This window comes from Argiope bruennichi, chromosome 6 (assembly GCF_947563725.1).
Source record: "Argiope bruennichi chromosome 6, qqArgBrue1.1, whole genome shotgun sequence".
NCBI classification, from domain to species: Eukaryota; Metazoa; Arthropoda; class Arachnida; order Araneae; family Araneidae; genus Argiope; species Argiope bruennichi.
In genome coordinates this window covers 109,590,885-109,720,988 of record NC_079156.1, presented here as the reverse complement: position 1 = coordinate 109,720,988, position 130,104 = coordinate 109,590,885, and the positions used below count along the sequence as shown (strand labels likewise).

The 130,104-nt window shown below is 31.8% G+C and overlaps 2 protein-coding genes across 3 annotated transcripts; one reads left to right on the top strand and one right to left on the bottom strand.

Annotated features, from left to right (window-relative positions):
- Window positions 1-27,635: 27,635 nt before the first annotated feature.
- LOC129971897 (speckle-type POZ protein homolog) lies at window positions 27,636-29,108 on the bottom strand. Its single transcript, XM_056085875.1, has 2 exons — window positions 28,619-29,108; window positions 27,636-28,423 (listed from the first exon to the last, which is right to left on the bottom strand). Exons 1-2 carry the CDS (start codon window positions 29,106-29,108, stop codon window positions 27,636-27,638), a joined length of 1,278 nt encoding a protein of 425 aa, XP_055941850.1.
- A 40,364-nt stretch (window positions 29,109-69,472) lies between these two features.
- Window positions 69,473-111,158, top strand: LOC129972304 (WASH complex subunit 2-like). 2 transcript variants are annotated; one of them, XM_056086391.1, is made up of 28 exons: window positions 69,473-69,605; window positions 70,427-70,537; window positions 71,011-71,103; window positions 72,654-72,725; window positions 73,601-73,654; window positions 73,734-73,901; window positions 75,032-75,125; window positions 78,167-78,231; window positions 81,241-81,535; window positions 84,771-84,877; window positions 84,985-85,078; window positions 85,923-86,044; window positions 87,821-87,996; window positions 89,157-89,241; window positions 89,685-89,753; window positions 91,085-91,174; window positions 91,275-91,433; window positions 92,145-92,246; window positions 93,135-93,215; window positions 94,689-94,760; window positions 95,622-95,747; window positions 97,017-97,088; window positions 97,220-97,297; window positions 98,850-98,954; window positions 102,044-102,551; window positions 105,475-105,512; window positions 106,856-107,024; window positions 110,573-111,158. In XM_056086391.1, the coding sequence occupies exons 1-28, from the start codon at window positions 69,603-69,605 to the stop codon at window positions 110,725-110,727; spliced, it is 3,363 nt and encodes a 1,120-aa protein (XP_055942366.1). In that variant the 5' UTR covers window positions 69,473-69,602; the 3' UTR covers window positions 110,728-111,158. The 2 variants fall into 2 exon arrangements, with proteins under 2 accessions (XP_055942366.1, XP_055942367.1); XM_056086392.1 differs by having other exon boundaries at window positions 85,926-86,044; window positions 110,573-111,157.
- Window positions 111,159-130,104: the final 18,946 nt, after the last annotated feature.

Below are 130,104 nucleotides of genomic sequence, written 5' to 3'. Positions count from 1 at the left end.
CAGAGAAAGAGATTGCACTGAACCAAGTTTTATCGAAGTAAGTCTTCAAATTGTATTACTCGGTAAGCATAACTCAGTTTTGAAAACATGTAATGAATTAAAATATAACTTCAAAAAAGGCGTCGCTTATGTAATTCCAGATTTCGAAGTTAGAGAAAAAGTGTTTTTCACTGAAAGAGAAATATATCTGCCTGAAGACACTTTAACGATTCAGTGCACCATATGGATTGCACATCAGGAACTTATTAAATGCCATCATTTATTTGCAACAACAGTTTTCAAATTTAATAGATTACCTTTCATTTTGAAAATCAACAATTTCAGCGCTTTCGTGGTTGAGGGGGAAACTAAAATCGGAAATTTTTTCATTGATTTAGAAACCGTTTTAAAAGAAATGGCTGAGAAAATGGGCGTAGACCTGAGTTCATTGGATGATAATATAATATATTATTCACTTAAATTATCGATAATAGACGCGGAGGGGAAAAAAGGAAATTCGGTGTATTTGGATTGTTTAAAAGACGATCAAAACACTGAAGAATTGGACTCTTTGGCGCATTTGGAAAACATTCTGAAGGAAAACAAAAGCCGATATTATCCAAATGATGTTTTGTCTCTTGAATTTGTTTTTACTATTGTTAATCTGGACTATAGAAAAAGTGGTGCCGAGTTAGAGAAAGAGGCTGTTGTTAAAAGTGGCGAATCCAATATTGGAAAAGAGTAAACTAAAAACATTGGAGCTTTGATTGATGACCTGAAAACCCTTTATAAAGATGGAGTTTCCAGTGATTCTGAACTTCGTACTTCAACGCAAACTTTCCACTGTTCTAAATTCATAGGAGCCAACCAAGTGTTCAGGAACTTGTTCATCAGCAACAAAAGGGAGAAGAATAACGGGGAAGTTGACATTGATGACTTCGAAAACGACAATATTATCCGAATGGTACGGTACCAAAACACGAGTACATTGGAAGATTTGCAGTTTGAAAGTGCATTCGAGTTATACAAGGCTGCAGATAAATGTAAATGTTACCCTTAAAGAGCAGATGTTCTTCTTTCTTAAAAGAAAGCTTGTGCCCATCAAATGCCTGTGATGTGTTCATTCTGGCTGACCTACACAGTGATGACGATCTGAAAGGTGTTGCGCAGGATTATATACTTAGGTAGAATAGACAATTTTTTTGCTCGCAAGAATGGAAAGATTTTATGAAAATTCATATTAAATTAGCTTCAGATGTCATGTACCAATAGATGTTTCAAGATTAGTGCGGAACCATCATGATAAGCATAAGTCTGTAATGCCTTTGCCTCGTTCTCAAATGTGCCCTTGAATTGTAAATTTTATTTCATTAAATTTAACATATGTTGAAAAAAATTTAGTTAGTCTAGTGAAACATCCGTTTTTTTATTATTATTAAAGTGGCATTTATACGAAAATAAATTATAATTGGTATTAATTGATGCAATTGGTTTAAAATCTGTAATAATTTTGTGTTTAGTTTCAAATACTGATGGGGCTCTAAAATTTGATAATTTGATTTATTGTTATAAATAATTGGTATTCAAATATAAACTGCTTTTTGAGATTTTTTTTTAAGTTTTTAAAATATGAATAAAATAAACTGTAATTGGCAAATATTTTATTAATAAATTTAATAGTTTATTTTTTATTAAGTAGTGTTATTAGGTATGCTGATATAATCAAATGGTTCTTTAGTTACTTATTTTGGAACATTTTTAATGATCTTCTTCACACACGAAAATTCAAGTTAGATAAAATTCAGCTACTGTACAACGATCAAATTTTCTTAACTACTGTTTCTTGACGCTAAGCAGTTATGTTAATGTGTAAAACATGCAGGTGGGGAAAATGATGAAAATAGTGATGGTGTGCTGATGAAATAACATAATATAAACAACAAAAAAATGTGAATTATTCAGAAATAGCTGAAGAGAAAATATGATGTAATCAATTTTTCAAATGAAGCTTAGCTTACTTTGAAACTTTAAGCTTCATTAAACTTAGCAATGGGATTCCATCGGTGTTAAGAATATATAAAAGCAAGACTTCCGAAGGGACTAGTTTCTGTGTGTGTCTCTGGTCTAAACAGAACCTTTTGATCTGAAGCTACAGTTTCGGCACCTTGAAACAATGGTTTTCAACCGGTTGCCCACGAGAATGTTGACCGGAATGGTCACAAGATTTAGTTTAGTTCAGTTATATTAACGTTCCGTTTAAAGCAACACTAGGGCTATTTTGGGACGAACCTCGTAATTTTTAACCTCGGACAGATGACGAGGACGACACCTGAGCTGGCATCATCATTTCTAAGAGAATTTTTTTGATATCTCAATTAAAATTTTAATCGAATAAAAGTTAAACGAAATTTTAATGTTTTTACTCAATAACTTCCGATAATATTGTAGAACGAATATGATTTTCAAACCGTTTTAATATTTAAAAAATGCTTTTTTAGTATTTCCTATAATAATCTTGCATTTTCTCCGAAATTTTGAAATTTGCTTTAAATATATTTTGACTAGTTTTTAGGGATACATTTCATTGTTGAAATGGAATTAAAAAAAACTTCTTTCACTGTTTTATCAACTGTTTAATATGGATAATTTTCTTCCTTTGTTGAGACTTAGGAGAAGATGATTCAGTTTATCACCTGAGCAGTTTTACGTAAAGATTCAGTGAAGCGAAATTGCATTACATGAAATAATAATAATAAAATAAAAATTAAGTCGCATGGAAAATTTCGAAATATGATATACCTTTTACATTTTTTGCTATCACTTATGGCACTTTACAAGACCGCTGACGAACTGTGCAATAGCTTCTGAGGACAAATACCCCTGAGCACCCGAGGGCAGAAGTCTGACTTCCAGTTATTATAAAGATGACACACACATTCGCTTGTACAACCCATAGCCAACGCTAAATGGTATATGAGAAACACCGAAATCAGGAAGGCACTAATTTACCCCTCCTTTAAAGAAGTTATTAAAAAACTAGCAACAAATTTCTATAAATCTCTAAACTCCCGTGACAACGAAGAATTAAATAAAATAACCCGATACAATCCTGACCCAAAAATTAAAAGAGCCGTAATGTACTAATAATTTAACACACTTTAAAATATACTCTAAAAAATAATTAAACCCCCCCCTCCGGACCTTTGCCTGTCTTTCTCGTATACCTAATCACTCAAGCTATAAAATTTCATTATAAATTATAATCAAACTAAATTTAATCCCTTGTAAAATTCAATACACACAAGCAGTCAATGGGAAAGCAGATCAGTTCAGTCACCCTTCACTTTACACCTCATACCATCAAGAGGAGAAAGTAGATTAAGAAGAACCAAAAGGCAATCCCCAGATTCGCCCGCATTTAAATGCGAAATCCAATAGGAAATCCACTGGCAGCGAGAATCTTTTTCAACCTCACCCCCTCGCACACGTCTCTTACTAGTCGGTTCTGATTGGACGACGCTGAATCCTCACCAACTTCACCATCTGAGAGAGTTCACCCAAAGTCAGTCTATCCAAAGCCATGGTGTAGACAACAACTACAAGGTTTGGAGGTAGCCCAACTTGGGCGGGAACTCCGTTAAACATTGTCATCTAAGCTTGTACAACCCCTTCTTGCAAAAGGGGGCTCTTTCACACACCTCACAGACAAAACATAGGATAGAAAATTATGCTCTAATGCGGGACGCCCAGATCACGGGGAAGATGCGTTTCCCCTAGGCCAGATCGTCGGCTTTTAAATTTTTTAAGAATAATATATTTTGTTTTAAATTTTTTAGAAGTAATTTGAGGTATTTATATTTTAATACATATGCCTAAAAAATTTCATAATCCTAACAGAATAATTCCCAAAAGTGTCTGATAGAATCTACTGTCCCCTTAAATAAACCGGCTTTCATTTATGTCATAAATCATGAGTAAAAAATGTTTCCTTTGGGAATCATGAGCTCTTAATTGTACATAAAAATGAATAGAAAGTAAAATTTCATGGAAAGCAAATCTCATCAAAACAGCTGGCCTTTCAAGTAGTTCAAAAGCGAATAAATTCGAATTTAAGCAATTTACACCTATTAAAGTAGATTTGTGAATGGAATAAAAATGAAATTTGAGAGCTGCATATTTTTTTTCCTTTTAACCTTAGGCAGGGAATTATAAAAACCTTAACCTTAACCTTTTAACTTCAGGCAGTGAATTATAAAATTGAATCGAGTGGAAGATTTTCAAATTCTTAAATGTTATATTTCTTTTAATTTTTAAAAAAAATAATATATTTTGTTTTAATATTAATATAATATAATATAATATAATATAATATAATAATATTAATATAATTTGTTTTAATATATATAATAATATAAAATATAAGAAATTTGATGTATTTATATTTTAATATATATGCAAAAAAAAAATATCATAACCCAAACTTAGGGGACAGCAACTTGCGGCTCGAGAGCTGCATTCGGCTCTTTTGATGTAAAGTTGCGGCTCTCCAGTTCCATACGAAAAAATTAATTTATTATCAAAACCCTTAAAAAAATTTTAAGAAAATATTTTTAAGTATGTAATTTCTCAAGTTCCATGCAAAGTAGGTGAGCACAATCTTCCAATAATGTAAACCTGACAAGCTTTGTAGTATCATTAGAAATTTTCAAAAAGAGAAAAACCATTCACAGATGTTGAGTACGTTAAAGATTATTTTATACGTGCATCTAAAGAACTGTTTCGTAATTTAAAAAACAAAGCAGAAATTATTTTTTAAAAAATCAAGTATTTACCATTATCTTCTAAAACAGGACAAGATAGAACTACCAAAATGTCTTCAAATGTAACACATATGCAAGTGGAAGACATTCAACTGGCTTCTGCTTCATCACTTGCTATCGATGAGTCTTGCGATATAAAAGACATGGTACAAGTTTTCCGTTTTGTCAGGTATATGTCGTCTCAAGGTCCAAGAGAAGAATTTATAGGATTGCTACCACTCTTAGGGCAGACTCGAGGGGAAGATATAGCAAATACTGTGCAAAAATGCCTGGAATACAAAGGAATCGATATAAATAAAATCGTTTCTATAGCAACTGATAGAGCCAGAAGTATGAGAGGAATACATAGATGGGTAACATCAATTCATCAAGCAAACATAAACCACGAATTTCTAATGTTTCACTCTATAATTCATCAAGAAGCGCTTTGAGCCCAAACATTTCCGGCCGAAATAGTCGAGGTCACGAACTTGCTAATTAAAATTATTAACAGCATCTTGGCAAAAGCACTCTACCATCGCCAATTTAAAGATTTCCTTGAAGAAATAGATAGCCATAGTTTCTGCACAATAAAAAGTGAGATGGCTTTCTAGAGGTAACGTATTGCAACGTTTTGCTTTGTGCTTGAGTGAAATAAAAACATTCCTCAATGAAAAAAAATGAAAAAACATTGAACATCCTGATTTGGAGGAAGACAAATAGCTCCAAAAATTCAACTTCATGGTAGATACCATAATGAAACTAAATGAACTAAATCTAAAGCTGCAAGGAAAGGGCAACCCAGCCTACGCCTTGCTTGAAGAAGTAGTTTGTTTCGAGAAAAAAAAATTACTTCTTTTTGTTGAAGACACGGAGAGCGGTGAATTACTTCATTTTAAAAATGTGAAGCAATTTCGCGATGAGACCAATGCAACTATTGACACGAATTACTTCAGCATAACTTTAAAAACCATGAAAGGTCTATTCGCTGAGAGATTCGAGCAATTCAAAACAAACAAAAATACTCTAGCGTTCATAGTAAATCTTCTCAACACAAATGCAAATGAGATCAACATTGAGCCATTTGGAATTGATTCTGGATCGCTTCAAATGCACTTGCTAGATTTGAAAACCAAAGACTTGTGGAGGGGGAAGTTCACAGAACTCAAAAGCAAGTTGGAAGAGTTGGAGGTCCAGAAATGCATGCACATCGGGCAGCACAAGTGGACAGCTCTAAAAGAAATTCCGCGGATTGAGGCTCTCATATTCGACGTATATAATAGTCTTCCTGAATGCTACAGTGAGGTGAAGCAGTTTGCATATGGAGTGCTGACGAGCTTCGGGTCGACATATTCGTGAGAGCAAGCGTTTTCTTGCATGAATATAATAAAAAGTAAATTTAGAAGTCAACTAACAAATAAAAATCTAGAGTCGTTCTTGAAACTTGAAACAACAAGCTACAAGCCAGATTTAATCAAACTTTCAAAATTCATGCAAAGCCAATGCTGTCAACTAACAAATAAAAATCTAGAGTCGTTCTTGAAACTTGAAACAACAAGCTACAAGCCAGATTTAATCAAACTTTCAAAATTCATGCAAAGCCAATGCTGTCAACTAACAAATAAAAATCTAGAGTCGTTCTTGAAACTTGAAACAACAAGCTACAAGCCAGATTTAATCAAACTTTCAAAATTCATGCAAAGCCAATGCTGTCAACTAACAAATAAAAATCTAGAGTCGTTCTTGAAACTTGAAACAACAAGTTACAAGCCAGATTTAATCAAACTTTCAAAATTCATGCAAAGCCAATGCTGTCAACTAACAAATAAAAATCTAGAGTCGTTCTTGAAACTTGAAACAACAAGCTACAAGCCAGATTTAATCAAACTTTCAAAATTCATGCAAATCCAATGCTGTCAACTAACAAATAAAAATCTAGAGTCGTTCTTGAAACTTGAAACAACAAGCTACAAGCCAGATTTAATCAAACTTTCAAAATTCATGCAACGCCAATGCTGTCAACTAACAAATAAAAATCTAGAGTCGTTCTTGAAACTTGAAACAACAAGCTACAAGCCAGATTTAATCAAACTTTCAAAATTCATGCAACGCCAATGCTGTCAACTAACAAATAAAAATCTAGAGTCGTTCTTGAAACTTGAAACAACAAGCTACAAGCCAGATTTAATCAAACTTTCAAAATTCATGCAACGCCAATGCTGTCAACTAACAAATAAAAATCTAGAGTCGTTCTTGAAACTTGAAACAACAAGCTACAAGCCAGATTTAATCAAACTTTCAAAATTCATGCAACGCCAATGCTGTCAACTAACAAATAAAAATCTAGAGTCGTTCTTGAAACTTGAAACAACAAGCTACAAGCCAGATTTAATCAAACTTTCAAAATTCATGCAACGCCAATGCTGTCAACTAACAAATAAAAATCTAGAGTCGTTCTTGAAACTTGAAACAACAAGCTACAAGCCAGATTTAATCAAACTTTCAAAATTCATGCAAAGTCAATGCTCCCATTGTTGTAATTATCTATATTTGTGTTTTTATATGAATAAAGATTATTCCGTATTTAAAGCCGTTTATTTTAAATCAAAAATCAAATATATACAAGCAAATACTATAACATTAAATCGAACATTTTAGTGGCTCTTTAAAAACTGGGGAATTTTGTAAATTGTTGCTTTTGGCTCTTCTGCTTCAAAAGGTTGCCTATCCCTGCCCTAACTGAATAATTCACAAAAGGGTCTAATAAAGTCCACTACCCCCTTAAATAGAGCGGCTTTTATTTAAGCTATTTATGACACAGATCGTGAGATAAAAATGTTTTCTTTGGGAATCATGAGCATTTAATTGAACACAAAAATAAATGAAAAGTAAAATTTTATTGAAATCTAATCTCATCGATATAGCTCGTCTTTGAATTAATCGGCAAAAGCGACTAATTCTGAATTCAAGCAATTTAAACTCATTAAAGTAGATTTGTGAGTGAAATGAAAATAAAATTTCAGTAGTATTTTTTTAACCTTATGGAGAGCAACGTGATTAATGGGTGTACAGTATCATATCTCAGATAGTGTCAAAAATACTTTTTATTTAGCATGTTCAAATTTTCAGAATGGCGTACTTGCCGCAAATAGTTTTATGAAAAATCATACAAAACACTTGTAGGTTAAATCACTAGACTTAGAGCTACCAAAAATACGTTAAAAAACTTTGAAATATTTTGGTATCCCCCCCAAAAAAAATTATGAAATGAAATGAAAAATACAATATGGATTACGATAAATTTTAAAATCTTGAATTCTCGCAAAATCACTAAAAAAATCGGCTTAACTTTTAAAGATTCAGAAATGTTAAACCATTCTCTTTTGCAGAATAAAGACACCATACAAATATATATGTCGTACACTCCATTTGAGATCTGACGGATTTTATTTTTTATTTAGAAAACGCTTTATTGGCATTGATGGACACGCATTTTCGCAACAAAACGATTATGTGGGAGCTTCGTCTGGTAATCATAAATTGACTACTCCGACCTGCCCTGATGCAATGGGGAAAAAACTAAATGGCCGGACCGTAGCGACAGCAACGCTGGCAGGAACTGCGGTCGAGTTCTAATGGCCATCACCGGCCACGGCACAACCCTTCCCTGAGAAAGTACATCCCGTCATCGAAGGAAGGTTGTCAACCTCCGCTTTTTCTGTACCCACTAGGGTGACGAGAACTAATTATCATAACGGAGACTTATCCTCATTTTTGATCTGCCCCCCCCCTCCCGTCCCTACAGCGAGATAACATCCTGGTATAAAAGATTCAACAAGAAAAAAATAGATATTTTGAAAGTATAAAATGTCATTTCTTCAAATATACAAGTGGTCTGGCTTAAAATCTAATATCCATTTGTTAAATTAAATGACGGAGCAGTGTTGTCTTCTAAATTTTTTAATAACACAAAACATTAATCTATATGAAGTGTTTTTTTAGTTATTGTGGGTTTCGTACTATAAATTGCAATGTAATTACCGGCGTCATAAGTTGCCGAAATCCTCTCAGCGTCTGCCGAGGTATAACATTTGTGATCACATGACCGGTTGGGAACGCGCATGCACCAACATCAAGGAATCAAAACTTTTCTCAAACTAGAATTTATAGATACATGATCTCTAAGACTAAACTAGACCATATATGATCTCTAAGTAGCTTATAATTATCAATGAATCAGAATTTTGGTACAGATAGATTTTATAGAATTATTTTTAACGTTACCGTAAAAGCACTGACAAAAAAAAACTGATTATCACTATCATTTTCTCGTCTTCTAATCTACAGTTTTACCGAAATGGCGATAAGATATAATTTGTGAAATAATCTTATCAAAGCTTTGAAAAGAATAGAAAATAAAACAGGCAAAAGGAACAAAAATGAATTGCATTTTTATTATCAAAAGAGTCACGCGTATATGGATAGTCCATCACCTACAGATTGGCAATCAACTGTTGCTTATCGAAAGGAATTCCGCTTATTTTCCACCCTTTCGGAGCTTGAATGCTTAGTCATCAGTAGAAAAAATATCTGAAGAGCATAAACACTTCTTCCAGAACAGTGCTGATTGCAATTTTGAATATATTGCACTGTTTTCCTCCATCTACTATTGTCAGTAGTGTGCAAGAGATATACTCAAAATGGCTGCCAAAGATGAGGGCGAGAGCGAGAAAAATGGATGCTCTTATCAATGGAATATTGAGAATATAAGCCACTGCTGGCCGCTGAAGAAAGGAGAAAAAATAAAAAGCCCTTCATTCGTTGCAGATGCACTGAAAGGCACGAAATGGTCGTTGTTATTGTATCCCGTGGGAGTAGAAAATAAAAATTACATGGGTATCGGCCTTTACAGACAAGGAGACTGCATTGGACCGAATTTTATTGAAGTAAATCTTCAAATTGCACTACTCGGCAAGGATAACTCAGTTTTGAAAGCATGTAATAAATTAAAATATATTTTCAAAAAAGGTGTAGCTTATGTAATTCCAGATTTCGAAGTTAGAGAAAAAGTGTTTTTCACTGAAAGAGAAATATATCTGCCTGAAGACACTTTAACGATTCAGTGCACCATATGGATTGCACACCAGGAACTTATAAATTCTCAATACTTATTTTCAACAACAATTTTCACATTAATTAGATTAAATTTCATCTGGAAAATCAGCGAATTCAGCGCTTATATATTTGACGACGAAAGTAAAATCGATAATCCTTTTACTGATATAGAGACCGTATTAGTAGAAAAAATGGAGAAAATGGGATTAGATGTGAATTCAGTGGATGGTGATTTCATATATTTTTCATGTAAGATGTCGGTTTTAGATTCGGAAGGAAAAAGTGAAATTAGCACTAATTTCAATTGTTTAAAAGACAATACAAAAGATGAAGGATTTGCCTATTTGTTAAAAGAAACTCTGAAAGAAGACAAAAGCCGATATTTACCAAATGATGTTTTGTCTTTTGAATTCGTTTTGACGCTTGTTTATCTGGACAAAAAAAAAGAGAGCGCGGAGTTAGAGAAAGAGGCTGTTGTTAAAAGTAACGAACCCAATGCTGCAAAAGTGGAAACTAAAAACACTGGAGCTTTGGTTGATGATTTGAAAACCCTTTATAAAGAGGGGGTTTCCTGTGATACTGAACTTCGTACTGCAACGCAAACTTTCCCCGCTCATCAAGTCATACTGAGCGCTAGGTCCCCAGTGTTCAGGAGCTTGTTCAGCAGCGACATGAGGGAAAAGAACAGCGGGCATGTTGACATCACTGATTTCGAAAATGACACTATTCACCGAATGCTGCTGTACATGTACACGGACTCACTGGAAGATTTGCAATTTGAAAGTGCATTCGAGTTATACAAGATTTCAGATAAATATCAAATTTTATCCTTAAAGAGCAGATGTTCTTCTTTCTTAAAAGAAAGCTTGTGCCCATCGAATGCCTGTGAAATGCTAATTCTGGCTGACCTACACAGTGATGACGATCTGAAAGGTATTGTGCAGGATTATATACTTAGGCAGAATAGACAATTTTTTTGCTCTCAAGAATGGAAAGATTTTATGAAAAGTCATATGAAGTTAGCTTCAGAGGTCATGTATCAAAAGATGTTAAAAGATTAGTGTGGAACCATTAGGGAAGGCGTAAGTCTGTAATGTTTTTGCCTCGATGTGGGTTTCATAAATTTTATCTCATTACATTTAGAATATGCTATAAAAAATTGCGGATAATAGATATTACTGTAATGAAATATCCATTTTGGTTTTTATTATTACAGTGGCATTTTATACGAAAATAATTTATAATGAGTATTATTTGATGCAATTTGTTTACATGTGTGATAATTTTGCACTTAGATTTAGAAGTTAATGATATTTGTATAATGATATCACTATAAACTCAAAAAATGTAATTAATTCTAATAAAAATAACAGAATAAATCTTATTTTTCAAAAATATATTGCTTTTACGATTTTACTTGTAAATGTTGTTAAAAAAATAACCAAAAATTGAAAAATATTTTGAAATTTAGTTTAATTGCATATTTCGATAGTTTTATCAGAACAGTTGAATATCTTATTGCTGTTATCCTTCTTATTTGTTGTATTGCATATTTCGATAGTTTTATTAGAATAGTTGAATACCTTATTGCTGTTATCCTTCTTGGCTTATTTGTTGCATTGCATATTTTTGATAGTTTTATCAGAACAGTTGAATATCTTATTGCTGTTATCCCTCTTGGCTTATTTGTTATGTTGCATATTTTTGATAGTTTTATTATAGTAGTTGTATACTTTATTGCTGTTATTACTTTTTGGCTTATTTGTTGTATTGCCTTTGGCAAAACAACAAATTTGTTGTAAATTGTCTTTGGCAAAAAAATTGGGCGAATTCTGATCTTTCACATTTCAGTTTCAAGCCATTTGTTTACTCCTGGACTGTGGTTAATTGATCCACTTAAATGTCTGTCGAATGCCGCATGCCAAAAGGTTAATAAAGAAACAACGCAATGCGTATTTGACAGTGTTATTTTCAGAATAGGCATGAAACAACTTGTTCCAAGGAACAATGAATATGGGAATAGGAATAATCAGTTATTATTAATGCTTACAGGTTTGGTTATTAATTGCTAACAGGTTATTAATACTAACGGGTTTGGTCATTATTAATAATAACCGGTTAATAATTATTAATAATGACCGTTTAGTATTGATAATAACCGATTATTCATATTGACCGTAACCATATTTATTGCCAATTATAAATTACAGAATTTATAAATAGTCTTAAGCAAAAAAAAGTCTGGATTCTAGTCATATATATTTTTGTGAATTTCAAACAGATGCATTTCTATTGGACATTTTCTAATTGATCCATTTAAAGGTCTGTACAATGCTGCATACCAAAAAGACTGATAAAGATACAATGCATTGAGTGTTTGAAAGTGTTATTCTGAGAATAAGCATGAAGCAATATTTCAAACGAACCTGATGAATATATTTTTCCAACTGTAAATTACAGAATTTGTAAATTGTCTTTAACAAAAATAATTGTGTGAATTCTGGTCATTCAAATTTATGTCAGTTTGAAACCGATTGTTTTCGCCTGAATCGTGGTTAATTGATCCACTTAAAGGTTTATATAACATTGCACATCAAACAGATCGATAATGACATAATGCATTGGCGTATTTAACAGTGTTATTTTCAGAATAAGCATGAAACAACATTTTCAAAGAATCCTAATAAATATATATGATCAAACATACATTTAAATAATATTTAATTTTAAATACCATGTATTCTGGCTGTATTTGCATGAAATATAAGTTTATTTCGGTTTTCACGTTTAATATAAGATTAATGGTTGATCATCACACGATTAGATGGAAAAAAACCTAACTACAATTTTGGTTTGATTTTAAAGCAATTTGAGATATTTTCATTAACAAAAAAGAATTCGATTTCATTGTTTAACTGAAGCATCTCGATTCAGATCCCAGTATATTGAAAAAATTTAGTTTTGGAGTAATGTCCGTCGGTGAATAACATAATTCAAAAACAAAAAGAGCTATATAAATGAAATTATGAACTCTTTTAATCAAAAACTGTGAAATCCTTTAAATCGAATTTTGTCATTAGTCATTGTAGTATAATCTGAAGGCTACAAAACTGACGAACTTTTGTTAAGTTGCTTTTATTATTTAAATTGTATATCTGCCATTTTAGATCAAACTTCACAAAGAAATGGCAGTCATCCTCTTGTATAAACTTGTATATACATTGAAGTGCCAGAAAAACTGGTACAAAAATCTAAAACCGTGTAGAGCCCCTACGAGCACACAGAAGCACCGCAACACGGTGTGTCATGGATTCAACTAATTTGTGAAGATATTCTGTAGACAGTTCACACCACGATTCCTGCAGGACAGTTCACAATTCCATGGGAGTGAGAGGTAGTCAAAGTCTCCTAAGGACAGTACGTTGCAAAGCATACCAGATATGCTCGATAACGTTCATGTCTGGGGAATTAGGTGGCCAAGAGAGAGAAGTGCAGATTTAGAAGAGTGCTCCTCAAGCCACACGGTAGCTACTATAGACCTGTGGAGTGGCGTATTATCCGACTGGAATTGCCCACGCCCGTTGGAATGCACATAGGATATGAATGGATACAAGTGGTCAAAAAGGATGTTAACGTGCCTCTGCTCTGACATGGTCGAATCTAGATGTACCAATGGCCCCATTGCATGCCAAATGCACACGCCCCATACTATCACATAGCCTTCATCAGCTTGAACAGTTACTTGTAGCATGAGGGATCCATGATTTCATAGGGATTTTCTCCACACCTGATCTCGACAATCCACCCGATACAGTTGGAAACGTGATTCGTCAGACTAGACAACATTTTCCCAATCATTAAGAGTTCAATGACGGTGTTGGCGCTTCCATGAAAGGTATAGAGTTTTGTGCTGCTTAGTCAACAATGGTGCACGAAATGGTCTACGGCTGCGAAAGCTCATATCAATTAGGGTGCTTTATACAGTGCGTACGATGGCACTTGTTAATGGGCCTGCATTCAAATCCGCAGCAATTCGAGGAAGTGTTGAACATCTATCTCGCGTAACGATTCTTTTCAGCCGTCGATGATCCCGTTCTGACAAGGTCTTTTTCCGGCCACACCGCAGTCGGAGATTTGAAGTTTCACGGGAAACCTGATATTCGCGGTACACCCTTGAAACGGTCGTCCAAATTTCATCGCTACTTGGGAAATGGTGTGCGCCATCTCTCGTGCGCCGACGATTAGCCCCCGTTGAAAATCACTTAAATCTTGAGAACCTGCCATTGTAACAGCAAGAATTGATATAATAGACTTCTCAGACACCTGTTGTCTTGTATAAGCACTCTCGACTGCACCACACCTCCATTATTTGCATACGACCTGCTATACCAGTTTTTCTGGCTCTTCAGTGTATGATAGCCACAAAAGACAAACGTAACAAACTGAAATATAAACAGCACAGTTTAAATTTTGGTACATAAACATTTTGTAGAAGATAATTGAAGGGTTTGCTGCAAAACGGAGGTAGCTCCAATTATTCAAGTTTGCAGAAAACCGTAAAAAACGTTTGAAAATTATAAATTCCAAATTTTATGAAGAGTTTCCTTTTGATCATTGTTCTTAATTGATCCTACATATTACGACAGTATTTTCACACAAAAATACATTTTGCAGATGACGTGGCACATGTTGAAATCTTGGAGTTACCTATTGCTTTCAACCAAATAGATAGTCTGTCTATCTCTATGAAAAATATTTCACGATAAAAAAGGCAGTTTACTATAATATTATTAATTACTTGAAAAAGACTATATATATATATATATATATATATATATATATATAAATATATATATATATACCTTGACTTTAAAAACAAAAAAATATATATTTCCATTAATCATCTCCCTCTCCCTCTGTAACGTCGTGCTCATCTGCTGCGTCGTCTAGTGTAGGCCATCGTAGAACTACATATCATTTTGTGGGACGTATTTGTGAGCTAGTTCTACAACTCTAAAACAACTTTATATTTTGGGCTCTAAAGTGGAAGGGTGGGGAATAAAATGGCTGAATCTTGTTTAATATTAAGGGAGTATTGTTTTGGATGTTGAAACTTCTCACTGTATTATTACAGAGTAGTCCATCACTCTCTCTACATAATATGTTTCCTGTATTAATTTGGGATTTTTCATAAGTGAAAACTCTATATTTTGTTGTAAAATACTTTTCCCTTTCCATTAGATGTGATGTAAGCCGTTTTCAGGGAGAAACTTTTTAATAGGTCAACGAAGAAAATCATTCGTTGGATAACTTTAGTAGCAGCAAACTTTTCACTTGTTTTCGCTATGATAACGGTATAATCACACGGTAGAAAAAATTCTTTCTACTTTCCTTGTACGTTTTTCAGTGTTTCCAAAGGCCCGTTCGGTATGGAGATATGGCGGTAGCACCAGGAGCTACTTCTATATTGCAACAAACAAATGAGACAGGCAGCTCCATCGCTTGAGTAACGCGAGAACTAACGATTGGAGCTACATCTTTTTGGAACCAAACGAACAAATTTTTATTTTATCACATGATAGTACATGTAACTCCAAATTCCCCTAAGCTGGAGCTATATTCTTTTTGCAGCAAACCCTTCAATTATTAACAAGGTAAGAATTTGCAAGGTAATGTGAGAAGGTTCTTACTAGTAGAATTTATTTTATTTATTGAAAAAATTGTCTTTTTTAAAAGCTATCACAAGTTTGAGCTACTAAGCTAAGGATTATCATATGACGAACTTACAATTTAATGTTTAGCCCTAATGAAACTGATAAAAGTATACAAGTTTCAAATATAATGCATCAAAGTGAGAAGATATTTGTATCTTAGCCTCAGTTAACGACTTCTTTACTTAGTTCAAATTCGATTTAAAAAGAATTATTGCCTTAAGTATTAACTTCTATTCAAATTCTTTTATTTTTAATTAAAGTGTTGCGAATATATTCGTGCTTGCGGCATTTGTACAAAAATAGTCATGATTGGCAATGAATGATTTAATGTACATCAGGTAAGAAAAACTTTTCGATTTAAAAGGGATTCTGAAAAATTAGATGCGCCAATCTCGATAGTAATACCTGGCTCCTTACTAAGGTTATGCTTCGCCATTTTGAGCATTGATTTCAAAGCTTAAATATACTATATATCTGAAGCTTAAATACATCATTACAATGGTACAGACCAGTCCGTTTTTCCAATTTAAATCAATTTTAAGTAAATTGAATAGAATGAAAATTTATTGTATTGAACATGTTATTTTAAATGTACATAATCTATTTTTAGAGTCCCCAGCTAAACTTAAATTATGGGAAGCTTGTGATCGTCCAAGCTTTACTCCAATTTACAAACTTTAGCAGGATGTTGAGTTCAAATAGTAGTTTAATTAAGTTTATTGAAACTACATGTGCTGATTTTTAACCATAATCAAATGATGAGGATGACATATGAGGTGGCAACCTTTCTGGGTAATCTCGCTCCATATTAGCGCGAGAACGTTTAAAACACCGAGATAGATTTATTGTACATCAAGATGTCATTCACAGTGAATTTTAGGTGAAAGCAGCTTTTGACCTCTGGCCCCTAACACCATAAAATTGACAGAATATAGAACTACAGAGTTTGGATTTAAAAGTACGCCATAGCTTCGATGACTTGTCGTGAATATAGATCTGATAATTATTTAACATGTCAAAAAAAGGGCAATTCAAATAAATAAATTAATTAACTTCAAATCGATAATTTAAACTAATCAAACCAAGTTTTCGTGTCAAATTTGCTGCACGACTGGATATATGAATGAGATATAAAAAAAATACTTTGCGCAACAGGACAAACATATATGAAACCTTTTTATTGGGATTGGAACTCGAAATGATCTAGTAGCTTTGAAATGTAAAAGTACATTTAGTTGATTTCGAATAAGTTACAAGACGATGAAATAACAACAACGTTTATTAAGGGATAAAGATGGACTTAGTTCGGCAAAATTTCTATCTACTATAGAAAGAAAAAAAAACATTATCTAAAAAAATATTTCTGTCCTATTCTATTCATTCTTTAAAAATTAAAAGGATTTCGATGTACAGGTTTTGAAGAAATTTCCAGGGGGTACAAAATTTGGCTGAAGAAATGGAAACAAGTGGAGGGACTTCTTAATAAACTCAAAAGAATTTTTGAGATTATAGAAATGATTAAAGCAATGGATGAAGAAAATACCTTCACACCCAAAACGCTGTTTAAAATACATATTTTAAGCATTCGTGATATTTTATTGTCTTAAAGAGATTAAAAGTAGTAAGAAATGAAGACTATCTGTAATGATTTTTGCTCATTTGTAACGGCTGTTATCTATTCTATACTACACTCCTGGTATAAAAATAAGCAATAAATGTAAAACTCGAAATAAAACAAAAACTATCTAAGGGTTATGCTTGAAAGTTATACACAAGGTAGGTGTGACATCACTAGACTACATATCACTGACTCTCCGATCCGCTCGAAGACACACGGATGAATAATACTGAATGACCCAACCACCACAACAGCAACACTGGCGGGAAGTGTGGTTGAGTCCTAAGGGCCATCCCAACCACGGTACAGCCCTTCTGTAAGGAAGTACGTCCCTTCATCGAGGGGGGAGGGCGGACCTCCACCTTTTCGTGTACCCTCCAGGGTGGCGAGATCCAACCACCATGTCGGAAGCACCTCATCCTCATTCCAAGGTGCATCCGGAGGGTATTCCTAGGCTACATTTAGTTTAGTTTAGTATAGTTATATTAACGTCCCGTTGTAAAGCAACATTAGGGCTATTTTGGGACGGACCTCGTAATTTTGAACCGCGGTCAGATGGCGAGGACGACACCTGAGCTGGCAACTCCCGCTTCACGCCACACCACACCAGCGGGAGGACGTTTGGCATGACGGATTTAAAGTGCAACAGACCCCCTTACATGACGGTTCTTCGGGGAATTCGGGTCTCGAACCTGAAACCTTACGGCTCACAAGCCGAGACCTTACTACCAGGCCACCGCGGCCCTACTAGACTACATATCAAACAACGAAGCAAAGAGAAACAAAAATGCATACATCACAATCGCCGCGGCGCGACAGCCCAACTTGGTATTCAGAATCCGCAACGGGTACCTCACGCTAATAACGGGTATAATAAACTAACTGATATCCGTGCTTGAGAACGGCGGGCATGTTGACATAATGTCATTTATCGCTTGTTGTGGCAGCAAAGCTCATTCCAGTAATCAGGCTTGTTAGAGGATGGAAGGTGTCTGACTGCATATTGCGACTAGCAATCTGTCTTCCTAATATGTCCCGCACATCCTCTATGGGATTCAGGTCCGGTGATCTAGCATGCCACGCCATTTGTGGAAGGTATTCCTCTCCAAATAATTCCACACCAATCGTGCTCTATTCGGGCAGGCGTTACTGCTCGTAAATATCGAGTCGTTACCCGTATCGGATGGCTGTGGTGGAATCTCCAGCGAACACGTAAAAGTTGTTATAAACGACATAACGGTAAGTTATATCACTGACTTTCCGACCTACCCGAAGGCACACTGATAAAAATACTGAATGACCAGGTCGTCGTAACAGCAACAGTGGCGGGAACTGTGGTTGAGTCTTAAGGGCCATCATCAGCCACGGTACAAACCTTCACTAACGAAGTACGTCCCGTACTCGACAGGAGGAGCCAGATCCCCACCTTTTGGAACCAACCACCATGGCGGAAGCTAAATTACGAGATGCTCCCTCGTGGGACTCAAAGTATAGGTAAACCTGTGTTTCTATTCCTGAAATGATAATACGATAAATAGAAAACATTATAAAATAGATCAATGAAATTTGATATCTGGTACCTGCCATTGAAATCAAAATTTAATCCTGTAACATGTTTTGGGCACAAAGGATAGAGAAAAATACCGATGAAAATCCAATGTTGCCTCTATAGATATATACCATATAATCATGATAAGGAGGTGTTCTTTTTCAATTTAATTTGAATTAGAATCACTTATTGATAGGTTTTATCGAATTTAACAAAACATATCTTTGCAACACCCCTGAGTTTGTATGAGCGGCTTATCATTTCTTCAAAGAAAGAAAGGCAATACTACACAAATAAAAGTCGTTTCTAAAATCAGAAATGAGTTGGCGTATTTCAAGAGGTCCAAAGCAATAAGAATCTTTGAAAATGAAAATTTTTATAAATAACAATAACTCTGTGTAGTCATACAGAAAATCCTATTGTGAGACAAATTTCAAAATCGAGGTTTTCGTACAGGTATACTTTCATATTTTTTGAGATTTCAGTTATCATTAAATATCCGCTGACGCCAACTAAAATGATGGACTACCGATATCATTCTGCCGTACAGAACCCAATTGTTTCCCAGAACAATAAAGAGATAAAAGAAATATTTTTTAAAAGTTATCATTGCCAAGCAAAATAAAGAAAACTATGAAGTTTCAATTTAGTTGTCATAAAACAAATCTGCTTATGGATAGCCAATCAACGACACAGTAAGCAATTGTTTTTTAACTGATGATATTTTCTTTTACTTATCCAACATAAAAAATGCGAGTATGGGCGTGAGCAAATGGAACTACAATCGGCGAAGAATTTAACCCTTTCGGGACGGGAGGCCTGTATCGTAGACGCAGGCACGGGGCAGAGCGAACGCGAAATCAATCATTCCGCAGGACGGGGTTTTGCGTCGCTAAGCCTAACCTTGAAAAGAAAACAAAAAGAATATTTAAATCCTAACGTTTGCATTTCTTCTACCTTTTTAGATTATTAGCTCATTCATAATATGAACACATTCTTCCACTGACAAATCGTGGAGTATTTTTTTTTCTGCCATAATCTAACCGAATCTAAGACTTTCCGTAATTAAAAAAAAGGCGCGAAACATATCCGATAGCTAAGCAGAATATAACAGAACTGACGGTAAAACCCGAATAGGCTACATTTACACTGTAATAGCAAAAAAAAAAAAAAAAAAAGACAGATAGAAAGAAACGCGAATGATTCTATCAATGGGAAAGTTACACTGCCCAGCTCTATTTATTTATATTACTCTTACCACCTCCACCGCAACTGCTGCTTAGTAAAACATTAAGTCAGGTTGAATATGAGAAAACTGAGGGTCAGGAAGCCGAAACATTTATTTCAAAAGTAATGGACACAGGAAGCCATCTAGTGTCGATTAAAAATTATTCCAGTTTAAAATGCACATATGCATCACCGTCCAATGAGTTCGATTTCCAGAAATGCAAGGGGGATATGCCCGGCTGAGAGACTCGTTCGCTGGTGATACATATATGACACGTTCGTCGCGAAACGATTAATCTAACAGCGTTTATTGTTATTTCGAATGTATTTGACTATAATTTCTTCTTTCTAAAGTGTATAAAAGAATAATTCCAAATATCAACCAAAACCGATGATGATACAAACGGGTACATTTTCCAACGGAAAATTGAAAACATAAGACAATCGTGGTGGTTGAAGATGAATCATTCGTGGGTCCTTTTTTTATTGTAGATACTGTAAAGGATCACTGATGAGTCCAAAGATGGTAAAAGGGCAGGTAAGGCAATGGTAGTATATTCCCAGGATAGGGGAGTCAATAGTGGTGGTTGAAGATGAATCATTCAATAGTGAGTCCTTTTTTTATTGTAGATGCTGTAAAGGATCACTGATGAATCCAAAGTTGGTAAAAGGGCAGGTAAGGCAATGGTAGTATATTTCCCAGGGTAGGGGAGTCAGTCGTGGTGATTGAAGATGAATCATTCAATAGTGAGTTCTTTTTTTATGGCAAATGCTCTAAAGGATCACTGATGAATCCAAAGATGGTAAAAGGGCAGATGCGGCAATGGTAGTATATTCCCACGGTAGGGAGTCAATCGTGGTGATTGAAGATGAATCATTCAATAGTGAGTCCTTTTTTATTGTAGATGCTGTAAGGATCACTGATGAATCCAAAGATGGTAAAAGGGCATGTAAGGCAATGGTAGTATATTTCCCAGGTTAGGGGAGTCAATAGTGGTGGTTGAAGATGAATCATTCAATAGTGAGTTCTTTTTTTATGGCAAATGCTCTAAAGGATCACTGATGAATCCAAAGATGGTAAAAGGGCAGGTAAGGCAAGGGTAGTATATTTCCCAGGGTAGGGGAGTCAGTCGTGGTGATTGAAGATGAATCATTCAATAGTGAGTTCTTTTTTTTTATGGTAAATGCTCTAAAGGATCACTGATGAATCCAAAGATGGTAAAAGGGCAGGTGCGGCAATGGTAGTATATTCCCACGGTAGGAAGTCAATCGAGGTGATTGAAGATGAATCATTCAATAGTGAATCCTTTTTTATTGTAGATGCTGTAATGATCACTGATGAATCCAAAGATGGTAAAAGGGCAGGTAAGGCAATGGTAGTATATTTCCCAGGTTAGGGGAGTCAATAGTGGTGGTTGAAGATGAATCATTCAATAGTGAGTTCTTTTTTTATGGCAAATGCTCTAAAGGATCACTGATGAATCCAAAGATGGTAAAAGGGCAGGTGCGGCAATGGTAGTATATTCCCACGGTAGGGAGTCAATCGTGGTGATTGAAGATGAATCATTCAATAGTGAGTCCTTTTTTATTGTAGATGCTGTAAGGATCACTGATGAATCCAAAGATGGTAAAAGGGCATGTAAGGCAATGGTAGTATATTTCCCAGGTTTGGGGAGTCAATAGTGGTGGTTGAAGATGAATCATTCAATAGTGAGTTCTTTTTTTATGGCAAATGCTCTAAAGGATCACTGATGAATCCAAAGATGGTAAAAGGGCAGGTAAGGCAAGGGTAGTATATTTCCCAGGGTAGGGGAGTCAGTCGTGGTGATTGAAGATGAATCATTCAATAGTGAGTTCTTTTTTTTTATGGTAAATGCTCTAAAGGATCACTGATGAATCCAAAGATGGTAAAAGGGCAGGTGCGGCAATGGTAGTATATTCCCACGGTAGGAAGTCAATCGAGGTGATTGAAGATGAATCATTCAATAGTGAATCCTTTTTTATTGTAGATGCTGTAATGATCACTGATGAATCCAAAGATGGTAAAAGGGCAGGTAAGGCAATGGTAGTATATTTCCCAGGTTAGGGGAGTCAATAGTGGTGGTTGAAGATGAATCATTCAATAGTGAGTTCTTTTTTTATGGCAAATGCTCTAAAGGATCACTGATGAATCCAAAGATGGTAAAAGGGCAGGTGCGGCAATGGTAGTATATTCCCACGGTAGGAAGTCAATCGAGGTGATTGAAGATGAATCATTCAATAGTGAATCCTTTTTTATTGTAGATGCTGTAATGATCACTGATGAATCCAAAGATGGTAAAAGGGCAGGTAAGGCAATGGTAGTATATTCCCACGGTAGGGAGTCAATCGTGGTGATTGAAGATGAATCATTCATTAGTGAGTCCTTTTTTATTGTAGATGCTGTAAGGATCACTGATGAATCCAAAGATGGTAAAAGGGCAGGTAAGGCAATGGTAGTATATTTCCCAGGGTAGGGGAGTCAATAGTGGTGGTTGAAGATGAATAATTCAACAGTGAGTTCTTTTTTATTGTAGCTTCTGTAAAGGATCACTGATAAATCCAAAGATGGTAAAAGGGCAGGTGCGGAGGTGGTAATATATTTTCACGGTATGGAAATAGATAAAAAAAACAGATTCTTATCATGCGACAAATTACCAAGACGAAGTCTTAGCAATAAAAATGTCAGTTGATTATTGTGAGGGTCTGGAAGACTCTCACAGCTACTGCATACTCTCAGACTATGTCAGCTCTTCAGGCAATAAATCCTCGAACACCAAAATTAAAGAAAACTTGAGAAAAGCTAAAGCGAACAAAGGATTAGATTAAACTGGATTAAGGCTACATCGAAATATGCGGAAATTAGAGAGCAAATGAATTTCCAAAAAAAAGACTGCACAGAAAGAAAAAAAATAGACATTGTAGTCCCCAAATCATTCCAAATGTTAAAGAAGGAAATTATAAGAGAGATGACTCTGCAGTGATATGGTAGATGAATCATGTCGAGCAAAAGACGCATAACATGAATTCATATTGGAGCCAAAAATTCTAAAAAGAATATTTCACCCAATGATAGTGCAAATTATATCAGGACATGGAAGATTTCCTGAATACTTATACACATTCAGAAGGATGCAGGACAACACATGTATATGTGTAGAAAAAGGCTCATTTCAGCACTACATATCAGAATGTGCAGAACTCAAAGAAATTAGAGGAAGACTCATTATAGATAGTGATAATTTTATCACAATATTACAATAACCTGGGAATTTAAAAATATTAAAAAAAAACGATGGGAAGGATTTACAGCTTTTTACAAACAGCTTGAAGAATCTTTGAACTTTTGTTGGCCGTTGTTTTCGTATGGAAAAGTTTAGATAGATAATGAGCATAACCACCTGTCACAATAAATTGAAGAGAGCATTTAATGAATATCATCAGAAGATATAATGCTTAAGTTTACGATCCATCTATGGCACATGTATAAGATATGAATGAAAAACTAAATTTACTAGAATGAGATTCTACAGTTTATAAACGAAGATTGGTATCGAAGCATTATGAATTCGTAAAAATACGTCTTTAACATCGTACATTTTTGATAATGGAAGTTTTTAAAGATTATTAAAAATCAAGACATGGTCAACTACTTAAAAATCTACTTAGATAAAAAGAATAAAGGTAGGAATATAGGAACCAAAATATTTCTGCCAATGCAGCAAACAAACTTTTATGGAATCGGATGCTTACTGAATGAGATTTACCAGCAAAAGCAAAATAACGAAATTTTTTGAATTTTACTTTTATTATTGTATTAAAAATAGAAATATTTTTTTTATCATGTGAGAAGATGATGCTGTTATGGTATGGAACATGCACAGACAGAAAAGAAGTAACATGCATAGGCAGAAAATAAAGAGTGTTATTTGTTGGAACTCATAGATTGTAGAAATTTCTCTTTTCTAATCGGGACCATAAATATGAGAAAATATTTATGGTCCCGATTAGAAACCAGCATCTAAATCAAACCAGCATCCAACGTTTCAGACCAGCATCTAAATCAAAACCATATAACATTTTTAATTTTAAGATTATTAATTATTATAGATATCATAATCATATAGATATCCTAATAATCATTTAAGATAGTTTTAATAAATCTTTGTAGAATGATCATGGCGCGAATTTCAACCCCTTTATTCAAAATAATTTTGATGTTTCAATTTATCAATGCATTTCATGGAAGGAATTATGATTTAAACCTTCAATTCTTTGCTCTCAAAATTCTCATTGTCAAATAAAACTTTTCCTACATAATAATTTGAAATTTTGCGACACCAGATTTGAATTTTTTCATTTTAATTATTTTTGACACTTTAGTCTTTAAATTTATAATTTATCATTACGGATATTATGGAAATGCAGTTGTTCCCGAATTCACATCCAACCCCAGTGACACACGTAAAGTATACGACATTAAACAATATTCGCAATATTGTATAATGTTGTTGATTTTATAACATAATATCACACAATATTGTACAATATTGCGCAACATTATTTGCTACCTGGGAAATAGCAACACATGATACAGTAGAATCAAATTTCAAGTAAAAGCCATTTATTAAAAGACATTTAAATGTTAAAGCATTAAAATCGAAAACGAAAAGTATTCGAAATATCGATTAGAGAATTCTATATGAGACAAGCCAGTTGAAATAAAAGTATATAAAAGATCTATGGTGCAGAAGTCTAATAGTACAATTTCAGTCTAAAGATCCTAGAATTGAAGGTTCAAGATTTGATTCCAATGATACACGTGGATCTGGTACTCATTAACCCTTTGATCGAAATACCTGATATCATGTATGCTTTAAAACCTATTGAGATAGTTTCGAAATACCATTAAAAGGAAGTTTCGGTTATAGTGTTAATTTACTAACTTCAATCTAGCATATTTCCAGAGATATTGTACGTAAGTTTGGAGAGCAGATGTTGACTAAGATGTTCTAGACATTCGATCATTTGTTTTAGTATGAATTTTGCTTCGAAAGGCACAATTTTAATACTAGAACTACCAAGACAGTTAGTTTGACGGTTTTTCAAATTTAATGCTTAAAAATTTGGATATAATTTATGTATTGTTCCAGAACTTTATGGTGATTTTTAATGAAATATCAGAAAATTACATATTCCTATTCAATTTCTACTCAGCCATTTCATCTTCCAAAATTAGTGCGACCTATACCTATTTATACCAAGACCCGACAAAATGACGGCTTTAACAATTTAAAAGTTTATGATTTTTATGGATCATCTATGCAAAGATGGACATCAATACGTATTTACATTTATTTATACATCGCTTTCAAATATTTCCTGCATAATTATATTGTATTTTTTTATATTGTCCAAAGAGCTCTCTAGTGAATATAGTTGCTGCAAAAAAGAAGATTCCTCCCCAAAACAATGGAAAGTAGTGAATTGTACTCCAGAAAACTAAAGAGTCTTTGTGAATGCAAATCTTGCCAAATTAGATTGTGCAACAAAAATAGAACAATGTATACCTGTAATGTATGAAGCAAATACGTTTGGGGTATGTATAACATGTACTTGTAAAATATGAACCTCAGAGTTAGGTCATCTAATATCAAATGCGATATCCTACAAATGCAAATACAAACTTTTTTCTCAGTTTTTTTATTAATAATTAATGAATTGTCATATTAAATATTGTTTTGCTAAGTTATATTCTTTTATTTACATAAACTAAGCCAAAAGGTAGAATGAAAACCCATGATGATCAAAAACCCATCAATTTGACGGGTGCGGTAAAACTAGATATAGTATATTTAACATCCGTAGTTCTAGTGTTAAGCCTACAATGCATCGTATAGCTATTTGGTTACAGGTTTTTATTTCCATTTACAAGCTTCAAATGACGGCTCAAAACAATGAATCTTTGGAAAAATGCTTTTTAATTAACATTTGTAGAAAAAAACCCGATAAATGGCAATAACGATACAAGAATTAAATTTTAACTAGAAACTTGAAAAAAAAACACCAAAATGATTGTATAAATAATTCTGTAATTAAAAAACTGACAAAATACTTTTTTCTTGCATCCTAAAAAAATATATTGGTAAAAAGAAACTTATTTTTATTGCAGAATTATTATAATGCGATTTACGTCATTGGGATATGCTGTAATTCACGATATAGTTATTTCGCCCATTTTAATATTTTTTTTAATTTCCCAAATTAATAATATTTACAAAATTTTAATAATTTTCTTAAATTATATGCAGTTATTCAAAACACATTTCTTTTATAAAAAAATATATAAAAGTCTTGCATTCTAGGGTTAATTTTTAAAGTGAATGTATTAGATGCATATAGCTGATACAAATATCGAAAAATTCGAATAGGCTAATTATTTATACAAATATGAAAGGAAAAAAAACGTTTTTTTTTGTGTCCCTTCCATTGAATTTTGAAATTTAAATTAATCAAGTAATTCCTTAACTCTCAATTGCTTTATTTGTATTAATTAGGTAATACCTTCATTTTTGGGGATCTTCACTTTTGAATAAATATTCAATAGAGCACTTCATGTGTTAATGTATTAACTGTAGTTTTTGCATCGAATCATAGCTACTTTAATTTTTTTAATTTCAGCTTATAAATTTGGGAAGCGATAGTTCGATGCTCTTAAGATGCAAATGCTCGACGATTAACGGGTTAAAATAGTACACGCCTTTGTCAATATATGAAAAAAAATCAATGAAAAAAAAATAAAAAGGTTCTTATTAAAATAGTTAAAATAAAAATAAATTTAAATCAGGAATATTCGTCTGTGAAAAAAGAGATTTTATCAAAGGCATAGGCTGCAAATAAAATCTAAACAAGTGAAACACAGAATCATTTTAAGCTAATTGAAATTTTAAATAATATTTTGTCTTAATAAATGTTAGAAATATTCTTTATTATATCCACTGATGCCATTACTGTATAATGGTGTCTATTTCCGTTTTTTTTTTTACTTCCTATTTTTTAGTTCCTTTTTACACTTTTCATTATTTTTTATTCTAAATTAAGTTAAAAGGTGGATACAAAATTAACCCTTTTGATTCCTATATCAAGTTTCACTGCCATTGTGTAGGATGCATTATTTTTACATTCTGATAGGATAAAGATTATTATAAAAGTCATATGTTGAAAAAAAATTTATATTAATTTTTAGTAATTATAACAAAAAAATATTTCTGAAGCTTATATACATAATAATGCATCTCATTACTTTTCGAATTTGAAAGGGTTATATATTCAGTGCGGTGGCAATGTGTATAAAATCATAATTGCAATTTTATCTACTTTTATAAGAACTAAGATTTATTTTACAGCAAAAATAACCTTATTATTAAATAAACAGTTAAGAACTTACTAAGAAACATATTACTTTATCAAAAATCGAAATTAGCATTTCATTTTATTCACAAAATATTTATCAGAAAAATAATGCTTAGAAATATTTCACAGAATACAAAAAAATATCAGATTATTAGAACTAAAACCATGTAAACAATTTATGCATTGAACGGAAAGCTGTTACCTTACGCTAATTTTTTGTACATTATATCAGCAGCTAATTTAAGGTTATTATTCATGAGATGCTTCCATTCCGCCAAGCTGAATACCTCATCATGCTCAAGTATATAAGATTGCACAGAACTTTTCAGATTGTCATCGTGGTGCATATCAGCCAGAATTAAAACATCGCAAGCTCTGTTTGGACACAAGCTGTCTTTTAAAAACGTAGAACACATGTTTCTCAAGGACAGGATCTCATATTTATCCGCAGCAGCGTACAATTTCAATCCGCTTTCAAACTGCAGGTCCTCTAATGAATCCGTGTATATATAGAGTAGCATTCTGTGCACGGTGTCGTCTTCCAAATCGATGATATCGACGTGTCCGCTGTTCTTCTCCTTCATGTCGTCGCAGAACATTCTTTTGAAAACAGGGGATCTAGCACATAAAATGTTCTTGTGAGCTGGGAAGCCTTTTGTCGAGGTACGGAGCTCCGTATCGCTTAAAATCGCATTGCAAAACATGGATTTCAAGTCGTCAATCAAAACAGCCGTTTTTTCAGATTTCTCTTCCCCATCATTAAGGTCGAAATCCTTATTCGCCAGGTTACCAGACTCATCATTACAACCGAAATGGTCAATAGTCCAATAAATAAAACCAATTTGAAGCGATAGAACATCATGTGGTAAATAGAGTTCTCTCTTGGATATTAATTCGTTAGTGAAAAGGAAAACCGGAAATAATCCTCCTTCCTTCAGATCATCAACGAAATAACCTTTGTTTCCCCAATTTTCCATTGTCTCGGTGGAATCTAAAATATATGTATTAATAGCAATGTATTTGATATTATCATGGCATGAAATGAAATCGATGTCAAGTTTTTTTCTCAAATTTTCATTTAAAACGAGATGAAAATTAAATAAATTATCTTTGAATTTCTTTCTCAAGCCAGGTTCAACAAAACTGAATGCATCGATTTGCCAAATAAAATATCTGCGGTTCTCACTAAACATTGTTCTGGCATAAAAAGGTTTTGAATTGACGGGTTTTCCCTCTTTATTCCACAACTTGCATTGAACTGTCAGAGTTTCTTCTGGAAGAAACGATTCTCTTTCAGTGAAGAAAACTTCTTTTCGTGTCACGTATCTAGGAAATCCCCTAATATCGCCTTTCGAGAAGCTATCCTTTCTATTTTCTACTCTCAGAAATGAGCCATTTTTATCCAGAATTGCGAATTCGTAATTTACTTCAATAGTGTTCTCTCCGAAACAATTGTTTTCTCTTTGAAGATAAATACCGACATAACCTCCGTAATCTACATAATCTCCGTCTATTAGAAACAACCACAACGACCATTTTGTACCTTGAAGTGCATCTGCAGTAAATTTTGGACTCTCAAGTTCTTGATCTGCACTCATCCACCAGGAGTGATGTATATTTTCAATTTTCCATCGAAACGTGCATCCTTCTGATTTGCCATCATCTCTGGTTGCCATATTGGAATACCTTTCCTTACAATTAACCTTACCTTGCCTTGCCTTCAGCAATTTATATATAAAGATAGATCGATGTGATAATTAACAAAGCTTACAATATTATTTCATAAAGCAAATGTCCAATCTTAAAATCGTTTAAAAATAACGCAAAATATATATGTCTCGACCAGGAGGGAAGCTGTACGAATGTTTAATAATGTTTCAGCAATGGTGTCAATTCAAGCTCGCGTGACGTTTTTGAGCAATTCCGTATTTCCTGTCCGTAAAATTTGTTGCTTTTGTCAGGTTTACACTCGGCCAGTTATAAGATGGCCAGTAGGCAGCGCATGCGTAGAAAGGCTGAAAAATTGTATTGGGTCGATGACAAGTAATATGGTGATGTATTGCATTTTTTTCTTACTGTGCATGCGCTTGTAGAATTTGGGTGGGCTATTTTTTTTTGGCGGAAAAAAATTGATCAATTATCATAGATTAATCCCGATATTTTTTGTTCGTTCTGATGTGATGGTTTTTTTTTTTTTTCATTTTATTTCTCTTTTTTTTCTGTTGTTTTCCAAATTTAGGTGTGTTAACATTTATTTTTAATTTTACCGTGTTTCTTTGTATTAATATTATACGCAGTGAATATTATTAATCTATTTTAATGCTATACGCAATGAAAAAGAAAAATTCAGGGATTCCAAAGCGGCAATTTATAGCCAAGCATGGAATGTCTGGATGAATCTTATGAAATTGTGGCAAACATAAATCAGTGCCTTTCTGCGCATGCGCTAACTACATGCCGAGTGTAAACGGGCATTACTGTTTTCTGGTTCGGAGACCAACTATGAGCACATGACCGACGTGTCGTACAAGGAATATTCTAAAGAAAACGGTTTGATTTGTACGTTTTCTTTAAATTTATTTCTTAATTATTTCGGTAAAATCCTAGTTTAGGTTTGTTTGAATGAGAGGGATTTAGGGATTTTTAGCTACAAAGGCTGTCATCCCAGCGTTCAACAATATCTCTAATTAATAAATGTCAAAAAATTTCAAGTGTTGAAGGGAAATATGGAGAGATAGTTTATCTGCAAATGTTGCAATTGCAGATTTGCAACATTTGCAAATCTGCAATGTTGCTCCATCTTTTTGATGATGAATTCCATTTTGTCGTTGAAATGTTGTTCCCTCTTTTTGTTGATGTTTTGAATGTTGGATTCCATTTTGTCGTTTAAAGATTTTTCAAAGTCAATGGGTTCCGTGTTCTATCTAATAACAGTCGCATAAGTTGTATTAGATAATTCATTAAATATGCGTCGTGCTTCCCCCGTAGTGAGGTGGTTACGACATTTTAGATCCAAAATTTGTTGTTCTTTGACGTACAAGGGGCATGCTTTAGATGTTGCTGCATGAGAACCTTCACAATTAATGCATTTAACTGGGTTTTGACAATTTCCAAAGTGTTCTGTTCCCCATAATTGGCAAACTTGGTCTTTCGAACATATCCTAGATGGGTGTAGGAAACTAACATTTTGAATACTGTCTAGGCCGATCGATAAAAGGTCGAATTTTCTGAATTTTAACCAAAGTTTAACTGTATCTGGAAGGGAAGTACCCAGAATTGTTACGAGAATTGAAGAAGTTTGTTGTGTCGAATTTTGTTTCACAAAACGTCTCATCTCTCTAATTTCAATATCATTAAACTTTCGCAGTTCGTCTGCAACTTCTTTGAGTGGAACACATGTGGGCATATCAATAAGCAGAAATCTAGAAGTAACTCCTTCCCAAATAACGTTTGAAGTAATCTTAGTATCGTTAATATGCTCTAAGCTACGAAGTTTTGCGCATCCCGGATCCTTTGTAGTAAAAATTAGTTTCCCTTGCCGGGCAAATCTCATGTTCATGATATTTGAGTGTCTGTCGATATTTTGCTTTATGAAAGTTTGCATCAGAATGGGGTTTGTGCGCGGTATTTGAGAAGAAGCATTCGCATTAGAAAAAATAACGTTTATTTCCTCGTAATGTTTGACCTAAATTTAGCACAAGGTCCTTGGCAGGTTTTTCATTCAAAAAATAAATGTCAGTAATTTGAGGCATCGTGTTGAAGGCGAGAGATTCAGAATTCAATTGAAAGGACTCATCACTAAAGTCTTGCACTGATACAAATGTGTGACTCAGCTTGCAATGAAGAAAAAATCCACAAAATATAAAGGAACAATCTTACCTCGGACAAATTGAATTAAGCAGAGTAGAAATATGAGGAGAAACAAAAAATAAAACCTTGTCTAAACTTGAGAGTAAGATGCAAAAAAAAAAAAAAAAAAAATCCACCGTAAAGTATTTTTAAACGCAACTTCGCTTATTTATAAACAAAAGACCGTTATATCTTTCAAATCAAAAAAAGAATTCAAATATATATTCATAGAATCCTAGTTTAGGTTGTTTCGTCAAGGATACCAACAATGTAAAGTCGCAAATCAAGTTGGCTGACCATATAAACACTACCGTGAAACAGTTACAGTTTACAGTTTATATTAAAATTATGATATTTATTGATCACTATTGTTTTATCGGAGAGAACTTTTTTTAACCTTTATGGATCAGAATTAACGAACTTTTGGAAACGGGATACGCTGCTCTGCGCTTTAGACAATAAAATTCAAATATGCGATATCTTCGGCATCTGAAGAAGGTACCGGGCAGAATTTTATGCTTTAAAAAACATCCTGCGGCTCCGCTAGAAACAGAAGCAGGGAATTAATAGATTTGCTAGCACATTAAAAGTAAGGATTCTAAGAATCACAGGAACAGCACAAGGAAAAATGAAAGCATCCTAATAGCTTCAATATTATAGACTGGTGTTTTTCTTAAGAAGTTTTTTCTTATTACGTTTTATAAGAAAATTTAAACGAATAAATATACTTACTCGGTTCAACTACTTCATTTGGCCAGGGAATGATTTTAATAACATAAACAGCAGAACTTTTCAATTATACAAACGTCGTTCTTTCGGTGCCATATATATTTCGAAATGCAGACATCGAATTCCTAAATACAATATTCCTCAGAATAATTGTGAGCATAATATATCTAATTTTAATAATCATCAGACATCGGATTATTGATTACACGTAACTTATCGAATAATCAAGGGAAATCTACGAAAAGAGCAAAAAATTTCAAAGAATTATATTAGAATGTCAAAATGAAAAACTGTGAAATAAAGCCAAACGATTAAAAAAACTCGAGCAGATGTTTTTATTTTCTATTCTGACAAAATTTGTAAACAGATGATTTTAATTAGGATAAAATAAGTTAGTAAGAATTCCAAAAGATTAAATATTATCTGTTCACAGTTTGCTTTTAAAAACATGGAATGTTTTATTAGTAGTAATGATACTTTCGATTATAAAGCCTAATTTAATCAAATTCTTTAATGGATGTCCATTTTTAGATTATTTTTAATTTTCATTTCTAACAAAATAGCTGTAGTAGATGTACAACTCAACAGACAAAAAAAAATGGTAAACTAATCAGTATTAGGATTAACAGGAAAATTATTCCGCTTACTTTTATGAGTTACCATATTGGCGACAAACTCGGGGGCACTTTAAAGTAGGATTAAACCATTAATACTGAACTTAAGAAATATAGATTTCGATTCGATAAGATTTAGGTTACATCCGGTTTAGGTTAATTCGATTACTGTAATGTCCGGTTTCTCGTCTCGCTCGCTAGAATCGTGCTAACCTTCTCAAAATGTATCCCAAACCTATAAAATATAATAATCGCTTGTCAAAAAATGTCAAAATTACGTATAACACAAAATCGCGCCAAAAAACTCAATTTTGGAGAAAGAACATTAATTTTAAGACGAACCATTACATTAGAACATTTTTTTTTTTTTTTTGTTCATTTTATAATTCATTTGTTAATCTGAATTTCATCAATGCTTTAAGAACTGGTTATAAATGATTTTTAAATTATTAAAATAATTTTTTTTAAGTTTGTTTATTAGTTTAATATTTTTAAATATGTACTCCGGTTTTCTGAAAAAAATTTTATTCAAATTCTTGATTACCTATCTGCATCTGATAGTCTTATGGAATCTGTAGAGAATATATGATAATGGAAATAAATTGCATTCTTAATTTCACTAATATCAGGAATCTCACAGAAAATTATCTTTTATTCGTCAATATTAGGGTCCCCTGGACGCCATGCAATATTTTCAATATGTGTACAGCATAGTTCATACGATGTATGACGTTCTCCACTGCTGCGTGTAAACAGTCAGTTCCGATGTCTCTAACTTATGCTCTGTACATGAGACTTGCAGGTTTGCTAAAGAGAAGCCACGGCATTACACTGCCTAATATAGAACAGTTTTACCAGTAAACCACACTGAGGTAAGGTAAGGAGTTAAGGCCCACGTTAAGAACACATCGACAATCAACCTCGCCCAACATTCAAGAACATATCAATTGTCAAGAATGAACTGCTAACAGGTCGTTTCCTCTTCTCTTATTATACTCTGTTTCACCCTAACTTGGCAGTATTGTAAAAGGTAGAAAATGTGACGCTCCGCGTTGGGAAAGAGTTCCCCATCAATTCCGATTTTAAAATAGTTAAAATGCTCAGAAATTTATCAAATAATATCATAAATTACAGAAATCCTTTTTTTATCAATATGTATTTAAAATTATTCTCGTGAGAAGTGCTTATATGTTCAGTATTTTGTAAATAAAGCGAACGAATAAAACTAAAAGATTGACATAATGAATTCCACTTTGGCTAGAACCGGTCTTCAAGGTCAAATATTTGGCGCGCTTTTCTTTTACGTCTCCGCCAACTCAACTTCATTCAGTTCGCAACCATTATCATCTTTCGTAGTATTTTATTTTCGCTTTGTTTGGTGAATATTTATTCGATTCGTCATTTCTATTAACTTCTAAAATGTTTGAAAAAGAGAAAGTGTTTTCACCGACTACGCTGTGCACACCTTCAAGACGAATGAAACCAACAAAAAGTGCAACATGTAAAAACATATTAAATGTTTATTCTCGACTCCGAGAAAACACTTAAGATTCTATCAATAAAATCGTTGATAAAGTTTCGCATCTTACAGATGTTTCGCAATGAACAGTTTTCCTTTTGAAAAAAGAAATAAAGGCATCCTTTAAGTACCCCTGGAAAGAAGCGACCAGGCTCAGTAGATAAACATTCAGGTCTTGTAAAATATGATGATTTTACATTATTCTGTATTTGACGAAAAATCCATGCATGTTTTTCGCACAAATGAGATCCCAACATTAGATAAAGTTTTAAAAGATGTGAACGATGATGCAGATATCTTTTCGAAAAACATTAGTCGAACTACGCTTTACAGAATATTGAAAGATATATTGTTTTCTTTTGAGAAACGGTGAAACGAAATGAAATAACTTTAATTATTTATTAAAATAATGTGTCAATAATATTGAAAAAATAATTAAAATAAGGAAACAATTAATTCTCCGATAAAGTGATAATATGATAAAGTAAATAAATATTTACTATTTGGCAAAAAATTTGAGAGATAAAGTTTCACCAGCGATCTGCATTTCTAGTAACTTTGTACTTTAAAGTAACCCAGTTCCCCTGACGACGACTGCGATTCGGCATGCCTAGAATATACACTACTGCCAAGTTAGGGTGAAACAGAGTATACAAGGAATGTATGGCGCTGCTGTCACGCACGCACTAGGAATTTTACTTAATCCATCCCAATATGCAAATCCCCTCGTTCGTATGTTGCAGCAGAAACAATATTTCTCCTATCAGCAGCTTTTATTACTATTTTTTTTCTGTGGAATTCATGTTCCCATGCCTTTCAGAGTCTGTGTAATAAATATGATTCCATTTCGTTCATTCGTTTTTTGTTTTTTTTAGAACTCAATAAGTGAATCGTGTTTTCGGTGCAGCTTATCCTAGAAAAGGATCTTGTGTCAGGATATTACCACATCCAATCCAATCATTCGTTTTAGCTATAGAGGCTCCCAAACAGAAAAAGTTGTTTTATGGCAACCCTGTATTTTGACAGCTGTGGGCTTCAGGATATATTTTCACTTGATGGAAATGCAAGCAAAATTTAATAGCCATGCATATAATTATATGATTTACCAACAGCGCGAATCACCTTCGATAGAATGAAGAAATTCGATTCAAACATGATATTTTCACAAATACTTTGCTTTATGATATCGAGAAACATCCTGTAAATTATTTTATTTCATTCATAAAGCAGGATGTGTATGCATATGAAAATAATACTTGGAGATATCTAAATTAAAAGTGAAAGAAAATAACCCTGAAAAATATTTGTAAAGATAACTTTTAAAATTCAAAGTACAATTCTACCCGTCAACTATCCTGTTTTCGTATCACGACATAAATATCACCTTGAAAAAAATAAAAGTTTAAATATTAACACTAAGTTTACGAGACGCATCATTTTGACGCATTTCGAATTTTTTTTTTTTTTTTTTTTTTGGAAAATTACAAAAACCGTTCGCATTTTTATTTTATATTTTGTTCTGACTTTTATCCGTTGAACGAGGTAAATAAATATTGAAGTTGTTTTTTGTTTTTTTTTCAAAATTTTTGAAATATTGAAATTTTTTATGTGGTATACCTATCTCTATGGATGTGCATCAATTTGACGCGATCGTAATGTAAATAAAATTTTTTGTAAATTAATTTTATCCATGCAAGAGTTACAAAAATAATAATTATGAATGCATTGGCATTCAATAACTAAGAATTATTAATCTTTGGTGTAAATTTAGCATGTTTAATAAATCTATCGAGTCATCTTTGGCGAATTATTTGGTGGTTAATCCCTAGTATGCGGCTAATATTACCCAAAAATCGATTTTATGTTTTAGACCAGTTTTTCCCAAGCCATTGAAACAAACTTTTAACTACGCTTAAAGACACAAAGTCACATACCAGCTGTGATATATTTAAATTATTGCTGTAATGTCTCGATCCAATAAAAGGTAGCGTTATGGTCAAATTCTTTATTTACAGCTTTATTTACATAAATTTACAGTTCATCATCTATGTTAAATGATTCTTATCCGACACAACAAGGATTGTTCCTCGAATATTTTCGGAGAAACCTCTCAAGGTAACAGCTAGCCGACTCTTTAGCGTTCTCGCAAACAGGCCGTAGCTCCAGGGATCCACTGAATCTTCTCAGGTGGAATTTTCGTCGGACACTCCAGCTCTCTGCCTCCTTCTCCACCATTCTTCCAATCTCCTCGTACTTTTATTCTGTCACCACCCTCATTCACATCAGACCATTTTCCCGGTTATCCAATAGTCGTTCAGCAGCAACTTCACTGGTCTACCGTCGACCGTGGGAATCCGTTGGGGAGCGACCCTTCGCAATGTAAGGAATGCAGGTTCACATCTGTTTCAAATACAATGCAGGTGGGGTCCCTTATCTGGACTCGCACTAATTGCCCAGATGTCCTTACTTTAAAGGGGTTGACCACCTGGCACTTCTGGAAGCACTTACACTGCGGCAGGGCGTCGCCATTGCTGATATTGCTGTCTGGATGCTAATTATGGAGCGTGGGGAAAGAAACGTCACCATGGTCAAGCAGGGAAGAAGCTGAATCATTACATTGCGTTTCATATTTACATGCTTCTGAAAGTGCAGACTGACAGACAGTCAACCCCTTGTTGGATTTCGCTCAAGATTTGGTAGACGTCTACACTACAGATGTTAAATCAGAGTACCAAATTTTATATATCTAGCTCTCTTTGTTTTGAAGTTATAGTGTTAATTTATATTCAGACAGACGGACAAACAGGTTTGTTCAGAGCAGAGTTTGCTTAAATTTGACAGAAATCTACAATTTTGGTGTTAAGACTGTATACGATATTTCATCCTTTAATCTCTAAGCCTTTTTGAGTTTACTTTATCACACAGGCAAACAGACGAAATTTTTCCAAAATGTAGTTTAAGAACACAAAAAGGTCTAAAATGTGGATATTCGTCAAAATCTCGAGTTCGAATATTTTAACGACTTCTATTATTTCTCTATATCTCGTACAAGAAAGTAAAAAAGATTCTAGATATTACCTTACAAGTGGAGTAAGTCATCCATCAGATTCTCCGACCCGCCACGAAGGCACACGGATTTAAGCTATAAAAGGACCGTAGCAACAGCACCACTGGCGGGAACTGTGGTTAAGTCCTAAAGGCCATCACCGACCACTGTACAACCCTGCCCGAAGGAAGTACGTCCCGTCATCGGTGGGAGGAATCAGATCCCCCACCTATTTGTGTGCCCTCCAGGGTGGTGAGATCTAACCACCATGCCGGAAGTATCTTATACTCATTTCGAGGTGCCCCCCGGGGGTTACAAGTGGAGTAATTAATTTTGAGAATTATTATCCGTTGTTACTGATCTAAAAATGGTTAATTCTCTACTTCGAAATTGATAATATTAAGCATCATAGTAATCATACAAAGTGTATATTTTTGAGTTATTTGAATATGTTTATTAGGGACCAGAGGACTTAGATAATATAAAGCAAGCGATTACATTAACCTCGATCACATTAATCGGTGCTCATTTCATATTTAAAACAATCTAGTGATGTTAAATGATTAGAGAATTTTTTAGCAATACTGCTTTTTCAGTAACCATTAAAACAATTCAATATTTAAGTAGTTGTACATAAATATTTATTCTTTCATTGATTAATTTTCCCTATATCAAGTACAGAGAAAGTATTCTAATCTTCAGAAAAATCGATCCAAGAGATTTTAATGAATCACCAAGTTTCAGATATTCTTGAATTCTAAAAATATATTTTACATTTTATCTGTCTGTTGATCGGTAAGGAAAATTCTCCCTGCAGAAGTTGAATAGTGAGGTTGTCAGTGAAGAGCTTATTTAAGCCTCGTTCCCATGGCTCTTTGCCTTTACGGATATGGGCGTAAATATGCCATCTGACCCATTGATAGACCACCCTCGCCTATGGATGTCGGTCGGGAGCTTCACGCAAACTGTCTTTAAAATGAACAAAGAGCCCAGGATGACCACAAACGAGGGGAAAGAAAGGGTAAAATGTTCAAGGTGCACACGAGCCATGAGAAGGGGGCTTTATGTCCTCGTCCTTTATATTTAGATTTAAGCTTGTTTATTCTTTCAAGAAAAACAGCACATCAATATATTTTTTTTTTCAATAGAGCACATTAATACATCAAATAGTTCGGAAAGGTGTGCTCCATATATCAACTAGAGTATTTGTGCAATTTATTCAAACATTGGTATGTATTCAAACATTTAGGTATGTTATCCCCTAAATATCTAGGGTTGTTATACTATAAGACTTACAAAAATTTTCAAGTTATTGAAGGACATCACATCAAATCGCATAAACAGGCGATGTCTGTCAAAATCACTTGATTCAAAAGATTCCTTGGCACAGATTTGAACATCGGAATGTCCAAATGTTGTTGTTTCTTATGGCACTTGCCACGGGCAAGCTCTCTCTTCAAAGGCAGCCGATTTAAGCCCAAAGGGGAGCGCCTCTTGTTTTTATCGTAGAGCCAACTTGGGCTAAGAGTAAGACTTGACTACTCACGCATCACTCATTCGCTTGTACAACCCTGTTTTACAGGAGGGCACATTCACACATCTCACAGGTAGAACAACCTTGCCCAAACCGGGACTCGAACCCTGGACGCGCAGATCACGGGAAAGATGCGCTACCCCTATACCAGGACGCCGGCATGTTCAAATGTTAATGTTATAAATCAAGAACATATACCTAGTTAGAATACAGTATCACAATAAGTAATATTTTTGAAGTATTGATTGGTGCAATCATCATTATGGATGGTTCAGACCCAGAAACCCAGACCAGCACCAGACCCAGAAACTGCTTGTGGAAGAGGTTTAGCTAACAGCCTTTCTTAAACAAAGATCAGATTACTCATGAAGTTGAAGTATTCAATGAAGAAAACACGAAGAGCTTCTTAACATCAACATCAACAGTTGCTGTCTCTTTCTAGAACTGAATTACCAATTTTATTAAAAACCAAGTGCTAAAATAATCGCATAATATTTACTAGAACCTCGGAAGCTGTCTCTTTTAAGATAAATTGTTATTTATGCCTTTTTTCCGATATTCTTTAAATGTTCTTTTCAGCCTTATGCTGGATATTTTACACCTGCAAATTCAAATATATGAAAGGTTTAAGATGAATATGTGAAATGTTTCAAAGGTCAAATATATAAAAGGTTTCAAATATATAAAGGTTCATATATAAAGGTTACCCACGGAAGATTTTTGAAAAATCCCTCTAATGAGCTATTTCAGTTCATTTTCTGGATCAATGTGATTGCAAATAATGAATTGCAAATAATCAGGAAATTCTGTGCCAATTGAGATTTTGTAAAATGTACCAATTTGGGTAAAAAATAGTGAAAATTGCAACAAAAAACAATACAAAAATAAATCCTATTACACATATTCTAATTATTTTTGTACACAACATACTTACAGCTGTGGTGAAGGGAATGTACTAGAATCTACGAAATATATGCATTTTCAGAAAAGTTATAGCTAATCGAGTATTTCTGTATTGAAAATTTCACAAAATTCATTGTTCAAAATTGCGTTAGGTAGCTCTAAAACAGAAACTGCTCAGTTCAAAATTATATCCCTAGTTCATTGGAAAAAAGGTAACATATATTCAAAATTTAAAGATAATATATTAATAAGTTTTTAGATATTATGTTTTGCGTATGAAAATTTTTACGAAATCCAAGTTTTTCAAAAAAATTCATTTAAAGTTTTCATTTGTCTTGTACTAAAACTGCTTTTGTAAATATAAACAATATTCAAAAGCAGATATAATTGCCATTCCTTTCGGCATAAAAACTATTCAAAACGTATTCTAATACGCATGGCATGTTAATAGAACACATTAAAAAATAAATTATAATTTAAAGTGGTAGAGTAATTTAGAGTGGAACTTCTGGATGGAACTACCGGTTTCGTTTTGAGCTACAGTGGTTCATAAAAAATCACATATCTCAGTTTCTATTTATGGTAAAATTTTTTAAAAAATACAGATTCGGAAACCCAATTAAATGTTTTTGAAAATAAAACAATGAAAAAAGTGTGGATTTTGACCCAAAACTGCCTTATAAACGTAGACAGATACCTTAACATCGTTCTTCATTGATGTCGTTAATTTGTCTGCTGTTGCTATATTACTTTGGTGTTAAAATTTATCTTTTGCTTTGATTTTTATACAATGTTTAATATTTTCTATAATCATTTTAGACTTACTGAGCTTATTTTGAGCTTATTATGTGAAAGCGGTATGTCCTTTTTGCCCTTTACATCCATTAGTTTTATTTTTATATTGTCCCGCTTTCTGTTTTTAATTTATTGTAGATTTTTTTTTTCATACTTTCTGAAAAAGATAGGATTTTTTTTTTTCGTCTACAAAATTGCCTATCTACATTGATTGGAAATCTATACTAAGGTGCTTGGACATGTAGTGGTGTTAAAATGTGTGAATGTTTTCTTCTTTTCCGTAAACGTATTAATTAAAGAATTTCCATAGAAATTAATCCAAAATTAAATTAACTGAGAAGGTGGGACTTTATTTCTAAATGCTAAATTAAATTTTATTTATAGAGCCAAATAATTGTTATTATTATTTTAATTTGCGTTTAATGGCTATTGTGTATTCACATGGTAATCGGTCTCTCAATCTAGATCAACGATCGTTACTCAGGTAAATAATAACGTTTCTTTTTTTCAGATGTAACGATTTTCTTTGCCTTTGTAGCTGAAATCTGCATTTATTAAATTGTTTTACGAAAGTTTACATGTATCATTTTTACAATAGTTTTATATATATATATCAATCCTATAATTTGAGTTAAAAAATATTAAAAGAAATATTTTATAAATTTACATTTTTTACGATGAAAAATTTAAAAAGAACTAATTTTGTGTAAACACGAATTTCATAAAGCACCTGCAGCATACCAATAAACAATAATACTAAAAATGAAAACAATAGTTATTTATTTGAGATTTAATACCTTTGACAACACTTTGGTGATAGAGTCATCTCTAGTAACTTTGCAGTTTCGTGGCCACCGCGATCCCCCGAACTCACTCCTATGGATTTCTGGTTCTGGGGTTATCTGAAATCTAAGGTGTACACGCCTGGTCCACGAGATGTGTCAGAATTGCAAGATGCGATAACACATGAAGTTATGCAGATTCCTCCTTTCATGTTACGTTCGGCATTGCTGTTCGCAATTTCCCGAATGCAATGCGTTGTCGCCTGCGAAGATGAACACGTTGAAAACCTGTAATTATAACTTTCCATTCCAATTTAAAAAAAAATTCTCTTTCCTCTCTGTGTTGTCATTATTCCTTTATAATGCTCTTCTTTGCATATGCTTTACGGCGACAATTTTCGTCACACGCTAATCGTTCCAATGCCATTTGTGGTTTTTCAATACGCTGATCCATTTGCGCAAGGAAAAAGTGGGTGTTGTCATTCGAAAATTTCAAAATTCTCTCACTGTAACCGTAACCGTGAGTACTGCGTTGTTTAGAATCACCACAATCTCCAGCGCATAACTTCAAACAACCATGTCTGAAATTTTGGTTCGATTGGTTGAGCGGATAGGCCGCTAGGGTTTCATATATAGGGGAAGTTTTTTTTTTTTTTGACCACCCTGTATATATATATTACCAAAAGAATCCATATTAGTAAAAGATTTAAGAAATGGAATTATTAGACTCTCTTATCATATGTGAACTGCAAAATATAACAAAATGTCGCCAAGAGTATATCAAATTTGTAAGAAAGACTTGTATGTAAAAAGTTATCGAATAAAGTTATCAAAAACCACTGCAGCAATATATTTAATTTTACATATAGCAACATTTTTGTTATGGCAAGTACGTAGTGTTTAAGACCGAAATTCTCAGACAGTAATAAAAATATCATAGAAAGTTTATAGAGAAACTCATAATACTACAATCAACATCTGTAAAATTCATCAGTAAAGCAGTTTTGACGCTATTAATATTTTTTAATGAATTAACCTTTTAAGATATCATAGTACGTAATTATTCTCCTAAAATTTTATATTCATATATTTGAACATATTATTCTATAATTTGGATTTTTTGTAATATATTAGATATTTCAATTCAAATTCTCTCGATCAATGAGCTCATGAGAAGTTAAAATATCTCAATCAATTATCTCTCGATTAATCAATTATCTCATGATCAGTTAGTTCTTCCAATTCAAATTCTCTCGATCAAATAAGGTTGGTGAGATCATGAGTAGTTAAAATATCTCAAGCAATTATATCTCGATTAATCATTTATCTCTGGATCAATTAGTTCTTCTAATTCAAATTCTCCCAATCAAATAAGTTTGGTAAAATCATGAGAAGTTAAACTATCTCAATCAATTAGCTCTCGATTAATCAATTATCTCTCAATCAATTAGTTCTTCCAATTCATAAGAAGTTAAAATATCAATCTTCCATTCAAACCAAATAAGAGTGCTATGGATGGTGTGCATCAATATGATGGCAGAGGACTCTGAGACATTCATTCTTACAATTTATTATTTTGATTTAATATTTATCATGTATTCTGCTTATTTAGATTGAGGTGTGACTTTATCAAAATATAAATAAGCAAGAAGGAACAAAAACAAGATTACCCATATAGTTTAAAAGTATAAAGGATGAAATACTAAAATGTTGTGTTGTACTTAAAATAATGAAATTCTACTAACAAATAACAGTTTTTTTTTTCAATATATTTTATATTCACTATAATGTATAAATAATATCAGATAATTTTTTAAGTTAAAATAGTAGAAAAAATAAATTATTAAGTATTACAAAGTTAAAAAAATTAAAAAATGAATTCTACGATCGCAAATTTCAAGTTATCATGTGAGAATATTATTATTTTTAAGTCATTATTAGCCTTAATTAATTTAAGTCATTAACCATTTAAACCGGTTTGAAACAATCACGAGACTTCTGTATCGGTCTCCATTATTATATATATATAATTTTGCAAAACTTTCATTATCAATTTTTCTACGAGGCAAACAAAGTTTTGGAGCTCGACCGATTTTGAGATGGAAAAAAAACCAATCGTTTTTCTAAATATCGACGCATGCGGAAACTGATAGTCTCGTTATTGTTTCAAACCGGTTTAAATTGGTTAATGAAATTAATTAAGACAATTCGTAAGAATTCAGAGAATGAATAATTTTGAAATCAAATGGTAACTTTAGTTGGCGATAAATCGCCAAATGTGATAACCTTCTGCATTATTTTCTAATAACCCTAAAAGCGAAAAATAGATGCCTCAAAAGCGATAAATCGCCAATTTGTTGCATGCGTATTTTGAGGCTTCAAAAACCGCAAACCAAAACAACATCATGTTCTCATATGATAATAATTGTCGAAATGCCTAAAATTGTACTTAATGGAATAATATATTATGCATGCATTTATGATGAGAAAAAAATATAAATAGTAGGGAGTTTAGAAGAAAAAATGCTCATTTATTATCACCTATTTTGCATTCAAATTACACTTCAAATAAATTATTCATTTGACAAGTAAAACATAGACTCAAGTTAAACACACACTTTTCAATGTGATGGCAAATATGTATGATAAGGCATAATTGAAATTTTTACCACTTTAAAAAGAATTCAGAATTTTTCTTCTTAAAATATAACCACATTTTCAACAATTACAAATATATAAGAAGTTACTAATAAAAATAGTTCTATCATAAATGTTAAAAATGTCATAATAAAAATAGGTATATCGTATCGCTTTCAAAACTTCTATCCTCAAAATAATGTGCATAAATATTTGATTGAATACATTTGAAAATCATATGTGAAATGAAACAAATTTGTCATTTTTTCACCGTCATTAATATATTATTAAGTATTTTACATATTTATTAGAGATAAAGTAACGAAAATAACTTATACATTGCATGGGTAGCTACTACCTGGATTGATCTTCCTGTACATTATGTCAGCTGCTAAGTTAAGGTTACTATCCATAAGATGCTTCCATTCGGCCAAGGTGAACACTTCATCATGTTCAAGTATATAAGATTGCACACAATTTTTCAGATCGTCATCGTGGTGCATATCAGCTAAAATTAAAACATCACAAGCCCTGTTTGGACACAAGCTGTCTTTTAAAAACATAGAACACTTGTTTCTCAAGGACAGGATCTCATATTTATCTGCAGCAGCGTACAATTTCAATGCGCTTTCAAACTGCAGATCCTCTAATGAATCCGTGTATATATAGAGTAGCATTCTGTGCACGGTATCGTCTTCCAAATCGGTGATATCGACGTGTCCGCTGTTCTTCTCCTTCATATCGTTGCCGAACATTTTCCTGAATACTGGGGATCTAGCACTTAAAATATTCTTGTGAACTGGGAAGCTTTTTGTCGAGGTACGGAGCTCTGTATCGCTTAAAATGGCATCGCTAAACATGGATTTCAAGTCATCAATCAGAACAGCCATCTTTTCGGATTTCTCTTCCCCATCATTAAGGTCGAAATTCTTATTCGCCAGGTTACCAGACTCATCATTACAACCGAAATGGTCAATAGTCCAATAAATAAAACCAATTTGAAGCGATAGAACATCATGTGGTAAATAGAGTTCTCTCTTGGATATTAATTCGTTAGTGAAAAGGAAAACAGGAAATAATCCTCCTTCCTTCAGATCATCAACGAAATAATATTTGTTTCCCCAATTTTCCATTGTCTCGGTGGAATCTAAAATATAGGTATTAATAGCAATGTATTTGATATTATCATGGCATGAAATGAAATCGATGTCAAGTTTTTTACTCAAATTTCCGTTTAAAACGAGATCAAAATTAAATAAATTATCTTTGAATTTCTTTCTCAAGCCAGGTTCAACAGTACTGAATGCGTCGATTTGCCAAATAAAATATTTGCGGTTCTCACTAAACATTGTTCTGGCATGAAAAGGTTTTGAATTGACGGGTTTTCCCTCTTTATTCCACAACTTGCATTGAACTGTCAGAGTTTCTTCTGGAAGAAACGATTCTCTTTTAGTGAAGAAAACTTCTTTTCGTGTCACGTATCTAGGAAATCCCCTAATATCGTATTTTGAGAAGCTATCCTTTCTATTTTCTACTCTCAGAAATGAGCCATTTTTATCCAGAATTGCAATTTCGTAGTTTACCTCAATAGTTTCCTTTCCGCAGCAATTGTTTTCTCTAAGAAGATAAATACCGACATAATCTCCGTAATCTACATAATATCCGTCTATTAGAAACAACCACAACGACCATTTTGTACCTTGAAGTGCATCTGCAGTAAATTTTGGACTCACAAGTACTTGATCTGCTCTCATCCACCAGGAGTGATGTATATTTTCAATTTTCCATCGAAACGTGCATCCTTCTGACTTGCCATCATCTTTGGTTGCCATGTTGGAATAACTTTCCGTTAGCCTTTATCGATTATTTATAAAAAAGATAGATCGATGTAGTATATACCGAAAGAAATCAACGCAATTTACAATAGCATTGCAAAAGCAGAATCTAGCAATGATTAAGCGAGAAATCGTTTGAAAATGATGATAATAAGCATAAGACTGGGACTGAAAGGGGAATTCCCTTCAATCCCAATACGCTTCAGTCAACGGTTTGAGGTTCTTTGCCTAGCGACGAATGAGATTTATAGATGAAAGATAAAGTAAGATAATATTATAAAAGATAAAATAAAGGTCAAATGTTTGTCAAATCAATTGTTCAAGAAACAACTGATTTTGTTGAGAACTTAGTATGCCAGCATTGAAATATCTTATAATGAAAGTTTGTGTTGGCGTTCTACAAGCATCGTTTGAAACATATTAGACAGATATTTATAGACTCATTATCAAGTTACAAATAAGCGATTTATTTTGAATTATCCCAAAAAAGAAATTCCGCGAATCTGCATTAGTATTCTTAAGCAGATTCGCCGAAACTTTTTCCTACAAATTATAAAAATGAAATTTTATGTTTCTTCTCTATACAGACTAGATCGTTTGATTTACAATTACTACATTTGGCGCATATATATATATACCTTGGAGATTGAAAACATGCAAATCGAAACGATTTTTTTTACAAATGTAATTAAACTTTTTATTAATTAAAAAAATTAATTGAATTTTGTGGATTTTCGGTAATAACTTCCGAAAATATTATTGCAAGGAAATAAAATGTACAGCATTTCATAATGTGTCTCTTTAAGTTATACTAACTCAATAGCCATATAAATTTTTCCTTGACTCTGGAATGTTTGAAAAAAATTTGGCTTAATTTCTAAAAATGAATTACATTGTTGTTCTGAAGCTCAAATTGTTCTCATTGTTTCATCAACTATTAGGCAGCGTCATTTTCTTCTGTTGTCAGTCAAGACAAATTCTGAATTCAGACAAATCAAGAAGACAAATTCTGAATTCAGACAAATCAAGAAGACAAATTCTGAATTCAGACAAATCAAGAAGACAAATTCTGAATTCAGACAAATCAATAAAGAAACAAGTGGCAGTGGTCTCCCCAAAACTTTCACACATACTCTCTAATTAACGTGTCATGTCAGATAACGCCTCGCATGTCATCGGTGTACACCAGTTACGAAATATCCACTTTTGGCATGAATTTGGCATTTCCTTGGCAAGTTATTTGGCGATTAATCCCTGGCCAGTGGCTAATAGTATCCGAAAATAGAATTTGGGTTATAAACAGAATTTTCTCATCCAATAGGAAACACTGATACAAAACCGCACTTGTAGTCACAAAATATCATACAAAATTTGATATAATTAAGTCATTGCATTTTTGAATTGTCATGTTTACATGATTTCTATAGTAAAAGTATAGTTCTATAGTAAAAGTTGGTTGAGATGAATTTGATAGGTATTTACAGTATAGATTTTAAATCTGAGTACAAAATTTTATTCTTAATTATCGTGTCAACTTATATTCAAACAGCTGGACAAACGGACTTCCTTTGAACAGATTTTACTCAAAATTTGATGGAAATCTACTAATTTGGTGTAAAAACTGTATGCCAAATTCCAACCATCTATCTCAAAGCGTTTTTTCAGTTATCTTTGTCACGGAGAGACAGGCCAACAATTTCCAAGAAAATAAGTATATCGAACACAGTGAGGTCTAAAATGTGGTGATTCAACAAAATCTCGAGTTCAAATTTGTTGACGATTACTTTACTTTCTCTATACCTAAACATACGAGAAAGTAAAAAGTGAAGATATTATACCGCAAAATTTAGAATGTGGACGAACCAAATAATTATTTTTTTAATACTGTTACAAACCTGTAATTTTGCTTCCCAGCACGAATAGTGCCATCGTAAGAAAGACCGTTTTAACGATCAGCCTGTGGGTGCTGATCGGGTGACGTGTCAGTGACCTCAGAGCTTGGCGACAAACTTGGCGACCATTTGACGACTTGGCGACAAAATAGATAATGCTGGAAACTTCGAGAATTTTCACGATCCATCCACTAGGAACCGAGATAGGCCCAGATGCACTCTGATTGGTCCAGAAGGTTCTCGGCCCGCCTTCCGGGAACTATAAAAGGCCGGCACTCTCAAGCTGCAGGTCTTCGTGAATTGTAGTCGGAGTAGCCGACAAGTAACGAGTCTTCGAGAGGATAGCGAAGCAACAGCGGAGAGCCAGATTTATGTGGAGGGAGTGCTGCATTGCTGTGTGCCGAATCCTGTTGTCTACTGTGGAGGCAGCGTCGTATCTTGTGTGTGGTAGCCAGTTGTGAGAAGTGGCGAGTCGGCAGCTAAAGCGAGGAGACAGTGAGAAGTTCAGCCTTTGGAGAGACCGTAGAGCGAAGCTCCGAGGATCCCCTCTCCTGCTGGATTCTGTCTGGCCGCTTTGTGTACTGTGGTCGATTACTACTTATGGGCTACTGTTTGCTGTAGTGTGTTGTCCTGTGTTCATCTCGGTCGTAAATATTTGTCATCTTTGTATTAGTGTTTTCGTGTAAATAATCGTCGTTATTGTGTTCTACTAAGGCCTGCTGATTGTGTTCTCACACCATACACCCACTATCAAAAGAACCCGGCGGTGAAAATCCGAAACAATATCCTGTGATGTCATGAGATTGGCTTCTATTAGAAAAATTTATGTAATTAAATATAAAAAATTGATAGATAATTGAAATAAAATGGCTTTAAGGTAATATAGTAAAATCATGGATATGAAGTTATATTCGAATGATATGTCAGAAATAATATTTCCGACGAACCAACTGGTCACTTAAGGATAAAGTACAGTATAAGAAGAGAGAATGACTGGAATGAGAGAAGAGGGTAAAGCAATCATATAGATATTCCAGAAAAATAGTTTGCTGTCTGCATACCAATGACGGAATACGGTGGCCTGGTGGTAAGGTCTCGGGCTTCGATACTGGAGGGTTTCATATTAGAACCGATTCCACCGAAGAGCCGTTTTGTAAACGGGCCTGGTGCACGCTAAATCCGTCGCTACCAAATGTCATCCCGCTGCTGTGGTGTGGACACTTGGAGAAGATGGCGTTATCTCAGGTATCGTTCGTGTTATCTGGCCGCGGTTCAGTATCGTCCCAAAATATCCCTCGTGTTGCTTTAAAACGGGGCGTTAACATAACTAAGTTAAACTAAACTCATCCTAATGACAATAGTTCCACTGTCATTTAATTCAAATTCTATTGATAATATGCGGAATGAAGACATTTTCTGCCCAAATTTTGTAATACGAGTGGCAATGGCATGTAGGATTGTGTGAGTTTAACATGCTGAATCAAATCGTGTCAAAAAGACCAAACATGCTGATTTTTAGGCTTTAAGTCTCCTTTCTTAAAATTACGATCTAAGCGTGGGCACCTTTTTACTTTCTCGTATACGTAGTTTAGAGAAAGTATAATAAATGTCAAAAAAAAAAAAAAATTGAACTCGAGATTTTGAAAAATCTCCACATTTTAGACCTTCCTGAGTTAGAAAAACACGTTTTTTGGAAACTGCTTGCTTATCTCTCTGTGACAAAAAGAACTCAAAAACTCTTTGACCTAGGCGGATGAAATTTGGTATGGAATCTTTACACTAAATTTTCAGATTACTTTCACATTTTGAGTAAAATCTATTGAGGAAGTCCGTCTGTCTGGCTGTTCGAATGTAAGTTAAGCCGATAATTAAAAAATATTGAGAGCTAAGTAGATAAAATTTGGTATGTAGATTTAACATCTATAATTTAGACATGTATCAAATTTTGAGTCAAATCGAACAAGAGGCTGACTGTCTGTTGGTCTGTATTTTTAGAAATATATAAACGGCATGACTGAAAACGTAATGACTTAAGTATCAAAGCCAAGGATAATGCTTTAGGAATGGGCATCTGACCTATATGATTTATATTGCAGCAACGGAAAAGAGAAATTTTCTTTGATTCAAGATCTATCATAATATTTGATCATTCTATTTACAAATAGGGTTTTTCCCGTGATCTAGGCGACCCGGGTTCGACTCCCGGTTTGGGCATGGTTGTTCTTCATCTGTGTTCTATCGGTGAGGGGTGTGAATGTGTCCCCCTGTAAAAAGGAGTTGTGCAAGGAAAAGTGACGCACGAGTAGCTAAGATGTTCTGTTAGCCCTAGATGGCACTACTGAAAACAAGAGAACGCTCTCTCGGCTTAAAATCGCTGACTTCGTCAGAGGGCTTGTCTATGACAAGTGTCATAAGCAACAACAGCAACAAATGGGGTTTGAAAGAATGGGCGCAACAAGAGAGGATTTAAAGAAAAATTCTGTTACTTTAATTGTAGAAAAAGAAGCAAAAGGGCATATCAAATAGATATGAATCCCGACAAAAGCCAAGATATCTGTAAGTTGATGCTAACTATCAACACAATGAGTTTCATCACAATACTTTTTTTTTTTTTGTCTATCTTTCGTCTGTTACGATTTTTATTATCAGAGAGGTAGATGAAAACACTCAAAGGTATATCAAAGTTTGAAAAGGTTTCGCTTCTGTCATTTTCTGCCATTGTTCAGAACATATCTTATCAGTGGGAGGATTAGAATTGAAAATTGAGAAATTCTGCTATGCATAAGTGAGTTTTTATGTATTGGAAGTTAAATATTATTAACCCTTTCGCCGTCCTCTCCTGTTCGCGAAAATTTCTGTTTTTCTTCCATTTTTTGCCGCATTAGAAACAAACATAAAAAATCAAACAAGTAAACATTTATAAAGCGTTTGAAACTTTTAAAATATTAAAATATAGGCGAACGCTTGAAACGCGTTACGGCCGCCCTGAAGATAACTTAATTTAATTTTTATAATTTTCATTGACCAAAATAAGTTTAAATTGATCTGATAAAATGAAATCGGAATATCCGAATAGCGCTGATTTAAAGTTCGGAAGTTCGCAAAATTTTCGAAAAGTATTTATGCCCATAAGAGACCTAAGATTTTAAGTCATATCACTAACTCACCGACCCGTCCGAAGGCACACGGATAAAAATTATTGAATGACCTGACCGCCACAACAGCAACACTGGTGGGAACTGTGGTTGAGTCCTAAGAGCCATCACCGGCCACGGTACAACCCTTCCCGAAGGAAGTACTTCCCATCATCCTCAATCATCCCGTCCCTTTTTTTTGTGCACCCTCCAGGGTGGCGAGAACCAACCACCATGCCGGAATCTTCTCAACCTTATTTCGAGATATCCTCCGGAGAATAGCTATGGCTGTAAAATTTAATTAAAAATTTTGAACCATTTTATTAATCGCTGACAGTAATTTTTTTAAATTTTAATATTACATTTTTATAATTTTGCGATATATTCTTTCTCATACTCAGAAATAGGTAAAAATCAAAATTTTCTTTAATTGATTATGAATTGTAAATTATGCATCTGTTACCGAAAACTCAGAAATGTACGAAATGTGAAAACTTCAGAACTTCAAAAAAGGAGTGAAAGATCAATAACAAATTTCCATCTTTGCAAACACGGATGCAACGCATATGAATAAAATATTTAATAAATTACTAGTCTTGGTATTTTCTTAGTTGAAAATTGATTGAAAAATAAATTCGTGTGAAAACATCTTTTAGAGAATATTTTTATTTGTGTACTAAACAACATTTTTTTTATTTGATTATCTGCGGCCTTTTAATCTTGAGGTTGACATTTCCCAAATTTACAACCAAATGGCACCATGGTCACGCAATCAACATTTATTTCGATTAATGATTTAATAATCTTTTAATAATTAAAGAAATATTATAAAGAAAAAAATATTTTACGTATTGTTACAAATCTGTAATTTTGCTACCCGGCACAAATAGTGTCATCCTGGAAAAACCGTTAAAACCTTTGTAAGATCTGTCCTGTGCGTGCTGAGTTTGGCGACCATTTGGCGACTTGGCGACGAATTTGGCGAGTTTGGCAACTAAATGGATCATACTGGAAAGTTCGAGAAGTTTCACGATCCATCTAGTAGGAACCAAGATACACTCAGATACGTCCTGATTGGTCTGAAGATTCTAGCCCCGCCTCCCGGAACTATAAAAGACGGGCACTCTGAAGCTGCAACGAAGTCCCTAATCAGGGACAGGAACTTTGCCAGGAAAAATTTTCAAAAAACCAGAGACCCAGTCTTCAAGAGACTAATGAACCAAATTAATAAGGAAATTGAAAAACTTAACAATAAAATCCAAAACAGTGAATTTATACACAAATTAATTAGTGTTAACACAGAAGACGGATCAATCTGGAAACTTGTCAAAACTTTTAAAAGTAAAAAACAAAAAATTCCGGCCCTTAAAGGCCCTGCTAGTATTGCAATAACTGATAAAGAAAAAGCAAACTGCCTGGCGGTCAGCCTTGAGAAACAATTTCAACTTAATGAATTGAGTAATTTCACCACAGAACATAATGTAAATAATACAGTCAAAAGCTTTCTCGACTCATTGCCACAAAAATTTATTGATATTCCCCCTCCCTCAACTGATGAATTAAAGGATCATATTAAAAAACTTAATATCAAAAAAGCCTCTGGCCTTGACAGTATTAACAAAAAAATGTTAAAAACACTTCCGGACAATTACCTAAAATTTTTAATTAATATAATTCATAGCATTCTCAAATTAGGGTATTTTCCCATGTCATAGAAAACAGCTGCAGTTATCCCCATATTAAAACCAGGAAAAGACCCAACTGATCCCTGCAGTTATAGACCCATATCCCTACTCTCCTCTGTCAGCAAAATTGCTGAACAGATAATTCTCAATAGATTAAATAATTACCTAGAAGAACATAATATACTAACACCTGAACAATTTGGATTTCGCCGTAACCTATCTACAACCCACCAATTAATTAGAGCAGTAGAATTCATTGAGGAAGGTTTTGAAAATAAACAAAAAACTGCAGCGGTTTTCCTTGACATTCAGAAAGCTTTTGACAGAGTTTGGCAAGATGGTCTTATATACAAGCTAATTAATTACAACATACCCCCACACCTTATCAAAATTATAATTTCTTACCTCAGTTACAGAGCCTTTAAAATCAAGATAAACAATGAATTTTCGGAAGTAAAACCTATTCTTGCAGGTGTACCTCAAGGATCTAAACTAGGGCCAATTTTATTTTCCTTGTTTATTAATGATATCCCCAAGCAATTTAACACTATGTTGTGCATGTACGCTGATGACACTGCAATACTAGCTAGAAACAAAAATCAAAATTTCATTACCATAGCTTTAAACCGACATATTAAATCTCTTGAGGACTGGTTCGTCGAATGGAAAATTGAAATAAATGCTAGTAAAACTGAAGCTATAGTTTTTAATAAAAATAACTGTAAAAAGAATTTCTCCCCAGTTAAAATTAAAAATCAAACTGTCCCGTGGTCTAAGGAATGCAAATATTTAGGCATAATTCTAGATAGTAAATTAACTTGGAAACCCCACTTTATTTACACAGCTAAAAAGTTTCGAGACCTAACTCGTAAATTTTATCCCTTAATTTCTCGAAACTCCAAAATAAGTAGACAAAATAAAATGCTTATTTACTCTGCCTACTTGCGTCCAGTATTAACTTATGCCTGCCCTGTGTGGGGATATGCTGCCAAGACTAATCTTAGACTTATTGAACGCCAGCAAAATAACTTAATTAGAAATTTCTGCAATATGAAATACTACATGCCCAATACAAATATGTACTTATGCCTAGACTATCCCCCTCTTAAAACATTCATTAAAAATCTAGCCACTAACTTTTTTAAAAACATGGATAAGAATGAAAATGAAGCAATAGCTAAAATCCCTAAATATAAACCATCTACAAACTCTAGAAGACCCCGTAATATACTACTTTAATTTATCTCAGCCCCTTAGTTTTTCTTCCTAACTTTTATTTTTTCAAACTCAAATTAAACAGTATCTCAATAGCCAATTCTAGCTCACAAGCAGTAAAAACTTACTAAGCCCAACGGCAGCGTAACCTCTCCCCCCACCCTCACCCTAATATCGGACAATCACAATGAGTCCTGATACTCGTCATCTCCAAATTTCGTCGAAGACGGCCACGGCAAAGTATAGACAGCAAAGCACTGTGAAGTCTCTCCTTACCGGGGATAAGCCCCTGCCCGGGCTAGGCGCCCCGTCAACCCAACCATCAAGCTGCAGTGAAGTTGTGTGGATCGTCAGAGAAGTCGTGTGTGAGAGTCGGAGTCGCTGAAAAGTAGAGAGACTGGAGGATTAGACAGCAAGAAAGCTGCTGAACTAGTGATTAAATGTGTTGCGATTGATTAGCAGTATTTGTAGAAGAAAATTTTTTGTAACAGTATATCTATAATGTTGCTTCCCAGCACAGTTAGCTCCATCATAGGATAGATAGTTTTATGGTCAACTCTGTTGGATACTGGCAGGGAGCCAGATCATTGACCCCAGACTTGGCAACAAACTTGATGACCATTTGTCAACTTGGTAACGAATTTGGCGACTTTGGCGACAAATGGGTGATACTAAAATTTTCAAGTATTTTGGCAATAGGACCAATAAGAGGCGAGTAATGATCTATTGACTAGAACCTTCTCTGCCCTGCTCCGGAAGCTATAAAAGCCCGTCGTGAAAGCCGTAGTCAATTGTATAACGAGTCGTACAGTTAGTCAGCGACGAATTCGTTGGAAAGCGCAAACATTTAGTGGAGCTCAAGAGACTAGTGGACTGAGCCATGCGCCGACTGAGACAAGTACCGAAGCAGCATTAAGTAGTGTGTGAAGTATCCAATCTTATAGTAGTGAGTCGCCAGTTGGGTACGGCTAAAGCGAGGAGACAGCAAGCATTTGGAGAGATATTAGAGAATAGTTACATAGATTCTCTCCTCCTGCTGAGTTCTGTCAAGCCGCTTTGTATGCTGTGGATTTTGTTACTACCGATTGCTACTTGTAGGCTGCTGAGTATTGCATGTGTAAGTCTCAACTGTGTTTTGTCATCTTTGTATTCGTGCTTTGGTGTGAATAAACGTCGTTATTCGCTGTTCAGACCTGTTAAGTGTATCGCCATACACCCACCACACACAACAAAACACCGCTTCATGCCCTTGCAAATATAACCTTATTTAAACAGTGCAATGAGCATAAAATGTGAGAGTCGAAAGACTCTCAAGTTCTATCCATCGCTGTGACTATTACCCAAATTTTTCGACGTCTGAGATTTATTGATTAAAATTTGGTAAGAGGATTTTAATATTAGATTTAAAAAAAGCCGAGAGCAATGAGGTGGTTGAATTCAAATTGGAAATGGCATGGGTTTATTAAACAAACTATCAAAGAGAAATGAAAACTTATGTTAATTTACACGAGGATGTTCAAATTAAAAGGTACTAAACGACACTGTGGATATAAATGAAGAATTTATTCAAAGTATACACCATAGGCCTGAGCACAACAATCCCAGTGATTAACGAGCCGAAGGATTCCTTGTTCCGAGAATTCCTGTGGCCGTGACGAGACTCAGTCCTTCACAGCATCCTTGAGTTCGCAGTCCAAGTTGAAGCGCTTCCCTTTCATATTTTTTTCAAGGGACCAAATACTTTAAAATCGCAGGGTGGTATGTCTGGGCTGTATTGCGGATGGTCGAGCTGCTCCTACTTGGCCAGTTCCGCGTACGTGACACTGGAAACGTGTGGACGCGCGTTATCATGGAGCAGAACCACACCCTCGGTGAGTAGCCCCGGTCTTTTGTTCTTGATGGATCAGCGTAGTCTTCGGAGTATCTCACAGTACACGTCGGAGTTAATAGTTCTTCTATGCTCGAGGAATAGTAATAGAACAAGTAGCAGATGATTTTGACCCTCAATCTAAACTCTAAAATTGGGAATATGTATCGAATTTTGAATAAAACCTCTGACAGGATAGATTATTTGTCTGTTCTTGTAGTTAGTAACATAATGCCTAAAAACTGCAATAAAATAATGAATTCTAATCGACGTTTAGGATTTTTTTTAAATATTGAGGATTTAAAACAAATTCTGAGCTCCATCAGCCATTAGAAAGGATTATAGAATGTTTACAATGTTCTCATTATTATATTAAAGAATTAACCAATCCTCATTGAAACCTTCGATAAAGTCAAGGGGAGAACGGTCTCAATTTTCTCTCTCGCTGGGTATAAGCCCTCTACAGTGTTTATAGATATATTCTTTACATTTCGATCAAGTTTGCAAGCAATATCCATGAAGCCGATTTCGATTGGGAAATAAAAATTGATAGAATGGGAAAAAAAATAATTTTAAATTGAATTTTGCTGTCGCAAATCTCAAGTTATCATGTAAGAACATTATTTTTTTTAAGTCATGGGCTATCAATCCGACAAAAAAAAACATCATGTTCTCACATGATATTTTGCAATCCCGAACATTTAAAAAAGCGATGGTTTTTGACCATCTCAAAATCAATCGAGTTAAAAAAAATTCTCGAGGTCAGAATTTTTTTCATGAAAAATCAGTTTAAACCGGTTTTAAACAATCACCGGGATTACCAGCAGATTGCGCATGCATCGATATTCAGAAAACAATAGTTTTTTTTCCGTCACAAAACCGATCGAACTAAAATTGAAAATTTAAATATATATGTACGAATACAAACTTTCGATGCCTATCCACGCAGAAACGTCTCCCATTTTTTCTCTGTGCTTCTTCGGGTGATATGACCCTGTCCTTTATTGACCAGACAATAGAATTGGGTACTTGGTGGACATTCGCAACAAGTCGTAACTTTTTGTTGGCGATAAGTCCCCAAATATGACAACCTTAACGTTCTCTAATAACCCTAAAACAAAATATTGATTCCTCAAAAGCGATAAATTGCCAATTTTCCACCCATGCATTTTGTAGCTTCAAAACCTCAAACCAAAACAACACCATGTTCTCACATGATAATATGTGCTGGAAGGATTAGATTTATTCTTCTGTTTATCCTTTTGGATATCTCATAATTTAAATAAATTAATGTTATAACATTTCCTTCGTTTTTACAAGCTCAAATATAAAGATTTCAACTGATTGGCTCTTTACTTCTGTACTTACAACCCTTTCAAACAAGTCTGGAGCAGGGATTGCAATATCGAACCAAAGGTTCAGTACCGGTATTCGATATTTTTTAGATCTAAATACCGGGATACCTGTTTTAATACCGGTAGTAGGAATTTTAGAAAAAGAAAGAGAGCATATGTGTTTCTTTGTTTTATTTGCCAGTTTTATTAGAGAGTGGAAATGCCACAAAAAATAATTTTTAACTTCTAAACTATTACAGTATATATAGAATCACAAAAAAATAAAGGAACATCTTATTTATTTAAATCACAAAAAAAGTGTAAATATCACTATTCAGTATGTGATACTATTACAAATTTTTGAAACGTGATCTTAAAAACCATAATGCATCAATCGTACTGTCATTAAGCCTGGAACGTAATTTTGTGCAAAAATTACCAGCTGTCGAAAACGCTCTTTCGGCATCTGTGCTAGTTGGTGGTACTGTTAGCAATGCGCGATATATTTTTTTCCAAGTATTTATCTCTCAATCCCTCATCTTCACATAAATCAATTTCTCGTCGGATGGTTTTGGATATAGCTGATTTCTGTAATGTATTTTGGTTTGTTGAGACTTTTTTATTTATCGCTAATTCTAATTTTTGTTGTTGTTGTTGTTGTTTCTGATCCCAGGTGGTATAGCTGCGCTACACCACCTCCATGACACCAAAAATCTCTAAAAAGTTTAAAAACAATAGCGGATCCTTTAAAATCTCAAAAATCGTAACATTTAAACATTTAAGAATGTGATTGGGGGAGGCTTGATCTGCCTAGCACCAAGGACATTCAGCAGAGATCCTCCGTCCGTGTTGGAAGGTGAAGGATTTGGTATGTCCACTCAAAAAACGAGAGAGAGCCGTTTGCTGTTTTCTGATTTTCGTTCAAGAGACAGTTCCTTTTCACTGTCGACATTAGTGTCATCATAATCTTCGATAACTGTACCGAATTCTTCTGAATATGGATAGGTTTGTGGGAAAAACATTTTAAGAAATTTTACTATAAACTTGGTCAGATTTGAATTGGTTAGTCTGTTTTCTTCTTTTTCATTTTTAAAATCATTATAATTATGTAAATACAGTAAGACATTTTCTATTTCGGTATGCCTTTCTTCTGTGCGATTTTTCAATGTAATATATAATTCTTCAGATAGTGATGTGTGCTGTTCTTTCAGTTATTGCTCCATGAAATTTATTGTTGTATTAGCTGTTAATAAATTAGAATCTCTCCTACATAATGTCTCAATAGTCAGTTTTATTGGAAGTAGAGCTGATACAGTTTTGGATATTAAGTCAAATTCACTATCTGAAAAATTAATTTGCAGGTTTAAGTCGATTATTGCTTTTTGGATTGGATTTCTTAGTTTCAAAAATTATTCCATCAATAGGAGTAAGCTGTTAGGAGTAAAAACCATTCTAGTAAATACCGAAAAAACGGCATTCAAATATGTGAATACCGGTATTATAAAACTGAAAAACTGGCTCCAAATACCGGTATTCGGTATCCCGGTATTACAATCCTTAAATACGATATTTATAATCATGCAGCAGGACTTTATAAGCATCTAGCCTTCCTTTGCGGAAAGTTGATTCTTCGAAATTAATGATTATTAAAGATTTCAAATAAATATTTTATGCAACTTGATATTAATGACTTCCTCGCTAAAACTTCAAACTTTGATAGATATATAATTTTTATCATTTTAAACATCATTTCAACATTTAACATTTTAAACAGCCTTAGACAGTTCTGCTCATTGTGCTGTGCATTTTTCTAATTTTCTGTCCATAGTTTTATGCATTTAGTTATATAAAAAGAAAGAACAGCAATGTTTATAAAAGGAAGCCCTTTAAAAACAATTTCATCTCTGCTTCATTCTGAAATGAAATCTTAAATTATAATTACAACAAAATCACAAAGCTTTTATAAAAAGCAGACCTTATGCAAAAACATATTGTTACGAATTCCATCGGGTTCGCCTGTAGTGGCTATATAGTGTGAGAGCACAATCAGCAGGCTTCAGTAAAAAACAAAGACGACGTTTATTAACCCAAAGAACACGAGTACGTACACGACAAATATTTACAGCTGAGACGAACACAGGACAGCTCACAGCAGCACACTACAGCAGACAGTAGCCTAAAAGTAGTAATCGAAAACAGCACATAAAGCGGCCAGACAGAATCCAGCAGGAAAGGGGATTCTCTGAGCTTTGCTCTACAGTCTCTTCAGACGGCTGAAATACTCTTCTGTCTCTTCTCGCTTTAACTGTATACAACTGCCGAGTCACTACCACAAGACTGGATACTCCACACACGACACGCCGCTACTTCCACAGTAGACAACAGGACTCGGTACACAGCCCAGTTCAGCAATAGCTTGGATTCCACACAACGCTGGGCACTCCACCATTGCTTCGCTATCCTCTCGGAAATTCGTTGTCTACAATTCCGACCACGCTTCAATTCACCACAGCAGCTTGAGACTGCCGGCCTTTTATAGTTCCCGGGAGGTGGGCCGAGAACCTTCTCGACCAATCAAGAGTGTCTGAGTTCCTATCGGATGGATCGCGAAAATTCTCGAAGTTTCCAGCATTATCTATTTTGTCGCCAAAGTCCCAAATGGTCACCAAGTTGTGAGATCACCGACGCGGCACCCGATCAGCACCCACAGGGCTGATCGTAAAATGGTCTTTTTTACAATGACACTATTCGTGATGGGAAGCAAAATTACAGGTTTATAACAATATGCAATACGGAACAATAAACTGAAACTTTCATCAGCAATGGAAAAAAGGCTTAATAAATATCGATAGCAACAGTGAAATATATTGTTTAATATATACTCTAAATATTTTTTTAACTTTAATTACGGATAAAAAAATTAAAGAGAATAGCATACAAACATTTTCAGTATAATAGATAGCATACAAGTTGTAATCATTAACAAGATTTTTTTTTAATTTTAAGATGATATAAGAATCACTTTTATGCTGCAATATTTTCTGATATCATGGTGAAAAAAACTTCAAAGAATCGCATAATTTTAATCAAAGAAAATTTAAAAATTATAGCATCGAGGTGTAGATTCCTGCTGTCCAAAGCATATATGGACCAAATTTGGTAATTCTAAATTAAATAATTTGGTATTTTGAACACAATACATATAGACAAACATAGACATACTAATACATACATTCATTTTTAATTATTAGTAGAAATGAATGCATGTGTATTGGTCCTATAGAAAATAGACCTTTAAAACCGAAAATAGACCGTATCTAGCGCAGTTATGACTTGAAAGGTCAATTTTTTTGAAATTTTATTTAAATTATTAATTAAAACTTAAATGAAATTTTGATGAATTTATTTCCATACCTTTTGAAAATGATACATTGCAAAAATAATTTTCACATCATCTTAAAATTCAAAAAAAAAAGTTTATTCAATGATTTAATTTTATTATGTTTCAATTTTTGTGATCTACTTTTAATTAATTTAAAAATATATTTTAAGCGAATCCAACAAAATACATTTCATTTTTTTAAAGGAATTTAAATGATTTTCATTGTTTCTATGAATAGTTCTTCCTGGGCTATTTTTTCCATTGGTAAAAACAAAGGCATATCCAATGTAGAGAAAACCTATTCAATCCAAATCGGATATTCGGATAGGCTAAAAATGGTAGAGTGAATGTCCACATAGACAAAACAAATCAGACAAATATAGAAGAGGCCTTTATTCGCTCGCCATATCTTATAACTTCTAACAATATCAATGAAATATGACACAAAATGTAAGTATAAAAAATGAGAATGTAGAAACTTAGAAATTAGAGGAAAAATGGAGGAATGAAAACTAGGGATGACGAATATTTTACGAGCGGTTATTACGTAACCAATATCAAAAAGTCACAAATACCAATGATCAATACTTTTCAAAGAGGGGCGTGATTGAAATCCTTTATACGATCTTACTGGTGATATTTCGATTACAGGTTTTGGATCACGATAGAAAGTAACAATCGATACGATATCACTGAAATTTACCGGAGCGGTGACTTCACTGGAAAGTAACAATCGATACGATGTGTCCAATGGAAGCTCTCAAACAGAAATCTGTGAATGGAAAGTGAACAGACCGGTTATTGGAATTATCGTATCATTGAATTGCATATCACTGAAATTTATCGGAGTGGTGACTTCACTGGAAAGTGTGAAGTCACCGCTCCACTTCATGAGAGTAATCTTGACTTTCCGATATTCGCATTTGATGATGCACTATTCCTTTTTAATTGTGACTTGACTTCGCATATATTCCGTTTACTGCTATCTATTGGTAGAATATAGAACTAAAGTGAACAATTTAAAGAAATTACATATATATTGAATTCAAATTTTTCAGAAAATGGTTTACTCCAATAAAGAAATTAAATAAATAGTTTTGAAAAATAAAATTTAAGAAGTAAGCTGAAATAGATAAATTAATTCAACCACATGTTACTTAAATTAATAAATTAAGTATTAATTACAATTAATAAATTTTATATTTAATATTAAGTAATAATTTTTAATTAATAATATGGTTGAAATAACAGATATTTGGAACAAATATTTAACAATAGCAAAATTATTTGTTATTCAAAAAATCGTGGATTATGCATCTCTAATGAAAACAGACTTTATTTATTTATTTTTTATTATGAATAGGTTTTTGTTTAAAGTGTGATTCAAATAAATATTTTTAAATTTTGGTGCATTTACAATTAAATTTTAACTTTATAAATAAGCAATGATAAAAAAAAATTTAAGTATTCTCATTTTTAAAGATTCTTGCTCTTTCTAATAAAATAATCGGATATTCAAAAATATATTAACTGTTGTCTCTTAAAAATTGTTTTCTTTCTATAATAAACCCAAATTTATGCTGTAATAGAGAAAATTAAATTAAATAAACCTCTGGAATAATGCATAAATCATGAAAGATATTCCATAGTGCAGATAAGATCTCAATACTCAACGATTTACTTTTTGTTATCATATTTTTTTAAAAAATGGTTAGTTTTAACAAAAAAAAAGCTTTTGTGCATTGAATTAGAGTCACTCCTTTTTTCAACTTAAGAAAATCCTGGGAAACAAACTTCAAATTTTGAAAAAAAAAGTACTTAAAATGACGTTTGAATCATTTTTCTATCTTAATTAGAACCAGATATATACCTATTTTTGTGGTGTATTGTTTTGAAAATCTAGCACTCAGTAATTGCTCTATGTACAATAGTATACGGAAAGGGGCGTAACACTCGGTGGAAAGAAGCATGGAAACCTGAGTGATACAGCTATAATAAAATTACCAGATTTTAACACCACTCTATAGATAGGAACAAAACAATGTCAATAAAGAAGAATATTTATGCGAATTCTGCAACACTGCAGCTCCCTTTAGACTCTCAACCAAACATACAACATACCCTGCTCACCCTAAATCTTTGTGTTTCTTTAATCGAGCCCTGAAACTGCAGCAAAACTCACTATTCATAAAACAATCATTAAAACTCCTCTGCGAGAACATGTTGTTACCAAAATGTTTTCTATTTTTCAAAGGCAAGCTGCAGATAGTGTGTCGGAAAAGTTCGAACTTTAAATGCATTTTTCTTTATGATATGGTTTTTTCAAGATTTCTTGTATTCAGATTGTTATAATGCAAGAACCGAGAAAGATTAAAGGGTGAAATTGCGAACATATCTTTTTAAAAAATTTTTCTTTTTTCTGAATCAATAAATATGAAAGAAAAATTTAACTTTAAAAAATGTTACTTTAAAAAAAATCTTAGCCTTTTTAGAAATTTTCATTCGAATATTTTTCATTTTTTAATTGAATTAATATTTTTTAAATTGCTGCATCAAAATTAAGACTCATATATTTGACTCATATACTCATATATTTAATTTTTTTTTAAAAAAATTGAAAATTAACCTAGAATATTTTGAGTTTTAGCGATTTAAAATCATCATATCTTTTTCTTTCAAAAGTCAAATTTTAAATTTTAAAAAATTCTTTAAAACTTTTATATTGTAATTTTGTTTATTAGTTAGATGATTAATCAGTACAAAAATTTTCAAAATTCTAAATCAATTAACAAAAAAAAAAATTGAAATGTGTCCAGGAGCCCCATAAAATTTAAATTTTAGGAGAGATGACAGAAAATAGAAAATTAGAAAAATTCATTGTACAATGGAAACAATGATGTAAAGAAAAGACGTTTCATTTACTTAAGTCATGTCATCATATTTACAGATGTGCAAAAGCACAGACTGACAAAGGATTAACCACTTGAAGATATGATTCCAAAACTAATGCGGATAAATATTATGTACCTCCGTACCAAATTTTATTATCTAGCTCTTAACGTTTTGTAATTATCTTCTTTACTCCTAAGGCAGACGAATTTCCTTTAAATGGATTTCGTTGAAAACTAAATAAATGTGGCGATCCTGCTTCCATCAAAATGACTGTATTCGAAAAACTATTTTCCTAACTGCGCACCGGAAGTACGAAGCAGTTATCTACGATCAAGCGTGCAAGCTGTGCGAATTAAAAAAGACAAATTTCCGTTCTTTCACAAAATCTGTTGTCTGTCGATGTGTTAGCGTTAAAAATTAAAAGATGTTTATTTTTATATAAAAAAAGTCGTCGCTCATTCTTTATGTGTGGATGTAACTTAACTATCCCAATTTGCAACCTTCTCCACTAAAACATCCCACATTTGTGCGAATCACGTCCGGGTCACCAAATGTGGGATGTTTTAGTGGAGAAGGTTGCAAATTGGGATAGTTAAGTTACATCCACACATAAAGAATGAGCAACTGCAACTGGTGGTGATATTGCTGGTGCAGAAGACTGGTGAGAGTTCTCGAAGAACGCAGGCTTTAAGCGATCAATGTTGATCGTGGACTGTTTGCCGTTCTTTTCAATTGTGAACATTTTATCAGTTCGTTTGAGTACGAGGTATGGTCCATCGTATGGTGCTTGTAAAGGTTTTTTAACAGCATCGTGGCGCACGAACACATGTGAGCAAGTGTCCAGAGCTGGATGAACGAATACTTTCTTGGTGTCATGAGGTGCAGTAGCAACAGGTTTAAGTTGATCCATCAAGGTCCGTAAATTTATTAGGAACTCATGAGGCTCGACGTTAATTGAAGGGGATTCAAAAAATTCTGATGGTAGTTTAAGGGTTGAGCCATAAACTAGTTCGGCCGATGTGCACTGTAGATCTTCTTTTAATGCGGTTCGGAGTCCGAGCAAAACCAAAGGAATTGATTCGGTCCATTTCGTAGATGCATGACATCGGAGGCTTTGTTTAAGAGATCGATGGAATCGCTCGACTATTCCATTGCTTTTTGGGTGGTATGGGGTCGTTCGGATCTTTTGGACACCCAAAAGTTTGCTGAGCAAAGAAAACACGTTGCTTTGGAATTGTCGTCCTTGATCTGTCGTGATTATTGAAGGCAAACCGAAGCGTGAGATCCAATGAGTTATGAATGCACGCGCAACAGTTTCAGCAGAAATATCAGGAATGGGAATTGCCTCAGGCCATCGTGTGAAACGATCTATGCAGGTAAGTAGGTATCCGCAATTGTTTGAAGGTGGAAGAGGTCCTACGAGATCTAGATGAACATGATCGAATCTGGCTGCAGGTAATTGAAAAGATTTAAGAGGACTATTGGTGTGTCTAGCTATTTTAGATTTTTGGCAATCTAGACATGAACGGGTGAAATTTGAAATGTCCTTTTGCATGGACGGCCAAAAGAATCTCTCTGAAATCAAATGTTTAGTGGCACGGATACCTGGGTGGGAAATATTGTGCAAAGATAGAAAAACTTTCTTTCGGAAAATTTCTGGGACGTAAGGTCTAATTTTGTTTTGCTTGACATCACAGTAAAGTTTAGATGAATTGGGGTCGGTTGAGAGAGGTTTTAAACAAAGTGACAGTTCATTCTTTGCCAAAATAGTCTGAAGTTCTTCATCAGATGCTTGTGCTTCCGCCATGGCAGAAAAGTCTATTTTTGGTAACTGTATTTCATTAATACGAGATAAGGTATCAGCTACAACGTTTTTTGAGCCCGATACGTGCCTGATGTCGGTGCTGAATTGTGCAATGAAATCAAGGTATCTTAGTTGTCTTGGAGAAGAAGAGTCAGATTTTTTGGTGAAAGCAAAAGTAAGAGGTCGATGATCTGTAAATATTATGAAATTTTGACCTTCCAACAAGTGTCGAAAATGTTTGATAGTTGCATATATCACCAAAAGTTCCCTATCATACGTACTGTATTTACGTTCTGAGGGCGTAAGTTTTCGGGAATAAAATGCTAGAGGTTGTTGACCATTAGACGTAGTTGTATGGAGGACAGATCCGATGGCTGAGTCTGAAGCATCAACCATGATAGATAATTGCTGGTTAGGTGAATGGAAGTTCAAAGTAGCTGCATTTGCAATATCAGATTTGCATTTTTCGAAAGCTTCTGTAGTGAGGTCAGTCCAAGGAACAAGTCGCTTATCATTCTTTTTAGAGTTTTTTAAAAGTTCGTGTAGGCTAGCTTGAGTCTGAGCGGCATGAGGCAAAAATCGACGGTAAAAATTGAGCATGGCCAAGAAACGCTTTAGCTCAGATATATTTTGAGGTTTGGGAAAATCAGAAATGGCTTGAACTTTTTCCGGTAAAGGTTTCACGCCTTCAGATGTAATTAGACAACCTAGAAACTTTACCGATTGCTTCCCAAGGACGCATTTTGAAGGGTTTAGTTTCAATCCGTGCTGAGATAATCGTTCAAATACTGTTTTTAAATGTTGTTTGTGCTGTTCTACATTATTTGATGCAATCAGTATGTCATCAAAATAAGGAATGCAGAAATCTAAATTTGACAAAACTTGATGTATATAACGTTGAAAGGTTTGTCCCGCGTTTCTTAAACCAAAGGGCATATAAACATATTCAAAAAGACCAAATGGGGTTGTGATTGCTGTTTTTGGAATGTCCGCTGGGTTAATAGGAATTTGATGATAAGCTCGGATCAAATCCAGGGTGGAGAAAATGGTTTTATTGAAAAACATTTGAGTGCAATCTTGAATATGAGGAACTGGGTATCTATCAGGAACGGTAATTGAATTTAAACGACGGTAGTCGCCACACGGTCTCCATTCTCCATTAGACTTTTTCACCATGTGTAGAGGACTTGCCCATGGGCTACTAGAAGGACGGATAATACCTTGAGACATTAAAAATTCAAATTCCTGACGTGCAATTTTTAGCAACTCGGGAGATAAGCGACGAGGTCTCGAAAATACTGGTTGACCAGTTGTTTCAATAAAGTGATGTATTTTAGTTGATACTTTGCTTTTTGTTGGTTGAGATGGATTAGTGAGGTCTTGGAATTGCGATAAAATGTCATAGAATTCTGAATCACCAAGCAAAATGGATATACCAGAAGTTAATGAATCTGTGTTTGTATATTTGCCTTGAGTGGTTAATTTAGTTATGCCATCAATCAAACAACCACTTTTAACATCAACCAAAAGATTATAGTGTTTTAAAAAATCAACACCTATAATTGGTTGGTTCACATTTGCAATTATGAAAGACCAAGTAAAATTTCGCCGTAAATTTAAGTCTAGCGTAAGGCGTTTTTTACCAAAAGTAGCTATTTTTGTGCCATTAGCAGCTAAGAGGAGTAATTCATTAGAGGAATCAGCTTTAGGAGCATAATTGTTTGGTAAAACAGATACGTCTGCGCCTGTATCCACTAAAAATTTCCATTTACTAACTTTATCGGCCAGCATAATTCTATTAATTTTGCGATCGTGGCCAAGGCCAGTGGACGACCGCCGATTTAGTTTCCCGAATTCTTGAAAGAGCAAGGCAAACTACATTTTTTTGCTTTTGTGCCAAAATTTGTATGATAAAAGCAAATGCCATCAGCAGGTTCTTTATATTTTTTTAAGCGATCACGAGAGCAACTACGACTGTTTTTAAAAGGTCGATTTCTATTTCTGCTTTGAGAGCGTGATTGGCGCATTGTTGTAGTAAGCTCGCCAACTAAAATCGTCAAATGGGCGACTTGTTTTTCAAGTTGGGCTATTTGATTATTCGAAGATTGAGGAGTAACGGAATTAATGTTTGAATGGCCAGCCAAATCATTTATTTTATCTGCAACTGATGCTAAACCAGCTAAATCTTCATTCAAAGCAGTTAAAATAGTTTGTGTGCTGTTTGGCAGTCTTCCGAGCCAAAGAGATTTTAAGAGTGGCTCGCCAACAGTATCGCCCGCCAATGTTTTCATACGAGCTAATAACTGAGATGGTCGTTGGTCGCCAAGTTCTAGGCCTTGTAGCAGCGTACGTATTTTCGAAGCTTCACTTTCAGAATGCAACTCAATTAAACGTTTTTTTAATGTTGGATATTTATCAGTATCAGGAGGTTTCAATATTATATCGCTTACACAATTCAAAATATCAGAATCAACGGCATAAATAACATTATTAAATTTTGTATCGTCAGCAGTAATTCCCGCCAAGGCGAATTGCGCCTCAAGTTGAACAAACCATAATGCAGGGTTAGCTTTCCAGAAAGGCGGAAGTTTGACGCCAACACGAGAAACTGTTGCGTCGTTGTTGGCGGAATTTGGAGTATCTCCTGGCATGTTTTATTCAAGAAATCAAAGGCACGTTATAAATATAATTTCACAAAACTGCTTTGAAATACGAAAATACAAATAATATACTGATAATCAGAGTAAATAATATGAAAATGCTAATCCAAATTATATAACAGAAGTTCCGATGGAAATTATTTAGGCTGTGAAAATAGAAACAATATTCAACGATACGCTTACCGCCATTAGGAAGAAATGCGCTATGGCGCCATTTAATGCATAAAGAAAACTGGGAAAGTTATCCTTTCACTTTTCGAGTCACCAAATGTGGGATGTTTTAGTGGAGAAGGTTGCAAATTGGGATAGTTAAGTTACATCCACACATAAAGAATGAGCGACGACTTTTTTATATAAAAATAAACATCTTTTAATTTTTAACGCTAACACATTGACAGACAACAGATTTTTTTTGAAAGAACGGAAATTTTATCTTTTTTAATTCGCACAGCTTGCGCGCTTGATCGTAGATAACTGCTTCGTACTTCCGGTGCGCAGTTAGGAAAATAGTTTTTCGAATACAGTCATTTTGATGGAAGCAGGATCGCCACATAAACATGCAGACTAAGAAGGAAGTTATTACTAATCTTTATTATCTGATTACTAAAATTTAATGTTTCTGAAAAATTTTAGAACTTGCTTTTAAAGTCGTATCTTTTCCCTACTTAGGGTAAAGGAACGACAAAATTTTAAAACATTAATAATAATTCAATTTAAATTTTCAATTAAAATCTCATTTAAACAGGCTTAGTATATGTATTTTTTTAATGAAAAGATGGAATTATTCTCTGGACTTTGCAGTTATGAGTGATCTGTCATCAGAATGTGTTTATACTAATTAGAGATGCATAATCCCCGATTTTTTGAATAACAAATAATATTGCTATTGTTATTTTTAAATATGCGTTCCAAATATCTGTTATTTCAATCATGTTATTAATTAAAAATTATTACTTAATATTAAATATAAAATTTATTAATTGTAATTAATACTTAATTTACTAATTTAATTAGCGTGTGATTGAATTAATTTATCTGTTTCAGCTTACTTCTTAAATTTTATTTTTTTTCTCAAAACTATTTATTTAATTTATTTATTAGAGTGAACCATTTTCTAGAAAAGATGAGTTAAAAATATATGTCATTTCTTTAGAATGTTTACATTAGTTCTATATTCTACCAATAGATGGCGCCAGCAGTAAACAGAGTATATGTAATCAAAGTCAATCGTGTCACGAGCAATTAAAAATGATCTGTATGCAATAGTGCATCATCAAATACGAATATCGGTCACTCCCGTAAAGTGGAGGGTTGACTTCGCACTTTCCAGTGAAGCCTTGCACTTTCCGGTGAAATCACCGCTCCGATAAATTTCAGTGATATGCAATTCAATGATACGATACGATAATTCCAATAACCGGTCCGTTCACTTTTCAATCCAATCACAGATTTCTTTCGAGAGCTTCCATTGGACAGATCGTATCGATTGTCACTTTCCAGTAAAGTCACCGCTCCGGCAAATTTCAGTGATATCGTATCGATTGTTAGTTTTTATCTTGATCCCAAACCTGTAATCGAAATATCATCAGTAAGATCGTATCAAGGATTTGAATTACACCCCTCTTTGAAAAGTATTGATCACTTGTATTTGTGACTTTTTGATATTGGTTACGTAATAACCGCTCTGAAAATATTCGTCATCCCTAATACTAATTGCTAACATTTCCTATCATCTAATGATAGTTTCAAATTCACGAGGTGAGTTCCTATTTAGAATAAATGTTGATTTTAAGACAGGAAATTAAATCTTGTAAATCTAATTAAATTTAAAGAATTATTGCAGCTCTTTTTTAATATTCCTTACCGAAACGAGGCGCGTGACTACTACAACTCAACTTTTTTCAGAAGGCTTCTTCCGGTTTTGGTTTTTAAGCGGAAGTTGACATTTGAATGAAAAATATCAAAACAATTCATAAAGTAGATATTTTGGGTATCGTTACGCCCCCTTTTTTGGCCAACTTACTGATTAAAAAAATTTTTATTTGTAAAAAAATTTAATGTGATGGTATGTAACTCCACTTTCATCGGTGCATTTATAAACATTATTATTATTATTATTTTAATTGAGAAAGTTTACCAGTTTACAGTGTTAAAAATAATATTTTTGCTAATTTTTTACCGCAAGCCTTCATTTATTTGTATATTCATCCTTAAAAAAAGATTTCTTGAACAAAATAATTATATTTATTGATACAATAATTATTTTACTGGATTTTGATTAATTACATAACGCTTTTAGAAAAAGCGATGTTTAAAAACAGAGTATTGACTATCTTTGCCATCTAATTTTATTATGTTTCTCATCTAATTATTTTTTTTGTCGGTGAGATATTTTCATTTTGAAATGTTATATTAATTCATTTAATCCTTCACAAAAGCAAATGGTTTTGTTTCAGTGTGTGTAAGAAAATATGATAAAATATTTATTTATTCAAGCTTTATTTATAAAATCATATCTGCTTTTACTGTAATATAAACATACATAGTTAAAGATAGTTATTGTACTATAAAACTTCTGAGAAATCAAACTTAAATGCAAATAAATAAATTTATTTGTTATTATTCTGAATATTATTATATAATATTCATACCAGTACATCTACAGAATTAATTGGTCTTTCAAAAAATTATTCACTTCTAATACTGAGTAAAACTACATCTAAAGTTATTTAAAATTGTATATAACTAAAACTTGGATTGAGATATTTCAAGTTTGTGTGTAAACTTTATACTAAGTTTAAGAATTGTTATGAAAATTATTTGTGTGAAGCATTGAATTCTAAGTTACCTTTTTCTGTATTTTTATGCATATTAATTTGCTTGTAGGAGACTGACCAAACCCTAATTAATCAAGATGATAAAAAGTGGGATCGCCCATGGACAACTGATGAAATTCGTAAAAATAGTGGAAATTGGACCTTAGCCGGTGATGTTGGGGTAAAATAAAACATTGATTAATTAATAATATTAATTAATTGTTTAATATTACATAGAGTATTTTATACATGTAATAAATTGAAATTATTTTATATTTGTTTAAACAACTAAAAAAGTAAATTGAATTATTATTTAATTTTATTTATTATCAAAGTTATGTATGGTATTATTTTCAAAAAATTCTTTTCTCCAAACTTTTTTTTTTTTTTTTTTTTTAATTTTACAATATTACCTTATTAAATGATGAAGTAATATAATTCTATTTTCTGTTCTGTTTAAAGTAGCATCTATTTATAAAGTTATTAAAATAGTTAAGTATTAGTATTAGTAAATTATTTTTATTATTCAGTTTATTACAATATTTTGTCAATAAAAGTGTAATTATTGCATCAAAGTATAAATATGATTGAATTTTCTCACTCAAAATTTTCATTAATGTGAAATTTTTTAAAAATCAAATTGTTATTTTACAGCTGTACAATTTACTTAATGAAATTTCTCAAAACATCATATCTCGCACCCATGAAGTTGAAAATGCTGTGGATTCTTTGGTTTATCGAACAAAGGTACAGTTAAATGTTTGTTACTATAAAAGAATATAAACATATTTGAATTTTGAATGCTTGTATTTATAATTGTTAATATTTATAGTACCGTATTTGCAGCTTCTTATTAGAAATAGATTAAGCATGTACATTTATAGTTACTTAGACTTTATAACTAAAGGAAATAAATTTAAAGGTACTTATGTATTAAATGCATGCCAATGATTAATTCCAAAAAGAAAATTCCAGATATTTTATGGTTTATGGCAACCGATTATTCACTCATAACAAATCACTGATAAAAGGCCAATGATCATATACTAATAAATATTTTTATTATTAAAGTTTGATTATTTTTACCAATATTATATGATTTATATTAAGAATCACCAATAGCCTTAATACATGAGCACTGATTTTGAAAACAAATTAATGTTTTAGTATCATCTATGCATCAGTCTCATTTGTAGTTATGTTCTTTAATATTTTCATTATCTTATAAGATTAATTTTGCTTGTTTTCATGTTTCTTTTCTTTAATTTCCCATAAACAATTATATTTACATTGCTCAATGTTTATGTGAAAGTAATTGATCTTTCTGTTATTAAAGGAAATATTTTATTTTTATTTTGCCATGAACATTCTACCTTTGATTTAATTATTACCTTTAATCATTAGTTATTTATATATATAATAAACTAGTACTTGTATATCTCTAATTCATTGTTGCTTCATAGTTCCAATTCATTCATAGCCATTGTAATAATAAAGTGCTTTATATATATATTGCCAAGGGCTCTAAGTTTCAATTATATCATTTTGCCCTCTGTCTAAAATTCATAGATTCAATCACGGCCATTCAATCTCCAAGTTCATTAAAGTGGAACTCTTTTGGTAGGAAAGAGATGAATAACATCCTTTTTCTCACTGCCATTTAATTGATTTAAGTATTGATGAAAATGAATTTGAAAAAAAATGTAATTTACATTTTAAATTAAAATAAAAATTGTGTAATTAATGCCAAAATAAAAGTGTGATTTTTCATAATTTTATAACATGTGTTTAATTTTAAAATTTAGTACCAGATCTTCTTGTATCTGCAAAGCAACCAAAATACGCATTACATTCTCTGCATACATTAACCTTAATGCTGGAAAATTTTGTAATTAATACCAGATTGCTATATTTCATATATATTCATTGATTTTTGAGATAGCCATTATATATTATTAAAGAGTAAAATTTCATATTAATTTTTATATATGTTGGCTGCAGTTATTGATCTAATGAAAAATATGAATTTTTCAATTTTTTTAATTGAATTGATATGATTTCTTTTTTTAGCAATATGTTTAATAATCAAATCTAACAAAAAGTCTAACTTAATCTATACAAACTCATTACTATACTTTAAAGTTATGAAATACATGTCTGCTTTTATGTACATTTTTTTAAATAATTCACATATTTTTAAGTGGAACTTTTTTTATGAAATGTCAATAGTTTTTTGATGAATAGTGAATAGTTAAATTGATGTGTGTTGTTAGTTTCTGATTATATTTTGTTTTCAGATGGCTAATGCCAAAATTTGTAACATAATAAATGACTTTCATATGTTATCCAATCTTCAGTTTGTAGAAAATGTAAGTATTCTTTATTTTAATTATAATGATTTGAGTTTGAATCAATTGCTGTTAGATATATTCTTTATAATCAATTGAAATAATTATTAGGAGGATAAATTAAGAAATTGATCATTTAAACCTATCCATATAATGTCCAATTTACAAACATTTTTCCATTCTTGTTTCATAGTTTGTGCAGTGATCTTTACTGCTAGAAACATTAAGAAAAGGATAATTTATTGGAATATTGTAAAATGTAAGATAGCATTGAAATACAATGCTTTTTAACAGCATTTGATGTTATTTTAATGCTAACTAATGAACTAAACTTTTGACCAACTTTCAAAGAGTATATAATGAAGAAATTTGGAAGACAATTCAGTGATCACATTTACAAAAGCTCTGATTAAAAATAAGTTAATTACTACTGCAAATTAAATCTAGAAAAATGTAATTTTCAGCACGTGATTGTATGAAATGAAATAAATGGAAAATGGGATATTTGATAGAAATGTGATAACAAATTGATGATTTATGGCTTTTGAGGCATCAATTTTTCGCTTTTAGGGTTATTAGAAAATAATGCAGATTGGTGATTTATCGCCAATTAAAGTTACAACTTGATTTCCACTTTACTCATTCTCTGAATTCAATTCTTACGAATATATATATATATATATAATGTATATATAGGGACAGAGACTGATACACAAGTTTTGTGATTGACTGCCTACAGTCCAATTTAAATTGGTTTATGACGTAAATTAATTAAGATAAATAATGGCTTAAAAAATAATGTTCTCACATGATAACTTGAAATTTGCGATCATAGATTTCATTTTTAGTTTTATTTTATTGTTGACTAATCAACTGAATTTTTATCAAACTTGTAGAGAGTATATGATGAAGAAATTCAAGAAACAGTTCCAGAACCAAAGCCGGTTGAAGTAAGTGAAATTTGTCAGTTAAATGATTTGAGAAACTTATGAAATCCATTTTTAATTATTTAATATTTCTTTATTTTAGAAAACAAAAGAGCAGAAAGAAGCTGAAATGCTTCCAAAAATAAAGAAAGCTGTAGAATTAGGCCTTGAAGTTTTAGATAAAGCTTTTACTAAAATCCATGTGGATGAAATTTCCGATAGTGAAGATGAAGATATATCATCCGATGGACGAACAATTCTTGAACCAAAGGTATATTCCAAACCATTAACCATGATTATGAATTTTTTATAATTACCATTTTATTTTTTTATGTGTCTGAATTGTTTTTATTTATTATCATTTACTTTATCTTATAATTATCAGAATCATTATAATCTTTGATTCAATTCAGATGACAGTATGTAGTAAATAGTTAAAGGCTGAATCAATGAATAATCTGATATATATTTCTCCATAGTTTAGAACTATAGAAAAAGATCTGCAAAATTAATCAATTTTCTTTTTAAATGCAGAGTGTTATTTCAAGTGTTTTAAAATTAAATTCCATCAAAAATATTTTATTTACTTATAAATATATTAGAACCATTCAGGATTTTTAATTTGGCTCGACTTTCTCCAAACTTGGTTCCTTTTTCCATACTTTTGAATTGAATTGTGAATTGCCTATATCCAGTGATGCAATTTCTGGTTTAAAAAACAATTCAAAATAAAATGAAATGATTGTGAGTTTTTGTCTTACTGAATTTTATGTTGTTTATGAAAAAATGCGATGCAGAAATAAAGGAAACGTGATTTTATAGCTGTAGAAAGTTTCAAAGATATGAATATAAACTTTTTTGTGATTTTGATTTTTAATTGAAAAATGATGTCTTTAATAGTTAGAAAGAGTTTTTATATGTGTATGGGAAAAATGTAATGAAATTTTTTTTTCCCCTTAAATAATATTACATACAAGTTGCTTAGTTGCTTTTTCTAAACATTGTGTTGTTTTCATTTTTTTATAGAAAATTTCTATTATTTAAGCATTGCAATTAGATTTTAGAGATGTATATATTGAGAAATTTATTGCTATGATGTTCAACTTAAGTATTTTCTCATGATTCTTTCTTTTAGTTCTGTCTTTAGAAAAAAGAAATCAGACACATTGTTCTGTTTTTTGACTGATAATTGTTTAATGTAGAACTCTTTTGAAATTCAGTAATTATTAAATTAATTTATAATTTTGCAATTAAGTACTTAATTTTGTAATTAAGTAATTATTAAATTTTGTAATTATTAAATGATTAGCTATTTGATATTTAATAATGATAATAGTTATTAATTATTTTATATTTAATAATAATGATGATTAGCTATTTGATTAAATTCTTTATAATTAGGATCCTTATGCAAGTCGCCCTTTGCCTTTTATTATTGGTTCGGAAGAATTTAATAATAATGATTATGCTGGTTTACAAGACCTACTTGAAGAAGGTAATAAAATTTTATTATTATTCATTTAGTTATTTTTTTTCTGAATGAATTTTATTTTTTCCCAGTATGAAGACATTTATTTTTGGCATTGTCTTATTTCATTCATTAATTATTTTTATCCTAGTTTAAATTACAAATTTCCTGTATAAATTGTATTCTCACAAAGCAGAGATCAACTGTGATATAGCAACTTGTAAATTTCTTCCTTTATGAAGTGATGACAGCAAATATTTGGAAAATATGTATATATTTCATTTAAACATATATAACCAGTGGGAGTGGTCTCCCCAGAAGTGTCTTGCATACTCTATAATAAAGCTATTATTCCCCCACTCTTACACACTCACACATAAAATTGTGCACTTTGGATAAGGCTGGAAATACTTTTCGTGGCATTGGTGAATAATGGTTATGAAATTTTTATCTGCGACATGAATTAAGCATTTTTACTGAATGTGATCCTTGGCTTTTTTTTCTGCAATTAATCCCTGGCATTTATCAATAGATACCAAAAATATAATTTTTGTTTTCAGCAAAACTAAACTGAACCATTGTTTGAAACCAAAACTTGACACAGAATTACAATTGTCGCAAAATTACATGCTAAATTTCATATATTTATTTTATTGCGGTTTTGAGTTATTGTATTTATCTGCTTGTGAAAGTACAGGCCAACAGAAAGTCATCCCCTTGATGGATTTGATTCAAAATTTTTTAAGTATATGCACTTTAGATACTAAAACTATGTATTGATTTTTATCTATCTACCTCTTTATTTTTTTTTAATTATCTTACTTTCGGTCAAATGCTTCCTGCAGATTAATTTCTTTCAAAGTTTGATATTAATCTACAAATTCAGTGTACAGACTACCTGCCTATAGTCTGTGTATTTTCTGTAGGCGGTTCAAGGTCACATTTTCTACCACGTTATTGGTACCAGACAACCAATAACAAGGTAGAAAATATGACCTTGAACCACCTACAGAAAATACACAGACTATAATTTTATCGATGTTGTTCAAAGCCCTCCCCCATTGGAACCTATGAGATAGACTGTCAAAATTTTGTATATATTCTTTACAACAAAGTTGTGGGTTCCTATTAAATTTTGACTGAAATCATTACACAGAAAACCTGTTTTATTAAAAGTGGATACAGTAACAGAATTGAAAATTTTAGTCTGTACATCTGCATGCTTGTAAATGTGATTACTTAAAAACACAATGATTTAGATAAATATAGTTTAGTATGTGATTGTGTTACTAAAGTTATTTTTCTGTATCATTCTTTTTTTCTTTTTGTGTTCTGTAAATTTTAATCGTATATAAAAAAATGATGAAAAAAATATATAATTGTTGGTTAGTCAAAGAATAGCTAATAAGTATTCTTATTTAATTCTTTGCTTGTAGCTAAAAATGATTGACAAATATATTTCCTTAAAATTTCTCAAGTAACTGTGTTAAACTGTTCAAAATTGTGCCATTTTCTTAAGGCTGGCATTAAACTTTCCTTTCTATTCATTCTATGGGATTGCATATATTTTTCTTTACTTAGATAGTTTCAGAAATTGTTGATTAGAAAGGAATCATATTGCAACAGCATCAATCATATTACATTTATGCTATTTGTTTTTGCATTGAATATACAGAGGAAAGTCAGATTGCTTCATACACTGAACCATTCAGTTTTTTTTTTAAATTATTAATGTCATTATTTTTTATAATAATGATGACATTATCACTGTTTATTGCTTAATCTGATGAACAATTGTCCTCGGGCAGCTATAGTGATCTCTTAAATCATTAGCACAAATAATTCAATTTACGTATTTCATGCACTTCTTTTTCATTTCAATATTTTCTAAATTATTTCTCTTCAGTATTCTAAATTTATGCTTAACCAATGAATTTGAAAATTGTCAAATAATTTTAACTTCATAAAATACTGGTTCAAATATAACATATAATACTAAACATTCATACCTTCCCAAATAATGTCTTAAATTTTATGAGGCATTTTGAGATTTTAGACAGAGGGCAGTATATAGCATTTCTTTTAAAATGATAAATTTAGTTTTACATTTCAATGCATTTTTAACATAATGATGTACATGATTCGTTTGTTACTTTATTTGCATTATATAAGTACAAAGGTTTTTATTTATCATGATTCATGACTATGGAATATTCATAGCCATTGTGTATTGTCTGCACAATAATATATAAATCTATGAAATTAGTGAATGTACTGGAACAGGTAGGAAACTGACCGATTATGCTTGAAGATAGTAATTTAATATTTTTTTATTTATCGAATTTATTCAAGAAATTCTCTTAACAATGAGACTAATAATATTGTTTATATTGACCTACCTGCAATCTCCCTTAGTTTCTGAATGGTATGCACAAATTCGTAACAAGCTTCATATAGTTAAGCCTACAATTGATTTCAGGCCCACTTTACACAGTAGAAAACTGGCTACCATTTTAATTAGGCTGAGAATTGGGCACACTCGATTCACCCATCAAAATTTGTTGATAGGGAACCAACACCATTTTGCTCAATTTGTCTTATGTCTGTTTTACACATTCTTGTAAATGTCCACAGTTTTCTTTCCAGCATCTTACATTTTTTTCAGAAATCTCATGCCGATTTGGGCAAGTTGCTTTCCAAAACTCTGCATGTTAACCTTTTTAGTTTTTTTTTAAAGTATTGGTTTTTATAATCATATATAAAAATTAGCCAAGCTTTTTAGTACTGTACCATACCTTACATCATTGTTGTGCTTTTTCATGACTCACATTTTTACGCTTTTTGACATTTGGATCTTGTAAACATTCCATGTTTCGCTTTTAATATAAACTGTTACACATATTTTATTTCTATAAATGTGACGCAGCCCAGCCAAAGATGGCATCTGTGCTATAAAACACAGAAAAACAAACCCTTAGTTCCTATTCAGTTATATATTAAGACTTTCTTTATATTTTAAGAGGTTAATTTTTATTATAATTAAAAGCTTATTTATAAATATTTTGCAGATGTTGAATATTCAGTTGAGGTGGAAAGCAGTATTTCTGAATCTGAGGAAACAACTACAGATGAGGTAAATTTGTACTATTTTTATGTTGTATTTGTTGTTACAAGTACTGCAACTCTTAATTTTCCTATTAAATTTTTTGTAAATTCTTTTTAATGCTTAATGATATTGATAGAATTTTTAATACCTGTAGGGAAATTGATAGTTTTCTACAGATTTTTTTTTCATCTTATTTTCTCATGAAATTTGTGGCATTAAGTTCCATATAAAGCAAATTTATTGTTTGGAATTCCTCTCATTGCTTTTTAACCCATTCACTGCTATTTGCAAGATATCTTGTAGGGAACTGCTGTAGAATTAAGCGTCTGTAAATTTCTCTATCAGTGAATGGGTTAAACAAGAAGTTTTAGTGCCAAAACAAAACAAAAAACTTTACAATTTGATCATTATTAGTTATTATGGAAAGTTATTTATATATTTAGACTATTTAATCAATATTTAACATAAAAAATGTTCACTGCTTAGCATTAAGTCAAAACTAAAGAGCACATACATATGGAATTAGTCTTCTGGAAGCAATGATTTTAGCAAGAAAACCAAATCCTTTTAGTGTCTAAACATAAAATGTGTACATCGTTCCTTGTTCTATAAGTAGGGCACATTACAATGAATTAATTTTTATCCTTGTAATAGTTTTAAAAGTGGGGAATATACAGTATATTTCTATGTATAAGTCAAAGAATTTTTACAATTTTTTCTAAAGCTAAATTACGTTATTCAGCTTTTATGCAGAATCACTAATATTTTAAAAGAAAAAAAGTGATTTTCTATTTGCTGCATAAAAATGATGTTGCCAAATATATCACTTTTTATTTTTATAGTTTATATTTCTTGCATTAAAAATTTAATTTTATATATATATGTAATATTATTTGTTGCGAAGCATGATGCAGTTTGAAGACAATGAAGATACTTTTAATTTCGTGACGTCATTTTATTTCATTTTGAAGAAGCAAGCATATGTACAAGCGACGAGCACACAGAACGACACAGAGAGGCATGAGGGAAGAGCTCTCGGACATTTTATCCCTGGTCTTATATAACCTATGATTTTGATAGGGAAAATATTTCTTTACAGTGCTAATGTATTATGAGATTTCGATAGGGATTTTCATTACAGGCGCCGAGAAGGTAGGGGAAACAAAGGGAGATTTTAAAAAAGAATTTGCTTGATCAGCGGTATGTTATCTCTTCACGCGTAGTGTGGGAAAGTTAGATTTTAGCTGATTCAACAATTTAACAAAGCTTCTCTTGAATTAATTAAGTAGAGACAGTGGAATTGGATCACGAAATAAGAGAATATTTTAGAATGAAGTTACCATGGGCTAAATTAAGATGAAGTTATTATGAAAATTAATTAAATTGAAATTAGAGTTAAAATATCATTACATATATATATATTTTCCTTCCCCAAATTTGTTTCTTATTGCTGGCTTTTTGTATAGGTGCCAAAACGTAATATGGGAATTAGCTCCTGGCTAAGGAAAAAGTATTGCTCATTTTTCAAATAAAAAAATACAACACAGGTAGAACAGATCATGTACAAGATAGCAATGAATCGAAAAAATGTGCTAGCTTCTGATACCAGGCTTAAAGGTTACCAGAGTTTAAACTATCGTGTTTTCGTTTTATTTTACAGTGACTTGATTTTAAAATATTCTATCAGTTTAACCTGCTTGGCGATGTTTTCACTCTTAAGGTGACATGTTTGAATGTCACTGGATTTTTTTTTTTTTTTTTTAATTATTCGATATATATACGGAACAGAAAGAGCGGGCTTTAGGCTTATACATGGATTGGCTTATATTCGGAACTATGCGTATCGAAATCATATTTTTCAAAATCGTATCTACTTATTTAAAAGTACCAAAATCGTAATTTTGGTACTTATTAATTAACGATAAAGGATTTGTGATTCGTTGGCATTTTGGTTGACGGAAAGGCGATTTTCTTGCTGTAAACTTTGTATAAACAGCGTAAACATGTTTGTTTTCTTCTTGTTAAGTTAGAAGCGCGCTCATAAGTTGGTGCGTTTTGGTGCTACGTTTGGCGAATTTGGCTCTTCTACCGTTAATTAATTAGTACATTCCCGAGTATCCGATTTGCGGCTATCCGGCCTCCGTACTATCTGGCCTAATTTTCTTTTATCGTAATTAAATGAGAAAGGCAAGATTTTGCATTGGCAATATTGCCAAGGCATTGGAAGCGGGCTACAATCCCCCTACATGCTGTGTGCAAAATACAAGTTGTGACAGGTAAAAGCAGCATTCTGCTCGTTGTTGATTATTTCATCAGTGTGTAATGGACCTCCATTGTTGCCGCGTTCCTGATTATTACTACACAGTACGTACAATATTCGTAAATTGTTCTTGGGGTGTGCTTGATGCTTTTTAAAGTATACCACATTGAAGATTACAGAATTTATGTTAAAATGTGAACAGTTAATATCCTTTAACTTGCTTTTTCTCTTATAAATTCTTGAAACGTGTAATGCAATATATAAGCATATAAAAACTACCAGTACAGAGCCTTCTATTTTAACTCGACACGTTACTGGCAACTGCTTCTATGATTCATTGGGCAGTGGACGCGTTCACATTCTACATAGCTTGAAATAAATGGTGGGCTTAGTACTCAATAAGAAGTGAGAAAATACATATTATAGCAGTGAGTTTTGATACAAAAGTACAAAAGTACAGTATCTTCTGCCATTGGTGGACAAAAAAATAAGTACATAGAACTCAGGCAATTCCGGCTTTTTCCTTATCTGGCCTCCCTTCCGCCACATTAGGCCAGATACTTGAGAGTGTACTATTCCATATTTTTTATTATGAAATTATGAGATGCTGCATCGTATTTTTTTTTTTTTTTTTTTTTTTTGAAAATATTATTACATTGCAATTGAATTTAAATGTGAATTTCAGGAAAAAATTCATACAAATGACTTTTTGCTTTGCATAAATATGTAATGCAGCAGATAGAATGAGCAGTCCTATTTAATAATTTTCTTTGCAGGAGGAGCCTTTGCCATTAGATGAAGACAAATTTACTGGAATGCCTAGTCAAAGGATGCGGCCTCAAAGTGAAAGTGATAAATATTCTTCCAGTGAAGAATCAGATTTATTTGGATCTGAAAAAGCAGAGAATGGTTTCATTTCGGATTCCTCTTTTGACAACAAAGCTAAAACCACTAAAAGCACAGAAGAGCTTAATGAAGAGGCAAAAGTGGAGAGAAAAGAGTCTAAAAGTTTTCAGCCAACCAATTTACCTCAAGTATTACCAGTTCCTAAAATGCAAGAAAAGAAAAAGGGTAAAATTTTGGATTATTTCTTTTTTTGTTAGAAGCTTATAATATTTCAAACATATTTTTTAGTATTTTATTTTTTTAGCATTTCCTTATTTAAATGTTTGGTTGATGCAATATATCTCAGCCTGTGGTATGTATATCCCCCCCAGGAGTATGTAAAATGGTTTTCTTTTTTTTTGGGGGGGGGGAGGAGGAGTAAGCTGAAAAAGTTATGTAATGGTGGAGACTAGTATATTTATTAAATATTAGTGAAAAGATGATGTTACCTTTTATTATGTATAAGTTTAGAGGGGGGGGGCCAGGCTCAGATGTCGTCCTTGTCATCTGACTGCGGTTCGAAATTACAAGGTACGTTCCATAGTCCTAGTGTTGCTTTAAAACGGGACGTTAATGTAACTAAACTAAACTTTATTATGCATGAATATAATAAAAGGTATAAACATAGAATATTATAGAGAAACACTGTTAATGAGGAAGTACGCTTCAGAATGTATAATTTTTATGGCATTATCGAAAATCGATGAGTAAGAAAATAGAAATATGTTTACACTTTTAATATTTGAATTGTGCTTACAATTATATAGCATCTTTACAGCAGTGATCATTTATAATTTAGCAATTTGTTAATTTCTTTATAATTTTAGATACTTCTAAAGTTTCATATTCAAAATTTAGGTAAACTAAGACTAAGGAATCTAAAAAGAAACTTGTAAAAATTGGAATTTTCATTTAGCACACACACACACCACACACACACACACACACACACACACACACACACACACACTATAATTTGACCTGTTTTGTGTTATTAATGATAGCATTTTGTAATTGACTTTTAATGCACTTGCTGATAAGCATTTTGAAACTTTCTCTCCTTATATATTCTTATTGGCAATAGACTATTTTATCATTTTTGAAATTTAATATCATTAAATTTTGTTATTAATGATGATTAAATATTATTTGAGTTATTTAATTAATTTTTGATTCCATACTTCCCACTTTATATGAGAAAAATAAGTTCAAGGTTTTCTATAATATTTATACTGATCAAGTTATGACAAAAAGATATAAAATAATTACATTTAAAATTTCTGTTTTTTGATGCACTTGCAAAAGTTTATTTGGAATTTGTTAAATTTGTTTACTTTAAAATGTGATTCCAACTTTTGCACTTCTGTAATTTCTAAGATGTTTGTTTAATACATCCTTAAAATAAATGACCCCGCAATGTTTTTTTTTATTATTATTTATTCTTCTTTTTCTTTTTTTTTGTATATATAGCATGTATGAGTAAAATCCTTTTAATTTTTTTTTGTTCAAAAAAATTGTATAGAAATAATCATTTATAGCATATATTTAGAAAATAAAATTATTTTTGTCATGTATTATTGCTTCTAACACCTTCTGTAAAAAATTTTCTCCAATAAGTAATTATGTTTCACCCAATGATAATGCAAATTATATCGGGACATGGAAGGTTTCCTGAATATTTCTACAGATTTGGAAGGATATGAGACAACACATGTATAGGTGAGAAAACAGGCTGAGTCCAGCACTACATAACAGAATGTGTTGAACTCAAAGAAATTAGAGGAAGACTCATTATGGATAGTGATAATTTTAACACAATATTACAACACCCTGGAAATTTAAAAATATTAAAAGAAATGATGGGAAAGATTTCTAGCCTTTTACCAACAGTTTGAAGATTCTTTGAATTTTTGTTGGGCATTGTTTTTTAGGCAAAGATTTGGATAGTTAGGGAGCATAACAGCCAGTCGCAGTAATTCCTTTTTATATGACTTAGTTCTATGGCAATGGAATGACAAGTTGTAATTAAATGAAAAATAAGTTATTATGTAACTGTTTTGTAATATTTCCTGAATCTTTAAAATATAGTGCTCTATGATAAAGTTTACATTCTAGGAAATTTTTTGCCAGTAGAAAAAAATTAAAATTATATATTTATAAAAACTATGTTTTTACTTCTTTTTATATCTTATAAATAACTTATTATTGGAACAAACTAAATATATATATATATATGCTCTTTCTAAGCAAATATCAAATTATCAAGTTGGTAAGAAGTTATTTTCAATTTATTTAAAGCAATGGATTTACTAAAATTTGTTACAATGATGAATTTAATGTTAAGGGAAACAAATTTGGCCCTGAACTACAAATTTAATAGCATGATCATATATCAAATTTCATTTATCATTGTGTTTTTTGAGTTATCATACATACTGTTATCAAATTGATAACCTTTGAGGGATTGATATTGAGGAAGATCGATTAGTCCATAATGTTATTTGTCATGATCTGACTCCATGTAAGGGTTTGGAAGCAATCACTCTTCGATTATATCAAAAATATATCTTTATTAGACACACAACAACATCGCACGCTCTGTCCCTCGGAGCTACTCTGGTTATGTTTTTTCTCCGCTCCCCGAGAGGCGGGAAGCTGAGTCTTGCTGCGCATTCAAGGCCAATTTATGATTAATGGAGATGAAACGCATATCAAACTTAGGCGCGCTTTCTCTGAGAGAATTAGAACGATCGCTACAATATATTTAATATGAATCTACATTATAATTGCTAAAATTTATACTAAACTATATAGCTCTTGATATTTCATAGTATTTTGTTCACTTGTTCTCTGCTAGACTGACAAAACGTCTTGTTCAAAATTTGATTTTAAAAAAATGAATTAGCTGTAAAAACAATAATTAGAAGCAAATTTCATCCTTCTATTTCATCGAATTTTTCAATTACTGTGTTCACAGATAAATGTAATTCCAAAAATGTGTTTTTGGGATTCAGAGTGATCTAAAACATGAAGATCTGTCAAAAGCTCAAAATCGTATTTTTTTATCCTACGATACTTTCTTTTTGTGCTTTTCATATACAAGAAAAAAAATTTTTAACATATTTTGTGAAAATAATATAATTTCTGACTGCTTTTAAGAATGAGTTTATGAAATTTTTTTTTTAAGTTATTGTTTTAGTGCATTATGATATTTAATTTATGAGAGTTATTTATTGAATTTTCCTGACAGCTAGAAAAAACATAATTAATTGAATTGTTAATAATATGTAATAATCACTTATTACCAGTAGATTATGTATTGTTTATAAATCATAAAAGCATTAACGAATTATGGGAAATATTTTTTATTTACTAATTGCAATCTAACAATGTTAATTTTAAAATGTATTCTTATTTTCAGTTAGTGAAGATCTTTTTGCAACTGATGAACCATCAGATGATGAATCTCCTTTCAGAAAAAAGACTGGATTATTTACATCTGGTTTGAAATTTGATGATGATGAAAAGGTATTTTTCATTTATTTTAATTATATATAAATAATATATGATTTTTTTTATTTTGTTTTATTTAAGATTTTAATGAAAAAAATTAAAATATCTTACTTTTAATCCAGGATATGTTTTCGGACGATTTGTTTGGAGAAAAACCAAAAGAAACTAAAAAAGTGTCTGAAAGCCCTAAGCCTTCTCCTACAACAAAAATTAATAGTAATGAATTTTCTTTTTTCTTTCTTTTTTTTTATTTGCATATTTGCTGGTAATCCTTGAATGACCAAGACTTTAAAGTGACTCAGAATTGGTCACTAAAACTCATTCATAAATATTTACTTTTTAGAATCACTTCCATATTGGAACCTAGTTAGAGTTTTAATTCCTTCTGGTGAGGAAAGGGAAGAATCTATTTCCCTAACCAGATGTACAGAGACGCCGATGGGGCGCCCTGTACTCTCTCTCTCTGTCTTGTCCTTGTGTTGTAGTTCATATATGTGTAAAATAGAACCTATGAAAGTTTCAACTCCTGCTTCTTCATTAATGGAATTGTCATGCATTGACTGTACAAACCATAATATTGACATTTTAATTGATAACCTTTATTTTGGTATATCTTTAAAATATTTTAATTTCACAATCTTGAATCAAAAATCTCATTTTAATATTTTTGGAGTTTTCAAAACAAAAAAAATTGATTTTGAAAGATACTTGATTTTAACCATTTATAATATTTTTGGCTTTTAATGATTTTTGTTTTGTTTTATTTTTTGTATGTACTTCTATTTCACCCAAATGTTCTGACTTTATGAATAAAATTTCCATTGTTTTTAAAAACTTTTTCAGTTATGGTGCAGTTATTCTATTTCAACAGTATTGCCATGAAGTTTTATGATTTATATAATAAAATAATAGAAATACTGTTCAATCTCATATGATATTTGAAATAAAAAGTCCTAGTATCATATCATACTTATTTTTTTTTTCCTTCTTTTAAAAATTTTTTTAACTTCCCACAAAATTAAAACTTCCAGATTTAATCCTTTATACTTTTTTTCTGGAGAAGCAACTGTTCAGAAAGATAAAGAGGAGCCTGTTCTGTTTGGCAATGATGAAGACAGTGATGATGATATTTTCAATACTCTCATGAAAACAAAAACACCTTCAACTGTAAAAGAAAGTAAGGTACGTAAAATTAACTAAAATGTCAAAAAAAAAACCTATTCATAGAATGAATAAATATTGACTATCATTAAAAGTAAATTATTTTACAAAAAGGTCTTTTAACTATATTTTTTATTCACTTGTTTCCTACCTTAACTATCTTATACAGTCTTTGATCAGTATATATAATTTAAGAAAGTTTCATGGATAAAATTAGTGTTATGTATAGATATTAAGGATAAACTTTTTATAATATTTTCTTATTTCCATCAATTATAAAAATTTAAATGCAATGTATTTTTATTACTCTTTAAAATTTGGTTATTTTGCCTTCATTTTCTTATTTTTCTTTATTTTCTTTTTATGAAATCTTAATCATCTTACCAAAAAATATTTGATTATGAACTTAGATTGCAGATTACTTCTAGATTGTATTTTAAAACGTAATAAATTAAAAATTGTACTATTTTTGGGTAAAGCTAAAAATACTACTTCTGTATATACAGTGATGCATATAATTTACATGCTTCAATTCAATTGCAAACAAATCATAAGATTAAAAGCAACTACATTTTCAGTGCATTTTATTTGTGCAGAATAAAACAAAATTTTATATAACACTACGCATTTGTATTAGTCTTTGTAAAATTTGATAATTTTTTTCAATTGAATGATATAAGCTTAAAAATTATAAAGATTTTATCTTTATCACCTATATTTTAATTAGCTTGTATTTGCTAATAAAATGTTAAAAATGCTTTAGAATGCAAAAAAAAAAAAAAAAAAAACATTTTTGTATAATAGCAAATTATTTTTCAAGATGCTGTTCTAGAACTTAACAAATAATTTATTATGGAACAATCGAACACAATTTACTATTATTCAAGAGATTAAATTTTAATTGTTTTGGGAGCACCTTCATTTATTTTTCTTTGTGAAATTGAAATTTACTCATATACAAATTTATAAAAATGGATTTGAATTTATGCTTCTTGTTGTCAATGTAATGAAATGTATTTTTAATAATAGACTGTCTCAAGACCATTGCTTTCCTAAAAAGAAATCGTAAAAGGCAGGTTCGAAAAGAACTCCTTTCTCTTGGAAATGCTAAACTAGCTATAACATGAAAAAAAAGTGCAAAGATTTCGCCTTTGACATCTGTAATATAATTAGTTTGTGTTTACTAACAAAAGATTGAAAATGCTTCAGAATACTAAAAAAAAAATATATTTGTATAATAGCAAATTATTTTTTAAGATACTGTTTTAGAACTTTAAAAAATAATTTATTACAGAACAGCAGAACACAATTTATGAATCTGAAAGATATTAACTTTTAATTGTTTTAGGAAGGCCTTCATTTTTTTTCTTTGTGAAATTTATTTATATATAAATTCATATGAAGAGATGCGAACTCATGCTTCTTGTTGCCAATGTCAGAAAATGTAATTTTAATAATAGACTGCCTGAAAAGCATTGCTTTCCTAAACAAAATTTGTAAAGGGTGGTTTCAAAAAGAATTCATTTTCGTTGGAAATGTTAAACTAGCTGTAACATGAAGGTTTCATAAATAACCATTCCTTACTTGAGGGTTTTTCCCCCCTTTCTGAATGCATATTTTCTGCCGTAAATAAGCAATGAATAAAATTATATATTTGGTTTTTGAGATTTCACCATTTTATTAATTGGATAGTTTTTCTCTTTTCTATGGAAATTGAATTTGGTTATTTCAAATTCTGAATCCATTTGATTTTAAATAATATCGCTTTTCTGAATTTTTTTACTTTCTTTTTTTCAGACAAATAAGCAGAGCCCATCAGACAAGGCAGATAGCTCATCTACTCCTTCATCAGCTCCATCTACTAAACCTTCAGGGAATGCTTTTGATTTTATGGGTGGAGGAGGGAATTCTGATTCCTTATTTGGTGATGAATCAGATGCTGATGATTTGTTTACAACCAAAAAAAGTAGTGCGTAAGTAGAAATTAGAAATATTGAAATCGAATTTTCGAAATAACCAATTTATTCTTTGCCAGAAATTCTTCTGTCACCCAATTGTATTTAAATGATTTTTTTTTAATATTGAATTTTTTTTCAGCATCTAAGAAAACTATAAATGGAACTTTGATTTATGAATAATATGAAAGTAAATTGGAATAATGTGTGAGGACTGATTTTACTAAATATTTTTAAGTGCTGTCCTTGAATTTTGTTTTGGAAAAAATGAACTTGGAAAATGTTTTAAATAATCAGATTTTCAGAAAGTTAAAAGAAAAAAAAAATCAAAAACTTCTTTAAAGCCATTAGAAAACTCATGCAATTGTTTGATTGGGTTTCTTTTGAAGCTATTTTTTCTTGTCTGTTTATACATTTCTTCTATAAATGAAAGTAAAAAAATATAATTCATTATAATTTTATTCTAAAAAAATATTTAAAATACAGAAATTCTGTCTCTTTCATTAGATGTTTGTCAAATTTTTCATGAAATAAAAATGCCTAATATTACAGGCTATTTATATTCATTTTATAGTAAATCAAATTTTGATCTCTGAATTGTAAATTATGTAACTTTCTGTAAAAATATTGTCAAATATTAATATAATTTTTCCTGATATTAAAGTTTTTACCAAAATACAAGAAAGTATGTGAAAACATTTTTTTTTTTTCTGTTTACCTTAATTTACAGTTACTTGTAATAATGATGTAGAAAAAATATTACTTGCAGCAATAACTGTTACTGGTATTTTAATCACAATGATATGACTTCTAATACCATTAATCAGTCATCCTTTTGAATGAATACAATTGATTTAATTTTGTTTGAATCATGTTAAATTAATTATTTGGAAATTCATTGCTGATACAGTTTATACAAAAGTTAAAACTGTTAAGTTTTTATATATTTTTATTTCTAATTTCAGTTCTTCATTCAAAATTCATTAAATTAGATTGCAATTTGTTTTAAATTAGTATTTAATATGAAATAAATAAAAAATAAAATTTTATCTCCAATGAATAGTTTTGTAAATAATTTGATATTAATTTTTGAATTTCTCGTGTTTCTTCTCAATAAATTATCTTCTCAGAAATATTCCTGCAATTTAAATTAATTTTAATATTAATTTTATTTATAGAAAGAAATTTGATTTTGAAGCATCTCAAGATGATGATGACGATTTGTTTGGCTTAAGTGGTGGCAAAGCTTCCAAGAAAATTGAGGTAATATTATTAAAAATTAGAATCAAATTATGTCATTCCATTCATATCATTATTTTATCACCTATTTGTTAATTTTATTCATCTTTAATAAAATAGAATTATTTTTATTCTCATGAAATCTAAGCTTAATTTTTTCTGTTATAAATTAATGTTATTAGAAAAACAAGTTTGTATAGCAGATTTATCTCTTAACTATTAAAATTATTGCATGTTAAAATCTCTCTCAAAATAATCAAAAAAATTGTGTTTCATGGCTGAAAATTTTCATTTGTATATAGATTTTCAACTTTATTTGATGTACATATTGCAGTAAATTATATAACTCAGTTGCAAATTTTATTATAGTTTTATTTTTTATTTCTGTACGAAGAAGATGTTTAATTTATATTGAAAATAGATAAATAGTACTTTGTAGATAATAGATTTTATTTTTATATTTTCAGGCAGCTGAATCAAAAAAATTAGAAGAGACAAAGCCATCATTATTTGAAGAAAGTGATGAAATAGATAAGGTAATAATTTTGGGTGCATTCCCATTTTTTGTCATTCATATAAATTGTTTAAATTATATTAAACTACCATTATGTTTTGATTAAATGTTGTACTGTTTTTGTTTGTTAAAACCATAGAAAAGTACAGTAATTATTCATTACTGTAAATCTGATTTTTTTTTTTTTTTTTTTTTTTGCTCTAATAACTTGCAAAAAGATTTTAATAACTTGCAAAAAGATTTTAATATGCAAGGATTAAAATATTCTTAATATTTTAATCCTTGCATATATTAAAAAATCCTATCCTAATACAATCCTAAATACTATCTTAAAAAATTATGAAATGACACACATGCTTTATATAATTATTTGAAACAGATAATTATATATGTAATAATATTTTAAACTCTAATTTCAATTAATTTCCAAAGTTTTGTCTTAAATTAGCCCATATTAACTTCATTCTAAAATATTCTCTTATTTCCTGATCCTATTCCACTTTTTCTATTTAATTAATGCAACACAAGTTCTAAAATTGCTGAATTGGCTAAAAGCAGACAAGTTCCCACACTCTGAGTGAAGGGATAAAATAGTGCCGATCTAAACAAATTCTTAAAAAAAGATCCCTATGATTCCCTTATCTGTTACTGACATATGTTGGAAATCCCTGTTAAAATCTCACAGTATATATATTCACAGGGATAAAATTTTCATTAGCTTTTCCTCATTTCATTTTGTGTCATTCTATGTTGTGCTCATCCTTTCTGCTTGTACAAAAAAATCATGCCTCCCGGGATGGAAATAAAACGAAGTTAAAAATTCAAAGTGTCTTCTCTCATTTCTGCCACGACTCTGCTTCAAAAATAATGCTTACATATATATGATTTTTTTATGAATATCTCACTATATTTAGTCTTTCTTTGTTTGTTCAAATAAATTAGTATTTTTTAGTATTTGGTTCACTTGAAATGTAAGAAATACGTTGATAGAGCTCAGTTTAATTTATTGGGATTAAGTGAAACAGTATTCATGCAGCTTTTATTATTTGTAATCGTTTATTTTTTCATTGGTGCAAATGAAAACTAACTCTAAATTTCTTTAAAATAAAATATTTGCTTCTTTTTTTTTATATAATGTGTTTCACATGTAAAACTTTAATTGTGATAATGGAACATTGTTATAGAAATCTATAGATGGACATGATATTCCAAAGATGTTAAAATGAATATGTATTATAAAAATATTTACATGCTAATGAAATAAAATTTATCCTTCATTTATAATCTGTTTCAGACCACTGGGGGTTTTTATTGCTTTATTTAATATAATCTTTATCTGTCCTTTTTCTCTAGCCGTACAAGAAAATGGGCACACCTTTGCCTGGTTTGGTACCCTCAAAGCCAAAAGAAACAAAACCTGAAGAGATTTCGAAACCTCAGAGTGTAATATTCAAACTTAAAAAATTAAAGCATGTTAATATTTGTGAGTATCTCTGTTTACATCTCGGCTAAAATGTGTAAAGAAATGTTCTTATTTCTTTAGTCTTATAAGAAAATTGGCCAGCCATTACCTGGTCTTGTTCCCAGGAAGTCAGATAGTCTCTTTGAAGATAAAGATAGCTCTTCACAGAAATCATCACCAGCCATTTCTACCAAAAAAGTGAAAGATTCCATCTTTGATGATAGTGATAGTTCTGGTCAAGTAAATATAAATATCTTTTTTCAAATTTATAGAATCATTGATCTTCTATTTTTACTTTTAATTGAAAATAAGTACTCATTTTATTATATATAATAGAAATAATACTTTCCATTTATTTGAATATGAATTATAGTAATGATAAACATGCTTTGCTCTGCATATAAAATTTTTATTATATTTTCTATCATTTACCATTTTTATTATTTTAAATAAATTTTATAAATTATTTTTAAACATATCTATTTTGAAAATATTTGTATCTAAATCAGGTGCATATTGTTATAGCTCTAATAATATAAAATAATAAAAAAAAACTAACTAGTTAAAATAAATTACAAACAACATAATTTTTAGTGTTGGTTACTTAATTTAGTTATATAAAGAATTATATTCAGAAATGTTTTTGTATTCCATAGCGTGTTTCTTTTATCAAACATTATTTATTTTGTAATTAATATTCAGTTTAATTCTGAACTCCCTTTAAAATTGTTCATTTTTTTTAAATAGTATTTTGCAAATAATATCTAATTTAATTTTGAATTTTATTTAGAAAGTTCTTACATTTTTAAGTGCTTTTTTTTTTTCTGGCAGTTTATAAAATTTGTTTTTACAAAATTGTCAGAGAGTTGAATTCTTCATCTTTTAACTATAATTATGAATGCATTACTTTATACTTGTTCAATTAAGATAGCCTTATTTATATGCTTACAGGAAGACAAACCTCTAGTAGTCCCTGTTAAACAATCCATACCAAAAAAGAAAGAAATCAGTCTTTTTGATGATGAACCTGATGATGATGATATTTTCAGCCAGGTAATATATGTGTGTGAAGAAAAAAATCATACACTGAGATTTTCAAGTTATTCGATGAAAATAACATAGTATGTATTACATATTAGATTTCTTGAAACTTTTCCTCACTTGAAAATAAGATTTGGCAGATTTTTATTCTCTTTGTTATTGTGGCAATATTAATTTATTTTCTATGATTTTATATTCCTGTTTATTATTCTTAATACTAAAAGAAATTATTTTAAATTTAATTTTCTTCAAATCACATCTCAAAAAAGAGTGATTAGTTTTCATCTCTGGCAGTTACATTCCTCCTATGCATTTTCTGTTTATATATATATATATATATATATATATATATATATATATATATATATATATATATATATGCAATGATATGTCTTAATCTAATTTAAATCTTAATTAATTTTTATTTTAGTTTAGCCCTTATTAACTTCATTCTAAAATGGTATCTTACTTCCAGATCCGATTCCCACTTTTTATTAAATTAATTCTGATGACTTCACCATTTTCTCATACTCTGAGTGAAGGGATAAAAATCCTTAATGCTTGTAACATTCTTTGAAAGATACCTAAGATTCCCATTCGTGAGAGTGCATGTGCCAAAGAAATCCCTATCAAAATCTCATAGTAAAATCATTGAAATGAAAAATTTTGGTCTCTTCTGTTCTTTTGTTGCAATACAGACTGAAATATTTCTCACCGTTTACTCTTTGTACATAAATTGTGCCTCTAATGGTGAAATAAATTGCAGTTTTAAAATTTCAGAAGTTTCTTCTGTTTAGCCACACACTTGCTGAAATATGTCTACATGCACACAAACGCATTTATATAAATCATATTCCATATTAGTTGACTTATTTATTCTTTTTTCTTTTATGTTTTCAGGTGCCTAAAAAACTCATGTCTCCTGGAGAATCGCCTTCATTAATGAATAAATCGGGCAAATCTCAGTTCAGCAAGCTACATGTTTGTTTAAGAACTTTCTGCTCTTATTTATTTTTACATTATTACATTTTTGTATCTAAAAAATCATTATCTGTGTTATTTTTCAAACCTGTAATTATTTAAGGTAATAATCTGTAATTGTTAGTTTTTATACCATTTTCAAGAAAATAATAAATATGGAATATGAATTCAAAACTTTTTATATAAATTATAAACATTTCTATTATTTCTTTAAAGTATATTTTATTTTGAAATATCTAGTTATTTGATATTAATTAAATCATTTCGTCTCACAATTTCTTTTCTTCCTGTATTGCTTATTAAAAATATTTACAAAAGTACAGCTTTCAAACTCGGTTATCTTTTTTTTTTTTTAACTTATTAAAACTCATTTTAAAACTCATTAAAAATTAATTTGCCAAACATAAGCATTAATTTCAAATTATGTGTTTTGCAATTTTTTTAAACCTGTATTTTTATCATTTTTGTCTGTTTACAAATTTTTTCAATAGATTTTTTTTTTCTAAGTTATGGGTAGTGTTTTTTCCCCCCAACATTGTTTGAAAATGCAAATCAAACCAATTTTAATATCAGACATGTTAAAAATTTCAACAGTATGGGTTTTTTAATAAATTGGAAAGAAAATAACTTTTTCATTTATTATTCCCAAAAATATTATTAAAATTATCTCCAAGAAGTAATTGTAACTATCAGTTTCTTAAACTAAATTGAAAGGTTTTTTTTATTATTTTTTTTTATTGTAACATAGGATTGTTTATTAGCTGGATATTATCTATAATATTATCTTTAATTCATAAAGCTCCAGAAAGTAGATTATTGTCCTAGAACTGTCAAATTTAGCATGTGGCTGCTTATTGATAGTAAGGCTCAAGAAAATCGATTGTTTGATCTAGAATTATCAAATTTAACATGCTGTTACTTTTTATTAGTAGGTTTTTACTAAGAAAGGTTTATTTGAAAATTTAAATTATTTTTTTTTAATTAAATATATTTAAAGCATAAGGTTACATCAGATTTAGAGCATATTATCACACAAAGTCATACTTATACTTTAAAATTAAAGAAAATTATTTTTCATCAGTAGAAATTTTATTCCGTAAATATTTTCTATTAGCTTATTAATTTTTAAAAAAATGTTTTGATTATATTTTGCAAAATTTCCTTTTTATTGTTTTAATGACACCATTTATGCATATGTGTTGCAATGATATTGAATAAATTTTTGTGAGCCTATTATTGTTGATATAATTAAGAGTTATTTTTTTGAAATAATGTAAAAAAAGATGAATTAATTCTAAAGCATTATTATGTTACCAAGTTTGGAATTAGAAGTTTGAATGATCTCCAAAATTTTCTTATGAATGACTTTTGTATTAATGAGTCGTATAATTATTATTACCTTATTATAATTTAGCAGGTTTGTTTTATAAACATTAATTTGTGTTAAAACTGCAAAATCTGGTTCTTGTTTAGAGTGAAGATAAACCTGAAAAGAAAGAAAAGGCTCCAAGTCTTTTTGAAGATGATGAAGATATTTTCAAGCAGGTGAAAAAAAAAATGACGACACTTATTTAAATTAGAGATTTTTTATCATTCTTTTTTTATATATATATGCATTTAAATGTAACACCTGTGAAAAAAAAATCATATCATAAGTTTAGTTTCTTAAAATAATTTAATGCAAAAATTAAACGTAAAATTATTTAAACTCTTTTCACTCACAACCTACTATTAATTAGAAAAGTTCTGCCTTAAGTGTAAACTTTGAAAATAAATCGAAAAAAGAGACATTATTTGATAATTAAAAATAAATTTAATTCAAATAATTTGTATTATTTAGTAATGCTGAAAAATCTTTACGAATTATTTTGATAATCTTTGGTCTGCAATATTTTTTCTATGCGATTCTCAATGGAATTTAGCAAGACATTTATTTAGTTTCAAGTTGCTTAATTATTCGCTGTTGTTTTTTGTATTTTCTTTGCATTATGCCTTTTTAATTAATTATAAGTATTTTAATTATAATTCTTTAATTAGAATATAATAATTTTAATATAAATATATTTAGATTTATAATAATTATGTATAATGATTTTAAGTATATAAAACAAATGAATTTCAAAAATTTGTCTTTTCACTAATTTTCTAAAAAAATCTAAGTAACATTTTGGAATTTACTGATTAATAAAATGAGAGACAATTTGAGATATTTAATGCAAATTAAGAACAAATATCGGATACTTTTTCTATAAAAAAAATGACCTTTTTTTATATTTGAAATTTGAGACCATCTCGATGAATGCATAATATTTAATCACTTTAGTTAAGTGTGAACATCTATAAACAAAAAGAAAGTTTCCATACGTTTGTTCTGGAATGACATTGCTTATTGATATATTTTTTCAGGAAATTAAAAGCAAACCTGCTCCTGCTGTTAGTAAAACAAAAGATCTCTCACTGTTCGAAGATAGTGATAACTTTGATCTTTTTAGTCCAAAAACTGAAGTCCAAAAGCGAACTGAACCAGTATCGGTAAGTGAGGATCAACTATTTTCATTTTATGCCCTTTATTATATTTTGTCGTAAATTGCTTTTTTATATACTGTGTGGTTGCAACTGAATGTGCTGCTTTTATAGGAATTTCAGCACTGTAAATTTTTTTGGTTTGTGTATAAAAAATAAAATTTATTTTGTGCATAATAAAAATATTTTTTGATTCCTTAAAATTGAAACTGATATTTTGATGTTTCCATGCTGTAAATAAAATGCCATAATTTTCAGATAAAGACTTAAAGCTGTGTTTCCTCTAGTTACAATATATAGTCCATATCTTATAATAAATTGATATTTTTTGTGTATGTAGTATGATATTTTATACTTTAATAATCCATAATAATTTTTTTTTTCTATTTCTTGGATTATTTGTATATCCCAAGTGTGGTTTCATCATTATTTTATGATCGATGTGAAATGCCTATCAAAATCTCATAGTAAAATCACTGAAGGGAATATTTCGATCACTTCGATCTTATATTTCTATTTAAAGAGTTTAACCCATATTAACTGATCTCTTATTTCCTAATCCAATTCCACCTTTTTTATTTAATTAATCCTACACAAGCTCTATAAAACTGCTTTATCAGCAGGTTCCCATGCTTCAAGTAAAAGGATAAAAAATTTTAATGTTTAGCAAATTCTTTTGAAGATACCTAGATTACTTTTCCTAATTGACATGTGTCAAAGAAATCCCTATTAAAATGTCAAAGTAAAATAATCGAGGGTAAAAATTTCTCTCTCTTGTGCTCTGATATTGCTTGTGAATGTACATCAGTTTCATTACCACTTCTTATACATAAATTTTGCCTCCTGGGATGGAATAAAGTGAAGTTTTAAAATCTTCAACAATGTCTTCTCTATTCTTAACCATGCAATTGCTTAAAAATATGCTTGCGTTATATGTATATAAACCATAGTTTTCCAGAAAGAAGAGAAATTTGGAATTAACTACAATTTATTTTTCCACGGAAGGGCATGACTTCTATACAGGAATCTAAGGCTGAACAGTCTGTCTGAACTGGACACAAGAGAAAAATGTGTGGAAGTTTTCCCTTAAAGCATTTTCTAAGAGATTCCTTTCAGGATTTCTTGTGTTGATTATGAATGGTGTATTAGACAGTGAGTTTTATAAGGCTAATGCATGTATATTGAAAATATATGACTGAAATGGGAGGAATAATAGTTATGTACTGATGGAAAATATAGTTTATATAAAAATAAATATACAACTTTCCATCTTTCTAGGTAAAGGAAAGCTTAAAAGATGACCTCTTTAAATCATCAGATGAAACCGACAGTTCTGCTAAACCTAAATCAGTAAGTTGGTGTTACTTTGAATGTAAAAAAATGGCTGTCCCCTCTTTTCCTCTTTCCTAATACAAATCAAAATAATTTGCATTTCATATCAATTTTTTCCCTATGAAAATACTTTTGGCTTTCATTTATAGATACCACAACCTGTTAAAGATAATATATTTGCTGATGTTTTAAGCAGTGATGAAGGCATATCTGCAACCAAACCTGAGGTAATAATTTAATTAATTGACTCTTTTAAATTAAATTATGCATATAAAATGACTTCATTTGTTTCAAGTTCATCAACAGTTATGAAATTTCTTACACCTGTAGTAAATAATTTACTTTATTTTTTAAATATTTTTTTAAACAGTGCTATTAAGCAATATAGGATTTCAATTGTTTCTTTAATAATGTATGTAAGAAAGTTTAATTTTTTTCTTTATTTTTAAAAATTCTTCAGATCTTATTCTAGCTCAACTTATGATTTTATTGTTTCAAATGTTCATTTTTGTGAGATTAATTCTTTTTGCTGATTTGATCTAATTAAATACCATTTGGTGACAACTTGGAAGATAAATTTTCTTTCTTAAATTCTTATTAGTAGTTAATAAAACTGTCAGATAATTGAGAAATTTTTTTAAAAAATGTTGTCTTATTCTGACAAATAAACTAAATGCATTTATTATTAAAAGATTTTCTACTTTGTTTCGAATGAGAACTAAAAAGGTGAATTATCTAATTTCTTAAGTAAAGTATGACTCTTATTAACTTATTATTATAATAAGTTAAAAAAAATTGTAGGAAATTTCAACCACATGTCCAAAATAATGTAACATGCAGATATTTTAGGTTTGATTCATGTCATTTAAAAAATAATTTTTTTTTTAATTGTAACAACAGTAATGTTTACTCAGAAAATATATGTAATATCATTGACATTTGAATTGACGTTTTAAAGATTAATCTTTTTTAATCAAATGTTTTATTTGACCAAAAGCATTTCCTGGTTAGATACATTAAATTATATTTATACATTATTATATTTATACATACGAGGTGAAAATTTAATTGTATAATTTTGAAATTAAAAGATGACCTCATCTTGTGTGGCTGTTATTTTGTTAATAATATCTTGTATCTAATTGTCATAGATTAGCTGGTGAAAGATATGGTAATAAATCTTATACACATTGACAAAATGCTTAAGAAATAAAAAAAAAAAAATAGCACATTATAATATATAGTAATATTAAAAATAAATAATAAAGTTCGGGAATTCTATGAACTAAAAAACTTTGCAAAATTTCATATTAAAAAACTAATCAGTAAAAACAGATGGGAACAAATAGTGTTGTACTAACAGAAAAAAAAAAATGTTGCCAAATACAAAATTTTTTTAAAAAATGCTGAAAGGAAATTATATAACTTCCATTGACCCTTGAAGAAAGAATATAGTTGAATCAACTTAATAAAAATTAGAGACCTCTGCTTATTGATACAATCCAACATTAAAAAAATATAAATAAAGACGTAACATTTCCGATTCAATAACTAATTTTTCATGTTTAGCTTTATCCGCACATATTTTTAAAAACTGTCTGAGTTGCTTGATGTCAGAACATAAATTGGGATTTTGCACTGACCTATTTTGTTTGATGTTACAGCTGATGATGGACAATTGTATATACACTGGTATATTTTATGCATTATCAAATGCTACAAATTAAAAAGATAATGAGTTTGTTTTACTACATATTTTAGAATATCCATTTATTCCAGGTGAAATCAGTGCCTCTATCTGCTGAAACAGTGGCATCTGAAGGCTCTTTCTTTGGCTTTGATGCACCCCCAGACAGTACTAAAACACTCCATGTCATAAGTAAGGTAAGAAAAAGAGTAGTCTTTTGCATGCAATAGTGTAATTTATATATATATATATATATATATACAAACAAAACTTTCTTTTTGAATATATGTTATATTTTTTTAAATAATTCAAGGTCAGCATATAAATAAATTATATTAAGGATTACCAGGAATAAATTATGCCAGTGTATCATGGCCACTGAGGGCCACGATTCATGAGTGAATTTTTAGTGAATCCTATCAAGATCTTGAATATGTAAGTGGATCTTCATCAAGTCATATCATTGCAAGATGCACAAACATATTGTTATAAATTTGTGATGTTGTTTCCCAACACTGTTAGTTCAATCATTGAAAAGACCGTTTTACGGTGGGCTCTGTTGGATGCTGATCGGTTGCCGAATTAGTGATCTCAGAGCTTGGCGACAAAATAGATAGTACTGGAAACTTCCAGAATTTTAGCGATTGAGCCAACAGGTACCGACATATACCTGACTGTTCCAGAAGCTCCTATGTCCCCATCTAGGAACTATAAAAGGCCAGAAGTCACAAGCCGCAGTCAGTCGTGTATTGAATCATGGAAAGAGTCAATAGTGAATATTTGGATCAGTCTAGCTAAGAGCAAGCATTGTGTGAATCTCAAGCAATTACTCAGTGATTGAGCTGTGTGCTGAGTCCTGATGTTTATTGCATAAGCAGAATCGAGTTGTGAGAGGTGTAGCCAGTCGTTTATAGTGAGTCGGTAGTTGGATACAGCTAAAGGTAGGCGACAGTGGAGAATTGCAGGCGTTTGGAGAGATCTTAAAGAGTAGCTACGAAGATTCCCTCCTCCTCCTCCTGCTGCTGAATTCTGTCTGGCCGCTTTGTGTGCTGTGGTTGTTATTACTACCGATTACTATTTCTGAGCTACTGTTTGTTGTAGTGTGCTGGTATGCTTTGCCTGTGTTCGTCTCAGTTGTATATTTGTTGCCTGCGTATTCTTGTCTTCGTGTTTATTGAAAGTCGTCTTTTGTTATTGAGGCCTCCTGATTGTTTTCACACCATACTACCCTTACAAGTGAACCCTATGACTTTACGGACTTAGTGGAATTGAAGTTCTATAACAATATACAACAGCATACTTACAACAATGCAACATATAAACAAGTGACTCATATCAATTTAAACCCACCCACTTAATCAAGCATTGTTTTTCTTTATGACCAGTTCAATTCGTGTATATAAACATTATATTTAATAATAAATATTTTTGTCTTAATAAAATACTTGGATACTTCGTAAAAAATGTATTACGTCAAAAAAATTTCAGAGCGCCAAAGATCAGTTGTGTTGCTATGGACTAGGTATCTAAAAAATGGGTGACAATGCTTAAACTCTTAGTAACCTTTGAATAATGTAGTAATCAATTGTATATGTTAAGTTGCCTTAAATGTATATAGCAATATCCATTAAATAAAAATGATAGCAAATCTATAATTATATTTAATTATGTTAGAAGTTCTAATGAAAAAATATTTTATTTTCGTATTTTTTTTCTATTGTATATTTTTAGTGAATTGTTTTGTCTATGAACATATCATATTTTTACTTTTTTTCTGCATGTGTGATATAAAAAATTGTTTTGTAGTTATTTTCGATGATTTCTAAATATATATTTATGTTTGTTTGATGTGGCGTGACATTCCCATGTCATATCGGATGGAGACTAGGCTTAAGTTTAAAGCTAATTTTTTCCTCTTGGATATTATGCCACGGGCAACGCTGTGCGGGTGTTGCTAGTTGTTAATATATATCAAATTGGTAGCTCTTCTGTATATTATTGAATCAATCAGTTGTAAGAAAATATTTATCTTCAATAACTGCATTACTTCGTCTCATTAATCACGATTCATTTTTCTTTCTCGTATACGTATAGTGTAGAAAAAGTGCAATAACCATCAAAAAATTAGAATTCGAGATTTTGACGAATTTCCGCATTTTGGACCACCCGCAGTATGAAAAAAATATTTTTGAAAAATGTCCGTCCGTCTGTCTGTTTGTGACAAAGATAACTCAATAACGCTTTGAGATAGCAGAATTGAAATGTGGTATATGGTCTTTGCACTAAATTTGCAGATTTTATCAAATTTTGAGTTAAACCTGCTCAGAGAAAGACCGGCTGTTCGAATATAAGATAACATCTTAGATACAAAACGAAGATAGCTAGATGGATAAGATTAATTACATAAATTTAATATCCATAGTGTAAACACCTGTCAAAAATTGTAGTAGTGTAGATACCTGTCAAATATTGTAGTAGTGTAGATACCTGTCAAATATTATAGTAGTGTAAATACCTGTCAAATATTATAGTAGTGTAGATACCTGTCAAATTTTGTAGTAGTGTAGATACCTGTCAAATATTGTAGTAGTGTAGATAGATACCTGTCAAATATTGTAGTAGTGTAGATAGATACCTGTCAAATATTGTAGTAGTGTAGATGGATACCTGTCAAATATTGTAGTAGTGTAGATGGATACCTGTCAAATATTGTAGTAGTGTAGATGGATACCTGTCATATATTGTAGTAGTGTAGATAGATAGATACCTGTCATATATTGTAGTAGTGTAGACACCTGTCAAAGTTTGAGCTAAATCTAACAAAAGGATTGTCTGTAATTTCAAAAACATGTATACGCGATAATTCAAAAATGCAATGACTTAAGCATGTCAAATTTGGTATGGGGTTTTGTGATTGCAAGTGCAGTTTTGTGTCAAATCTTTGTTCCATTCGGGTGAGAAAGACGTATTTAAAAGCAGAAATTCGATTTTCGGATACTATTAAAGGCACGCCAGGTATTAATAGCCAAAAACTTCGCCAAGAATCGCACGATAGATTCAGCAAAAAAACTAAATTTATACCAACGCTTAATATTTCGTAACTGTTGTACGCCAATGCCATGTAAAGTGTTCTCTGACATGACAAGTTTATTAGAAAGTATGCGAGAAAGTTTTGTGGAGACTACTCCTGTTAGTTTATTATTATTATTGTTGTTGTTTTCATTATTTTCAAACCATCACATATGAAACATTTGTAACAATTTTAATTATTGTGTTTCTTACCCAGGATAGAGCAAGAGTGAATACAAAACGACGAAGACCCACTAAAAAAGGTCGAATAGCTGCTTTAGAACAGAGTGAAAAAGAAATGACCCCTGAAGCTTCATCACCTCCCTCTACTTCAGCCAGCAGTGCCCCTGATGAGGATTTATTCTCAGATGTTCAAAACCCACCAACCCCTGCTACTCAGTCGCCTTCAACTTACAAAGCGCAAGAAAAGAAGAAAATGAATTTAATGTCCCAGCTGATGAGCGAAGCAGCTGCAACAAAAATTGGTAAAAAAGTTGCTGCGCCAGTCGTGGAAGAAGATGAAGATGACATTGATATTTTTGCGGAAGCTCTCAATAAAGATAGGACTAAAAGCAGAGGTTTTTCGTTTAACTCGCCGATTGAGAGTGTTCCAGCACCTGCTGCGAAATCAGAGGAAAAGAAAGAAGAAAGGAAATCATCAGTTGATATACTGAACTCGGAAGATGCAGATAATGACGATTTTTTTACCGAACCATCATTTAAAAGTAAGACATTCTGTTTGAATTTTTGGGTTATGTTATTCCTTTATTATACATCAGTTAAAAGATTATCAAAAAGCCATGCAATGGCTTAGCGCAAGTAAATAGCAATCGGGTACAGTGTGATTTTTTCGCCGCTAGTCCTCATTAGTGACTCTCTAAGTGTAGTATATGTTTTTCTGTTCATCCTTTTATCGTCTTTTTCTTTAAAAAATGATATTAACACATTAATGCTTTGTCTTTTTGATTTTGGAGCATCTATACCGCCCTTGCTTCCCAGTCGTTATGCCAGTGGAATCTATACTAATATTATAAATGTGAAAGTTTGGATGGATGTTTGTTAGTCAATCACGCCAAACCTGCTGAACAGAATTGGATGAAATTTAGCTGAGAGATAGATTATAGTCTGGAATAGGACATAGGCTACTATTTATTCCGTTTCATTGAGGGGTTAATTGTTTATTAATTAAAAACTAACTTTCCCGCCAAAAATCGCCTAATGAGTAAAGCTTCAGTTTTTTTTTTTTTTTTTTTTTCCCACGCCAATGAGATTAGGCTTAACATGATTTTGACTATTATTTCAAACGATTCTGTTTATTTTCTTAGTGTTCGATACATTTAAAATGAAACATTGTTAATGAATCGATCTTTGGGATTCATTCTGAAGTACTTTTGAATTAAAATAAAACAGAATAAAGGAAATTAAAAATTTATAATCTATATTGCGTTACCCCAACTGGCGTAGAAAATTCATACATTTGTGTTGCCCCAATTAGCGTTGAAAAAACAGGCATGCGCAGGAGCAACAAAAGATAAAGCCATTGATGCCATAAATTCCAATCTATTTCCACGCGTACGAAGTCGTATGTAATGTATATATTTGAAATGTAAAGACACATTGTCTTAGTTTCATTCAAAGTTAATGTGTCATTCATTAGTTTCATTATTCATAGTTTTATTGATAAAGCACTTGCTAATATAGAGTGTCCGTTCTAAATATGCTCTTAAAGCTAGTTTTCAAACTATTAGGAATAGACTATACTTTCAATTGTTAAAATGCTTCAAATGCCATAAAGAGTTTTTTTTTATACTTATTTATATACAGCTGAAAAATTTAAAAAAATTAATAATTTTTTTTTACATTTTTCCTATCTTTAGTAGTCATATTTAGTAAAATATTCTTAAAACTTTAATATTTTAAACAAAAAAAAATTCAGGTGTTCTGCGATCAAAACCAGCCGAGTGATAAGGCTTTGGGTAGCATTATTTTAGACGATTTTTGACCGTTTCATCAATTTCAAGGAAGTATCCTCCATATAATGGATAGCATGTGTTCAAGGTGTTTTGTGATTGTCTTAGCAATCCCTTCAGGTGTGTTGATTAGTGGATCGAAGTGGCTATTTTTTTGTATATGTTTTAGTTTTCTGAATAGTTGCTGCCATCGTCTAGATATTATGAAGTTAGGGTACAGCAAATTATACCCTCGAATCACAAAATTCTTCCGCCTGTTTAGGGTGTTCATTTTAACCTTATTTTATAAAGAGTTCATTTATATACGTAAATTATTCTCTCATAAAATTCTTTTTTACGGAGAAAAGTGCACAATTCTTGTAATTATCATGAACTTTGGTTCTTCCTTCATAAAATCCACATCATTTCATTTTGTTTATTCTTATTATTATAACTTTGTGAATTTCGTTTGTTGCTTATTCTTATTATTCTTATTCTTATATATATATTATTATTATTATATATATTATTATTATTATATATATTATTATTATTATATTCTTATTATTCGAAAGTATAGTAATCGTCAAAAAATTCGAACTTGAGATTTTGACGAATCTTTACATTGTAGACCTCAATAAGTTCAACAAATACAATTTTGGAAAATATCCATCTCTCTGTGACAAAGATAACTCAAAAACGCTTTGATCTAGACGGGTGAAATTTGGTTGACGGTCTTTACACCGAATTTGCAGATTTTGATCAAATTTTGGGCAAAATCCGATCTGAGGAAGTCTTTCTATTCGGCAGTTGTTATATAATTTATCACTACAAAACGAAGAGGTCTAGAGAGATAAAATTCGGAACACCGAATTAAAATCTGTTGTGTAGATAGCTATCATGTTTTGAACCACTGAAGAGTTGACCGTCTGTCGGTCTGTTCCTCAGAAACATATAAACGCGATAACTCAAAAAATGCAATGATTTAAATGTATTAAACATCGTATGGAATTTTGCGACAAGTGTATCCTTTTAACAAATTTTATTTTCAATCAATTAGGGGAAAAACGCATCTAAAATAAAAATTTGATTTTCGGATAGATGCCAAAGATTAATTGCCAGATAACTCGCCAAGGATCGCGATTGCTTCAGTAAAAATGCTAAATTCACGCCAAAGGTTAATATTTCCTAATTATGTTCGCCAATTCCATGGAAGCTCTTCTCTGGGATAACACCTTTATTAGAGTGTATGCGAGTAAGTTTCACGGAGACCACTGCCATTGGTTTTCGGAGGCATGCATTACGATTTATTGATCAGAAGGTTTTTGAATAGAAGTGAGAGACTAGAAACGAAATGCACATTTCTTTCAATTTCAATCAAAACTAAATGGCATGTCATTTTCAAAAAAAAAAAAAAAAAATTAAAATTTACCTAGTTGGGTGATATTCAATGCTTTGTTTAAAAAAGGAAATAGCTGGTATATATCTTAACAGTCGTTAATACTAGTTACTCAAAGATCTCATAGCCACTTTTTATGTTTTTAGAGATCTATATATTAGTTTAGTAAAATGCAATGATGTTTATAATATTTGAAGTGCAACGAAATGTTATTCGCAAACTAGCTTATTATTGAGTTCTTTTTGTGCTACTTTTTCATTTATATGTATTAAAGTCTTTCTAATGTATATTTCTTTTCAGACTTTCGAAGCAGCATTTCACATAAAAATTCTATTTTGGTAAGTTTGTATTTTATTTTGAAAGTTTTATATAAAAAATTAGGTGAATAAATTTTAAGGAGAAAAAAAAATGTTCACATTCTAGAATATAATTGAATGGAGATTTACTTCCTTTGAAATGGAACATGTTATTTTATTAAAAAATTATTAAAAGTTAAAAGATAGTGCATTGAATTTAAACATTTTCTTGAAATATTTTTTTATCATCTGAGAACGTGATGTTGTTTTGGTTTGAGGTTTTTTAAACCTCAAAATTCACGGGCAAAATAATTGGCGATATATCGCTTTTGAGGCATAAATATTTCGCTCTTAAAGAAAATCATAAAGAAGGTTGTCACATTTGGCGACTTGCCGCCAACAAAAAGTTACAACTTGACGCGAGTGTCTGCCACTAACCCAATTCTCCTATCTGGCCAATAAAGGGTCGAGTCTTAAAAGATTATCGGCTGAAGAAGCACAGAAAAGAGAATGGGAATGAACACAAAAAAAAAGGGAGAGGAGGAATTATTTATTGGCTGCTTTTTTATCAGCTTTATTATTATTATTATTTATTTCTGGTAGAGGGCGTCACAACAGTTGTATGAAGTTTGCGTATTTTCGTCATCGGGTCACCAATGTAGCTATTGGCAATAGGATCGAACTCTCAACCTTATGGTTCGTATACCACAAGACAAAAGAAATTTCTCATGTCTCGTACCTGTTATCCGGCTTATAAAGCGTCACCATATATATATAATATAATATAATATTTTCAATTTTTCTTCATGGGAAAAATTTTTTTTTTTGAACTCGAATGATTTTGAGACGGTGGGGGGAACCATCGCTTTTCTAAAAGTTGACGATGGCATAATACAGTAATCACGTGATCCTTCCAAACCAGTTTAAACCGATTTTTTACAAAATAGTAATAATGAAATAAAATTAAAAAATAAAAATAATAAATCTGCTCTTGATAAAAAATTTTGGAACTCGAACGATTTTGAGATGGGGCGGGAGGAACCATCATTTTCTAAATTTTGACGCATGCGTAATTTTGTAGTCACCTTATTGTTTGAAACAGGTTTAAATTAGTTTTTTACGAAAACAAATTCTCACCTCGAGAAAAAAATTGTTAGAACTCTATTGATTTTGAGATGGTCAAAAACCACCGCTTTTCTATGTGTATGATGGAGATTGCGAAATATGAGTCATGTGGGAACATGCTGTTTTCCTGTCTGATTGATACCACATAACTTTAAAAAAAATAATGTTGTCACATGATAACTGGATATTTGCGATAGCTGATTTCATTTTTATATTATGTTTGACTAAAAAATGCGTTTGATTTTATTTCGTATCTGCAGGGTGATGACGACGATGAAGATGATCTTTTCAGTACAGTAAAAACCAGTCCTCTTCAAAAAGCCAAAGAATCGACTGAACCTGACATATTTGCAGACGACACTGATATTTTTGCTGATATTGCGAAAGAAAAATACGAAATGTTTCCTAGCAACGTTTACGATGATGATGGTATGTTTCATTCATTGCTTAGAATTTTAAATTTAAAAATATTCTTTTTTTTAATTTGTAATTATATTTATGATTTTCAATCTAATGTGAAAGTTTCATACAAATATTGACAAGTTTTTCTAAAAATAATCTATGATACTGATTATTCCAATTTATTTTAAATGACAATAGAAGCCAGATTTTCCAAGCAGCTAACTGAGCTATAATCTCCTCGATAATCGAAAAATTGATTATTAGAAACGAATTTTTAAATCATGGTTTCATTTCTTTTGACAGAATTTTACAGAATTGCTTATTTTAAATTGTAAAAATGAGTTCGTAGTACTAGCATGTGTTAATCTTATAAAATAGATGCGATATGAATTTTAAAAAACGCTAATTCTATGAATTATAAAATATCCTGACTATAATGAATACATCCATTGAATTATTAAATTCATTATTAAATAAATCAATGTATAAGAAGTACTCATTTGTAATATATATTGGAATATTCCAATATATATTACAAATAATATATTGGAATATTAGTTGTTCATTTACTAGTTATGCTATTATCTTTTGCTTAACATGCACTGTGAAATTATACTCTTTATGATTAGGTTTATTTCAAGTTTATTATTTCCTTATATGCCGGCGTCCTGGCATAGGGGTAGCGCGTCTTCCCCGTGACCTGGGCGTCCCGGGTTCGAGTCCCGGTTTGGGCATGGTTGTTCTTCTGTTGTTCTATCTGTGAGATGTGTGAATGTGCCCTCCTGTAAAAAGGGGTTGTGCAAGCGAATGAGTGATGCGTGAGTGGCAAAGTCGTACTCTTGGCCCTAGTTGGCGCTGCTATAAAAAATAAGAGACGTCCCCCTCAGGCTTAAATCGCTGTCTTCGTAACAGTGGGCTTGTCAGTGGCAAGTGCCATAAGAAACAAACAAACAACAAACAAACAATTTCCTTATATATATGTCATAAAAAGAATGGTTTAAAGTAAGGAAATCATTAATTAATAATTAGACTAAATTTTCTGAAATTTTATGACTTTAGTCCTTTTTTTTTTTTTTTCCCCATGATATTGTTGCAAATTTGTAATATTACTTCCTTGCACAGTTAGCGTTATAGCAAGGAAAATATATTTCCAGATAAATTTAATGGATGCCAGGTCAATGACCTTTTGGCCATTTGGCGACTTCTAGATGAATTTGAGGATTTTGGAGACAAAAGCGAAGGTTCTATAAATTGTAGGAATATTGGCTATTAAGAAGCGAATTCGAAGATTCTTCAGAAAGATTCTGTGCCCTGTCACAGAACTTATATGAACACAAAAAAATTAAAGCAAGTCAATGAAATAAACTCTCTTTTTGGTATATTGATTGTAAAATGAGATCTCGAATGGTTTCATATTGGATGACGTTGTTGCTATTTATAGCGGTTTGTTATCTGCTGATGATATTTGATTTTTGCAAGTACCTGCTTTATGAATGTTTCACCTGTATTTTGCTACCTTTGTTTTCTTATGCAGTATTGAGTTTTTTTGGATTTCTTGTACTATTCTTCCTCCGGGTCGATTTTCGTAGCAGTTTATATTAAAAAAATAAATAAACATCCATATTTTTATAAATTTCATAAAATAAAAAAAAAATTAAATAAAGCAATAACATGTTGAATGAGATAAAAACTTGTGGAAAATATGAGCCTAAATTGACTAGCAATTAAAAGAGTTGTCAGATTATGTGGTTTGCATAGGGCTGGCAAATGCCTGAATACGCCTTTGAAGTTTTAAAAAGTTTTTTACTAGTTATCAAACTTCTTACCTGCATTATTGAAACATTAATTCATGTTTATAAACGAATTTGTGAATATGACCGATTTTTACTGTTTCCATCGCATTTTTCCAATGATTCTTTAAAGGTTTTCGTAAAAGAATATTTTCCCACTTTTAGGAGAAAAGAATATTTCTCAATAGATAATATATTTATAATAATATTAATTTAATTAAAACTCGAATTATCATTAATTAGACCATGTTGCTTTCTAGAATTTTTTTTTCTGATCCAAATCCTTTTTTTTTAAATTTAATTATTTCTAATACTCACTCTTAAAAATTTCAGAGTTTGGATTTAGCACAAACCGAGTGAAGGGATAAAAATTCCTGATGCATGTGGCATACCTTTCTAAGATTCCCTTTCTTAAAAAACAAAATGAAAGAATCCCTAGAAAATATGTCAGTAAAAAGCAATAAGGGGGAAAAAACTTTTCACTTCTTACTCTTGTGTCCAGATATAAACAGACGTGCAGCATTATTACTTCCATTGTACAAATTATGCCTCCCGTGGGAAAATAAAGTTTATTCCAAAAGTGTGTTCCTTATCGGCCAGGCAAATGAAAAATGCATATATATATATATATATATATATATATATATATATATATATATATATATATATATATATATATATCTATATCACAAACTTGTAACGATGCTTCCCAACATGGTTAGTTCAATCACTGGAACTGGAAAGACCGTTTTACGATCAGCTCTGTTGGGTGCTGATCGGGTCTGCGTCAGTGATCTCAGAGCTTGGCGACAAATTTAGCGATTTTGGCAACAAAATGGATTTTACTGGAAACTTCCAGAATTTTAGCAATTGAGCCAATAGGAACCGAGATACGTCTGATTGGACCATAACCTTCTCTGCTTGCCTTCCGGAAACTATAAAAGGCCAGCAATCTCAAGCTGCAGTCAGTCGGAGTCGTTAAACGAGTTGCGGAAATGACGGCGAATGGTTGGATGAGTTCGGTGAAATTTAATCGTTGTGTGTAGATCAAGAGTTAGCTGAATGGAGCTGTGTGCCCGAGTCCTTGTGTTTATTGTGGAAACAGCGTCGTGTCGTATGAGGAGTAGTGAGTCGGCAGTTGGATACAGCTAAAGCGAGGAGACAAATAGGAACGAAGCAACCATTAATCATCAAAGATCACATGCTAATAGCTTTTTCATTATTTATGTTCGTCTTTGGTATGCAGTTAATACTATGCTTCCCAATGTTACACCATTAATACTTAAGTTTGCCAATGGCAAGATGTAAATATCTCAAGTGCCTCTTTTTCCATTTGTGTGTCACCTTGGAGATTCATCATAGCATCCGAGATAGAACTCTGACTTAGCTGTGATCTAAGAGTAGAGTGTGTATCTTCTTGGAAGATCACTTCCTCATTTACTAAAGGATAAATCAGCTCATACTCATGTTTCACTTGGAAGAAAATCGGAAAAACACCAGTTGCTTTATGACCTCAGTGCTCAATTTATTTCTTAAGACAACATCAATTTACCAGTTTTTGAATAATGCTGTTTAAGAACATGAGCTTAGGAGAGAACCTATTACACTTTTCCACCTTTTCATACTCCTCAACTATGCCAATGCATTAACTAGAAGGACTTAGGTGAGGTGAGGTCAGAATGAAAACAATTAGTGAATAAATAAATAATTACCTAATTATCTTATTGCTGCTTAGTTTATGCATGAATATTTTTTTATTTATTTGGATTTTTTTTCTTTTTATAGGTGATGATATTTTTAGTATTACTGATCCATTATCAAGTGATAAAACTATTAGTTCTTCCAGCAAACCTTCAAGCACTGCAGTCAAGAAGGAAGCAGAAAAGAAACCTGTTGATCTCTTTGATGATCCATTATCAGGACTTCTCGGTGATGATTAATTTGAAGGAATAACTAGGCTTTTTTATTTTAATTTTTTCATAAGGCCCACAATAATTATGATAGTAATAAAATAACATTTGTCATTTAGATATTTTATTCATAAAGTGCAAATCAACTTACAAAAATATATTAATGAAATAAATGCAAATCTAAATCGCTTGAATTTATGATTATTTTACTTGATAGTGGAATCATTAATAGAATATTAACGCGAATATGTTAATTTTTTTTGTATATTTTAAAGCTTTTTGGTAATTTTCTGTAAATTTAAATTTGTTTCTAATTCAATTTGTATCAGCTGTTGTTTTTTATATTAAAACTTTTAAGTATTAAAAAATATCTTCATTCAAATTATTTATTAATTAGATTTATTAAAAAGTAAAAAATATTTTATACTAATATGGCTAGTTTCAAAAATAGTATTGAAAAATATCCTCATTCAAATTATTTATTAATTAGATTTATTAAAAAGTAAAAAATATTTTATGCTAATATGGTTAATTTCAAAAATAGTATTGAAAAATATCCTCATTCAAATTATTTATTAATTAGATTTATTAAAAAAATAAAAAAAGTTTTATACTGATATGGTTAGTTTCAAAAATAGTATTGAAAAATATCCTCATTCAAATTATTTATTAATTAGATTTATTAAAAAAATAAAAAAAAAAGTTTTATACTGATATGGTTAGTTTCAAAAATGGATCATATTTCTATATAACTTTTTTTAAATTTGTGCAAAATTTAAATATGCAAAAATGTAGAGCTCCATTTTTGATTGTTCAATTACATTAGAAAATTTTCTCTGAACACTGTTGCAACATGGATATTCAAAAGTATTCAATTAATAATTGTTACTAAATATTAATATATTTTATTCTACAAAGTATTATTGTGGTTATTCCTTCAGCTTTTGTAGTAGATTGTTTAATACTTATTATAACTGTTGGGACCAAGATTTTAAATACGCATGCTCAAAATTTAGGAATACTGTTATTGATTGTTGATATGCTTTGTAAAGAGATATTGCATTTAATATGATGAAGTAGGAATCAAAGTACTTTCAATATTAATATTAATGACTTTTTTAACAGATTATGATTCTTACAGAATAATTGATTTATTAGCAGAATGATCAAATTCAATAAGGTTTGTATCCTGTGATCTGGGTTGCTACGATCATTGTGTATAAATGATATAGCAACTAATTTGTAAATGTATCATATGTAAATAATTGTAAATCATTTTTCTAAATAATTAAAGCAATTTCATTTTATTTGCTTGGGTTGTTCATTTCATCATTTTTTTTTTTTTTTACATATTTGCTTGATATTTTTGAAGTTTTAAAGCTTTCTTTTATTAACCAATAGATAAAGTCCCAAGCTACATGAATTGCCAGAATAAAATCTATTGTAATATGAAATGTGCTGTGTATAGTCTGGCTCTCACGAGTTGATGAGTGTGACATAAAATTTGCGCGATATCAGACGAGTCTATTTTCGTAAGTTAGGATTGAGGCATGAATAGAAATTTACCCAGATTTGGCTGTGTTTTGTTCTTGCATGACATGCAATTCAAGGTTTTTCAATGATGGGAATTAGAAAAAAAATATGTTCAGTTCAATGCAATCGTGTTTATTACGATCTATTATTTCTCGCGATTTGGTATCTGTTTCATGCTTTCCCCCCTCTCCAAAAATGCACACATCTGTTTGAAGATGAAGGTAGCCGCCAATTCTTCAGAGCCATATGGTTTCCAAATTGTAGATTGTGAATCAGATTATAACATATTGTATTGTACAAATACTGAGTGGCAAAAGCTGCTTCAATTTGCATCGCGACACAAAAACAAAAGAGACCGAAATGTTTCCTTTCGGTGGTTTTACTATGAGATTTTGATAGGGATTTCTTTGACATATGTAGTTTTAGGAAAGGGGAATGTTGATATCTTTAAAATAATGTGGTAAGCATTAAGGATTTTTATCCCTTCACTTGATGGATGTGAAAAAGCTGAAGTGAGCAGTTTTATAGAGCACATGTTGAATTGATTAAATAAAAAAGGGGGGAATTGGATCAGGTAATAAGAAAACATGTTAGAATGAAGTTAATATGAGATAAATTAAGATAAAAATTAGGAAATTAATTAGGATTTAAATTTAGATTAAGAGATATCATTACATATATATATATATATATATAAATTTGACACGACATTTTATTCAAGACACCTGGTTAAAACATACAACAACAAAAAAAGGTGAAATATGCAAACTTGTGACTTATAATCAAATATGAAGGGGGAAAATCAATTCTTAATAATATGACAATTATAAGGAGATTATTTTTTCAGACGATACATCTATCGTCTGCCTGTTATTCCAATCTTCGACTTTGTTTAAGATTACGCTTCAATTCAATGCCTCAGACCTCCACCAATGTAATCAGAAACTTCTTTTCCCTATGAATGCTCAGTTCCTATCAGAGGACGCATTAATTTCGAGGTGGTGCGTTATCATATGTGTTAACATTTATTATATTTAATGGATAGCCGCCTTTTGGCGACCATCTAATTCACCGGAATGAATGCTAGCCAAAATGTTCAATTAAATATTTTAAGAAATTTGATTGCTTTGCTAATTGATAAAAAAAACAATTATCATTTTATTAAATTAATATTTAATTATTAATAATTAATTTTTAAATCATTTATTATTTAACTGAGCCTTCAGCAAATATTTCTTAACTCTAAATTTTGATTTTGCCGATTTCAGGATAGGATCACTGAGCTCTTGAACTCGGGGTTCTTAACCTCCTGACATAATAGGCGAGTAGAGTAATGACATGGCAATGAGATTACTTAATGGTTGTACTAAGATAAAGAAAGGATTTACTTAGTAGGTAATGACAAATTACCAATAAATTGGGGGGGGGGTTTGAAGAAGAGAACTTTACATGAAGGAATTTTGGCAAATTCGATCCAGAATCAAATCAATGTGGAAAAGCTATGATGATGACATAACTTTTGATATTACATAATTCTTACTATTATAAAAGATTTTTGACGTTCTGCTCATTTTATTATGTATTTGTCTAATTTTCTGTCAACCCCCCATAAAATTTGAAAATTAAATTGAAATGATAGTCGTTAAATTTTAATGGATACAAAAACATTTTTGCTGAAATCAAAAATATTTTTTCAAAAATTGGGTTCAAAATTGGATTGAATCTTTTAGCACTGAAGTCTTCTACGTTCCAAAGAATTTTATTATTATTATTTATGCACTATTTCAAAGAATAATTTAATAAAAATATTCTGTGGTTCACCGTAAATTTCAGTTTTACTTTCAAAAGAATTTAAATGTAATAAGTAATATTTTATTTTATTTCAGTCTATTAATTTACTTCTGAAAATAAAATGAAAACTAAATTTTATACAGTCTTTCTATCCTATGAATCATATTCAGTAAAATAATCCTAAAAATCTAACATTTCTATCTCCTACGATTCAAATCTGACCCAGTTATAAAGCTTTCAATAACACTATTTTTGGACAATCAACAGTTTCATAATTTTAGACCAATCAGTCGTGAGAAACTCTGGGCAATGGTTGATGCATTTTCTTCCAGATGGTCGACAGAGTTCTTAATTCTTAAGGTAGGCTGCATTCAGCAAAATCACACATGCGCAGAAGAAAGATTGCGCATGCACTGAAAGAGTGGACAATAGCAAGTTCTTGTCTTGACGGGACAAGTATTACTACTATACAGTTTTTGCGCATGCGTGGTCTTACTAGAGGGATTATAGCTGGCTAAGTGTAAAACCCCCTTTAATCTTAGGTTTTTATAGAATAATATTCAATTAAATATCTCAATCAGTTTTAGCAGCAAATTGTCAGTGAAATTCTGAGCCAAATCCAACAAGGAATTGAAAGTCTGCCGGTCTGTATTTTCAAAAGCTTATTGTTACAAAAAATTTTCTACAACAAAATACCATCGATCAATCATAATGACGCAGCGCATTTAATTGCTAGTTCAGCAGCTTGTTTGCTGTCTAATCCTCTCAAACCTCTTACTTGTCGGCGACTCCGACTTCTCTCACACACCCTTTTGACGATACGCACGACTTCCCTGCAACTTCAGAGTGCCTGTCTTTTATACTTCCGGGAGGCGGGGCCAGAATCTTCCAGATCAAGCAGGGCGTATCTGAGTGTATCTTGGTTCCTACTGGATGGATCGTGAAACTTCTAGAACTTTCCAGTATAATCCATTTTATCGCCAAAGTAGCTAAATTCATCGCCAAGCCGTCAAATGCTCGCCAAATTTGTCGCCAGGCTCCGAGGTTATTGACGCGGCACCCACTCAACATGCACAGGACAGATCGTACAACGGTCTTTCTTACGGTGATACTATTCGTGACGGGTAGCAAAATTACAGATTTGTAACAATATAAACGCTATAATTCAAAACCGCAATGAATTTTAATGTATCAAATTTAGCGTGGGATTCTGTGCCTTAAAGTGCAGTTTTGTGTCAATTTTTTTTTTCTGTTTGTTGTTTGTTTCTTATGGCACTTGCCACTGACAAGCCCACTGTTACGAAGATAGCGATTTAAGCCTGAGGGGGAACGTCTCTTATTTTTTATAGCAGCGCCAACTAGGGCCAAGAGTACGACTTTGCCACTCACGCATCACTCATTCGCTTGCACAACCCCTTTTTACAGGAGGGCACATTCACACATAGAACAACAGAAGAACAACCATGCCCAAACCGGGACTCGAACCCGGGACGCCCAGATCACGGGGAAGACGCGCTACCCCTATGCCAGGACGCCGGCATTTTTTTTTTTTTTTTTCCCTTCAATCGGTTGAGAAAACGCGTCTAAATCACAAATTTTATTTGGAGAGATTCTTAAAATATAAAGATTTATGAAATCATTATTTAACGATTATAACACTTACTGTTTTTATAATTCCTATGCCAAAAATTTTTTTTCAACATTACATTGGTAACATTACAGCCATGGTAAATGATTTTTATCAAATAAAATTACGGGTAAATTAACAATGAGAATTTAAAGCAATAATCACATTTCTTTAGGATTAAAAACAGATTAAAATTTCTTAACAATATGTCATTCATTTATCTACTTAACTGTTGCAGATTAATAATGGAATTGATATTGCATTTGTTGGAATTATTAAATAAAATATTTCTCATCCACGGCATACAAAAATTGATTATCAAAATTCAAAATTTTTTAATATTTATGAAATTCAAAAAACATTTATAGCAGATACATCGAACTTCAAGGAACATTCAGATTCATTGCAAGTAGTATCTCAAATCAAAAGGTATGTGTTTTTTTTCTTATTACGAATTAAAGTGAAGAATAAATGCCATTAGATACATTCCTGTATTTAATAAAGGCCGCGGTGGCCTGTAGGTAAGGTCCCGACTTCGGAACGGGAGGGTTTCAGGTTCGTAACCCGATTTCACCGAAGAACCGTCGTGTAAGGGGGTCTGTTGCACGTTAAATCCGTCGTGACCAAACGTCCTCCCGCTGGTGTGGTGTGGAGAGGGGGGTGCCAGCTCAGGTGTCGTCCTCGTCATCTGACCGCGGTTCAAAATGACGAGGTCCGTCCCAAAATAGTCCTAGTGTTGCTTTAAACGGGACGTTAATATAACCAAACCAAACCTATATTTATTAAAGATAAATAAAAAACGTTTTTTTCTTTTTTTCAACAAATAAAGATCAGTATAATCTTCGGAGACAGAAGTTCGTAGATAAAATGCAGTTATACTATTTTTAATATTTTATAATGTAGATTTGGAATATCTTGAAAAAATGCAATGGAAAGGGGAGGGCGACTTTTGTGAAAACTTGGTGACTGATTCTTTGTCTCCTGCTTTTGACTTAAATTGAATCCTCCATTTAAACTTCGGGGACAGAACTCGTAAGCAAAATGTAGTTATATTATTTTTAGATTCCTATAATGTCAGCTTGGAATATCTTTTAAAAATGCGATGGAACTAGAAAAGATTCTTTTAGGAACACTTGATAAATGGTCCCTTGTTTTGACTGAAATTGAAGAGTTAATGGTATAGCAGACATCTTAATTATTCTATTTATGTCGTTATAAATTATTATAAGATTATTTTTACTTTTTTTATCCTATCCTTTGTGTCTTATTCTTTAGTTGTGAAAGAAGCAATTATAATAATAATAGCAATAATGATGATAATAGAAAAAAACTGGACATCGGTTTTCAAGACAATGCTTTAGCCATTATACTAGTATAAATATACATCGATTCAGCTGAATAGTCTCTTAATTATTCAGCGCAGCCAGCCTTCCCTATAAAGGCACCTGGGTGCAAGAATTCATTTGGGACTCTAACTTCTTTTAAATTAAAAAAATGACAAACACAAACGCATAATATTATTGCATGGTTATTTAATGCGTAATTATTTTTTTGTGTTTGCTATTAATTACTTCAGAAAAATTACAATTTTTCGTAGTTTCTTTTTCGATGTTTAGTATAACAAATGCATTTAAGTGTTCTGCACACACGCTTGACCGAAGTTAGTTCCTTATTAATTTTAATTTGCTGAAAGAGCACTCAGCATTCATTATAGTAACGGGTAATATAAAGAAAAGTTTTAACAGTTAATACATTTAGGAATTACTTATTATAAGCAATATAAAAGTTGAGAAATTAAAAAAAAACCATCTTACAATATTTATTGCTGGAAGCGACATCGCAAATTAATAAGTTAAAAGAGTGTAATAGGCAAGGCACATAAATTGCACGAGGCTTTAGAACAATTACTCTAGATTGTACACTTTTATATTTCCCTTTCTTGTTGCTTCCGTTGTTGTATGGCTGTCCTCTACAATTCACAATATTTAAATCGTCACTTAATCTTTTCAATAGAATTTGCCATTCCTTCTCCATCACGTCAATTACTTCAATAAATCGTCTAAATAACTCATTTATAGTTAGTTAATCTTTTCTCTTCAAAATTTACAAACCGAATAATGACTGAAGTTTGCTGCTCTTGGGGAATACCAGAAGTACAATCCGTTTGGATACTGCAGTACGTGGCGGCTTTTATATCATCTTTAATTTTGTTAAGGACATCATTTCCTAAAGCAGGGATAATTTGTTCATGTGATCTTTGTGTTAAATGTTGCGCAACTCTTTTTTTTATTTTTCAGATGGAATGTTCATTGTTCTGAGCATTATTTTAGTTCTTGATCATGTCAGGGCCCCGCGATTGAGGAGGGGCCGGCCCATAGCATCCACAGCAACCTCCAGATGGCTGGCCCAGTTATTCAGCTAGTAATAATTAACATATATCTTGTAGTTTATTGAGAAAAATTACAGATATGGATTTCGATAGTGAATTAAGTTAACACTTTCCACATGACCAGTCAAATTTAAACGAATCCTATTAGAATTTGATTGATCATGCAGACCGGTCATATTTCATCATCATCTTTTGTCCTCAAACTTGAATCAATTAGAAGAATTGTCGTTGCAAATTCTAATTTTATTTTGGGAAGTTAATACTTCACATTTCTTTCATTTAATTAAACTATTTTATGAACGAATTAGATACTCTTCAAGTAGTTTTATTTACATTATCATATATAAACCTTAACCATAAAAGAAATTCCACATCGAAATGTTTTTGAATCTCCACATTTTAGACCTCTCTGTGTCAGTCATTTAAGATTTGGTACTCGGTCTTTATACTGTGGTAAAAGCTTATAACCCAGTTAACAGCTACGCTACACGAGCATTTGCTTTTGTATTGTGGTCATGTTACTGGGCTGCGGACCAAAAGATCCCAAGTTCTATCCTCACTCAATCCAATCCGCTACATTGGCGACCTCGGACGATGATTCTTCAACCTTCGTGCAGCTGTTGTGGCTCCATCTACCCATATGGAAAGTATTCACTTAATTCACAGTCGAAATCCATATCTGTAATTTTTCTCGCGTTTTCATCCTCTTGTAGGTGAAAAAATGAAAAAAATAAAGAGAAATTATTATAATTCGAACTCCAGATTTCGATAGCTACGCTACACGAGCGATTGCTTTTGTATTGAGGTCATGTTACTGGGCTGCGAACTCTAAGTTCTATTCTCGCTCATTCCAATCAGCTTCATTGGTGACCTCGGACGATGAACCTTCTTTAACCTTCGTACAGCTGTTGTGGCTCCATCTACCCACAGCAAACCAAAGTCGTCAGATTCACTTGACGCAGCAACCTGAAGTCGTCAGACTCACTTGACGCAGCAACAGCATCAGCAACCACTCACCCACACACGCTGGCCATAACGCTTGGTGCTACTCAAATGAGGACAGGCGCATTAGAATCAATAGCAAATACATCACCACTCAACAGCCATATCGTTCGTCTCACCTCCGACTCACTGGAGGGAGAGTTTGTGGTGAAAGCTTATAAGCCAGTTAACAGCTACGCTACACGAGCATTTGATTTTGTATTGTGGCCATGTTACTGGGCTGCGAATCACAAGGTCCCATATGTATGTGAATATCTTGCAGTTTATTATGAAAAATTACAAATATGGATTTCGACAGGATATTATGTTTTGGGAAATTAATACTTCACATTATTTTCATTTAATTAATTTTTTTCTTTTGAAAGAACCAGATGCTCTACAAACAGTTTTCTACATAATCGTAGATAAATCTTAAGCATAAAAAAATTCTACATCTAAATCTTTTTGAATCGCTACCTATTAGACCACTGTGGGTCAGTCATTTATTTGATACTCGGTTTTTATACCAAAATTTTAAGGGTGTATAAAATTTCAAATAAAATCCGACCATGAAAAGTCCGTCCTTGCGTATACGAATAGAATAACTCAAAAATGCCATTAACTAGATGGATGAAATCCAATTAAGTTTTTATCATTGGAATTTTATATTTGTGCGAAATCTGGAGCTGAACCCGTTCAAGATGTAGCTGCCTAGTGTTATCATTCTATTCGGATAAATATATATAAATGCTGTTATTCTAAAATGCATGATGGAAGATAAATGAAGTGTTTTTTTCATGATTTTAATTATAAGTCGTTTAATAATAAAGGCAATACATTAACTTAATTGGTTTACAGAAAGAAATTCAAAGGTGATTTTTCTCAAAATAATTTTTTTTTAGGATAACGATTTTGCATCATATTTTAAGATTCGAGTAAGATTAATAGATTTAATAGTTTTCCTTACAAGCCTTTCGATTTTCATTTATTTAATTATTTCGTTTCATGTTATACCAATTAAGGAATGTTGCTAATTGGTTGTAGTCTTAGTTTAAGGTTCAGAGGATATAGATTTGAAACATGATTTCATTGAAAATCAGCCACTTATATTAGCTTGCTATGGGCTAAATTTGTCCATAAGGTTCATAGTCTTTTTGTTGTTGTGTATTATAAAAATTTTGAAAGTGATGTAATATTTCTGATGCCAACCTCATCATTAATTATTTCAAAATTATGAAGTTTAACTCTACATCTCTGTTAATGCTCACTTGACCCCAAGTATACCCGAGTTGGTTGTAAAGCCTGAGTCAGGGCACACGGAGATGAGATCCAATCCAGCACTCCAATCATTCACGAGCAGTATTTAGTTACATGTACTTGTTGTACAGATATAATTTTACAGTGTCTCAACCTACAATTGTGGGTTGAAAGTATATGCAAATCCCCTTTATTGGTCAAGTGTACTTTATTATTTTTATAAAATATATTGCCGCATTGAAAAGGGGCAGTCGACACTCCATGGCCGAATGGTCATAGTACTCGTCTTTTAAACAAGAGATCGTAAATTCGAATCCTGCTAAAGACAATGCGATTCACGGTCTGTGTAAATTTTCAATTCCTTGATTTTATGTTTTCCTTTATTTCATGTTTCAGAAGATTCTGGACATTTCTTTATTTTAGCAGACAAATGTTCTGGACTTTTCTTACTGTCTCCAGAAAAGTATTCTGGAACTTTCCCTGCTGTATAAAAGCAGAAGATCTGTCAATTACTGGGTTCTGAGTTCAGAGTTGAATTAATAAATTGGTTCAGCTCTACTTCTTGTGTGTGTTTCATTGAGTTCTACACTAAAGTACCTATATAAACACACACAATATAATAAACATATATAAACATACACAAAAAGGCGGGCCATGGAGGAGGAGGAAGGCCCGTCGGGCTGTTACTTTACTAGCTTGAGGATGGTTGGTTGTTTGAGTTTTTTCTGGAGTGATATGTTTTAGAATTGTTTTATCTTCTAGACCCTTATATAATATTAAAATGGAAAAAGATTTCTACGTTGCAAATGGAAGATTAACAAGTGGATCTATCTGAAACTTTCTTACATGCTCTCTAATAAAGGTGGTACACCTTACTAATAATGTTTGATCTTGGGAAAGGTCGTAAACGCGACAAGTGCTTAAATTTTTATTTTCAGATTCCTGCACATAACTCTTTTGTGCTTCGTGGTATAAAAAATAAAACCGAGTTTGTATTTTGAATTTTTTTTTTGGGGGGGGAGGGGGGCTACTGACTGAAATCAAAATTTAAGTCAGAGACCAATAATTATATAACAAGGTCAAGTATCAAATGTCATTTTATCACGTTATTTCATTTTTCTTCATGTTTACTGCGTGATAAGCGGACTATATATCTAAGTAGATGAATCCTTCTTTACTGTCTCTTAGCTACAGTAGAAAAGGGGATTCTATTTAGATATATGGTTCGATACAATTAGATAATAGTGTGAATCACATGTGTGTCACGCGGTATTCAATGTGTTAAGATGCTGTGTTTTAGAATTATCACGAAACCATGAATCAAAATGTACAAACCGACAGATGGTTAACCCATTGACAGATTACGTTAAATTTGATACCACACTTTAGGTAATAAATTTTATCTGTCTAGAGTTTCAGTTTTTGTCGTTATAGTGTCAATGGTACTTGTCGGTTGTCACGGTAATCAAAAAGAGCCAAGAAAAATTTCGCCAATTTGGCGATTTCAATTGCCGAACTGTATAGCATGTCATACAGGATATTTAAGTATGTTTTTATAATTTGGCGAAATTTTTTATTGGCGCATTTTGGTCGCCGTCAAAACCGAATGTACTGTGTTAGTTTATACTCAGATAGACAAATAGAGAGACTTCCTTTGAATAGATTTCTTTCAAATTTTGACAGATATCATCAAATCTAGTGTAAAAACGAAACATATCAAATTTAATCTCTTTAAATCAAAGTATTTTGGGTTATCGTGTTAATAGACAGACAGTCACAATTACAGAACTGAGTTTTTTCGGTCTCGGCGAGGTCTTAGACATGAAGATCCCTCAAAGTCTTGGGGTCGAATTTTTCGTTGATTGCAATACTTTCTCTTTGTACACTTATATTTCTAATTTAAACCTGTAATAACAAACTATTCTTCTAATTCAACCTTGTAGAAATTTATCTCTGTATTTTCCATGCAGTGACAGCATGAACATTTAAGAAAAAATAGAACTTATCTATCAATAAAAAGTTCATATCGATTAGCAACGTGTTCACACAAAATAGTTGAATCCGCATCAACAGCAATCCAAAGGACTGAGCAGAAAAAAAGAAGAAATGCCGAATACTAGTATTGGAGAAATTCACGAAGTGCCTACTCTTCAACAGCCTGTGCCTCCAGTTGTCGGTTCCTTGTCCAGCTTGCAGGCAGTGACAGAACAATTCTGCGAAGGTGTATTACAGATTGCAAATATTTTATCACAAAAGGTTCATATTTTTTTTAATATAGGAATATTTTGCGTTTTATATATTTTTAATAACTAAGGAGTTCTATATATTCTGGTATAATCTTAAGATTAATTGTTAGATCCAATTCTATAACTTTGATTTATGTAGAAATTCATACATATGCATATACAGGGTGGACAAAAAGTCCGTAAAAACTTTAAAAATTCATAAAACCTGAAAAAATAACCAATATAAAAAACGGTTTGTAAGTTTAGCATTGATAGGTCACGGGATTTTTTTTATAAGATGAGGACAAAAATTCATAGCACAGCCGATAGGTAGCGCTGGTATGAGCGACTTAGTTGGAGACATACAAATGAGACAGACGATTATAAATACTTACGCTCTTGATCTATGATTATAGTCTTGCCATGAACTTTTGCTGTTGAATACTGTAAAGAGATAAGCATTTGTGAGGTGGGCTCTCTCCTGGGGCTGTAACAACTTGTGAACACATGAAGCTCATTTTTCGCTTCATGGCGAAGTTAATACGCAAACACTATCGCATCTGAGCGACGTCAAAGTCATGAGTGTACACTGAGAAACCACTGCACCACCCCCCCCCCAAAGTCATAGTTCGGTGTGTGCTCACAGGTTCTTTCATCAAAGGACTCCTTTTCTTTGAAACACTGTATCCAGTAAATGGGTGGAAAACGGTGAGAGTAAATGGTTAGCGTTATTTAACGCTTCTATACTCGAAATGGTTGTTCTATGTTTGCGTGAAAAAAATACGCCTTCTACTGTTGTGTTTTTGCAAGATATAGCAACAATTCTCGCTGATATTCCAGTCAAGGAATTTGCTGGGACGCGCAATAATATCAGAAGTGTCCCCCGCACAGTTTTGCCCATAAATGTGAGCCTTGACTGAAAGGAGGATCTGCCTTCTTCACACACTCCGATACTGGTTTCAGAGATCGATGAGAGACCAGCAGCAAATTCCTGATACAGACATTCGGAGAAGAGAGAATCATTAGCAGACGTTGCAAGTTTCCATGGCCTCCTCGGTCTGCAGATCTGACACCAGTAGACTTTTTCTTATAGGGAAATTTGAAATGAAGGGTGTATCTATCTCGTCCATCGAATCTGTCGGAATTGAAAGATGCATTCCGCCGGCAGATGCATACAGCCGAACATGCTGCACGCTGTGTTTGCTAGATTTGTGATATGCCTGCAATGGGTTATCACCTGTGGTGGTGGGCATGTGAAACACATATTGCCATAATAAATGATTTGGTATTTTTGTGTCTTTCCCTTCACTTATGTAGAAACGCCACCAATCGGCTGTTTATTAATTTTTTTCCCTTATCTTAAAAAAATAATAATCCCATGACTTACCGACGCTAAACCTGCAAACCGTTTTTTATTTTGTTATTTTTCCGGGTTTTATAAATTTTGCGGACTTTTCGCCCATCGTTTAAACACCAACTTGATGCAAAAACCCATCAAAAGTGGGGTGAATTTTCTACATAATTGAGAAGAGAATTAATTTAGATTCTCAATTTTGTAGAAAGTATGGAAAACGAAGTTAGTCTCTTCTCTACTGATATTAAAGATTTGTCGTCTTTGGTGACCAATTGGTTTGCTGGAGATATTGGTTACATTTAATTTCAGTTTTTAATCTTTTAATTGTTTTTTATATCATAAAATATGGATGCCAAAAGAAACACGGAAGTAAAACCGAATACTTTTAATCACATTTCTAAGAAAGGAGAACAAAAGCTGCTCTACAGAAAACACTGGAAATAGAAGTTCAGATTGAATAATACAAACTAAAATGAAACAAATTCAAATTTAAGAGCAAACGAGGTGATCGCCAAAGACAGCTAATTAGATATACAGAAAGAAACTAAACTTATTATTATACTCTGGTATACAATTTTTATATGATTAAAAAATTTCATCAGCATCAAAAATAGAAAGGATATCGAAAGTCGAATAACATTGAAAATCGAATAATATCGAAAGGCTAAATGTTATAACATACTCTGCACGTAAGTTTATTTAATAATTGTAAAACTGCAAGTAACACTATTTGTTGAGAGACGTTAGTATATCATATATTTATTTTCTTCACGATACGTAGACGTTACAAGTCAAAAAGAGCAGTTTTTAGAATAACAACAATAACAAGCAATTATTTTCAGCACTCAAGCTAAAAGTAATTATGCTAAAATGTTTGCTTACTTGTCGCAACATCCTCCCCACTCTGGTCAACCTCTAGAGATATGAATAGTTGAATTAGGAGGGTTGTCTCTCTTTCCCTTTGACGCGAAGGATGCTGGTAGAATTTTTCCGTCACGATCATCGATTCATTTCACCACAAGAGTTTTTTTTCCACATATGTCGTGGTCGTAGATCTTCTTGTAATAGGACCAAGTCTCCTACTCGTACTTGTGGTGATTGCTTTGACATAGTTGAAATAGGAGGGTTGTCTCTCTTTCCCTTTGACGCGAAGGATGCTGGTAGAATTTTTCCGTCACGATCATCGATTCATTTCACCACAAGAGTTTTTTTTCCACATATGTCGTGGTCGTAGATCTTCTTGTAATAGGACCAAGTCTCCTACTCGTACTTGTGGTGATTGCTTTGACATAGTTGAAATAGCAGGGTTGTCTCTCTTTCCCTTTGACGCGAAGGATGCTGGTAGAATTTTTCCGTCACGATCATCGATTCATTTCACCACAAGAGTTTTTTTTCCACATATGTCGTGGTCGTAGATCTTCTTGTAATAGGACCAAGTCTGCTACTCGTACTTGTGGTGATTGCTTTGACATAGTTGAAATAGCAGGGTTGTCTCTCTTTCCCTTTGACGCGAAGGATGCTGGTAGAATTTTTCCGTCACGATCATCGATTCATTTCACCACAAGAGTTTTTTTTCCACATATGTCGTAGTCGTAGATCTTCTTGTAATAGGACCAAGTCTCCTACTCGTACTTGTGGTGATTGCTTCGACATAGTTGAAATAGAAGGGTTGTCTCTCTTTCCCTTTGACACGAAGGATGCTGGTAGAATTTTTCCGTCACGATCATCGATTCATTTCACCACAAGAGTTTTTTTTTCCACATATTTCGTGGTCGTAGATCTTCTTGTAATAGGACCAAGTCTCCTACTCGTACTTGTGGTGATTGCTTGACATTTCGTACTTGATGATATGAACGTAATTTCAGCAAAAATTCTTTGGACCATCTTTTCCAAAATGTATCCAGTAAGTCTTGCTGTTGTCTGTAAATATTTGTGGGCTTGTTATTTTTAGGCTCAGGTCCAGATGGGACAGTGGTCCTACTACCACACATCATATACACTGACAACGCCATCATCTTCCATGCCACAAACCAGGAACTCATTTTCTTATGGAATACATTGACTTCAGCGAAAGTGCAGCAATTATATGTTCACTATAGTATAAAGTGGGAGTTTAATTAGCTCCTAAAAGACGATAATTATTTTCTTCCGATTCATCTATTTTATTCGTCTTATTTTAAACAGTGTCTTGAATTACCTTATCCGGAAGAGTACCACAAGTATGTGGAGGAGAAGTCGCTGTATAATCGGCATGGCGTATAAATAAGCATTGAAATGTTGTGGAGTCGAGTGCCCGTCACTTCAATGATGTGATGTACCTCCTACGGGATGGAATGTATCTAACTAGTCTCAGCCTCAGTTTCATGACTTCTGCTGTCGCGATGAGGGATGGTGTGTACGTGTTACCACGGAAAGGGGGTGCAGTAGCTTCTGAGGGTAAAGACTCCTGAGCATCCGAGGGCAGAAGTCTGACTTCCAGCTCATATGAAGATGAAACTCAACATTCTCTTGCACAACCCCTTTTTACAGGAAGGGGGGGAGGGCACATTCACACACCTCACAGATAGAACACAGATGAAGAACAAACATGCCCCTTAATCGGGATTCGAACCCGGGACGTCCAGATCACGGGGAAGATGAGCTACCCCTATGCCAGGACGCCGGCTGCTGTCGAGATGACAGCCCTAATTCTAATTTGGATTTTTTTGGAAGGGAGAAGTAACTTCGATGTTCTTATTTATTGAATTAATATAAAAACATTAGGTACTTGTTGACAATTACATCCCCAGAGATAAATCGCCAAAAAATTAGAAGCCTTACCAATCATCTATAAATGAAAACATAATACATCATATAATGAAACCATAATTTTCCAATGTTTTGCAGGCTATCAAGATAAATGATTGGAATTTAAAGACAAATTTCCTTAGCGTCTCCGGCAATCTTCGAGAGATATCGAGTGCCCTCGTGTCATTTTTCGGTAATAACAGCATGACCGCTAATCGCATCGAAAGTATACTCGATGATGAGGATGGCTTGGATGATAGATTCAATGGTATGATCGGAGAAATTCGAGATCTTTCGAAACGACTCGGAGTGGTGGCAGATAACATTCGCCTCGTCTCGGACAGTCTTCGACAAATCTTGGATGCTCTTCAAGAGGACGAAGTTATGGCCGAAGCGGGTCTGGAAATAGACGAGGTTTTCGGAGAGGTGGTATATACGAAGCAAGAACCGCCGACTACCTAAATACAATACTTGTTTTGTAAAAAGAAATAAACGCTCATATAATGAAAAAAGGTTTAATTTTTCATTCAGAATCTTCAATTTAGCAATAGAGTAAGCTACTTTTTTATTTTCATAGACCCGGGCTTTACTTGGTGATTTTCAGGTTCCGTCAAACCCTATTATACATAAAATGCCAAGATAGTGCAAAGTTGATTGCATTCCCATATTTACTTGGCGAATTTTAGATTGCTCTAAAAACGCCAAGAAAATAGGTTTGCTTGGCTATTTTTAGATTACACCAAGATTGCTGAACTTCATTGCTTATAAGATGCCAAGATTTCGCCAATGTTGCTGGCGATTTCGGCTTCGCGACAGTTTATGATGGAGACCATAAAAATATATAAATACCTAAATTAAACACCAGCTGGAAACTGTGACACAATAGAGAATCAATTCTAAAGAATGCATTTTATGACGAGATTGTTTTTGCGAATCATTATGAAAGAAATTCTAATGCTAATTTTTCTCCAAAGAAAATTATTGCAGTATGACTAACCAGTTTTCCAAAATTTGCAATTCGTTCAATTTTATTTCTTTAATTACTATACAGCTTTATGCTACTAAGTAGTGAACATGAAATCTATAATATGATAAAATATTATATTAAATTATATTATATATTACATTAAAATTTAATATTTAAATTATATATAAATTATATTAAATATTATATTATTATTATATTAAATATTATATATTATTTCTATTATAAACATATTGTTACAAAATTTCCGGGTTCGTTTGGATAGTGGGAGTTATATGGTGTGAAGAACGCTCAATCACCAGGCGGCAGTAGAAAATAAAACAACGACGTTTATTTACACGAAGACACACAGGACAGCACAAAGACGACAACTATATACAGCACAGAAGACGATTATCTTCAGCCGAGACGTGCAGCATACAAAACGGCATAAACAGCAGCATACAACAGACTCTACTACAGCCAGTAGCACACAGCTTAGCTCAGCACTAGCTTCACTCCGTCGCTGCTCCGCTTATCTCTGGAAGGTCGGTTCCGACTACTCTCCGACTCCACTGGTCCACGACTCAATGGGGTCAATTCACGGTCACGTGTCAGGTACCAAACAAACTGCTTCTGTTCAATTTTCAACCGTTCTGCGCATGTCGTGATGTCTGGCGATAACGTTGACACTGTTTACATTGTTGTTGACATTGTTTAGTAAATATTAAGCTAGCCGATCAATTATTAAAAACTTCTGATTTTTTTAAAGATATTATTTTGAATTATTTTCTCCAAATTTTCTTAGTTATATATTTTTATTTCTTATATTAAAATTTTAATTAATATTTTCAATAGAATTATTGTTTATGCAAAATTAACTAACATCGCTTTTTAATTAGTCTGGTGCCGCTTTATTCTTTCCTTTCCCATATCCCCCCACCCCCATTTTTTCATCCGAAGGATACATTTTGACAAATGACTATGGCAGTGTTTTTGAAAAATTACATATGTTCTTTTTTACATATTATTTAAATAGTATTGAATGTTGAATTTTATGAATATAGTTCCCCCAGTTAGTTCTTTTTAAAAATAATTATTACTCTTAGATAAGTTAATATTTTAAAGATTACTAATGAAATTATTGTATTTTTTTTTCTTATGTAATTACTTTTATAAATATTGAGAGTGAGTTATTTGATGTTTTCAGTTTGCTTAGAAGAAAGAACATGAAACTCAAATTAGTATATATTGAATAAATTATGTTTACAATTTCAAATTATGAAATATAAAAGGTATGGATACCTTTTTTCAAATCTATGCAACTTATGAATAAATAATTTCATTTTAATTTGTAGAAATCATTAAAGGAAAACAAACAAAATCACGCTTTCATAATTTTTATTTACACATTACAAATATATATATATATATATATATATATATATATATATAGAAAGAGAGAGAGAGAGATAAAATATATGTGATAATTATTTGAAAAAATATGATCCAATGAATGTTTCAATGTACTCACTAATACAAAAACCTAAAAAAAACATATAATAGAGTAAATTTAATAAACAACAATAAGGTCATGATATATATACATATATATAGAAAGAGAAGTTAAATAGGATATAAAGAGGAATTGAAAGAAACACTTTTATGGATTTCACAGAATTTTATAATTCAAAATTGATATGTTAAAGAAATAAAAAAAAAAGTGAAACATGCATGTAGCAATGAAGTTTGGAATAAAAATTATATAATAAATGCTGATATGGAAATTAATTTTCAATGAAAAGACCTTTATTTATTAAAACAGAAATCACTGAGGTGCACAGTGTTATAACAGGATATTATGATAACAGTGAATTTCAGTTTAAATACAATAAACTATTGAAATTTCATTTTGAACAATAGAAAAGATGTTTGATATAAATTCACTTTGAATCCATCACAAATCTGCAAATGTAATTAGAAAGCTAGTAATATTCACTTCCACCTAAGTTTAGCATTATAGCAGTTGTTATTTTTGCAATAGAAGTTTGTTTACTTACGTTAATTAAATTTAGATAAAATTTTGTAAAAAAAATGCAATGTAATACTCATGTAAACATTTTAAAACCTTCTAAGCATATTCAAAATTATCAGAAATTTCATCAAATGTGAATGAAGTAAATTAGAAATGCACTCATGATTTTGTTTGATTGTTTTTGGTGGCAAATCGCTTACCGATTTCTTTTTCTTCGAAGAGTTTTTCTAACAAATTACTGGAACAGCTATATTTATTAAACTGACACACACTGAAGGAATTCTTCAAAATGATCGGAGCATATCATTGGCTTCGAAGGCTTGAAAAAATCTATATCAAAGCTATCAACCCAAGTCAGGTTTGTTGAAAGGAAAATAAAAAAACATTTTATCATGACAGTCCCTCTTGTATTTCGCATTAAAGCATGCATCCATCAGCACACCAGTATTTCCTCTGTTAACACA

What these genes read in the sequence shown, in the direction of transcription:
- LOC129971897 (XM_056085875.1), bottom strand. Translation starts at nt 29,108, where the DNA reads ATGGCAACCAGAGATGATGGCAAATCAGAAGGATGCACGTTTCGATGG. An exon ending in TTATGCCAGAACAATGTTTA is followed by an intron (nt 28,424 to 28,618) that starts GTGAGAACCGCA and finishes CATATATTTTAG; the next exon opens with ATTCCACCGAGACAATGGAA.
- LOC129972304 (XM_056086391.1), top strand. An exon ending in CAGAACCAAAGCCGGTTGAA is followed by an intron (nt 73,655 to 73,733) that starts GTAAGTGAAATT and finishes TCTTTATTTTAG; the next exon opens with AAAACAAAAGAGCAGAAAGA. An exon ending in AGGAAACAACTACAGATGAG is followed by an intron (nt 78,232 to 81,240) that starts GTAAATTTGTAC and finishes TTTTCTTTGCAG; the next exon opens with GAGGAGCCTTTGCCATTAGA.